The 129,222-nt window shown below is 38.0% G+C and overlaps 3 protein-coding genes across 6 annotated transcripts; 2 read left to right on the top strand and 1 right to left on the bottom strand.

Annotated features, from left to right (window-relative positions):
* Positions 1 to 51,648: 51,648 nt before the first annotated feature.
* On the bottom strand, positions 51,649 to 53,861 carry LOC149828946 (zinc finger A20 and AN1 domain-containing stress-associated protein 8-like). 2 transcript variants are annotated; one of them, XM_090017812.1, is made up of 2 exons: positions 53,555 to 53,861; positions 51,649 to 52,541 (listed from the first exon to the last, which is right to left on the bottom strand). In XM_090017812.1, exon 2 carries the CDS (start codon positions 52,527 to 52,529, stop codon positions 52,008 to 52,010), a length of 522 nt encoding a protein of 173 aa, XP_089873938.1. In that variant the 5' UTR covers positions 52,530 to 52,541; positions 53,555 to 53,861; the 3' UTR covers positions 51,649 to 52,007. The 2 variants fall into 2 exon arrangements, with proteins under 2 accessions (XP_089873938.1, XP_089873939.1); XM_090017813.1 differs by lacking the exon at positions 53,555 to 53,861 and adding an exon at positions 53,169 to 53,220.
* An 11,320-nt stretch (positions 53,862 to 65,181) lies between these two features.
* On the top strand, positions 65,182 to 100,424 carry LOC149828945 (uncharacterized). Of its 3 annotated transcripts, XM_090017810.1 has the most exons (10): positions 65,209 to 65,281; positions 65,373 to 65,531; positions 79,461 to 79,561; positions 79,696 to 80,134; positions 83,036 to 83,926; positions 84,416 to 84,476; positions 88,459 to 88,508; positions 88,592 to 88,698; positions 88,815 to 88,902; positions 99,745 to 100,424. In XM_090017810.1, the coding sequence occupies exons 2-10, from the start codon at positions 65,400 to 65,402 to the stop codon at positions 100,087 to 100,089; spliced, it is 2,214 nt and encodes a 737-aa protein (XP_089873936.1). In that variant the 5' UTR covers positions 65,209 to 65,281; positions 65,373 to 65,399; the 3' UTR covers positions 100,090 to 100,424. The 3 variants fall into 3 exon arrangements, with proteins under 3 accessions (XP_089873937.1, XP_089873935.1, XP_089873936.1); XM_090017811.1 differs by having other exon boundaries at positions 65,182 to 65,531; positions 84,419 to 84,476; XM_090017809.1 differs by having other exon boundaries at positions 65,182 to 65,531.
* Positions 100,425 to 121,574: 21,150 nt separating this feature from the next.
* LOC149828944 (uncharacterized) lies at positions 121,575 to 125,081 on the top strand. The gene is made up of 2 exons (XM_090017179.1): positions 121,575 to 123,885; positions 124,486 to 125,081. Exons 1-2 carry the CDS (start codon positions 121,575 to 121,577, stop codon positions 124,842 to 124,844), a joined length of 2,670 nt encoding a protein of 889 aa, XP_089873305.1. The 3' UTR covers positions 124,845 to 125,081.
* Positions 125,082 to 129,222: the final 4,141 nt, after the last annotated feature.

Here is a 129,222-nt window from a genome sequence, read left to right as displayed (position 1 = left end):
TAGAATAATGGTGCAATTAAGAGGCTAACAACTAAGGGTGGGCAATGGGCTGACCGATTCATTCGGACCACTAATTTACCCGGCCAACCAGACATTTGACCAAGCCAAACCAGTCAAAGCATAGCCGATAAATTGATGGGTTGGACCAACAGCCTTCTTCGGGCCAGCCCGTTGGGAAAAGCTCAGCCCACAGCTTGCCCGTTATGCCCGCAAGCCTAATGGGGTAGGGGCTGGTTTATTATATTATATATAATATATATTTTATGTTATATATAATATATATTATATTATATATATACACATAATATATATTTATTTATAAAGAGTAGGGTATATTTTGGACGAAATGCAGCCATTGATCGTATGCGCAATCAACAACAGTGTTTTATTTTTGCATTTTGACACTTTTAGCTATGGTCAAGACTATCGGCTGCTAAAAGTGTAATACACATAAAAAATATATGTGGGCATGTTGGGCGTGCCTGACCACATTCGACACCCAGCGCACCTAACGTTACACCAGATCCACACACACACACACACACACACACACACATCCATTTTGGGTTGACCGCGTCCGACACTCAACACGCCTGGCATTAGATTGGATCCTATATATACACATAAAAGTATGTTTCTAAGTTCGTCAACAGATGCCTCGTATGTCAACAAGTGAAATCAAACATCAGAGACCATGATAACTATTGCAACCACCACCCATTCCAATATGAAAATTGATGGATATCATGATGGATTTCATCATTGAATTTTCAAAGACCAAGGAGGGATTGAATGTGATTTGGGTGATTGTTGACAGATTAAAAAAATCTATAACATTTTCTCATGTGCAAGACAACTTATTCTTTTTAACAGTTAGCTCGTCTCTTTATTAGAGAGATAGTAAGATTGCACGGAGTGCCAAACTCTATTTCTTTCTGACAGAGATTCAAAATTTACTTTTGAATTCTGACAGGGTTTTAAAAAGGCGATGGGAATCCAGTTGAAGATGAATACAATATTTCAGCCTCCGACAGATAGTAAGTCATAGAGGATCATCCAAACGATGAAAGACATGTTGCAAGCTTGTGCATTAGAATATCATGACACAAGATTTTGTAACTAATGGAGTTCACATACAACAACAGTTTTCAAGCTAGTATTGATATGGCTCCCTATGAGGCTCTCTACGGGAGACGTTGAACGCCCCTACGATGGGGACCAGGTAGGCGAGAGAAAGTTGTTAAGGCCAAAATTAGTTCAGCAGATAGAAAAATAATTCAAATTCATTCATAATAAATTATTAAGGACTCAGAGTCGCAAGAAAAGTTATGCAGATCGGAGGCAACGAGAGTTGGAGTTTGGGTAGGGCGAATATATTTTCTTGAAAATATCACCCTTCAAAGGAGTAATGGGGTTTGAAAAGAAGAAGAAATTGAGTCTAAGGTACATTGAACCCTATGAGATTCTATAGAGGGAACCTACTACCTACAAATTTGCATTGCCTCCATCGTTATCTAGGATGCACAATGTGTTTCATGTATTTATGTTGCAAAAATATGTGTCAGATCCCTCATACGTATATGATATGGTGCAATATGTGTTGAACATTTAAGAAGACTTAAGTATTAGTGAGGAGTCAACCAAAATTTTAGAGTTTAAGGAATATAAACTAAGAAAGAAAGTCACCTCGGTGGTCCTGGTTAGATGAAAGCATCACAATAAAAATGAAGTTACCTGAGAGCATGAGACTGACATCCGTGTATAGTTCCCACACTTGTTTTCAAGTAAGATTTAGGATAAATCTTTTGTTAAGAGAGGTAGAATTATAATACCCCACCAAGTCAATCAAGTGAGCTTGCACTACAAGAAAAATGTGTATTAGCGACAATCGCTAACCATCGCTAAGCTGTCGCAAATTCTGTCGCTAACACCATCAAAATTCCTTGCAATTTATTTTGATGATATTTTAATTCATTGTGAGGGTATGTCCAATCATCTGTTTTAGTTGCAATTTGTTTTAAGAAATGCACAATTTGATGTTACTTCTATTTTAGCACTTGTTTGTTATGATTATGTGTGTCAATTATCATTCAAAGTTTTTAGAAAAACATTTCTTTTATTAGATATGATAGTTGATAATCTAGATTTGTCTAAGTTCTTGTTAGGGCAAGTTGTTAAAATTTCTCTTATCAATAAAATTTTGTCTAAGAAAAGTCTTCTATATATTCCAGATTATCTCTTGCATGTTAGGCTTATTGTAGATTAAACAGTCAAGGTCATTTTTCTTGAAACAAACTCTACTTTGATTATGTCTTGAAAATTCTCCAGTGAACAATGAGCAAGCTTCAAGGATGAAGCCTTTTGAGCCAAGGGGAATTATGCAGTGCATCTGGACCAATCTAGACATTTGCAAGGAGTGATAAGATGATCTGAACAATCTACAATAAGTGACCCACTTCAACAAAGCATACCCAAATCCAAAACTACCCATTTGGGCCAAAATGGTGTGTAAGAGTATTTTTGTTTTTTACCTTCTTGATTTTCTGAGTTTTTTTGTCATAAATATCTCAAAATTTTATTTAAATAATTTAGTTTCAAATGTGATTTTTTTTTGAAACAATAAAAATATTTTTAAATTTTTGTAATAAAAGTGAGTTCTACGAATCTGGATAGTTCTAGTACATGTTAGAATCTATTTTAGGTATTAGATGGTGCAGGAGTAACTTTGCTAGATTTTAAATTTTTTCAACAATAGATCTCGACTTTAATCTATTTTAATTTTAGTTTTAGAGGATCCAATCCACCCCCACAAGTGGATCCTCCTCATTGACCTCAAATGGAAGTGGTCTTTTGGAGTGTCCAATCCAAGAGAGACGACCATTTTAGAATGGTTAAAAAAGAAAGGTGGTCTCTAAAATGAGCCACTTTCTACCATTTTAGAAAGCTCCAATAGCCTAGAAAGGAGGAGAATAAAACAAAGGAGCTCTCCTTGCTTTCCATTGGATCTCATGGGAGGTTGCTTCCCATGAGCACCAATAGGAGTAAGTGCTAGTTTCCCACCCCTTTAAAAATACCTCAAAAAAAGCAAGTAGGATCTTTTTTGCTATCTTTTGAACTTAAAAAAATATCTTAAAAATTAACATACCATGAGAGCTGTAATGGGAGGTTAATAGAGGAGTAAGTAAGAGTGTGTGGTGAAAGTGAGGACGTGGAGAACGTCTCTTTCACCTTCAACGTTTATATAGGCTTGGCGACTTTGGATCTTTGGAGTTGTTCTGCGAACCTCCTATTGAATCATGTGACCTTTGAAGTTGTTGTGTGAACCCCCTGCTGAACTGTGTGACCTTTGGAGTTGTTGTTGTGCAAACCCCTCGCTGAATCATGTGATTTTTAGAGTTGTTGATTTGGTACCTATTGGCTGAATTTGTAGTTGTTGATGAGCCACTGTTGTACCTGACCTTTGGTGTTTTTGTGCATCAACTTGGTGGTTGAACCATCTTTGAGTTTGCAAAAAATTTTTTGCATCTAAATCATGATTGCTTGAATCTTTTAGACTGATTAAATCAAATGGATTTCTGCTGTCTTGAATCTGTTTGGAATCTACTGAGACATTTTTTTGGACTGAATATGTATATATATATTTTTATGTTGTTGAACTGCATCTTAGGAGCTGGGACTTGTATGTGTGTTTGCATCGTGCTTGAATCAGATTTATGTGTGAACCAGTTACATTCTATTTTTTGAGTTTGAATATTGATAAGTACATCCGTTCTAGGTAGTTGCAAACTTGAGCTTCAAAATCTGGTTGAATCTATAAATTTGAAATTCTGTTTTGAGTTTGAGGGTCAATCAGCTAGACGTCTCTTGGTTGAGCAGGAATAAATGTTTTAATATGATATTTTACGTCTTTGAGATTGAATATTGGCAATTCTCATGTTTTTATCATATTTAGTTTTTAGTTTATGTTTTGATTCTCTGTTAAGCGGTGACAAGTTTAAGTTTTCATGTGTATTAATTGTGCGCTCTGAATTGCAAAAAATCTGTTGGATATGATTTCTGTTAAACTTTTTTTTTATTTAAATTTATGTTGTGCTGAAATTTTGATTGTGCCAACTTGATGTTTTCTGGAATAAAATCGTGATAACCTCTGTATACCTAATGTCATTTGAACTTGTCTCGATGCTCTTACTATTTGAATTTGGTGAACCAAGGTACCTCTTGAATCCATTTAATAGCAATCAATTAGTTTTTTATCTGTAGTTTATGTGTAAGATTAAATCGAGTACCTGAGTAATAATTGGTTACAGTTCACTACTGATAATTTTTATTCATTGCTTATTTCTGCAGACCTGCTGAATTTGAAATAAGAATGAAAATACTTACGGTGATTGTTGGGAGTTGTCCCGCAATCTAACTTAAGCATAACTGAACGTTGAGACTGCTGGTAAAGCACAAGAAAACTCTTATTGTTAAGATCACACAAACTCATATTTTGCATGTTTGAGGAAATAGTAACTTAATGTAAGTTACCTCCTTGAAGTAGTTGAGATTCGAGACATCATAGCATTTCTCAATCTACTTCTATATGTTGCTAGAATGAATGAATGTACTTAACATGTAAACTTGATTTGTGTGAACTTGTAACATCTTTGAGAGATTGAATTGCATCTACACAATTCTTTTCTTGTGTCACTTTGTCAAACTGAATTTGTGTATTTGCTTCTGCGTCTGATTCCTTAGGTCATAGGTTCTATACCATTATTAGAACAAATAAATAAAAAATTTATAAAAATATCGATGCATATCAGTTATATATATATATATATATAAAGAGAGAGAGAAATTAAGATGCCTTAGATTCCCATTAAAACATCATGTTGATGTAGATGGCAACAAGATTAGTTGGGTCAGTCCCCATTTATTACAGCCACATAGAAGGAAAAGAACTCCCACAAGAAAGGGCACGCTGTTAGAGAATATCGCAGCTAGATCCAATTATGTTATATAAAATATATGAATCGAAAGAAACTGGATACATACATCCCTGTGCAACTAGAAAATAAGCAAAAAAGAAGATAATATATAGGATTAAGCTATGTCACACAGACACGTGGACAAGAGGACGTGTGATGTGATTTAGACTCGCAAGTTTGAAAAAAAATTGGAAATAAGGCAATTTTTTTAATTAATAAAAACATAATTTTTTTATATTTTAATGATAAAATTGTATTTTTTATTGAAATAAAACCTTAAAACATTAAAATAATAAAATAATGCTAAAAGATTGTCTGTACGTCAGTGTTTGTGTCCACTTGTCCAAGGTGTCTCATGTCATCAGGGACGTCACCAAAATGGCAAGGAGGATATGCAGGCGGGCTTAAGTGTGAGCTTCATATAGATAGATGAGGCACTTGTGGTGAGATTTCACAAATCTGAACATGTAGATATATTTGAAGGTCCATTTGTTAGGAATTGACATTTGGATTATGTCTTTTCAACCAAAAATTATGAAGATTATAAGCTATTGATTTTTTACATTGAATTGTTCAAGAGTCTATTCCTATAAAATCAAGCATATAGATCACCTACCATATTTCAAAACAACATAAAAATCTTCAACTCACAAGCATTTTACGCCTACACCCTACTCGTGTGCGATTTAAACCTTTTTTTTTTTTTTGAAAGGCAAGCTGGGGTTAGGCCAACCCCTACCAGAACAACAGCCACCCCATGTGGCAGTGGGATTCGATCTTGGACCTTCAGCGTGACAAAGCACCCGCTTACCACTGGGTTTTCCTGTATTTTTTTCGCAATTCTGACCCCATAAATGTGTTTGGCATGGCCTTAATCCTCCAGTTCGTGAATAAAAAAAAAGGTTCCTTTTCATCTGGACAGATTTTGGCCACAACCAAACCCATGAATTGGGTCAATCCAAAATCTGAATCTACTAAGAAAACTGGCTACTTATTGGGCGCACGATTTTAAGATCCAAAGCAGTTTGTATCCAACCTGATTGTACACGAGACAATTGATTCTTTACAAAGCTCACTCAAACCTACTAAATCTGAATCCCAGTTTATAGCCAAATACAGTTGTACCATAACTGCAACAACCTCAACTTATGCAGACTCTCACCAAGTTTAATGGGTGAAAAAATGACCATATTGTAGGGCTAACTTGACATGTTTTTCGAAATGCCCTACAAATTTTTTTCTATTCTCCACATGTTTAAAATCGTAAATATCCAGTTTTAAAAAGTCCTTTTTACCCTTCGCACATGTGGACTTCCTAAATATATACGAATTTTCTCTCAAATATGTGCTTATTTTCGGCAAAACAGTTTTTGTTATCAAATTTGTATCTCTCTAATTTAACGTCAAAAACTTGTGTTTTTAGAGTTCTTGAAAAGTTGAGACATAAGCTTGTAACTTTCCTATGTTGAGTTAAAACCAAAAACCCCTCCAGAATTATCGTTTCTAAGTTTCAAAACTAAAATAGAAACATGCTCTGCAGATTGGAATAGACGCGAGTACACCTTTTCTATCTGTTTTATGCTATTTTCTGGTCACATGTACTGAAAATCATGCAAAACACAAAAAAAAAAGAGACAGATCAAGATGTTAGCTTTCCAATGCCACCAAAATCACCTTGATCTAATGAGCGATTGAACATAAATGTTCTTTAAAAAATAAACTATTCAGTTGTTCCAATCTGCAGAGTATATTTTTATTTCGGTTTTGAAATTCAAAAATGGAAACCTTAGAGAGGTTTTCGACTCTAACTCAAAACAAAAAAATTATAGGCATGTGTCTCCACTTTCTAACGACTGTAAAATGCAGGTTTTCGATGTCAGATCGAAGAGATACAAATTTGAGAAAATAAATTGTTCAGCAAAAAATATATATGTGGTTTTTCTCTTAAATATATGTTATTTTTCTTATATATAGAGAGAGAGAGAGAATTTTTCTCCCATATATATGCACAGTTCCTCCTATATATGTAGAGTTTCTCCTAAACATGTGGTTTTCTCTTAAATATATGATTTACTCCTAAATATGTGGAGTTTCTTTTATACATGTGATTTTCTCCAAAATATAGGTAGAGTTCCTCCTATTTATATGATTTTCCTCCAAAACATGCAATTTCTTCTTAAATACATGTGTTTTTTAAAATTTAACAGGATGTTTCCACCTATTTTATGTGAACTTCTGAAGTATATGCGAACTTAGTCAGATATTTGCGAAGTTTCAATGTTTAAGTTTAATAGGATTTTTGCACTTATTTTTTATGTAGAATTCTTCATTTTATGCATATATTTTGTGTGGACTTCTTCATTTTATTCAAATTTCCTTATCCTCGCGTATATTTTATATGAACTTCATCATCCTTTCTTATATTTTATGCAGACTTCTTCGTCCTCACATATTTTTATGCAAATTTTTTTGTCCTTATTTATATTAGACAACAGATGATGTTTATCCCCAATCGTTCATCAAATTAAGGTGATTTTGGTGGCATTGAAAAGCTAATGTCCTAATCTATCTTTTTTTTTTCAAATTTTTGATGCAAGTGGTCAAAAATTATCATAAAACAGATAAAAAAGGCACAGACGTGCCTATTCATCTATAGTTCTAGGAACGGTGACGGAGTTGTATCTCAACGCCCATTCGTCGTTTTTCAATGAATCAGGTGTTGTTAAAAATATATTTTTGTCTAGTTTATTTATTTTTTTCTAAAATCTTTTATTTTATGGGTCGAAACATCCTCTGAAGATAGATTGTTCGGTTGTTCTAGCCTGTAGAGAATGTTTCTATTTCAGTTTTGAAACTTAGAAACAGGAACCCTAAAAGGGTTTTCAGTTCTAACTCAAAACATAAAAGTTATAATCTTATACTCAGCTTTCCAATTATTATAAAAGCACAAGTTTTCGACATCGGATCGAAGAGATACAAATCTGAGAAGAAAGACTATTTTGCAAAAACAATCATATGTTTGGAAGGAAGTTCGCATGTGCAAAAGGTAAAAAGGTTTTTTTATATAAAAAAAAAAATCAATTTTAGACATGGGAAGAATATTAAAAATTGTAGGGCATTTCGAAAAATGTGTCAAATCAGTTGTATAGTATGGTCATTTCTCGCAAACCAATAAGGGCTCTTCTTGTCTGGCAATAGCAGTTAGTGCATGTCACCCTATGTTAGGTCTAACCCCAAATGGTATAGTTGTATAACTGGTAGGGGTCTTCCTAACCCCAGCTTTCGGTGTCAAAAAATATATATTCCTTATTTAATAATTTTTTATTGTTTCATGCCTTATTGGTATACCTCTTCCAAACCAATGTTCTGCATGACTCAATTTTGACGGTTTTGTGGTTTCAGTCAACTTTAAAATTTAGACGAGCTTGAAAAATGGGTCACTTTTTTTTATGATGAAGGAAAACCCTCACTTAGAATGGGGTCACTTAATGGGCCCACCTCCCATTAAACAGAAAATGATCATAATGAATGACTCATTTAACACATTTTCTTAAATGCTTCAGAATTTTTGTTGATCTCCCTATATCCAAAATCAAAAATATTTAGTCTTAAAAAGTTCTTTTTACCCTTTGCATATGCCAACTTCCTAAATATATGTAAAATTTCTCTCAAATATGTGAGTATTTTCTGTAAAACAATCACTGTTTTAAGATTTGTATCTCTCTTATCCAACGTCGAAAACTTGCGCCTTTATTATCTTTGAAAAGTTGAGACAAAGTGTAACTTTCTTTATTTGAGTAAGAACTAAAAAAACCCTCTAGGATTCCCGTTTCAGCATTTCAAAACTAGAATTGAAGCATACTCTGCAGACTGGAACAAATGCGGCTACGCCTTTTCTATTTGTTCTATGCTATTTTTTTACCACTTGAGTTGAAAATCGAGAAAATTATAAAAACAAAGAAAAAAATAAATCGAGAGGTTAGCTTTCCAATCCCACCAAGTTCACCTTGATTTGATGAGCGGTTAGAGAGAAACGTTCTCTAAAAGATACATTGTTCGGCAATTCCAGTTTCCAGAACATGCTGCTATTTCGATTTTAGAACTAAAAAACGGAAACCTCAATTGTGACTCAAAATATCAAAATTAAAGGTTTGTGTCTCAGCTTTCCAATAATTGTAAAAACTCAGGTTTTCAACTTCGGATCGAAGAAATATATATCTGTGAACAAAGATTATGTCATAGAAAATATATATATGATTTTTTTTCTAAAATTGTGATTTTTCATATATATATATATATATATATATATATATATATATATAATGTGTGTGATTTTCCTTCTATATATGCAATTTTTCTCCTAAATATATATAATTTTTCTCTTACATATGCGATTTTTCTCCTAAACATATAATTTTCTACTAAATATGTGATTTTCTCATAAATATATGCAAAGTTTCTCCTATACATACTATATTCTCTTAATTATATATGAAGTTTCTCTAATATATGTGATTTTTCTCATAAACATGTTATTTTTCTCTTAAATACATCCAATTTTCCAAGTTTAACAGGATGTTTGCAATTATTTTTATGCAAACTGCTGAGGTATATACGAACTTAGATATTTATGAAGTTTTGAGGTTTGAGTTTAATAAGATGTTCGCACTTATTTTTATGTGAACTTTCTCATTTTTTATGTATATTTTGAGCGAACTTTTCATTTTATGTGAACTTTATTACCCTCACATATATTTTATGCAAACTTCATTATCCTCGCATATATTTTATGTAGACTTTCTTATCCTCACATATATTTTATGCAAATTTACCCTTCGTTATTTATCTGAAGATAACAATTCTCCTCAACCGCTCATTGACCTTGATGGCGTTGAAAAAAATATTATTGAACAAACAAAAAAGTACAGCCACAACTGTTCATCTTTTGTTTTAAGAACGTTGTCAAGGTTATATCTCACCTTCCGTTCATCATTTTCTAATGAATCATCATTTTCTAACGAATCGGGTGTCATTAAAATTGTATGTCTAAATTTTTTTTTCGAATCTTTCATTTTATTCATTAATACGTGAACTGAATATAGATAGTTCGATTGTTCTATTTTGTAAAATATGTTTGCATTTAAGTTTTGAAACTAAAAAAAGAGAACCCTCAAAAGGTTTTAGGTTTGAACTCAACGTGACTCAACTTTCCAATTATTATAAAACATAAGTTTTTGACTTAAGATCAAAGAAATACAGATATGAAAAGAAATATTGTTACGCAAAAAGTTACATAATTGGGAGTAAGTTAGCAACAACAAAAGGTAAAAAAGTCTTTTTAAATCCAAATATTTGTGATTTGACTTAAGAAAAATATCAAAAATTATAAAACATTCCAATAAATGTGTCAAATTAGCCTTACAACATGATAATTTTTGGTTAATTTTATAAGACAGTCCCAAACGAGAGTTTTCCTTGAAAATGGGCTTAAAAATGGGCACGAGACTTCCAGATCCAAATCCAATGCTCAATGTGATGAAGAGCAACATATTAGATCAAAATCCAATCCAAAACATTCTATTAGATGAACAAAGTTTTCTTGCATATATTTTTGGAAAGACATTCATTTGTTTTATGGGTCTTAAAAGTTATATTGAAAAGGGTGCATTTCAGATGGAATTTTTGCTATGATCAAAGAGTTAAAACCAACTTATACCCCAAAATATATACATAAAAGCCAATTCCATGACCAGACCCAATTTCTATTCAAGCCAGGGTCAGACGTACATCCAATCTGAACAATTAAAACGCATTTGGATCCATAGCAACTACATATATTACAGGGTGACGGCAACAATCCATTGCTTAATATTACAAGACATTGGCAGAGCCCGCCAGTAAACCCCGTGGATTTATCACATCATCCATGCATAATAATTCATAGTATGCTTTAGATCAGAGACTATTTTTGTCTAAAGACAAGGGAACATACCAGCAAACACTAGCACACCATACCATGTTTCTCACCATGTCAATGCATCTGAAATATGGAATAGAATCCACACAGGATATGTTCTCATTTTATTGATCAAGAGGGAAAACTAAGAAGGTAGCCACACTCATCTCATGGGGCGGCTCCAAAAATACCAATTGAATAACTAGATTCTCTTGCAACTTTCGTCTTATTAAATCTTCATACTACAACTGTTCCCTTGCGACTTACAGTGTACAGTTGCGCTAGAGTCTGTTTTGCTTTTGTTGAGTCTGATGTAAGCTGTCCGGTTCAGGTGAATTAATACCCCGAAGGGACAGCCCGTATACTTGAACTGTAATAGCCTGCGGGCAAAATTGTGAATGAATTAAATGCGTTGAGCTTTCTTTTGTTCACCCTCGTTGTGATTGCTTCTTGTGATTGCAACTTCTCTCCCTCTATTCTCTCTTGCTCTCTTGCACTCTGATCATAAGCTTCCGCGACCGGCAAGTGAGCTGACGAGTAGGCTTGCGGCGGTAAGGAAGGACCGTCGCGCCGCGCTGGCCCATTGAAGGAAATAGGCCCGTTGTCAAGGTTATATCTCACCTTCCGTTCATCATTTTCTAATGAATCATCATTTTCTAATGAATCATCATTTTCTAACGAATCGGGTGTCATTAAAATTGTATGTCTAAATTTTTTTTTCGAATCTTTCATTTTATTCATTAATACGTGAACTGAATATAGATAGTTCGATTGTTCTATTTTGTAAAATATGTTTGCATTTAAGTTTTGAAACTAAAAAAAGAGAACCCTCAAAAGGTTTTCGGTTTGAACTCAACGTGACTCAACTTTCCAATTATTATAAAACATAAGTTTTTGACTTAAGATCAAAGAAATACAGATATGAAAAGAAATATTGTTACGCAAAAAGTTACATAATTGGGAGTAAGTTAGCAACAACAAAAGGTAAAAAAGTCTTTTTAAATCCAAATATTTGTGATTTGACTTAAGAAAAATATCAAAAATTATAAAACATTCCAATAAATGTGTCAAATTAGCCTTACAACATGATAATTTTTGGTTAATTTTATAAGACAGTCCCAAACGAGAGTTTTCCTTGAAAATGGGCTTAAAAATGGGCACGAGACTTCCAGATCCAAATCCAATGCTCAATGTGATGAAGAGCAACATATTAGATCAAAATCCAATCCAAAACATTCTATTAGATGAACAAAGTTTTCTTGCATATATTTTTGGAAAGACATTCATTTGTTTTATGGGTCTTAAAAGTTATATTGAAAAGGGTGCATTTCAGATGGAATTTTTGCTATGATCAAAGAGTTAAAACCAACTTATACCCCAAAATATATACATAAAAGCCAATTCCATGACCAGACCCAATTTCTATTCAAGCCAGGGTCAGACGTACATCCAATCTGAACAATTAAAACGCATTTGGATCCATAGCAACTACATATATTACAGGGTGACGGCAACAATCCATTGCTTAATATTACAAGACATTGGCAGAGCCCGCCAGTAAACCCCGTGGATTTATCACATCATCCATGCATAATAATTCATAGTATGCTTTAGATCAGAGACTATTTTTGTCTAAAGACAAGGGAACATACCAGCAAACACTAGCACACCATACCATGTTTCTCACCATGTCAATGCATCTGAAATATGGAATAGAATCCACACAGGATATGTTCTCATTTTATTGATCAAGAGGGAAAACTAAGAAGGTAGCCACACTCATCTCATGGGGCGGCTCCAAAAATACCAATTGAATAACTAGATTCTCTTGCAACTTTCGTCTTATTAAATCTTCATACTACAACTGTTCCCTTGCGACTTACAGTGTACAGTTGCGCTAGAGTCTGTTTTGCTTTTGTTGAGTCTGATGTAAGCTGCCCGGTTCAGGTGAATTAATACCCCGAAGGGGCAGCCCGTATACTTGAACTATAATAGCCTGCGGGCAAAATTGTGAATGAATTAAATGCGTTGAGCTTTCTTTTGTTCACCCTCGTTGTGATTGCTTCTTGTGATTGCAACTTCTCTCCCTCTATTCTCTCTTGCTCTCTTGCACTCTGATCATAAGCTTCCGCGACCGGCAAGCGAGCTGACGAGTAGGCTTGCGGCGGTAAGGAAGGACCGTCGCGCCGCGCTGGCCCATTGAAGGAAATAGGCCCGTGACAAGTGGTACCAGAGCCCGTTCTCGTGCTGGGGAAGGGACTCCGGAGTCGGTGTCGACAGACACGCCGACAGGCTGCGATTTGTGAGCAAGACATCGTGGCGCCTTATCAACACTTGCGCAACACCAGAGGCAAGGCAGTTGCCGAAGCTGAGGAGATGGGTTCACCTCGGGGCCAAGAAGAGTTGGCTGCAACTGTTAACAAGTTGGTGGAAGATGTGACTTCGCATGATGAAGCGATTTCACGCGCATGTGAATCATTCAATGGATTGAATGATGTGGTGGCGAGCCTGCAAGAGCAGGTGAACTTACTAATGGGGCAGGTCACTTCGTTGACGACTACAGTGACCGATCTTGAGTTGAGGAACCGTACGTTGCAGCGGACGGTGACCCTGAATGGCGGAAATGGTGAGAGACCATCAAGGATTGATGTACCTAGACCCGCAAAATTCAATGGTTCTCGCGACAGCAAGGCCATTGAGAACTTCTTGTTCCAAGTAGAAGACTACTTGGATATCCAAAATGTGACCCATGAAGATCTGAGGATCAAGGCTGTAGCGGCCTTACTTGATGGTGATGCTATCGCTTGGTGGAGGCGGAAGCGCAATGACATGGAGAGGGGTCAATGTGTGATAGACACCTTCGACGACTTCAAAGTAGAGTTGCGCAACTACTTCATGCCAAGAAATGCGCAGAGACAGGCTTACCGAATGGTTCGTGAACTCAAACATACTGGTTCGTTGCAGGACTATGTCCGAACGTTCCAGAAGCTTATGCTGGAGATACCTAACATGCCAGAAGACGACATGCTCAATTGGTTCATTGTGGGACTTCAACCATGGGCACAGTCCGAAGTGGAAAGGAGCAACCCCCGTATTTTGGAAGATGCATACGTGGCGGCTGAGCGCTTAGTTGATACTCAGCGCAAACCTTTCACCCCATCAACCAAAGTTGGGAAGAAGCCTGACCACGGAGGCAAGAAGGATGAGCAGCGCAACGATAAAGGTGAGGCGTCGACACGCCATCAATCCGAAAAGAAACAGAACTACACAAAGCATAACAACAGCAACAAGGGTGCGGTTGTGACATGTTGGTTCTGTGGTGATAGACATATCGTCTGGCAATGCCCAAAGCGCCTTGTAAAGGACGACGGGCAAGCCAATGCTGCACAGGAAGAATGCAGCGATACTGAAGGCAGTGACACTGAGACCATGCAACCGAGGATGGGCGCCATGCGATCGATTAACGCAGGTAGAAGTTGCGCAGCTAAGAACATGCAGGTCAGTAAGGAACTTATGTACGTAGAAGTCATTATGAATGGAAAGTCTACTTCGGCAATGGTAGACTTCGGGGCCACACACAACTTTGTCTCGCGGGAAGAGGCAGAGCGGTTGGGCTTGAAAACAGGGTCAAAGCAGAGGACTATCAAAACAGTAAACTCTGAGGCCAAGCCCATTCTTGGTGAAGCAAGAGATGTGGCTACTCAAGTGGGGAGTTGGGTCGGCAAAGCCAACTTCTCTGTGGTGCCCCTGGACGATTTCAAGGTGATTCTGGGTATGGAGTTTCTGCGAAGCCAGAATGTGATGATGCTGCCAAAGTTTAACACGTTGACGATCATGGGATCGGACCTGTCCCACACAGTGCAGTGCCTTACGCAGAAAGACAAGTCTTCAGTGTTATCAGCAATGCAACTGAAGAAGGGTGTCAAGCATGGGGAGCAGACATTCTTAGTTGCAGTGCGTGCAGATGAAGGGAAGGTAGAAGCAGCAGTGCCGCCGACCCTAGCCCCTCTATTGGAGGAGTTTCGGGGGGTGATGCCTCCGGAATTGCCAAAGCGTCTTCCGCCAAGACGCGAGGTCGACCACAAGATTGAGTTGACCCCGGGAGCAGAGCCTCCCGCAATGGTTCCATATCGTATGGGGCCAGCAGAGTTGAAGGAGCTGCGCAGGCAGCTAGACGAGATGTTGGACGCAGGCATTGTTCGTCCATCAAAAGCCCCATTTGGTGCCCCGGTCCTTTTTCAAATGAAACATGATGGCTCTAAACGGTTATGTGTGGATTACCGGGCCTTGAACAAGGTCACGGTGAAGGACAAGTACCCATTGCCATTGATAGCAGACTTGTTCGATCAGCTAGGCAGTGCCCGTATTTTTTCCAAGCTAGATCTGCGATCGGGTTACTGGCAGGTGAGGATTGCCGAAGGTGATGAGCCGAAAACAACTTGTGTCACCCGCTATGGTGCTTACGAATTTCTAGTAATGCCATTCGGGTTGACAAATGCTCCAGCCACGTTCACGACTTTAATGAACCAGATTTTCTACCCTTACTTAGACAAGTTTGTGGTAGTCTATCTGGATGATATCGTGATCTACAGCAGTAACATGGAGGAACATGTCGGGCACTTGCGAACAGTGTTTCAGGTGCTGAAGGAGAATGACCTCTGTGTTAAACGAGAGAAGTGTCTCTTCGGGCAGGAGGAGATCAGCTTCCTTGGCCACGTTGTGGGGCGTGGTGTGCTGCGTATGGATGGGCAGAAGATAAGGGCCATCCAGGAATGGGTTCCGCCAAGCAAAGTGCCAGAATTGCGGTCATTCCTCGGCTTGGCAAATTATTATCGGCGTTTCATCGAAGGTTATTCCCTCATTGCTGCGCCCCTCACAGATTTGTTGAAGAAGAATCAGGTATGGCTCTGGACAGGAGCGTGCCAAGATGCCTTCGAGGGCTTGAAGAAAGCCTTAGTGAGAGAGCCAGTGTTGCGACTGCCTGATCATTCGAGACCCTTCGAAGTCCACACTGATGCCTCAGACTTTGCCATTGGCGGGGTTATTATGCAAGACGGGCATCCGATCGCATATGAGAGTCGTAAGCTGAAGGATGCAGAGAGGCGGTACACAGTGCACGAACGTGAGATGACCGCCATTGTGTATTGCCTCAGGACTTGGCGGCACTACCTTTTGGGTGCCGAGTTCGTCGTCAAGACGGACAATGTGGCCACGAGCTATTTTCAGACGCAAAAGAAGTTGACGCCCAAGCAAGCTCGATGGCAGATGTTTTTGGCTGAGTTCGATTTTGCCTTAGAGTACAAGGTTGGAAAAACCAATGTTGTGGCGGATGCTTTGAGCCGTAGGGCTGAATTAGCTGCTGCGCGCGCAGAGCCTTCTGAAGTGCATTTGGAAGGTGCATTGCTGATTTGCATCCGCGAGGGTACACAGCAGGATCCGACCGCACAACACCTTGTTTCTCTGGCGCAGGCAGGGAAGACTCGACGATTTTGGCTACAGGATGGCATCCTGGTAACAAAAGGGGGACGCATCTGTTATCGTCGCGAAATTTTTCCCCCGCCTTCCCTTCCTTGCGGAAGAGAAAAAGAGAGAAACGCTTTCGCGATTCAAACTTTGACCGGGTTTTGGAAAATGTTTTTGAAATACTCGCCTCCGTTTTGAAAATTGCGGGAAAATCCATGGGATGGGGCTCGACCTGTCGGTACGAGGTTCGACCGTTCCTGCCGCCTTTAACAGGGGTAATCGAACCAAGGACCAAAATTGTGCATGACTTAGTTAAATCATCAAAATCATGTTCTATCCTAAATGCACAAAGAAATCAAGCATGTGCTATGAGAATTTTGTAAAATACATCTTGGGAAAAACATGATGTATGCTTGGAAAATATTTGGAGTTGAAAAGAATCTCTCAGAAAAAAGATGAAAGTCAATTTCTCAGGAAACTCAGATGAAAAAGATTTGAAATCTCGGGAAAGTTCATAAAATTGTGGGAAAATCATGAATGGTTGAAAATCCTGGGAAAATGGAAGTGATTCTTGAGAAAAAGGTGAACATTTGAAAAGGAAAACACTTCTCAGGGAAACTTAGACTTTGAGAATTTTCTTAGGAAAATGATGGAAATCCTGAGAAAATGGCAAGAAATTCTTGAGAAAAGATGAATAGTTGAAGGAAAAATGCTTGTCATGAAAAGCTTCAAGTTTTGAAAGCTTTCTTTTGGAAAATGATTGAAATTCATTGGAAAATTCTTTGGAGAGGGAGAATTGAAACTTGGGAAACTGAAATCCTGGGAATTTTACCCTTGAAATACTTGGAAATCGATTCTGATCTTGGAAAAAGATTGGAAAACTCTTTTGAAGCTCTTAAGAAAATAACATTTTCCAGGGAAAACTATGGGGAAATTGACTTGGGAAAACCGATTTTGAAAGATTCTTAGAGTTTCTTGAGAAATCGATTTCTTGAGAATGAAATTTTCTTAAGAAAATCATAAGAAAACCAATGATTTCATGATGCAAATGATATGAATGAAAGAATGCACTTTGAAAGGTTTTCTAGGGAAATTTGTTGGAAAAATGTGTATTAAGTCAAAGTAAATCCTTCACATATTCTGACTGTGGCCATGAATATGTTCCGAGTTTAATTGATTTAATGCACAAGATTTTGAAAACATTGGAAATATGATGTGCATTTTAAGATAGCCTAAGAGTGTAGGCTCAATGTGACTAGTAGAAAGATGATGGATCTGGGTCTCGTCCATATTCCGACTAGGGCCGTAAATATGGATCCCACCGAGTCCATCAACTCCCTAAGAGTTGGTGCACGTGCCATTCGTGAACATCCATAGTGCTTTTGAAATAAAATGCATGAATCATATAATCAGGATATTGCATAAATTCAAACTATATGACATGCATCCTAGTCTAAGCAGGAAATTAAATCTCTTATTCCAAAATTTACATTATTACATCACTAAATAAAGGAAATAAAAGAAATTTGCAGACTTCAGCTCCTTCTTTGGAATGTCCCTGCCAAGCTTGAAATAAAGTTAGCTCAAATATGTGGGTTTTTCCAAGATTTTCCAATAATATTATGAAATTATTGGACTTAATTGGATATAAACCCTATTCTCATGCTTCCTTGATATTTGAAATGATGAAAATGCAAGAAATTCAGTGGAAAACAGTTTGAAATTCGGAATTGGGGTCAAAATGACCAAAATACCCCTAAAATTAAAGTTACACCTTTAAAATCAGGGCTTTTTGAAGGAAAACTTAGTAAAATTGGGATTTCGAAATTCAAATTGAATTCAATGATGATGAAATGCAATATGACATGCTTCTAAACACATTAGGACTGTAAAATCAGAATTTGGTATTTTGCAATTTATCAAAAATAACGAATTTCGCTTGTTTTTCGCTTGGATCGGGGTCCTACGGGACCCTGTTTTGGTATTATGGATGATCCGAACCTCAAATGGATTCCAAATTGCACCAAATTCGGTATGAAGCATCTAAAGACTCTGATAAACAACCTAGAATGCTAAAAATCACGAAATGATATGATTTAAATGCCAAAATTCAAAGAAAGTTCTAAAATGATGGATTTTGCCTATGGATCCGAACCAAATGCAATGCCTAATATGATAATGCAAGATTTACACCATGGAAACTTCTGATATTTTGCAGACTGCTAAAAGACCCGAAATGAAAAATTTTTGGTTTTTACAGCCTCGGGATTTGAGCCATGGTGAGTTCAATAACAGGGATTTAGTTCAGATAGAGGTAAAAATCAGACTAATCTGATGTAAAATGCTAAAAAAATAGAAAAAGGCCATGGAAATTTATGAAATTAATCAGAGCTATGCACGACACCTACATAAACAACTTTTATGTTTATGACTTCGGCATTTGATCAAAATAAACACCGATAAAAATATAACTATTCCTGCCTAAACTAACAGAACAGACAAATGTAGCAAAACAGGGGGCTGACAAGAAAAATCCGAAGCAGGGGTCAACACTGTTCTAAAAATTACAGGCTTTCAGATTCAAACCGAGGACACCACGGACATAACTTTCACTTTTTACAGTTTCGGATTTGGAGCAACACACAAAGAGAAACCATAGTCCTAAGTCGATCCAAGATCTCAGAGGCCCAAATTAGGCTCTGACACGTGTACCGACATCTCGGATTTTTGTCAGACATTAAAAAAAATCAGAAAAATCTAAAAAAATCATATTCAAAACTAGACATTTTTCCAAGTTCAGAACAGCTTTCGGATTGAAAATCGGATCTCTCATGAGGGATATCTTGATTTTACAAGTCGGCAAATGATTTTCAAAATGTATCCCGGGTAACAAAACCCGACTTGCCATTTTGAATGTTTACCGCAGTAAACAAATCTAAATGCCTCCGAATTTTTGGCAAAATTTCAGGGACACCTAAGGGCGCATTCCGTGATTTTTTTGGGATTTTTAATAAAAAACAAATGCATGAAATGACGTGTGGACTGACTGACAAAACAGAGACCTACTGAAAATAAGCAGAATTGAAATAAAGGCTAAATTAATCCTAATTAATTCATGAAATGTATTAAATGAATGAAATAAAATGCAAATTAAACCTAGCTAACTATATGAATGTTAAAAATCATCAAGGAAGCATAATGAAACATTTTTATGTATGTCGTTTTATGAGAATAACTCAATCCATCCCTCGGATGAGCTCTTTCTTCAAACGACCCCCGATTCAAATTATGGAATCCAATCAATGGGAAAAGAAGTGCACCTTGCTTCGTTACGCAGCGTAGGAGCTCTTGAAAGGGGCAGCTATCGCGAGCTTCCTTCGTTCTTTGCTCCGGGCTTCGGATGGTCCACCAAAATCGAGCTCTATTGGAATCAGATTGACCACAGTACGAGCTCTACTCCACCTTCTTCAATGCGCCAAAGGGGGCATGATTTCCACAGTTCAAAATCTGATTCTAGGAAGTCTAGGTCGGATTTTCCAAGTTCACCAGAGCTAAAAAAAATGATCTCCCTATGCTGGACATGGAGCCTTGTTTTTATAGATTTTCTGAAAAAAATTTGAATTTCAAACAGGCTGGATCTGAGCCCTCCATGTGGCGCCATCTCAAGGGGTGTCATCTGAGGGGTTTGAAATTTGAATTTGTCTTCTGCAGGGAGCCCTTAGGTGGCGCCACCTCAAAAGGCTATTTTGATTTTTTTGAGAAAAATAAAAAATGGAAATTTTGTGGGTGAGACACCTCAGCAGGGGGAATTTGGAATTTTTCAAAAGTTTGCTTGATTCTCTCTGCAGGGAGCTCCCAGAAGGCGCCACCTCAGAGGGTGCTCTCTTGGAATTTGAAATTCAAACTCACATTTTGTAGGGAGTCCTCAGGTGGCGCCACCTCATGGTGGGCTACCTTTATTAAAAATAAAATAAAAAATAAAAATGGAGCCAAGTGGAGTCCTGGAATGGTGTCACCTCAAAAGGTGTTTGACACATGTCAGAAGGACAGAGCAATGGGCTCAGAAGGCGCCACCTCAGAGGAATTTGAATTTTGCTTTTTCTGGAGAAAGGAGATCTGGACATGTGGCAGTCCAGGATGGTTCCAAGTGTCATCCTGCTGGAGGCGGTTCTTCAGATGGCGCCACCTCAGGGGGAAGTTTGAAATTCAAATGGAGGTTGGCCCTAGAGGAATGGAGGATGGACATGTGGCGTCACCTCAGGGTGGCTCCTACAATGCCATGTGGCAAGAGGGAGGAAAAAGAAGGCAGTGACATGTGTCTCCTACTTTTCTGAAAAAAGTAGGGAGAGGACATGTGTCTCCTACTTTTCTGAAAAAGGTAGGGAGAAGACATGTGTCAGGCTACTTTTCTAGAAGGAAGGAGGGATTGACACGTGTCCCTTGTAGGAGACACACTTCAAGTGGCGCCACCTCAGAGGAGACAAACTCCACTTTTTCTAGACAGGACAACCTATGACACTTGGCATCTTCTGGTAGTCTTTGAAATGACACATGGCGCAGGATGGATAGGGTGACACATGGCAGATAAATGGGATGACATGTGGCGGCTTTTGAAGGTAGCCCCACACTGACATGTGGCAGAAGAGGGAAGGTGACATGTGGCACCAACTCTAGGTGAACCCTATGCTGACACATGGCATGTAAATGGGAGGAGAGAGTGGCACCAATCCAGGGGACAAGGCTCCTATATTTTTGGGTTTTTCAAAATTCAAATTTTCAAAAGGAAAGCTTGTGTGACACCACCTCAGTGTGGGTCCCACATTGCTTCTTTATTGAAATAAGGATAAAACCACAACTTCTTTTTGGAATTTTCATAAAATCTGGACTAATGGGCAAAACAGGAATTTTGGAAAGAGTTGGCCCTTGTAGGGCGATTTTGTAAAAGAAAGATATTTAAAATTGTCAAAAAGGGCAAAATCTGAGGTGAAGTGACTGAAATCCATATTAAAAACTATCCAGATCGTTTTCCTGAGTAAATATTTTAACATTCAGAGTCCTGGGGGTAAAATGGGAAGAATTGATAATTTTGAAGACCCAGGGTTTTGAAATCAATTTTGAAAATAGTAAAAATTCGAATCTGGATTGAAAATTTTGAAATCAAGAGTTCTGGACCTCGAAATGACATGCTGTGCAGTTCAGTGATTTGAAATGCTTATGCAATGATATGCAATGTCATGTCTTATGAAATGCAATCTTGAATCAAGACTTGGAGATGTTTGTCTCCTGTCAGGAGTAAAATTTTGAACATCTGAGTTAAAATTAGAGAAATTTTGAGAGTTGCAGATGAAATTTGGACTTTTGCAAGGTCCGGCTCAGAAAATGACCATTTTGCCCTCCAGCGATTTCAGAGGCTGGATGTTGATGCTTGGTGGAAATGTTGGGGAGGTGAGTGAAAATTTGGGGTGTTTACAGATGCCCCTCTTTGCTACTAAGCCGGCTCATGGCCGAGCTTAGTGGCAAAGAAAACACACCAAATTTGGGCTATACGAAAAAAATGCCCTAGTTAGAAGGATCTGACTGGGTGTGAAGAAATTAGCCCGAGGAAGATGGTAGATATGAAGCGAAGAATGGAGAGAAAAGATTCACTCTATGAGAGTGAAGTTCAGGTTTATGCCCTTAACCTGGATGGGACAGAAATACCTCGCATGGAACGAAGCTCAGGTTTGACCCTTAACCTGATGGGACAGAAATACCTCGCATGGAACGAAGCTCAGGTTTTGACCCTTGACCTGATTGGGGAATGGAATATCTCATCGAAATGAGACTCAGGTTTGTACCCTTAACCTGATCGGGCGGAAGATGAAATACCTCTTTGATTGAGGCTCAGGTTTGTACCCTTATCCTGATCGGGCGGAAAATGAAATACCTCTTTGAGTGAGGCTCAGGTTTGTACCCTTATCCTGATCGGGCGGAAAATGGAATGGAATCCTCGAAGGAAGAGATCATGATGGAACCTTTGGATTTTGCACAATAAATCCAATAGGGTTTTTGCAAAAGGAAGGAAAATGGGGTCCCTAAAGCTTGAAAAGGGATTGGTTTTGGGCGTCTCATTGCTGAGACTAAAATCAGCTTTTGAAATTGCCTTTTGCGGGAAATGATTGGTGGTTCGACCTCGAACCGAAATGGGACTGTCTATGGTGGGACAGTGGGGACACAGGGAAGTGTGCAAATTTGAGAGTTCATGTTCTCAAAGAAGGGAAGGAATCAAGTCCTTAGGAGGGATTTAAAATTGGTGTCAGGATGCATCGAAGACGGATATCGAGCTCTCACTTCATGTCAGGATAGCTAGAAAATATTGTCAAAATGTTGGAAATTTTGTTGTTGATTCAAAATATTTGAAAATGTTGCACATTGTTGCAAAGATATTCCTTCTTTTCTACCTAAAGCATTACCTCCAAACAAGGTTCACTTTGTAGAATCGAGACTTGAAATCCAAATTGCTTGCAATTGACCTTCTTCAAGGAAGCTATCAATTTCCTTGATATGAACAAGAAAGAGAATTTGATATTATGAAAGTAATTGATGAAAGAATATTGATAATAGAATTTCACAAAGTTAAAGAGGATTCTTGATAAATTTGGCAGTTTGATATCCTGAGGGCCTCTCTCATGATAATCTTTCTGCACTCTTTTGGTTCTCTGGGTTTTTGCTACATTCTCCTTCATTTTGGAGATGTTCTGACTTTTTCTCTCTTTCTTTTTCCTCTCTTTCTCTCTTTTGGGAAGGATACGTCACAAGCTCCTTCAACTTGGAGATGTTTCGATCCTTCTTGGATGATGGGTTTGGAGATCTTTGGGCGATAGCTGAAATTAAATATCTTTTAGGGATTGTCGAGAGGTTCATCGCATCTGCCTTCATCTCGACAGTGCTTTGGACTTTCCCTGGAAGGATCCGTCACAAACTCCGTCATCTTGGAGATGTTTCGAATCTTCTTTGGCCCCGGGGGTCTACTCGCCTAATTCGCCTTCATCTTGACGACAGGTGAGGGATCCCTTTTGCGGATATTTAATTGCGGCTTAGGTGATTTTGAGGAAACGGGGCTTGGGTAAATGCTCTCTTTTCTAGCACTCAGGATATTTCCACTGCCTTGTCTTTACAAGAATAATCCTTAAAGTTGCATCATTGACTGCGATCAACATCGATCATCTACGGCTTTTCAATAACATTGAATCTTCTTTTCTGGCCATATCGAGGACTTATCCTTCCTCCTTTTGGTTGGCCAATAGAAAGAATTTGAAGTTTGAATCCCTTTTCGCAAAAGTTTCACTCTTTTGGAAGTGATGCTGAAGGTAAATTGAGATAGAGATTAGTGCAATAAAGATTCTGAAATCAACAATTGATTGACAAATTTGACAAAATTTTCTTGAAATCCTTGGTGAAAGTGAGTATTTGAAATCCGGCTCAATACATCCGTGACGAAAATTCTCTTCTCTTTTTCCCCAAAAAGAGAGACTCAGGCTTAGCCCTTACCTGAATGGGAAATGGGAAATACTCCTCTCTTCCCTAAAGAGGAGGTGTTTGCAAAACGAACTTTCGAAGAGAAATTAAGCTTTCGTCAAAGCTCCCTAATATTAGGCTTCTCTTATGGAAAGGGGGCCGATAATAGTGAGGTCTGAAAATTGGGTCATGAAAGGAACGAGTCCATCATACTCTCCCTGCAAAGAGGGTCTTTCATGACGAAAAATGGCCTAGTATGAAATTGGGGGGTCACAAGAAAAGCGAGTCTCCGTCGAGCCTCTCCCTTTGAAAGGGTTTCTTGTGTGAAATTGGAAATTGTTTTGCAAACGGTTCACAAAGACGCGAGTCCCTTCAAACTCTCCCTGAAAAGGGGCTAAGTGAACGAATTGGATAGCATGCGAAAAGAACGAGCTCCCTCGAACTCTCCCTAAAAAGGGTCTCTCGCAAGAGAAAATGATTGAAATTGGATATTGAGATTGATTGACCCGAAGGTCGAAATTGAAAATTGGAAAAATTGGTTGCTGAAAATTGAATGACCCAAAGGTCGAAATTGGATGACCTGATGGTCGGAATTGAGAATTGATTTGACCACAAAGGTCGAAATTGAGAATTGGTTGACCGAAAGGTCGAAATTGTGTGACCCGAAGGTCGAAATTTGGAAATTGATTTGACCAAAAAGGTCAAAATTGAGAATTGATTGACCAAAAGGTCGAAATTGGGTGACCCGAAGGTCGAAATTTGGAAATGAAGGTCAAAGATTGGAAATTGATTGACCCGAAGGTCGAAATTTGGAAATTGATTGACCCGAAGGTCGAAAATTGGAAATTGGAAATTGGAAATTGGAATTGAGAATTGGAAATTGATTGACCCGAAGGTCGAGAATTGAAAATTGATTGACCCGAAGGTCGAAAATTTGGCAATTGATCGAAAATTGAAATTGAGAATTGGAAAATGGGTGACCCGAAGGTCGAAATTGGAGAATTGCCTGATTTGAGGATTTAAATTGAAATTTGGAGGGCAAAATGTCAGACTTGAGCAATTGACAGACTTTGATGATTGAAATGACTTGGATTAATCAAAGGAGAATGATGAGTTCGAGTCAGAGCTCGAATAAAATAGAGATCACGAGTCGGAACCCGGATCAACAAGAGAAAATGAAGAGCTTGCATCTGAGCTCAAATGAATAGAGAGATCACGAGTCAGAATCCGAATCAACAAAAGAAAATGAAGAGCTCGCATCTGAGCTCAAATGAATAGAGAAATCTTGAGTCGGAACCCGGATCAACAAAAGAAAATGAAGAGCTCGAGTCAAGGCTCGAGTAACTAAAGAGATCTCGAGTCGGAACCCGGATCAACAAAAGAAAATGGAGAGCTCGCATCTGAGCTCAAAGTAAAGAGATCTCGATTCGGAACCCGGATCAACAAAAGACAATGGAGAGTTCGAGTCAAGGCTCGAATAAAGTAGAGAGATCACGAGTCGAAACCCGGATCAACAAAGGAAAATGAAGAGTTCGAGTCAAGGCTCGAATAAAGTAGAGAGATCACTAGTCGGAACCCGGATCAACAAAGGAAAATGAAGAGTTCGAGTCAAGGCTCGAATAAAGTAGAGAGATCACGAGTCGGAACCCGGATCAACAAAGGAAAATGAAAAATTCGAGTCAAGGCTCGAGTAAAGTAGAGAGATCACGAGTCGGAACCCGGATCAACAAAGGAAAATGAAGAAATCGAGTCAAGGCTCGAATAAAGTAGAGAGATCACGAGTTGGAACCCGGATCAACAAAGGAAGATGAAGAATTTGAGTCAAGGCTCGAATAAAGTAGAGAGATCACGAGTCGGAACCCGGATCAACAAAGGAAAATGAAGAAATCGAGTCAAGGCTCGAATAAAGTAGAGAGATCACGAGTCGGAACCCGGATAAAGGAAGATGAAGAATTCGAGTCAAGGCTCGAATAAGGTAGAGAGATCACGAGTCGGAACCCGGATCAACAAAGGAAAATGAAGAGTTTGAGTCAAGGCTCGAATAAAGTAGAGAGATCACGAGTCGGAACCCGGATCAACAAAGGAAAATGAAGAGTTCGAGTCGAGGCTCGAATAAAGTAGAGAGATCACGAGTCGGAACCCGGATCAACAAAGGAAAATGAAGAGTTCGAGTCAAGGCTCGAGTAAAGTAGAGAGATCACGAGTCGGAACCCGGATCAACAAAGGAAAATGATTTGAATAAAAACCCGAGTCGGAACTCGGTTTTCCAAAAAGTTGAAAATGTGCCAGCTTGAATACTGGATTTTGAAATAATACCAGTTCGAGTGCTGGGTTTTGGTTCAGTATTGACGATGATCTTTGGATCATTTAGGAATTGTGATGGGACTGTTTGTCGAAATCCCAATACCGACCGGATTGTTATTAATGCAATTGAATGCAAATGAATATGAGTTGATGCATATGAATGCACAAGTGCATGAAATGAGGAATTTGTTTATCCTGCCTGCATATAGAATGCTTGAAAACAAATTTTCAAAAGGATGTCTCAGTGTAATGGGGGAGAGATAATAACAAAAATAGAACAACCACAAGAAGAATGTCATAATTAAATGAGAAAAGTTGATGATTTTATTGATGCCTTAAAAAGGATGACGACTTGAAAAAGGAAAACCACTAGGACTATATCGTCCTGACAAAATGAGAAGGCATTGGCATTGGCATTGTCATTCTTCAGGGTGATCTGGGAGAGGCTTGGTCAGGACTGCAACTCGTCCCTCCCTTTCTTCCGGCACCAAAAGCTCTTTATCGATGTAGTCCTGTACAATATTTTTTAGAACGAAGCAACGTTCACTATCGTGCCCCATTGCCCGATGGAACTCGCAGAAACAATCTTTCCATTTCCCCATGGTGACGGGAGGATCCACAATCCTTGGAAGTTTGATCATATCCTTTGCGAGCAGATATCCAAGAATTTCTTCGATTGGCTCACCTAAAGGAGTAAACTCGCGATCATAACTCCAACCATCACGCTTTATCTTCTTCGGATTGTTGGATTTCTGTTGAATGCTGACTTCTTTCTTGGTTAGGGCTACTGGATGTCCTTCTTCTCTGCCTTCAACAAAGAGGTTCTTATCAATACAGTCTTGTACAATATTTTTGAGGACAAAACAATGATCAGTGTCATGCCCTACTGCCCGATGGAATTTGCAAAACTGATTCTTGAACCTTCCCATGATGGTGGGAGGACTTGTGGCCTTTGTGAGCTTCACTAATCCCTTAATCAACATGTATTCAAGGACTTCGTCGAGTGGCTTGTCTATAGGAGTGAAATCTCGATCGCCGCTCCAGTTTCCGTGCTTTGGTTTTCCTTGATTTTTTTCCTTTTGCTGAGGGCTGGATTGAAAAGGTCTATTCTGGATTCTAGAATACTTTCCTTTCAAATCTTTAGACTCTTCTAACTTGCTGCTTTGACTGCCTCTGTTTTTGTTGTTGCTGGGTTTAGAACTGGTTGCCCTGTTGTGGTCTCCAATGATGCTCATAGGGATGGTGATCGATGCCCCTTCTTTAACAGGAACTTTTCCGAAATTGGCTGCAGCTTGCTCGGATAATATCTCAATCATCATTCTTTTGAACAACCGATATATGGCGGGATCAATCTCCTCCTTGATGGTCTGAGCTCCCTCTTTGACAGACTTTATGGAATCAATTTCTCACTCACTGTCTGTAACTAATGTGCTGAAGTAGTGTGGTCTTTGATCTTGTCAGGATCATACAACTATGCCAATGCCCTCTGCAGAACCACATGGGATGTTTAGCATGATGGAAAAAAAGAATTTTGAAACCAACACTCTTGAGGGAAAAACAAATGATGGAATTGGAAGGACATGTCAACAACTTGGATAAAATTTGGAAGATATACTGGGAGATATGGAAAAGTTTTTGAAGCAAAATTTGAAATTTCAAAAATTTGCAGGCAGGATTGGAATAAGGCTGGAAATCCGAGATCCAGTAGAACGAGAGAATGGAAAATCACTTGGAGTTTTGAAAGAAATGGGATATTTGAGAAAATCATCCAGGGTTTGAGAAAAAGACCTTGTGGAAAATAAGGATATTTGGAAAAAGACCTAATGAGTTGAAAAACATTGGGAAACATAAAGAATTGAGAAAATCATACATACAATCACATCCTGCACAAACATTTATGCACATTCAGCACTCCCTAAAAGGCTGACTCTAGATGCATCAATTTGAAAACAGCTGTAGGACCTTAATCCTAACTCTAGGTTCAGATCATCTTTGTCCAATGCAGTTATGCCGATATACTTGAATTGAAATCCGAGGTACGTGGCATAGAGTTTCAACTCCGGTTCTAAGGTAAGGTTTTCCAACATCCTTGAGCGCCTACCGATATACTTCGGACTGTGGCCCGCGGTACGTGGTAGGGGGGTGTTAACCCAAATAGTTGGTCCAGTTGTGGGGCTCTGTCCCGAACTATGGTTCTGGAAGAGAGCCCAGCAACGTGAAGACCGGGTAATGATAGGTAATTGAGGTTTTGAAAAAATGATCACATGCAAGAAATAGAGGGCTCTAAGTCCTAGAGAGATAGATTTTGAAAACTTTGAAGAAGCACACATTGTTAGCATTCATATCCTAAATTGAGGAGAGTTGTATTTAGACCTAAGTCTATGTGAGCATGAAAATATCTCCTCAATATGGTCCTACCAAACCATGCCTAAGCTATATGCATTCAATGTCAGCTGGGTCAGAATCTAGGCTCCTAGGCTCACATGATATTGAAAGTAAAAGAGCTGACATTTTATGAACATAATTTTGATAATTGAACTAAGTCAAGCATAATTTAGGTCAGACAAGGACAGGTCCCATCACAGTCGCCAAACCTGTTATCGTCGCGAAATTTTTCCCCCGCCTTCCCTTCCTTGCGGAAGAGAAAAAGAGAGAAACGCTTTCGCGATTCAAACTTTGACCGGGTTTTGGAAAATGTTTTTGAAATACTCGCCTCCGTTTTGAAAATTGCGGGAAAATCCATGGGATGGGGCTCGACCTGTCGGTACGAGGTTCGACCGTTTCTGCCGCCTTTAACAGGGGTAATCGAACCAAGGACCAAAATTGTGCTTGACTTAGTTAAATCATCAAAATCATGTTCTATCCTAAATGCACAAAGAAATCAAGCATGTGCTATGAGAATTTTGTAAAATACATCTTGGGAAAAACATGATGTATGCTTGGAAAATATTTGGAGTTGAAAAGAATCTCTCAGGAAAAAGATGAAAGTCAATTTCTCAGGAAACTCAGATGAAAAAGATTTGAAATCTCGGGAAAGTTCATAAAATTGTGGGAAAATCATGAATGGTTGAAAATCCTGGGAAAATGGAAGTGATTCTTGAGAAAAAGGTGAACATTTGAAAAGGGAAACACTTCTCAGGGAAACTTAGACTTTGAGAATTTTCTTAGGAAAATGATGGAAATCCTGAGAAAATGGCAAGAAATTCTTGAGAAAAGATGAATAGTTGAAGGAAAAATGCTTGTCATGAAAAGCTTCAAGTTTTGAAAGCTTTCTTTGGAAAATGATTAAAATTCATTGGAAAATTCTTTGGAGAGGGAGAATTGAAACTTGGGAAACTGAAATCCTGGGAATTTTACCCTTAAAATACTTGGAAATCGATTCTGATCTTGGAAAAAGATTGGAAAACTCTTTTGAAGCTCTTAAGAAAATAACATTTTCCAGGGAAAACTATGGGGAAATTGACTTGGGAAAACCGATTTTGAAAGATTCTTAGAGTTTCTTGAGAAATCGATTTCTTGAGAATGAAATTTTCTTAAGAAAATCATAAGAAAACCAATGATTTCATGATGCAAATGATATGAATGAAAGAATGCACTTTGAAAGGTTTTCTAGGGAAATTTGTTGGAAAAATGTGTATTAAGTCAAAGTAAATCCTTCACATATTCTGACTGTGGCCATGAATATGTTCCGAGTTTAATTGATTTAATGCACAAGATTTTGAAAACATTGGAAATATGATGTGCATTTTAAGATAGCCTAAGAGTGTAGGCTCAATGTGACTAGTAGAAAGATGATGGATCTGGGTCTCGTCCATATTCCGACTAGGGCCGTAAATATGGATCCCACCGAGTCCATCAACTCCCTAAGAGTTGGTGCACGTGCCATTCGTGAACATCCATAGTGCTTTTGAAATAAAATGCATGAATCATATAATCAGGATATTGCATAAATTCAAACTATATGACATGCATCCTAGTCTAAGCAGGAAATTAAATCTCTTATTCCAAAATTTACATTATTACATCACTAAATAAAGGAAATAAAAGAAATTTGCAGACTTCAGCTCCTTCTTTGGAATGTCCCTGCCAAGCTTGAAATAAAGTTAGCTCAAATATGTGGGTTTTTCCAAGATTTTCCAATAATATTATGAAATTATTGGACTTAATTGGATATAAACCCTATTCTCATGCTTCCTTGATATTTGAAATGATGAAAATGCAAGAAATTCAGTGGAAAACAGTTTGAAATTCGGAATTGGGGTCAAAATGACCAAAATACCCCTAAAATTAAAGTTACACCTTTAAAATCAGGGCTTTTTGAAGGAAAACTTAGTAAAATTGGGATTTCGAAATTCAAATTGAATTCAATGATGATGAAATGCAATATGACATGCTTCTAAACACATTAAGACTGTAAAATCAGAATTTGGTATTTTGCAATTTATCAAAAATAACGAATTTCGCTTGTTTTTCGCTTGGATCGGGGTCCTACGGGACCCTGTTTTGGTATTATGGATGATCCGAACCTCAAATGGATTCCAAATTGCACCAAATTCGGTATGAAGCATCTAAAGACTCTGATAAACAACCTAGAATGCTAAAAATCACGAAATGATATGATTTAAATGCCAAAATTCAAAGAAAGTCCTAAAATGATGGATTTTGCCTATGGATCCGAACCAAATGCAATGCCTAATATGATAATGCAAGATTTACACCATGGAAACTTCTGATATTTTGCAGACTGCTAAAAGACCCGAAATGGAACATTTTTGGTTTTTACAGCCTCGGGATTTGAGCCATGGTGAGTTCAATAACAGGGATTTAGTTCAGACAGAGGTAAAAATCACACTAATCTGATGTAAAATGCTAAAAAAATACAAAAAGGCATGGAAATTTATGAAATTAATCAGAGCTATGCACGACACCTACATAAACAACTTTTATGTTTATGACTTTGGCATTTGATCAACATAAACACCGATAAAAATATAACTATTCCTGCCTAAACTAACAGAACAGACAAATGTAGCAAAACAAAGGGCTGACAAGAAAAATCCAAAGCAGGGGTCAACACTGTTCTAAAAATTACAGGCTTTCAGATTCAAACAGAGGACACCACGGACATAACTTTCACTTTTTACAGTTTCGGATTTGGAGCAACACACAAAGAGAAACCATAGTCCTAAGTCGATCCAAGATCTCAGAGGCCCAAATTAGGCTCTGACACGTGTACCGACATCTCGGATTTTTGTCAGACATTAAAAAAAATCAGAAAAATCTAAAAAAATCATATTCAAAACTAGACATTTTCCCGAGTTCAGAACAGCTTTTGGATTGAAAATCGGATCTTCCATGAGGGATATCTCGATTTTACAAGTCGGCAAATGATTTTCAAAATGTATCCCGGGTAACAAAACCCGACTTGCCATTTTGAATGTTTACCGCAGTAAACAAATCTAAATGCCTCCGAATTTTTGGCAAAATTTCAGGGACACCTAAGGGCGCATTCCGTGATTTTTTTGGGATTTTTAATAAAAAACAAATGCATGAAATGACGTGTGGACTGACTGACAAAACAGAGACCTACTGAAAATAAGCAGAATTGAAATAAAGGCTAAATTAATCCTAATTAATTCATGAAATGTACTAAATGAATGAAATAAAATGCAAATTAAACCTAGCTAACTATATGAATTTTAAAAATCATCAAGGAAGCATAATGAAACATTTTTATGTATGTCGTTTTATGAGAATAGCTCAATCCATCCCTCGGATGAGCTCTTTCTTCAAACGACCCCCGATTCGAATTATGGAATCCAATCAATGGGAAAAGAAGTGCACCTTGCTTCGTTACGCAGCGTAGGAGCTCTTGAAAGGGGCAGCTATCGCGAGCTTCCTTCGTTCTTTGCTCCGGGCTTCGGATGGTCCACCAAAATCGAGCTCTATTGGAATCGGATTGACCACAGTACGAGCTCTACTCCACCTTCTTCAATGCGCCAAAGGGGGCATGATTTCCACAGTTCAAGATCTGATTCTAGGAAGGCTAGGTCGGATTTTCCAAGTTCACCAGAGCTAAAAAAAATGATCTCCCTATGCTGGACATGGAGCCTTGTTTTTATAGATTTTCTGAAAAAAATTTGAATTTCAAACAGGCTGGATCTGAGCCCTCCATGTGGCGCCATCTCAAGGGGTGTCATCTGAGGGGTTTGAAATTCGAATTTGTCTTCTGCAGGGAGCCCTCAGGTGGCGCCACCTCAAAAGGCTATTTTGATTTTTTTGAGAAAAATAAAAAATGGAAATTTTGTGGGTGAGACACCTCAGCAGGGGGAATTTGGAATTTTTCAAAAGTTTGCTTGATTCTCTCTGCAGAGAGCTCCCAGAAGGCGCCACCTCAGAGGGTGCTCTCTTGGAATTTGAAATTCAAACTCACCTTTTGTAGGGAGTCCTCAGGTGGCGCCACCTCATGGTGGGCTACCTTTATTAAAAATAAAATAAAAAATAAAAATGGAGCCAAGTGGAGTCCTGGAATGGTGCCACCTCAAAAGGTGTTTGACACATGTCAGAAGGACAGAGCAGTGGGCTCAGAAGGCGCCACCTCAGAGGAATTTGAACTTTGCTTTTTCTGGAGAAAGGAGATCTGGACATGTGGCAGTCCAGGATGGTTCCAAGTGTCATCCTGCTGGAGGCGGTTCTTCAGATGGCGCCACCTCAGGGGGAAGTTTGAAATTCAAATGGAGGTTGGCCCTAGAGGAATGGAGGATGGACATGTGGCGCCACCTCAGGGTGGCTCCTACAATGCCATGTGGCAAGAGGGAGGAAAAAGAAGGCAGTGACATGTGTCTCCTACTTTTCTGAAAAAAGTAGGGAGAGGACATGTGTCTCCTACTTTTCTGAAAAAGGTAGGGAGAAGACATGTGTCAGGCTACTTTTCTAGAAGGAAGGAGGGATTGACACGTGTCCCTTGTAGGAGACACACTTCAAGTGGCGCCACCTTAGAGGAGACAAACTCCACTTTTTCTAGACAGGACAACCTATGACACTTGGCATCTTCTGGTAGTCTTTGAAATGACACATGGCGCAGGATGGATAGGGTGACACATGGCAGATAAATGGGATGACATGTGGCGGCTTTTGAAGGTAGCCCCACACTGACACGTGGCAGAAGAGGGAAGGTGACATGTGGCACCAACTCTAGGTGAACCCTATGCTGACACATGGCATGTAAATGGGAGGAGAGAGTGGCACCAATCCAGGGGACAAGGCTCCTATATTTTTGGGTTTTTCAAAATTCAAATTTTCAAAAGGAAAGCTTGTGTGACACCACCTCAGTGTGGGTCCCACATTGCTTCTTTATTGAAATAAGGATAAAACCACAACTTCTTTTTGGAATTTTCATAAAATCTGGACTAATGGGCAAAACAGGAATTTTGGAAAGAGTTGGCCCTTGTAGGGCGATTTTGTAAAAGAAAGATATTTAAAATTGTCAAAAAGGGCAAAATCTGAGGTGAAGTGACTGAAATCCATATTAAAAACTATCCAGATCGTTTTCCTGAGTAAATATTTTAACATTCAGAGTCCTGGGGGTAAAATGGGAAGAATTGATAATTTTGAAGACCCAGGGTTTTGAAATCAATTTTGAAAATAGTAAAAATTCGAATCTGGATTGAAAATTTTGAAATCAAGAGTTCTGGACCTCGAAATGACATGCTGTGCAGTTCAGTGATTTGAAATGCTTATGCAATGATATGCAATGTCATGTCTTATGAAATGCAATCTTGAATCAAGACTTGGAGATGTTTGTCTCCTGTCAGGAGTAAAATTTTGAACATCTGAGTTAAAATTAGAGAAATTTTGAGAGTTGCAGATGAAATTTGGACTTTTGCAAGGTCCGGCTCAGAAAATGACCATTTTGCCCTCCAGCGATTTCAGAGGCTGGATGTTGATGCTTGGTGGAAATGTTGGGGAGGTGAGTGAAAATTTGGGGTGTTTACAGATGCCCCTCTTTGCTACTAAGCCGGCTCATGGCCGAGCTTAGTGGCAAAGAAAACACACCAAATTTGGGCTATACGAAAAAAATGCCCTAGTTAGAAGGATCTGACTGGGTGTGAAGAAATTAGCCCGAGGAAGATGGTAGATATGAAGCGAAGAATGGAGAGAAAAGATTCACTCTATGAGAGTGAAGTTCAGGTTTATGCCCTTAACCTGGATGGGACAGAAATACCTCGCATGGAACGAAGCTCAGGTTTGACCCTTAACCTGATGGGACAGAAATACCTCGCATGGAACGAAGCTCAGGTTTTGACCCTTGACCTGATTGGGGAATGGAATATCTCATCGAAATGAGACTCAGGTTTGTACCCTTAACCTGATCGGGCGGAAGATGAAATACCTCTTTGATTGAGGCTCAGGTTTGTACCCTTATCCTGATCGGGCGGAAAATGAAATACCTCTTTGAGTGAGGCTCAGGTTTGTACCCTTATCCTGATCGGGCGGAAAATGGAATGGAATCCTCGAAGGAAGAGATCATGATGGAACCTTTGGATTTTGCACAATAAATCCAATAGGGTTTTTGCAAAAGGAAGGAAAATGGGGTCCCTAAAGCTTGAAAAGGGATTGGTTTTGGGCGTCTCATTGCTGAGACTAAAATCAGCTTTTGAAATTGCCTTTTCCGGGAAATGATTGGTGGTTCGACCTCGAACCGAAATGGGACTGTCTATGGTGGGACAGTGGGGACACAGGGAAGTGTGCAAATTTGAGAGTTCATGTTCTCAAAGAAGGGAAGGAATCAAGTCCTTAGGAGGGATTTAAAATTGGTGTCAGGATGCATCGAAGACGGATATCGAGCTCTCACTTCATGTCAGGATAGCTAGAAAATATTGTCAAAATGTTGGAAATTTTGTTGTTGATTCAAAATATTTGAAAATGTTGCACATTGTTGCAAAGATATTCCTTCTTTTCTACCTAAAGCATTACCTCCAAACAAGGTTCACTTTGTAGAATCGAGACTTGAAATCCAAATTGCTTGCAATTGACCTTCTTCAAGGAAGCTATCAATTTCCTTGATATGAACAAGAAAGAGAATTTGATATTATGAAAGTAATTGATGAAAGAATATTGATAATAGAATTTCACAAAGTTAAAGAGGATTCTTGATAAATTTGGCAGTTTGATATATTGAGGGCCTCTCTCATGATAATCTTTCTGCACTCTTTTGGTTCTCTGGGTTTTTGCTACATTCTCCTTCATTTTGGAGATGTTCTGACTTTTTCTCTCTTTCTTTTTCCTCTCTTTCTCTCTTTTGGGAAGGATACGTCACAAGCTCCTTCAACTTGGAGATGTTTCGATCCTTCTTGGATGATGGGTTTGGAGATCTTTGGGCGATAGCTGAAATTAAATATCTTTTAGGGATTGTCGAGAGGTTCATCGCATCTGCCTTCATCTCGACAGTGCTTTGGACTTTCCCTGGAAGGATCCGTCACAAACTCCGTCATCTTGGAGATGTTTCGAATCTTCTTTGGCCCCGGGGGTCTACTCGCCTAATTCGCCTTCATCTTGACGACAGATGAGGGATCCCTTTTGCGGATATTTAATTGCGGCTTAGGTGATTTTGAGGAAACGGGGCTTGGGTAAATGCTCTCTTTTCTAGCACTCAGGATATTTCCACTGCCTTGTCTTACAAGAATAATCCTTAAAGTTGCATCATTGACTGCGATCAACATCGATCATCTACGGCTTTTCAATAACATTGAATCTTCTTTTCTGGCCATATCGAGGACTTATCCTTCCTCCTTTTGGTTGGCCAATAGAAAGAATTTGAAGTTTGAATCCCTTTTCGCAAAAGTTTCACTCTTTTGGAAGTGATGCTGAAGGTAAATTGAGATAGAGATTAGTGCAATAAAGATTCTGAAATCAACAATTGATTGACAAATTTGACAAAATTTTCTTGAAATCCTTGGTGAAAGTGAGTATTTGAAATCCGGCTCAATACATCCGTGACGAAAATTCTCTTCTCTTTTTCCCCAAAAAGAGAGACTCAGGCTTAGCCCTTACCTGAATGGGAAATGGGAAATACTCCTCTCTTCCCTAAAGAGGAGGTGTTTGCAAAACGAACTTTCGAAGAGAAATTAAGCTTTCGTCAAAGCTCCCTAATATTAGGCTTCTCTTATGGAAAGGGGGCCGATAATAGTGAGGTCTGAAAATTGGGTCATGAAAGGAACGAGTCCATCATACTCTCCCTGCAAAGAGGGTCTTTCATGACGAAAAATGGCCTAGTATGAAATTGGGGGGTCACAAGAAAAGCGAGTCTCCGTCGAGCCTCTCCCTTTGAAAGGGTTTCTTGTGTGAAATTGGAAATTGTTTTGCAAACGGTTCACAAAGACGCGAGTCCCTTCAAACTCTCCCTGAAAAGGGGCTAAGTGAACGAATTGGATAGCATGCGAAAAGAACGAGCTCCCTCGAACTCTCCCTAAAAAGGGTCTCTCGCAAGAGAAAATGATTGAAATTGGATATTGAGATTGATTGACCCGAAGGTCGAAATTGAAAATTGGAAAAATTGGTTGCTGAAAATTGAATGACCCAAAGGTCGAAATTGGATGACCTGATGGTCGGAATTGAGAATTGATTTGACCACAAAGGTCGAAATTGAGAATTGGTTGACCGAAAGGTCGAAATTGTGTGACCCGAATGTCGAAATTTGGAAATTGATTTGACCAAAAAGGTCAAAATTGAGAATTGATTGACCAAAAGGTCGAAATTGGGTGACCCGAAGGTCGAAATTTGGAAATGAAGGTCAAAGATTGGAAATTGATTGACCCGAAGGTCAAAATTTGGAAATTGATTGACCCGAAGGTCGAAAATTGGAAATTGGAAATTGGAAATTGGAATTGAGAATTGGAAATTGATTGACCCGAAGGTCGAGAATTGAAAATTGATTGACCCGAAGGTCGAAAATTTGGCAATTGATCGAAAATTGAAATTGAGAATTGGAAAATGGGTGACCCGAAGGTCGAAATTGGAGAATTGCCTGATTTGAGGATTTAAATTGAAATTTGGAGGGCAAAATGTCAGACTTGAGCAATTGACAGACTTTGATGATTGAAATGACTTGGATTAATCAAAGGAGAATGATGAGTTCGAGTCAGAGCTCGAATAAAATAGAGATCACGAGTCGGAACCCGGATCAACAAGAGAAAATGAAGAGCTTGCATCTGAGCTCAAATGAATAGAGAGATCACGAGTCAGAATCCGAATCAACAAAAGAAAATGAAGAGCTCGCATCTGAGCTCAAATGAATAGAGAAATCTTGAGTCGGAACCCGGATCAACAAAAGAAAATGAAGAGCTCGAGTCAAGGCTCGAGTAACTAAAGAGATCTCGAGTCGGAACCCGGATCAACAAAAGAAAATGGAGAGCTCGCATCTGAGCTCAAAGTAAAGAGATCTCGATTCGGAACCCGGATCAACAAAAGACAATGGAGAGTTCGAGTCAAGGCTCGAATAAAGTAGAGAGATCACGAGTCGAAACCCGGATCAACAAAGGAAAATGAAGAGTTCGAGTCAAGGCTCGAATAAAGTAGAGAGATCACGAGTCGGAACCCGGATCAACAAAGGAAAATGAAGAGTTCGAGTCAAGGCTCGAATAAAGTAGAGAGATCACGAGTCGGAACCCGGATCAACAAAGGAAAATGAAGAATTCGAGTCAAGGCTCGAGTAAAGTAGAGAGATCACGAGTCGGAACCCGGATCAACAAAGGAAAATGAAGAAATCGAGTCAAGGCTCGAATAAAGTAGAGAGATCACGAGTTGGAACCCGGATCAACAAAGGAAGATGAAGAATTTGAGTCAAGGCTCGAATAAAGTAGAGAGATCACGAGTCGGAACCCGGATCAACAAAGGAAAATGAAGAAATCGAGTCAAGGCTCGAGTAAAGTAGAGAGATCACGAGTCGGAACCCGGATAAAGGAAGATGAAGAATTCGAGTCAAGGCTCGAATAAGGTAGAGAGATCACGAGTCGGAACCCGGATCAACAAAGGAAAATGAAGAGTTTGAGTCAAGGCTCGAATAAAGTAGAGAGATCACGAGTCGGAACCCGGATCAACAAAGGAAAATGAAGAGTTCGAGTCGAGGCTCGAATAAAGTAGAGAGATCACGAGTACGAGCTCTACTCCACCTTCTTCAATGCGCCAAAGGGGGCATGATTTCCACAGTTCAAGATCTGATTCTAGGAAGGCTAGGTCGGATTTTCCAAGTTCACCAGAGCTAAAAAAAATGATCTCCCTATGCTGGACATGGAGCCTTGTTTTTATAGATTTTCTGAAAAAAATTTGAATTTCAAACAGGCTGGATCTGAGCCCTCCATGTGGCGCCATCTCAAGGGGTGTCATCTGAGGGGTTTGAAATTCGAATTTGTCTTCTGCAGGGAGCTCTCAGGTGGCGCCACCTCAAAAGGCTATTTTGATTTTTTTGAGAAAAATAAAAAATGGAAATTTTGTGGGTGAGACACCTCAGCAGGGGGAATTTGGAATTTTTCAAAAGTTTGCTTGATTCTCTCTGCAGAGAGCTCCCAGAAGGCGCCACCTCAGAGGGTGCTCTCTTGGAATTTGAAATTCAAACTCACCTTTTGTAGGGAGTCCTCAGGTGGCGCCACCTCATGGTGGGCTACCTTTATTAAAAATAAAATAAAAAATAAAAATGGAGCCAAGTGGAGTCCTGGAATGGTGCCACCTCAAAAGGTGTTTGACACATGTCAGAAGGACAGAGCAGTGGGCTCAGAAGGCGCCACCTCAGAGGAATTTGAACTTTGCTTTTTCTGGAGAAAGGAGATCTGGACATGTGGCAGTCCAGGATGGTTCCAAGTGTCATCCTGCTGGAGGCGGTTCTTCAGATGGCGCCACCTCAGGGGGAAGTTTGAAATTCAAATGGAGGTTGGCCCTAGAGGAATGGAGGATGGACATGTGGCGCCACCTCAGGGTGGCTCCTACAATGCCATGTGGCAGGAGGGAGGAAAAAGAGGGCAGTGACATGTGTCTCCTACTTTTCTGAAAAAAGTAGGGAGAGGACATGTGTCTCCTACTTTTCTGAAAAAGGTAGGGAGAAGACATGTGTCAGGCTACTTTTCTAGAAGGAAGGAGGGATTGACATGTGTCCCTTGCAGGAGACACACTTCAAGTGGCGCCACCTCAGAGGAGACAAACTCCACTTTTTCTAGACAGGACAACCTATGACACTTGGCATCTTCTGGTAGTCTTTGAAATGACACATGGCGCAGGATGGATAGGGTGACACATGGCAGATAAATGGGATGACATGTGGCGGCTTTTGAAGGTAGCCCCACACTGACACGTGGCAGAAGAGGGAAGGTGACATGTGGCACCAACTCTAGGTGAACCCTATGCTGACACATGGCATGTAAATGGGAGGAGAGAGTGGCACCAATCCAGGGGACAAGGCTCCTATATTTTTGGGTTTTTCAAAATTCAAATTTTCAAAAGGAAAGCTTGTGTAACACCACCTCAGTGTGGGTCCCACATTACTTCTTTATTGAAATAAGGATAAAACCACAACTTCTTTTTGGAATTTTCATAAAATCTGGACTAATGGGCAAAACAGGAATTTTGGAAAGAGTTGGCCCTTGTAGGGCGATTTTGTAAAAGAAAGATATTTAAAATTGTCAAAAAGGGCAAAATCTGAGGTGAAGTGACTGAAATCCATATTAAAAACTATCCAGATCGTTTTCCTGAGTAAATATTTTAACATTCAGAGTCCTGGGGGTAAAATGGGAAGAATTGATAATTTTGAAGACCCAGGGTTTTGAAATCAATTTTGAAAATAGTAAAAATTCGAATCTGGATTGAAAATTTTGAAATCAAGAGTTCTGGACCTCGAAATGACATGTTGTGCAGTGCAGTGATTTGAAATGCTTATGCAATGATATGCAATGTCATGTCTTATGAAATGCAATCTTGAATCAAGACTTGGAGATGTTTGTCTCCTGTCAGGAGTAAAATTTTGAACATCTGAGTTAAAATTAGAGAAATTTTGAGAGTTGCAGATGAAATTTGGACTTTTGCAAGGTCCGGCTCAGAAAATGACCATTTTGCCCTCCAGCGATTTCAGAGGCTGGATGTTGATGCTTGGTGGAAATGTTGGGGAGGTGAGTGAAAATTTGGGGTGTTTACAGCATCTTTGTACCACGGTGGGGAAGCCTTCGCCGAGAGCTACTCAAGGAGTGCCATGATACACTATGGGCCGGCCATCCTGGTCAGGAGCGGACCTTAGCACTCCTTGAGCGCGGCTACTATTGGCCGCAGATGAGAGACGATGTTGAGGGGTATGTGCGGACATGCCTCATCTGCCAGCAAGATAAGGGGACAAACCAGAAGGCTGCCGGTCTCCTTGAGCCTCTACCAATTCCAGAACGTCCTTGGGAAAGCATCTCTATGGACTTCATCGTTAGTCTACCAAAGGTAGAGGGCCTCAGTTCTATTTTAGTCGTGGTGGATCGTTTCTCAAAGTATGCCACCTTCATCTCAGCTTCCAAGGAGTGCCCTGCAGAGAAGACTGCAGAGTTGTTCGTAAAGCATGTGGTGAAGCACTGGGGCATACCAAAGAGCATTGTGAGCGATCGCGATGCTCGCTTCACGGGCAAGTTCTGGCGTGAAGTATTTCGGTTACTTGGCTCTGATTTGCTGTTTTCAACAAGCTTCCATCCGCAGACAGATGGGCAGACAGAGCGCATCAACGGGATACTGGAGCAGTACCTTAGGCACTTTGTTAGTGCCAATCTGAAAAATTGGGTGAAGCTCCTTGATGTGGCACAGTTTTGTTATAATCTGCAGAAGAGCGAATCTTCAGGCCACAGCCCGTTTGAGATAGCCACGGGGCAGCAGCCACTGACCCCCCACACTCTTGCCGCACAAGAAAAAGGAAGGCCATCATTCGCCTATCAGTTTGTTCGCGACTGGCACGAGCAGAATGAGTTGGCGAAGGCATTCTTACACAAAGCGGCGAAGAGAATGAAGAAGTGGGCGGACAAACACCGTCGGCCCGCAGGGTTCCAAGTTGGGGACCAAGTGTTGGTGAAGTTATATCCTGGTCGCACAGGCATCTTCCGCGGGCGGCACCGCGGACTACTCAGAAAGTATGAGGGACCCTTCACCATCACAAAGAAGGTGGGCAAGCTGGCATATAAGCTGGAGTTGCCCCCAGACTTCAAGGTGCACCCGGTGTTCCACGTGTGCAACCTCAAGCAGTTCCATCCAGATGATGGAGACCCGGAACGCAATGTGCCGCAACGCGCTCCCATCATGCAGAGGGCCCCGGCAGCACAACGGGCCGAGAAGCACCTCAGTCAGATCCTTCGCCACAAGGTCAACTACTTGGGACAAGCGAAGAAATACTTGGTGCAGTGGGAGGAAACAGCGGAACCAACGTGGGAGCCTGCATTTCGAATGAACAGCCGCTACCCGGCTGAAGTCAGGGCTTACCACGAAACAGATGGCGCCGAGGACGGCGCATGATTTGAAGGGGGGAGCATGTTCCCTTGCGGCTTACAGTGTACAGTTGCGCTAGAGTCTGTTTTGCTTTTGTTGAGTCTGATGTAAGCTGTCCGGTTCAGGTGAATTAATACCCCGAAGGGACAGCCCGTATACTTGAACTGTAATAGCCTGCGGGCAAAATTGTGAATGAATTAAATGCGTTGAGCTTTCTTTTGTTCACCCTCGTTGTGATTGCTTCTTGTGATTGCAACTTCTCTCCCTCTATTCTCTCTTGCTCTCTTGCACTCTGATCATAAGCTTCCGCGACCGGCAAGTGAGCTGACGAGTAGGCTTGCGGCGGTAAGGAAGGACCGTCGCGCCGCGCTGGCCCATTGAAGGAAATAGGCCCGTTGTCAAGGTTATATCTCACCTTCCGTTCATCATTTTCTAATGAATCATCATTTTCTAATGAATCATCATTTTCTAACGAATCGGGTGTCATTAAAATTGTATGTCTAAATTTTTTTTTCGAATCTTTCATTTTATTCATTAATACGTGAACTGAATATAGATAGTTCGATTGTTCTATTTTGTAAAATATGTTTGCATTTAAGTTTTGAAACTAAAAAAAGAGAACCCTCAAAAGGTTTTCGGTTTGAACTCAACGTGACTCAACTTTCCAATTATTATAAAACATAAGTTTTTGACTTAAGATCAAAGAAATACAGATATGAAAAGAAATATTGTTACGCAAAAAGTTACATAATTGGGAGTAAGTTAGCAACAACAAAAGGTAAAAAAGTCTTTTTAAATCCAAATATTTGTGATTTGACTTAAGAAAAATATCAAAAATTATAAAACATTCCAATAAATGTGTCAAATTAGCCTTACAACATGATAATTTTTGGTTAATTTTATAAGACAGTCCCAAACGAGAGTTTTCCTTGAAAATGGGCTTAAAAATGGGCACGAGACTTCCAGATCCAAATCCAATGCTCAATGTGATGAAGAGCAACATATTAGATCAAAATCCAATCCAAAACATTCTATTAGATGAACAAAGTTTTCTTGCATATATTTTTGGAAAGACATTCATTTGTTTTATGGGTCTTAAAAGTTATATTGAAAAGGGTGCATTTCAGATGGAATTTTTGCTATGATCAAAGAGTTAAAACCAACTTATACCCCAAAATATATACATAAAAGCCAATTCCATGACCAGACCCAATTTCTATTCAAGCCAGGGTCAGACGTACATCCAATCTGAACAATTAAAACGCATTTGGATCCATAGCAACTACATATATTACAGGGTGACGGCAACAATCCATTGCTTAATATTACAAGACATTGGCAGAGCCCGCCAGTAAACCCCGTGGATTTATCACATCATCCATGCATAATAATTCATAGTATGCTTTAGATCAGAGACTATTTTTGTCTAAAGACAAGGGAACATACCAGCAAACACTAGCACACCATACCATGTTTCTCACCATGTCAATGCATCTGAAATATGGAATAGAATCCACACAGGATATGTTCTCATTTTATTGATCAAGAGGGAAAACTAAGAAGGTAGCCACACTCATCTCATGGGGCGGCTCCAAAAATACCAATTGAATAACTAGATTCTCTTGCAACTTTCATCTTATTAAATCTTCATACTACAACCACCAAACAAGAAATTCACTAAACTTAATGCACGGAGATCAAACATAATAGAAAGCCATCGCATTGCAGCAATCACAGCAAATCATGATACATAAGGGGACAGGTTTGGGGAACCTGATAACTCAAACCAGGCTGACCAGTTTCAGATCAAAATCCAAAACAAAAAAGAAATGGCAGGTGTAATTTGGTGTACAAAGATTCTAATCAAGTTACAACAAAATAAGTTGATAGCAAAAGACATAATGAGGAAGCATTAGAGCAATCTGGCATGGAAATATAACCAACATAACCAAGCATGGTGATGATAACTGGAACAAGCTAAACATTTTCCTACCACCAAACACTACGAGCCTTGTTATCAAACTTGTGCTGATGATTATATAGTTATAAATATCAATAAACTGCGGTATAATACCATTTAACAGAGAGAGGAGTGCAAGAAGTCATTCCAGTCATCTTATCAACAGCATTATCCTCTTACGGATGCTTCATTTATGCAAATACACCACCTAAGCTGCATCGGTGCAACAAAAAGTTCTAATGGTGATTAACAAACCCCAAGCTAGGCTTCACTTGCTCAAAATAAAAGAACATAAGCCTCTCACTCTCTCAAATAAGAGAGAAAAAAGAAAACCTTCTATGGCACATTCCATATTAACTCCTCACCATTGTTGCTCTAGTTCTTCATATTATATGCTCATACAGCCTGCCATAATATTCACTTATTTCTTCTTTATTAGTACCATGCCTATAATACTCCCACATATTCCTTTTTGTATACACCAAAAATTCTTTCTCAAATGCGTGGAAGGATGAAATACAGAAGGGTTTGCAGGAAGCACAAAAGTTGCAAAATCTAACTGAAAAAAAAATGACAGAAAATCATTAAAAGATCGTGGATCACATTAGGCACATTTACTAGCCTAGATTCCATAGGGTCAAGCATGATTGTGAACAATAGGAAGGCATCATCATCATTAAGCCTTAAACAACTATGTAGGGTCAGCTTTACAAAGTCTTGTTTCTTAACTGCTACCTATCTAAAGCTATGAACCTGGACACGCCATTTTACCCTCCGTACACAAGATTGTATTTAATTTATAATTATATTTTCAGTTTATAACTTTATATTTTCAGTATGTAATATATATTTTAGATATAGCATACATATTTAGATTATATTCAGTTTATTTTGTATTTATGTGATATTTAATATATATATATATATACATAATTGTGTCCCCGTACCATTTTTTTCGAATTTTCGTGTTGTACCTTCTGCACCCGCACCTGCACCTGCACCCGCACCCGTACCCGTACCCGTACCCGTACCCGTACCAAGGTGACAGATCTAAAGCTACAACCTCAGTTGCTTTATAATCTTTCATATCCCCTTTTATGGCCAAGCATTCAACTACCATGTTAACATATGCATCTCTAAGACGTGTACTTATTGTTTTTTAATTGCCACCACTAAGCATAATACAAGAGCATCAATCCTGCAGCAGTCTTGTGAAAACCAAGGTTGTTCTTATCATACCATATTGTACGATGTGGTACGATATGTATTGTTAATATGAAGGAAATTGACATGATGCGCACTCGTATCGATACGAGTATGTGTGTATTTGTATCGTAGAATGTAGTCATTTATCATACCAGAATCGTACAATACGAGATCGACACACTTAAAAAAGGACTGAATTGTAATTTTTGAGTTTTGGGTTTTAAAAACCTCTTGAAGGCCAACTCCATCATTTGTGTAGAAGTCATTAGAGATGTATTCACGCACCCTAAGACTCGTGAGAGCGATTTGGAGGCTGATCCATGCACAAGGGAGAGGGATTTTGCGGTTTGTTTAAGTAAGAGTGCATTTCCACCATTTTTCACTCAAGAAAGTAGGTTAAGGTAAAAAATCTATTTTTTGCTTCTTATTGAACTTTTTTAGGAGATGGCATCAGATGATCAAGCATGGCAATAGGGCACTTGAATAATGAATGAAAACCGATTGAAAATCGAGTGCAACTATTGTCATATTGTTATTTTGGGTGGTATCTCTCGATTGAAACATCATTTAACCGGGACACATCTAAATGTTGTGGCATGCACTTCAAGGACTTTGTTGAATGCCGTGAAATGGCAAAATTAACAATTATTTACTGGTTTGAGCAAAAAAATACAAGAAAAAAAGATAAGTGAGGCAAACATAGGGTATGACAGCTCTGAGAGGACGAAGATGAGCTTCCTATTTATGATCTTGTAGTCCCTAGCATAGCATTGGAAGTAGGAAGTTCTGCAGCAAAGGAAAAAGGTGTGGCTGGTGATAGTAGTAGTAGTTTCGCGGGCACAAAATGAAGAAGATGATGGGGGTTTTCGATATGAGGTAGATCTAGAGGCTCTATTAGGAGCTTTTTCCTTTCAATGACTTCTCCTTGAGAGAAGCCCGACATTCGTACTGCTATAATTCCCCAGCATTTAGTTGAGCAGGTGTATGTCGCAGTTGGGAGATGGTTTTATGATGCCTGCATTTCTTTCAATGCATCAAATTCATTTCATTTACAGGTCATGGCAGATGCCATAACCAGTATTGGACATGGATACAGTTCCCTTCATATCATACTTTGAGAGCGAAGATTTTAGATGCTAATGTAAATGAATTAAAAGGCTTATTGTGATGAGATGAGAAAAATCATGGGTGACCAGACAGAAAGTCGAGGACTTTGATAAAAAAAAATTGTCTATCGTCTCAAAGGAACAATGTTTTTAAAATTAATTGATTTGTCTGCTATGCCCACGACACCAGATGTATTGTTGAGGATATTAAACTAGGTTGTGGAAGAGGTGCACCCTCAAAACATTGTAGAGTTCATTACTAATAATACAGTGAATTATAGTACAGCAGGTAAAGAACAAGCAAAAAATTATGGGTCGTTCTTTTAGACCCCATGTGTTGCCCATTGCATATACCTCATGCTTGAGAACATTAGCAACATGGATAAGATACTGCATACAATTGAATGCTGCTAAGAAATTACAAAATTTATTTATAATCATGCATGGGTTTTGAGCTTAATGAGGAAGTATACTAATGGTGTTGGAGGTCATGGATAATGGAAAGAAAAAGTTTTTATTTGCCCATATGGAACATCATTGACCATAGGTAAATTGGGCAACTTCATCAACCTCTTCATGTTGCATCGTATTATTTAAATCATGTATTCAGATATTCCCCTACATTTAAGTTGGACAGGAAAGTCAACAAGGGCATCTTGGATTGCATTAAAAGGTTGAGCCCAGATTATGACATTCAATATCAGATTCATATAAAAATGAAAATTTACGACAATGCATTGTATGATATTGGGAGACCTGCAGCAGTGTGAAACCTTAATACGATGCGCACAGGTAAATTATTTTTTTATTTCAATTTTAATTTCATGTTATTTAGTTATGATGTTTTGTATGATTGTGTGATTTGTATCAATTATTGTCTTATTAATTTCTCATTTTCTTGTTTTTTCCATACATGTGGTGGGCTAGGTTAGGAAATGATGTTTCAAACCTAAGAGATTTTGTTATTCGCATCCTAAGTCAAACATGCAATGCAAGTGGAAGCGAAAGAAATTGAAGTGTCTTTGAATAAATTCATACAAAGAAACAGCTTAGAGCACAAAAGGCTCAATGACCTTGTATATGTTCGCTACAACCTACGACTGAGGCAAAGGTACTTTTAAATTTATAAAGTTCATTTGTCATATTCATGTGTTTTTTAATGTTTTTTTACGCATACAAAACTCAACTAATTTTAAATTTTATGTTATCTTTTTAAGCAAATACAAAAGTTGTCATCAACGATGCACAAAGAACAATTTGATCTCATCTGTTTAAAGAACTTTGATGTATTGGATTAATAGGTTAAAGAAGAAGTAGGCCTCGTAAATGAAGAGGACATTCAATGGATAAACATGGAAGGAGATCCAGGCATAGATGATGAAGACCCCACATATATTGGAGATGATTTGAATGTCGGAGGAGAAGAAAAAGAAGATGAAGAACAAGAAAAAGATGATGATGATGATTGATAGTATACTCTTAAAAACTTGGTTATGTATTGTAATTTGTAGCTGTTAAGTATTAATAAACTTGATTTTTTTGTTTTTTAATGAATCTTGTGGCATGTTCTTAATTGAAGATATTATTATTTTGCATTGTTCTTGTGAGATTTGATGATTGATGATGTTATGTAGCTCATAGAGACAAAAATACTTCACATGTGGTTTTATGGTTGCATTTTGTGCACTTTATCATTGTTTTGTATGTTATGATTTTTTAGAATTTTTGTTATTTTTGTTATTTTTTTATTTTTTTAGAAATTTTATTTTTTTTTTTCAAATTTTACAATTTTTACGATATGATGTGTATCTTATTTTGGGCCCGACCAATACAAGTTACGATACATACAAACCTTGGTGAAAATATTATTTGAATTGCAGAAGCATTCATCTATCATATAGCACTCAACGAACTTCGTGTCACTTCATGCAGTCAGCACAAATTCTCCGAGTAATATTTTCCTAAGAATACCCCCTCCCCCACTCACTGCATAAATTCCAAATATGGAATCATTCGACATGTTGTACTGCAAAGTCTTGTATATTGATTATGACCTTTTACTCACTGGTTTTCTAGATAAACTTGAACTCCATATAGGAAAATAGGATAAATTTGTTAGCAAAATTATCTAAAAATAGTTTGTTTACAAGAAAAATGCCTAACGAGTGGAGAAAAAGCACTTTGATTCTTATATATATGAAGAAAAGTGACATTTAAAAGTACACAAGGAGTATTAACCTTATAAATTGTACTATGAATCTAATACAAGAGACTAAAACTATGCTGTAATATGAAGTTTTGGGAAACCATTTTGGTTTTATGATGGGAAGATTAAAAGCTAAAGGCTTTATTGTTAAGGAAGTTCATGAAAAGTCTAGAGACATGAGATGTTCATATACCTTTTATTGTCAAAGGCAATAGGCTTTGTTGAGCCTTCACCTCTAAAAATGTGAGGCACTCTTGCTTTGTTTTTTTAAAGGTTATACAACACGATTGCACATCCAACCAAGTAGCATGTGCATAGACAGGTCTTTTTTCTTTGGGGGTGTCATATAGAAGTGCACTATGTAAAACATAAATACAAAAATGACAATAAATAAGAAAAATATCCATTGAAGAAATTAAACAAGCAAAATAAAGCTAATATAAAGAACTCTCTGAAATTGTATTGAACCCCTACCCACATCCTCTACAAGCAAAATTATGTTTAGTTATTTAAATTTGCTACAAGACTGACTCTTATGGAGACAGTGTCTTTCATGATTCCATATACTAATTAACTAGTTTCCTAATAAAATAGAAGGCAAATCGAAATTCAAATAAATTACCAACTGGGAACAAGGCCTCCTATCCTTGCAAAAAGAGCTGCACACAGCTGCCAACCCAGACAACAACAATGCAACACATCATGAGCAAGACCTAGCAAACCTCGTTGCAGAATTGAGGGTAAATAAGATTTGAAATGGAAGTAATCTCGCATTCATTTACTAAATCAAGGGAACTCTTAACACCAATCCATCAGATGACATCAGAGAGAAGAAGGATAAACCTCATATAAAATTCATCAAGATAAAAGATAATGTAGAACAAGAAGACCTACTAAGGGAGGTTTCCAAAGGGGCAATTTTTGTCTTTCTAGTCAGATAAGAGAGCAACTACTGTGAGCCATTAGCCAATAACAAGCCCAGGCACTTGAAGGAGAGTTTAAGGACAAAAGCAAGAAAAGCAATTTGGGACCTTAGTAAAGGGGATGCCCTAGGTCCAGACACTCCCTCCAGACTTACACACAAGTTTGGCCGAACTGCATAGAGAATATAATGAAGTTCATGGTTGAATTCCATTCCAAAAGATGACCATTTGAAGTACTAAAATGCTCTTCCTTTAACTTATAACATATATATGTATATTTATATTTGTATTTGTAATGCCACCTCATTCCAAACTTCCCCTTGACATTTACTTGCTTCAACTTATGGACATGGCCTGGAATCAGCATTACATGTTGACACAATGATAGGCAAAAGGCTTATTGTGAACACGGATTATATTACAAGGTATTATAAATGATGTTGTCAATGGCAAGACTTCTCTAACAGGTGAAGACACAAAGTTCCTACCTCGAAAAAGAAAGGTTATGAGTCTTAATATTCAAATCAAGTTGTCCATGTAGCCAACTTATGCAGATGGGGGAAATGCAAACCCTTCATCAAGCATTAAGAGGTGCAAATGGAAACTGGAAAGTGTAACACATTACCATAGTAACAGAAAAAATATTATATGAGGTGCAGATTATTATATTGAGCAATGAGCAGGCAAGTCCTACTGCAAAGCAAGAAACTTGGACACTAAATAGTTTTTAGCAACAACTGACCAACAACAGGGCTGCACAGTAGACATGGCATCAAAGAATCCAAAAAATAATCCTAGACTTTGGTCCTCCACAATATCCACCAAGTGATGAGTTGAAATTTTTTGAAAATATCATTCAATCTCAAGATGCTCAGCAAACCTAAGGACATATGTCAAAGGTGATCAAATATAGTTCTGCCTCCAGGCGTCCAATTGTTATAGCAAGCAAAAATCAGTTTTTAAAAAAAAAGTACTCCACGCCCCCCAACCCGAAAAAAAACTACCTTTACAATCAAAGGAATCATGTAGAAAGTTTTGTAAATTACTCCCAAGAAGACCATCTCCCACCACAATTGTGCCGAGAACTCCTCAATAACCTTTTTGTGTATATGATACCCACAATCAGCTAAACAGAGGAAGAAAGTAAAAGGCATGCACGGTGCTTGATAATTTCACTTTTACATGATACACTATATTTACACTTATAACAATTCCTATGAACATCCTTATTCTTAGAAATGCATTTCTTAACCTATCACACTTGCAGGGACAGGTTCTACAATTGATGGTCCCTTCAAGCAGAGTAAGATCCTTACACATATTTGGCTAGTCCAATATCCATTTCATATAATATTTCTTATTCTTAAAAAACTGGCAATTGCAACTCTATAGCCAATTAGCAATAACACGACATATGGCTCAACTCTCAACATGATGCCCATGTGCAATAGATAGCATACAGACAACTCATTAGGAGGTGAACTGCTTGCAGAATCTTCCAATCAACAGAACAAAAATGCACCTTGAGACACACAAACTGCTAGAGTGACAAACTAACCTATCTGCTTAGACTAAAAATGAAACCCTGCCACTGGTTCAGGCCAGAAAACTCAATTTTCTCCCCCACCCCAAATACATTACATCTGGTCCAGGCCAGAAAACTCAATTTTCTCCGCCACCCCAGATCCATTGCATTTCAACAGAAGTAATTCAATGTACAAGTTTGGATCCACTAGAGAAAACATCATGTTGTAATATTTTTCCATGAAGAATATATGTAGTAATCACTTATCCTTTCATATAGCAGGAGTGTAAGCATGTATTAAAAACCCTACCAAATTCCAAATTCCAAATTCCAAATTCCAAACCTTCTGTCACACAACATGAAAACACAAAAGCCCCTACATAAACTCTCTTACTCTTTCTTCCCTTAGGATGAATAGAAACAGCACTTTCCACAAGTAATCCTATTCATACCAGATTACCAACACCCCAGTTAACAATATTTTCCAAGAGTTAGTATGATTACTAATCTTATTTCTGAGTTGACCACACACATGTATTTTTGAAAATACACTTGACACTTTCCATATTATAACAATGATGTTTCATATATGCTGCAAAATTTTTACTCTCAGGTTGTAGGTTGTGTAGAAGATCTACATGACAATAAACGACAATCTCCTCCAACCTGGCAGCTACTATCATCTTAGAATCAACTGATCAAGGCACTGAAAATTTCATCCATTTTTTTTCATCACTCAGTAATTCATCACAAGGTGCAATTCTGATTCAATTGTATAATTACCTACACATAATAGTGCGGTGAAGAAAGGCATGATCACAGATCGGAATCTTGATAACTATGGGAAGATTATGTCAAATAATTTATATGAATGAAATGCATACCTTTTTATCATTCAAGTTTGCAAATGAAACCATAACTGACAAATCACAATGACAAAAAGTAATAGATAACATCCACCTACCATGACGTGATTGTGGAAATGGTACTATTTCATCCATAAGAGCAAGTAATTGGTTCCTTGTAATGGAGTGGTGTGCATTGGGAACACATCAGGCAAATTAACATATGAAGGACAAAGAAAAACTATACACTAACCACAAGGATACCCAGCACAGTCTGCCTTCGACCTGATATAAGGAAGATAAAAAGATAACAAAGCTTACACAGCACCTATGAAAGTCCTGCATTCGAATAGGTGCATAGAGTTCAAGAATGCAAACACACCTTAAGTTTTGCAACTCTTAACCGTTTATATCAATAAAGCACAATCAAGCACAAAACGAAAAAGAGATAGCAGACCCAACTTTGAGAAAAGATGCAAATGAACTAGACGAGAAGCATCATCTTCGAGTTCTTTAACCTTCTCTTCAGGAAGCCTTGCAAGCAGATGGCATCATATTTTATCAAGCTTTTCAGCCTTAACAACCGGATTGGCTTTAGTCAGAGCATCACGAGCATGAGCTTTGTAATCAAATTTGCAGTTGTGTTTGTCAAAGTGGCGGTGAACTGCACAAAACAGCTCCCCACACTTACATCTAAAACCAGTCAAACCAACCCTTTTATTGCAAGAGTTGCAGTGATTCGGACCCTCCTTCAGTTTGTTCTCCCCACCTTCAGACGAAGCACCAGCTTCCAGTGGCTGAACATTGATAACCTTTTGATCCACAGAAGCAGTCGTTACATCCAAAGCCTCAGCAAATACAGGATCCTTTCCATTTCCACTGTTGCTGCCATTGCCGTTCACAATACCGCCAATAGAAGATGCAACCAACTTGGCCTGCTCCTGCTTCAATATAAAATCTTTGTGGCATTTCGAGCACATGTTCATTGTAGCTGCACTTCCAAAGAAGCCGCAGTTGTTGACACAGAGGATAGGGCCTTCAGGAGCTTGGCAGCCAGTCTGATTGTGCTCCATATTCGAGTTGTCCTGTGTAACAAAACCACATCGAAAGAAAACCTCACTATCTTTCCCATAATACCCATAAATATAACTTCCAACACATTGATCCAGTGCATCTGGTCAATGGAAAGCCTGACCATGAAACACCACGGTCTTTAACACAAGGAAAGAAGGTATTCATTTTCCAATACACATCCATATAACACAAAATTCTAATCCAGAAAATAAATACCAAAAATTGAAACGAGGAAACAGAAAAGGGGAATCCTTCTTCAGAGAAGGCACCATTCAAACAAATGAGAAATTTAGGAACCAACCCCAACCATTCCTACACAATTTCCAGACAAAGAAAATTATTTCTTGTAACCGAAGCACAAAGATGTGTACCTCTTGAACCGCTGCCCCCAATATGGAAAACTTACGCATAAAAAAATACAAACACCAAGCACAAAAGGCAGGAGGGAAGAGAAACGAAACCCGCGGGCCGATCAATACATCAATGTAGAAACCGTACAAAACAAAATTATACACAAAATCCATTCAAGAATCATAGCTTCATATCTTATCAACGCTCGCTACAACATTATAAAAAACTAAATCATTCATGGAATTATTCACATAAAACGTCGAATTGAGCGCAATACAAGGCCAAACCTTTAACAACCGACGGCAAAATTTTCCCTTTCATCACCACCAATTTTACCCTCTTAATGAAAACAAGGAATCAAAACCAATTATTAGAGAGAGAGCACAAAACGAAGTTAAAAAAATTGCACCATAAGAAATTGCCATAACAATAAAACCTCCAAAGCAACGCTAACGCCAACCCAGTTCCTCGAAGTAATCAAATCAGAGCAAGAGAAATCCCCAAAACCCTAACCCTGACACTGACCACAGAAAAATCCCAGCTTCCGCAACCCTGGGCACCCCGGTCCTCAGGATCACCGGAACCACAAATACCAAAACAAAATCGTCATCAAAACACATAAAGACAAACAAAAATCAGAAGAAAAACAAAAGAGAGACAGAGAGAGACGTACCTGATCGATCCAAACAAGACACTAGAAGGACGAAATTCCCTGGTCCGCAATAAACCGATACAAAATCAGAGGGAACTCGGAGAGAGAGAGAGAAAGAGAAATCGCCGATCGCCTCCCTCAATCGACCATCCCCATCAGCATGCCTCCGCTCGGATGACAGAAAACCCTAACCCTAGCCCCCCCGTGCGGCCGTGACCCTAGCCAAACGAGAGAGAGAGAGAGTAGCCAGGCCGGAGGAGACCTCGCTAGAGAGAGAGAGTGGCGAGGCCGGAGGAGACCTCGCTAGAGAGAGAAAGGTTCGGGGGAACGAGTAGGGAAACGATGAGGAGTATTTAAGCCTCACAGCTGCCGAGCAGCGCCAGCCAGAGGAGGTGTGGGGGCGCTGCCCGGGCTGCCCAACCTGCCCGACCGTGGCCCCTATTTTGGTCCAACTCCTTTTTATTCTTAACCCTAACTCCTCCTAATGCATAATTTGGAAGGTTGGCTTGTTTTATTTCTTCAAGAATTTTGGTTTTGGGTGTTTGTGCTGGAAAATTTGCTAAGATGGTGATGGTCTCAAGATCTTGGTGATAATTTGGTAGGTTCATATTATTGTTTCCTTTTTAAAGTTTTTTTTTTAATATTTCATCTCCTGTTTTTAGGGCTTTTTTTTATTGGGGGTGTTTATGTATGCTTGTTTGTATCTTGAAAATGATAAAAGTTCATGGAACCATACATTGGTGTCAGTGGTTGTCATATGAAAACGTGAGATTGTTCATGAATCATATGGATTCAAATAGTAGTAACATATGGGAGTTAATGGATCTTTAAACCAGTGTCAGTGGTTGTCATATGAAACGTGACCATGTTCATAAATTGTACTCACTGAACTAGTAGTAGAAGATGGAGCAGAAGTATTGTTTGGGGCTTTCTTTGGGAGCAGGAGTTAAGAGGGAGAGTTCACAATATCCTTGAAACTTTTTTTTTATATTTACGCGGAGAAACAGCCCACCGGATCATAGACCTAGCCGCGCTGGCTCTGCCTGCTGTACTTATGACCGCTGTCCCGACAGCGTACTAAAAACAATGATCGGAGCCGCCCAACTTCACTTTGATCTTCCTTCATAACTCCACTCGCCCCCCAAGTACACGGAGACGAGGAGGGGATATTTGGAACCCCATCTCCGCTTCGGACAATGGCTCCCAAACAGATCCTGAATTTTAGAAACTGGTAAAAGGTATCTTATGAAATGGTGCAAAATAGTTAGGCCCTGTTTGGAATCTTCCAGTTGGTGGTAGCTAAGGATGCAGGTAAGGAATCTTCAAAAATTGTGGTTTTAGCAAATCCACATGGTTGTTTGGGATAAGTAGAACGGTTCAGCTAAGGATTTACCACTTTCACTTGTGCAGGGCACATGTGTAAGAATTGGTGTAGCATTTGTCAACTACCACCTCTTGCATGTGCAACTGGAGGTGTCAAATACCGTCTCAATTTCTTACAAATGCATCCATCTCAAACGACTTTGGCAATGGGTATTCCACACTTCCCTCTCCGGCTACCTCCGGCGCCTAGATTTCAAACTCCATGGACCTGATCATCTTTAAAGTGATGTCTATATTAGAAAAACGTTCCAATCATATGCTTTATCATTTTCTAAATGTGCTAAGCATGCTCAAGGGACCCTTACATTTACATATAACATAATAAACAACTCATTATAGGCTTGGGGTCTCTACTACCCCGACCCCAATCGAGTTATTTAGTTAAAGTTAGATATCTTGAAAAAGTCACTCCATTTCGGATCAATTCCTAGTGCAAGGCAATTTGGATTGATTCAAAATCCTTGTTTTGTTAATGGAGCCTAGTGAGACCAAAGTGTCAGATTTCAGGACAATCAAAAGGGGGTTTGTTTTAGATTACCCTAAGATGATCATCTCATGGCTATTGACAACAAATCAAATCACATTGTTCTATTTCTCAATCTTTCTGGCTTGCTCTTACGAAACCAAGGTTGAAAAGATTGATACAGTGTTCTAAGTGCAAGGCATGATGACAATTGACAAGGTAAGATAGTGCATGGCATGGCTTATTTATAAAGCTTTTAAAAAAATAGCTAGTTTGGGTTTTTTTTTTAACAAGGAGTTAAATTGTGAATGCCAAGCATATATAAAAATATTGACAACATTAAAGAAAATTTAAATTTGTGAAAATATAAAGGAAGATTTTAAGAATAGATTAATTTTGTATATAAAAAAGAATGAATGTGAATTATTGTACCTTTGGTCAGTGTTCAAGAAATAGAGAAAATTAAAAAAAATACATATTAATGAAAAAAAAGCTCGATAGAATGATGATGATACTAACGGTATGCTTGCATTCGTAATGTTTTTTTATGCAATGTTAACTTATGAAAACTACTATAGAAAAGCAAAAGTTATATAAATAGGAAACAAACAAAATACACCTATACACCAAGGTTTAAAAGCATGACTTCGTTTTAGATAAAAAAAAATTGATAGGATACTATTGAAATATTTTGCCATGATGAAATCAAATACATCAATCGACTTATAAGGAGTTCAAACTCATGGTCTTTTCTCTTTTTTACTTTTTTAAAACCTTCACAACATTTAAATAACAAATAATTAACTCCAATCAGTAAATCTTTTTACTGTGTATATCGAAAAACTAATTCATTTAAAAGCAAATTCAACAATCAATGCTTGAAAAAATCCTCATATATTTCTATAATGTAATTATTGAATTTCAGCTTGTGCGTAATGCCAGTAATACAAACTGAATCCATCAAATGACATTTTATTAATAACATAAAAGCAAAGGAAGTTTATAGCATCATGAAAACAAATATGGTTTTTGCCCTTTGTATCATGCATTTGCATTATTTCTTAGCATTAGAAGCAACTTTAGTTGGTTGGTTATGTTGGAAAGTAGGTTTTAATTTATTACACAAAAAAGAATCTGTGTTTATATTTTTTTAAATCTTTATAACCTTATTTTTTATATTTTTTATTAGTTAAATATAAGAAATTGCTCATTGTTGAAATATAAAATTTGTGCATATTAATTACCATGTATTAGACAATAAGAACTGGTATTCTAAATAAATAATTAACCATAATTCAACTTTAATATATAATTTAGATTCATTTGATAGTATGTGATTTCACTACTTTCAAATTCATTATTAAAAAACTGATAAAATCTTAAAGGTAGCATGCATAGCTTTCTTTAGAATTAATTGAGTTTGGAATTTTCTTTGTTTAATAGATTATATATTTTTGTTCTCTGTTTTTTTCTCTTGATGACGAGGAAGATGCCTAGGAAAGGGGGGTCACTTAGTGAGACCCTCTCATAAATTATATAAATCATAATAGATTATATATTTTTGTTCTCTTTTTTCACGAAGGGGGCCATTAAGTTACCCCATTCTTAAGCAAGATTCTCTCTCTCATATATATATATATATATATATATATATATATATATATATAGGAAAAGTGGTAGTTGCCTAATGTTTTTGTGCCTAACACGAACGCACGGATGCTAAGGTTCCATTGTGTGCGCGTGATGCATGCTTAGCATTTGTCCATGTTAAAAAGAACTTAGTCCCTAGTCCCATGAAAATTTGACCTTTAGCGGTACTTTTAAAAGTGTCGCTAAACATCTATGCAAAAATTTGACCTTTAATGGTGCTTCAAAAATGTCACTAAAGGGTCTTTTTAACATGAACATGCAACACACATGCATTTGTGTTAGTCACCCATGGAGGCAATGCACAATAGCTAACATCTTTTACTTGTGCACAGTGTAGTGTCACTCAGCATCCTTCAACTTATGGCTTTCAAAGGCAATGGGATATCCCTCTTGTAGTAACACTCTTCCAATCACGAAGTCAAATGCGTCGGTCTGCACTTCGAACGACTTATAGCAGTCAGGCAATTTCAGTATAGGTGCCTCAGTCAATACGTGTTTCAGCTTCCCAAGAGTTGGCAAGAATTATACCATACCCATGGCCTATCATTCTTCACCCAATCAATGAGCAAGGTGGCGATCAAAAAATATCTTTGAATGAATTGTCAATAATAGCTGGCAAGACCAAATAAAGAACGCAACTTAGAAACTTTGGCAGATGGCTCCTACTCTTTAATTGCTCTGACCTTTTGATGATCCATCCTCAACATACCTCCTCCTATAATGTGACTAAGTAAATGCACTTTCTTCAAGCCGAATAGACATTTCTCTCGCTTCACACACAACTCATTATCCTTCAGAGTATGAAACACAATTTGAAGGTGTCAAACATGCTCATCCATAGAGTTGTTGTATACCACTATATCATTTAGATAAATTACGCTAAACTTGACAATGTGCGAGTAGAATATCTTATTTATCAGTGTAGAGAAGGTTGCAGGCAAGTTCGTCAAGCCAAATGGCATAACAAGAAACTCGAATGACCCATACAGTGTCACACATGTGGTCTTGAATTCGTCTCCTTTGATAATTCTAACTTGCCAATAGCCTGATCACAAATCCAACTTCAAGAAGGCACAAACTTTACCCAGTCTTCAATTAAAGAAAGCATATGTTTATTCTTCACAATCAATTTATTCAAAGCTCAGTAGTCTACACACAAGCGTTTCAACCCATCGTGCTTTACCTGAAATAGCACATGCACTTCAAAGGGTGCTTTAGACGGTTGAATGATCCTAACTTTCAACATGCCATCTTACTGCTTCTATAACTCTGCTAACTCAGCAGTCATCATATGGTATGGTGTCATTGTGGGTGGCTGTGCACCCAACACTAGCTCAATCTCATAATCTACCTCTCACTATGAAAGTAGCTTCCTTAGCGGCTAGGCGGGTATAACATCATTGAACTCCTTCAGCATTGGCACTAAGGCCATCGAAATGTTCGCAACGTTCTCCTCTTCATCGATCTCATGGATAACCACGAAAAAGGTTTAATCTCTTTTTTAGACCATTCTTCAAATATAGCGCATGCACTAAGCACTTATAAGGCTTCACCACAGGCAATGTGGCAATCGTGCATGGCTGTTTTTTGTCCTCAAAACTGGTAACATTTAGATAAAGCATCGACAATCTTGTTGCTTCTAAGAAACTTCATTATATCCATTGATACTATAGAAATGTGGCCCTTCAAGACTAGCTCAGAATTCTTAGTGGTGCATCGTGGAAAACCCTATAGATAGGATTAGCTTCAGCGTTGACCAGCTTCATCGGACTCTCTTCCTTTTTTCATTATAGCTCCAATTGCTCTGCCTCTTCACGAGAAACAAAGTTGTGCATGAGGCCCATGTCAACTAATGCCTTGGTGAGTCACCCATTTTGAAGGACTTATAAGTACATTAACTCTTTGCTCATGGGTGGTCCAGCAACAGGTGGCACCTTCATTGTATTCATTTGCATTGCTCTAAACAAACAACAGTTTTGCGATGACATACCTTGCTTAAGCTTGGATGGCGTTTGCAGCTCTAAGCTATCTCCAATCCCTTGACCACGATTTCTGTTGAGACAATAATTTGCTTAATAATCTCCATGATAGATATAGCAGTCACTACAATGATAATGTTGCCCTCGGTAGTTGTTCCACTGTAGGTTGTTATGTTGTTCATTCCGTTGGTTATGATTCTATCGGTTATCACTCTAATGGTTCTCATTACCAACATTATTTTCTCGATCATTCCTTCCATTATTCTTCCTATTGTTATTGCTAAGATCATTCCTGAACTGTCATTCCTAGAATGTCATATTCTTCCTATCAATCTCAGCAAGCCTCTCAACAATAACAAGTGCCACAATGAGAGGTGAAGGGTCCTGTTAATTGAGCTCCATAGTCGCCCACCCTTGTAATCCATGCATGAAGTGGAATAATCAATCTGCGTCACCCATGTCTTTGATGTCTAACATCACTAAAGTGAACGCCTTGACATAATTATGAATTGACCATGTCTTCTTCAATGCTAGCAGCTAGTTGCAGGCCATTCTATCCTCATTTTTGGGCAAAAAAGTAGCATATTTTCTCTTAAGGTCCTCTCACATGTCTATCGTAGCAAGCCCACATCCAATATTGCCTCAATGACATCTCTACCAAATCATAGCATCATCCATAAGGTACATCATTGCAGTGTATAAGGTATCCACATATTCCATAATACCTCAAGCCTCGAGGTACTTGTCCACCAAGTAAATAAAGTTCTCAAGATCTCTCAAGTATTGAGTGTCATTGTACTTTGCAGTTTCATACAATTTGATATGCGACCTATCCACATGTGCCGCTACTCCACCAGTTAGGGAATTCCTCAATTGTCGCTTAAACTAATCATTTCTTTGTCAAACAACATCCAATTTTGTAGCTATGATGTTGAACATTTCCAACAAATCATCAAACTTGGTGTTGAGACTCTATATAGTGTCTTCAAATCTGGTGGCAAGACCTCCCACATAGTCCTCTACTCCCTATATTGCAATTTTGATTTCGTGATTAAGCATCCCAAAAGTAGTAGTAGTAACATTAACCAACTTTTTATGCTGATCATGATCTCCGTCAGCTCAGCGATATTGCGCATGAGAGTTGTCATATAGTCATCTCGCATGAGAGCACATGACTACCCGAATAAATCTTCTTCTGTTTTTTCGAAGGCATACTCAACGAAGAATGTTAAATCTCTCGACATTGATTGTTGAATCCTTGCCCAAGCTTCAACATGGCTCTAGTACCAACTTGTCATCGGCTAAAAGTGATGGCCCCAATGACGTGCCCCAGTGCACCCCAACATTGAAATGGCCTTTCTAGCATAGCAAAATCAAGCTAATAGTCGCTTGTCAAACGCACAAACTCCATAGTACAAGCACAAGCACACACAATTACATAAAAATAGCGGGGAGGCAAGAGAGCATAGAAGAAGGCAAAAAAACATAGACTTCTATTAGTAAGTTAATAAGTACAAAGGTATCCCAATTTCACCTTGTATCCAGGGTTTCTTAGGCCAAAGGCCATTACATGCACTTAAAGAAAGCAAAAGTGGCAACTGCATCAAGCAACAAAAGTAGAAAGCTTGGTCATCCGGAACAAACCAAATATTTGTTCTTATTGATGTACCAGATTTTTAAGGCCAACCATTTTAAATAATTTTTCATTATGATAGAAAGTAACTCATTCATAGAATTCTTTTTTTAAAGAAATATTTAAGCATTGCTTTCATTTGTAAATTTAACAAATATATTTTCTTCTTAAATACATGAAAATTTACACACAGTTAGAACTCTTTAATATAAATTCTTAAAAAATTTACAACAAGCATCCTAAAATGTTAGAGAGCTAGCTAGAGGCACAACCCATTGCGAATTAAAGTAATAGAGAACTCTAAACATGTCTCTTCAACTGCACCATGAATACCCCAAGGGGGGTGGCCTAGTGGGGTGGGGTCTTGGCTGCTAAACGGGCAATCAAAGTTCGATTCTCGTGGGTGTCGCCCCTTTACGCAAGCTAACACATAGCATAGGCCCCGGGGGCAAGGGTTTGAGCCTCAAAGTTTTGTGTTGTTGGCATGACGATCGTAAGTATGGCAGGTTAAGCCTGCGGGACCAGGTCTTCATGCCGGGTGCGGTTTCTTTGGGTTATAAATTAAAAAAAAACTGCACCTTGAATAAAAAGAAGATATTAGGATTTAAGTATATTGAGGTTATTAACAATGAAGTTCTACTATGAATGTTGGATGACAGACCAAAATAATATGCCTATAGGATCCTAGATTAACGAAGTGTCAATTTTATTTTATTGATGATATTTTATGTGTGATGATGTTACTGACTATAAAAATGCAAATTTGTGGAAAGTTAACATTTATATAAGAATCACCTTCCACTTGGATTTTGAGCACTTAAATCATGTAGGATTTCTTGAGAGGGCAGTCTCCTTGGATTTTTAATGGACAATTTTATCTATTTCTTGACCCTTTGAAAATGGAGAAACCACCAAATACGAAAGACTGTAATAAAACAAAAATATTTTATTTCAACATGTAGATACATGGTCCAATAACAAAAATGTGATTAGAATGGCCTTTGCAAATTAGATGATATTTGAGCTAAAACATGCAATGAGCCAAAAGAAAAAAGGTGTTTTAGATTATATAAGTTGTGTCCACCGTGGGGTTGCCTTGCCCGTGCACCAGAAGGATGAGGGTCAATAGCAGTCAACTTTTTTTAGTGAGACAAAATCTTGTCACTTTTGATAACACAATAACAACAAGATTTTTGTTCTTGTTAATTGATAGGTAATAGCATGGACATAAATATCTCGCCGTTATTGCTCTACTATGACTATGAATCTCATTGCTATTAGCTTATCAATAATGATGAGATGTATATCTCTTGGAATGCCTTGCTCTTGCACACGTCTCGCCGTTAAAGACATGTATAACAATGATATTATCTGGCCGTTAGTATTGTTGGTAAAACACTTTACAACTATATTTAACGACCAATATATCTCATTTTTATAGATCAATAACACTTAGATATGAATTACGCTGTTATAAGGTTTTACTCTATAATGAAGACATTTATGTCACTGTTATAAAGTGATGTCTATAAAAAGGGCTTGACCCTGTTTATATTTCTCACTCCTTCTCTTTGCCATCTCTCTATAATCTCTTTCTAATCCTTTCACACGCTGGACCACCGCCGGTCACCTACTGCCAGCAGGGTGGTTGTGAAGGTGTTGAGTTGAAGACCCCAGATCAAACCTGTTGATACATGGGTGTGTTCATAGTTTTCAGAGGTGGGCAACATAAGGTCGGGTATCTGTGGGCCCCACCCGAGGTTTTCCCTTGAATCGGCAAGGGGTCCTCGCCATAAAAAAAAAAGATTATCTAAGGTGTGCTTGCCTAAAGAAAATTGTAGGAACTTCAAAAACTAGTTACAAAAGAAGGATAATGCTTAGGATGTTGCAAAAATTAAATGAAATCAAGTAAAACTTAATTGCTTGAAACAAAATATCTTTTGACAATATAGAGGAAAAAACTCAACAGATTAAGAAGTAGCTTCAAAGCATTCAGTTTATATCTCAACCGGAGAGAAGTAAACAAGGAGATAAATCTTTTGAATAGATCGAATTTTACCATTTTACGAGAAGAAATGTATTAAAATGGAAGTCACATAATTAGTTGCATAAAGACAATGCAAGAATGCCAAAAATTTCAGGGTCAACCTAGAGGTACATGACAAGCTAATATTCTTTACCAGTTTACCACCTCCTATAACTATGCTAATTAAACATAAATTGCTAACAGAGAGCAATTCTTAGAATGCAAGCACTTGTTAACCTTACTTAATTTTGGCTAGAATGGCAGCTTGACTAACCCTCACAGCCAGTTTACCACCTCCTATAACTAGATCTGGGCAATAGGCCAAGCCCCTCATGGCTTGGCTCACGTTTGACTTATAAAAAGCTTATTCAAACTTGTAAAATAGGCTCGGTAAGCTAAACACGAACAATATACACTCGACTCAGCTCAACTTGTCCGAGATTGATAGGTAATAAAAAAAATATATTAGATATATTTTACATGTAAAACATATGATTGAACTATTTGGCTTGAAAAAATAGGTTTAGTGGTAAAATCTTATCAATTCTCATTTTGAAACAATGCATTTTGTTGTAATCCTATTTCTTCTAGCTCTAAAACAATGTATTTTTGTTGTAAACAAGTTCGCTTGAACTCGACTCATTTAACACTGGCGCATTTTGAGCTTGAGCTCGGCTTGGCTCCCCACTAGAATGAGCCAAGTTTGAACACTTTAAGCTCTACTTGATTGGCACGTTTACTAGCTGATGCAGGAGCGAAACAGAAGAACGGGGTCTATAAAGATCCATTTGGGCCTATTGTCATTTTAGATTTTTATTTGCTATTTAAATCTTCTTGTATTTTGGGCCATTGTATTTGGTTCATAATTTTAGGATAGATATTATCTTTTTAGAGGGTTATATTAATAGCTTGTTTTGTTTTAGCATAATTAGAAAATCTTTCTCTTTAAAAGGAGTAAAGACCTAGGAGTTAGGCATACTTGGATATAAGATTAATTTAATTTCCTGATATTTTTAGTTTTTTTTTTATATTTTCTTTTAAACTTTATGCATTTTCCTTAGGGCTGGTAAACGAGCCGAAAACAGGGCATGTTTGGGCTCAACTCGTTTATTAGTGGATTGAGCTCATGGCTCGGCTCATGTTCATGTTTAGCTGAGCCGAGTTTGAGCTCAGCTTGTCCATGAATGAGATGAGCCGAACACAAGCGGACTCGTGTAACAACATTCCATGTTATTTATACATAATATATATTTTTATATATTATACTTGCAAATATATATAACTTTTTATAAATTACACATTGTAGTCCATATTTTATGTATATATCTTTCATTCATTCTTCTTTTTTATATATATTTTATGCAATTTTCCTTTTATATATTACACTAAATATAGATTATATATATATATTATCTACACGAGCACTATCGAACCGAGCCAAGCTGAACACCTTGTGTTTGTCTTGACTCGTTTAAGACAAACTAGCTGCTCGTGGCTTGGCTCGCCAACTATACTAACTGACCATGAACTGGTTCGTGATGAGCCGAACTAAGCCGAGTCACAAGCTGCTCTGTTCGTTTACCACCCCTACTGGATATTCTTAGATAATCTAGTGTAGCTTCAGCTATCAAACCTGCAGGTTTTAGGAACACTCTTTCTGAATGGCTATATCAGTTTGCTATCAACTACTTATCTCCACTCACATTCTTAAAACTACCTAGACCCAAGCAAATGAAACTCAATCATGACCCAAATTCAATTCAAGATGTTTTGAATCCAAAACCATTTCTTGAATCCAAATCTCTTATATTGGATCCTCCTAAACCTATTTCTGTCCTTCATAACCCTATACTCCAAAACCTTTAGTTGGACATAAACCCGAGCTCGCTGAATTCAACCCAAGAACTTTCCCATGTCCTATATCCGAACCAAATCCAAAATCCTTTCATACCTGTCTTGCGTAACCCAAGCATGTTCTAGACCTTCAACTTGCCTCTAAATCGTTTCATACCTGAACTCATGCCCGTACGTAACCATCCCATGATCCATTCTAAATCCTGTTTCGAATCTGTAAAAATTATAAGAAATGTTGGATCTAAAATTCGGATCTAATGAATCTGACCCGTTTAGTGAGTAAGATTACTTAAAATTGACGTTAGAATCCTTGTTATTAAAAAGTAGACATACATATCACCGCCACAAATACTGACGGAGATATTTCAAAGGACGATAACTACAATATTTTCAAAATATCGCATGTTTTGAAAGTATCCTATTTTTATCAGAAAATTTTTATGTCAAATTGTTAAGCATAAATTCGCCATTATTTTTATTTATTGTTTGTTATTTATATGTGTTGTAGACATTTTTCATATATTTATATACAGAATATTTCAGAGATTTCACCCATATTTCGCTTTTTTAAATATCTCGATATTTTCCCGAGAACGAGATTTTGTAACTACGAGTGTATGATGATGCCTATATAAATTTATCACGTACTTTCCTTTCTCTCTCTTTGTCTCGGTATCTTTACGGGAGGACGGTGAGCGCGGCTTCTCTTCCCTCTCGCCGGCCGGAAAACCATTTCCGGCGAAAGCTTCCAGAATCCGACGTCTGTCCTTGCAAGAGTCACTTTGTTCCTTCTCTCTCCGAGGGAACCGCTTCCTCTTGCGTGAACAATTTTGAGTTTTTTCTGTTTTTAGATTGCCGAGGCTTTTTGGTAGTCGGAGATGGACGGCTCCGATCGAGCGGGAGGGCGCACGTTTAGGTGCGATTTCAGCAGGGAAGGAGAGGGACGGATGAAGGAAGAGGTGGGGGCCAAGTTGTTGGAGTTCACCGGCTACACTGACGACGTTCTCGCGGTATGCTTCGCATTCGTCGTCGCTCGACGCGGATTTCGATTCTATTTTTGCTTTTTTTTTTTGACTTTTTTTGAAGGCGTTTTTGTAGTTGTTGAATTTGTTGTTGATCGGGAAGTGAGATCTCGGAAAGGTTGCTCTTTGAGGTTTAGAAGGACGAAAACCCTAGGATGGATTTAGGTTTTCTTCATGTGATTTTTGTTCAACGTCTGCTGATTATTGACGTCGTTAATTGATTTGAAAACTCCGTTGGTGAATTATAGTTTTTTTTTAGGGTTTCGACGTGTAGGGGAAAAGAAACCGTCGAATGGAACCGATTATTGCGAACTTTTGGTGCCTGTATTGATGCGTTTCTGGTTGTTGAATTGGTGATAAGTAGGACAGCGCGATTTCGTAATTGTAAAATATTTGAAGTTGGGAAGCCATAGCGTAATAGTATTTTTTTTTCGTATTTATTGATGGTATTTTTTTAGCCGCCATTATTTTATATTCTTGGTGTTGTTTGTATCAAGGTTGTATGTATCTTATCGTAACCCTTATTGTTTGGGCCCAAAATAAGATAAGTATAGTATCCTAATAGTAAATATTAAAAAAAAAATTCTAAAAAAAAGTGTAAAAAATTAGCAAAAATTCTAAAAGATCATAACACACAAAACAATGATTAAATGCACAAAATGCAACCATAAAATAACATGTGAAACATTTATATCTTTACAAGCTACATAACACATCATCATTCATCAAATCTCACAAGAACAATATTAATATCTTCTATTAAAAACATGTCGCAAGATTCATCAAAAAGCAAAAAAACCAAGTTTATGAATACTTAACAGTTACAAATTAAAATATATAACCAAGTTTTTAAGAAGTATACCATCAATCATCATCATCATTATCTTCTTCTTGTTACTCATCTTCTTCTTATTCTTCTCCTCCTTCGACATTCAAATCATCTCCAATATACGTGGTTGGTGTCTCCTGAGCTCCCTCTACGATTAGGTTTGTTTTTTCTTGAACCTATTTATTCAATACATCAAAGTTTTATAAATTGATGGGATCAAACCGATGTTGTAAGTATTGTACCATATCGTACGATACAATATGATACATATTATTACTTTTGGGTTTTGCGATACAATATACACTCGTATCTCAATATGAGTGTGTATCGTGCCGTACGTCGACACACTTAAAAAAGGTTGAAAGTTACTTTTTTTTATTTTGGGTTTTAAATACCTGGGCGACTTTTCCATTTGTCTAGAGGCCATTAGAAGTGTTTTACCATTATTTTTTCACCCAAAGAAGTGGGTTAAGGTAAAAAAAGTGTATTTCCACAAATTTTTCACTCAAGAAAATGGGTTAAGGTCAGAGTTTCCAATGGAGGAAGCAGGAGTGGAAAGCGATTTGGGAAGTGAAAGCAGGAAGTGAGGCACTTCCAAAATTTTAGGAAGCGGGAAGCGCGGGATGACTTAGAAGCGCATCAGGAATTGTCTCAAAAGTGAGAAGAGAAGCGAACCGGTAGAGACTTAGGAAGCAAACAAAAATTCAAAGGGAAAGTGAGTAGGAATCATAATGGAAGCGAAAAATTACATAAATAAGACTAAAAGTCCCCCAAGAAATATAACTCAGAAACAGTTAACTAAAAATATAAGTTATATAACTCAAAAATATAACTCAGAAATAGTCAACCAGAAATATAACTCAGAAACAACAATCAGAAATATAAGTTATATAACTCAGAAATAGTTAAACAAAAATACAAATTATATAACTCAAAAACAGTCAACCAAAAATATAATTTAGAAACAGTCAAACAGATTATATTAATATATGAATTACACATACACAGAATATATATATATATATATATATATATATGTAAATAAAATACACGAAAACAAAATGTATATAATATACATATTATAATAATTGAAATAAAAAATATATAATATAACTGAAAAACATAAACTATAGCAAAAACAGGAAGACTGAGAGAGAGAAAAAGGAATAAGAAGAAAAAAACAGGAAGAAGGAAAAGCAGGAAGAAGAAGAAAAAAAGGAAAAAACAAAAGTGAACGAAAAAATAGGAAGAAGAAAAAAAAGGAAAAAAGGACAAAACAGAAAAAGGAAAAAAGAAGGGGAAGCGAGCTTCCCAGGGCGTTTTAGAAGCTCCACGTTTCGCTCTTCCGAAACATGCTTTGGGGAAGTGCTTTTCTCTTGGTCCTATAGCGCTTCCGACAACCCTGGTTAAGGTAAAAAGATCTTTATTATGAGTAAAATTACAAAGCTACTCTCGATTTTTTTTGCCAAACAAGGTAAAAAAATCTTTATATTGAAATAATTACCCCTAACAAAAAAAATTGAATAATGATAGTTGGGGTGATGGCTGTAATATTTTTTAAGCTATGGGACTTTTGTCATTATGTAAAAGCATGAGTAACTACCTAAGAAAATCTATGGATCCTGTGGCTACATATATTTCTCAATTCACGAAAGAAGGTTTTGTTAGTCTGTCATTTGACTTTGCTTGTCTCAGGCTGGGATCTAGGCCCCCATATTAGCTTATTACTTTTATTATTTTTTTTTTGGGGAGGGTAGCAGACATTGCTTGTCGCAGGCTGGGACCCAGGATCCCATATTAGCTTATTACTTTTTTTTTTAATTCTTGAAGGAGCCAAGGCCTCTGCCCGCCCTGCGTGGTTCCTTAATTAATCAGTTGGCCACGGTTTAGTTTAGTGTAATAAAGTGAGTAGAATGTCAACATTTATTTTTTTAGCAAAAGAACATAAGATGGATTGCTTTATCAGTGAAGGACGAAATGTAACTTTCTCTAGGCATCAATTTGAAATGTGTCAAGGAAAAGTCGGTAGCTTTCCTTCAAAGAAAAAGTAGGTAGTTGATAAGTCAAAAGAGTTGGGAGGTCTGCTGTAAAAGGGTGATAAGTTTGCTAGGTTCTTGCAAATTTTGAAGTGTTTTTTTAAAGAATTCGTTAGGAAGAAATGAATAAGGAAATAATAAAAAGCCTTTGCTTTAAATTTAAAAATAAAACAGCTTGAATTTTTGAATTGTTTTGATATTTTTATGATATTTTAAGATCATTTTTTTCCAAAGCAGGTTCTTGTAATGTCCCCAAACAGTCTTTTTTTTTCTAAGTACTGGATAAGAAAGTAATAAAAAGCCTTTGTTTAAATTAAAAAGTAAAAATAGAACAGCCTGAATTTTTCAATCTTTTTTTGATAGTTTTGTGGTATCTTTAAGATATTTCTTTTCCAAATTCTCAGAAAAATATTGGTAGAGGATCTTTTTCAGTTTTTCTCATTATCTTGCAAAAATATTGCAATATTCATGGATATAGAGGAGCACCTGAAAATACCAAGCACCTATGTAAACATGGGTATAGTGGGTCTATTCAGTTAGAAATGGTTGATTAAATTTTTTTTGGTTTGAAAGAGATTATGTACGACTCTCATCATGTTTCTAATATCTTCTGTTCTGTGGGTTATATGGGTTTGTCATATGGACATATTTTTTATGGATGTGGATATGACATATTTGTTTTTTATGAAATTTAAGATGCAGTAACATGCATATGTTAAATATTTAATTTATATAACTCTATTATTCAGTGTTTCTTATATATAAGAATATATGGTTAGGTTCGATTAAAATTTTTTTGGTTTGAAAGAGATTATGTACGACTCTCATCGTGTTTCTAATATCTTCTGTAGGTTATATGGGTTTGTCATATGGACATATTTTTTTATGGATGTGGATATGACATATTTGTTTTTTATGAAATTTAAGATGCAGTAACATGCATATATTAAATATTTAATTTATATAACTCTATTATTCAGTGTTTCTTATATATAAGAATATATGGTTAGGTTAGGCTCACTTTTCTTAAGCATAATCATACAAATTATGATCAACTCTCGATTTATTAGATAACAATCTACACAAAGAAAATCATGCAGAATAACAAATAAGGGTCTATTCAGTTAGAAGTGGTCGATTAACATTTTTTTGGATTGAAAGAGATTATGTACAACTCTTATCATGTTTCTACATATTTGTTTTTTATGAAATTTAAAATGCAGTAACATGCATATATTAAATATTTAATTTATATGACTCTATTATTCAGTGTTTCTTATATACAAGAATATATGGTTAGGTTAGGGTCACTTTTCTTAAGCATAATCATACAAAGTATGATCAACTCTCGATTTATTAGATATCAATCTACACAAAGAAAATAATGTAAATTAGCAAATAATGGAGAAAGGCCAACAAATACATTGACCATATCGACAATGTCATAGTGCAGTTTGTGTTGTGTCATCTAGGCTGGTGATTCAAAACCACGTTTGCTTCTGACATTATATGGTGCACATTCTATTGTTTCCATGTTACTTCACAGTGTCGTTGTATTAGCATCAAAAGATATGGATGCCTGCACATGAGGAGGAACTGTTTTTTCCTCTTCTTGTCTGAACCATGTTAGTGGTTTCAGATATTCTTCCGTCAGAGCTTAATTTTCTGACATTGCTTTGATATGAGATTCTAGCAACCACCACCATGTTACTATTGCATAATTTTCATTAATGTTTTCTTGAAGATCATTATTCTTCTGCGGATTTTTTTTATGCGTGAAGGCCACAAAATTAGAATTTCATGGAACAAACTGATGATAACCATGCTCCATAGACAATTTATCCAGAAACAATAGATAGACTCCGTGAGATATGACATTTTCTTTTGGAGAAACTTGTAGAGAAAGATGCCTTTCTCCGGGACATAGTCACAGATATCGGCGATATTTTGAAAATTTCACGATATTATCGCGATATAATGGAAAAATGATATTAAAGGTAAAATATCATGATATTTTCAAAATATCGGAAATTTATATATATCTCACGATATTATCAATTAGTTTTACTTTTTATTTATTTTTTACATTTTAAATATGTTTTTCTTCTTTCTTTTACATATTTTACCTATTTCTTTTATTATTTATGTACTTTTTTGTCTAACAATGAAATTTTCTTACTTATTTTTGTTATTTTTTATTTTTTAAGTCTCGAAATTTATTACCGAACCGATAATATCGCAAGAAATAGCCTTGCCGAGATATAGCCGATACCGATATTTGTGACTATGCTCCATGATAATTTTATCACACATTTGAGATGGCTTAGGGGAAAGTATGTGCCCCACTGTTTCTTAGACAAGTTTATCCATTATGACTACTTTTTCTGCACAATCAAAAGGGACCCCAATTCTATATGATTTCGTCCGAAAATCTGAGTTTGGTAGTGCCCTATATGGGGTACACTTAGAAATTTTTTAGGAGCCAACCATCTCTTAGTACTATTTTGTTTACTACTTGGCTAATTGCTTTTCTGTTAATATCTAGATCTGTGTGTATGTTGTTAATGTTTTCGGTAATTTTCCCTTTTTGTAAAATTGTAAACATCATTTAAAGCCATTGCTTAAAAGCAGGGTGTTTCAATTATACGACCCTAACTCATCCCCATTGAAAAGTGGATTTTTTGTTTTAAAATAATTGGGAAAATCAAAACCCTGGGATCCAAGGCCTCACATACTTAACAACTTCCAAACCACAATGGATCTCTACATTGAACCATCCAATAAAAAATAATTAACTTTATTTATCAAAAATCAAAGTCTGAGAATAGAAGTAAATTAAAGATTAAAACCATAGAGCCACACTGTCTAAAAATAACAGAAGTAAGTCACACAGTCTCGTAAGCTCTATGTGACAGTCGTTCTCATCACTGAGCTCTAGATCCTGTGAAAAACATAGGAAGTACTGGGTAAGAATAAAAGATTCTTTGTACGAATTTTTTAAAAAATCCAAATACGCAATAAAAAGCATAAATCAATCAAATTCATATAAGTTTTCAGAGGAACATGACTACAACAATCTTATAATTCAGTTACCATTCAAGCATTTAAAAGCAATTATTATGCCATATCAATATCTCATATGAAACAGAATAAGTAAGAATGCATGAAGTAATGCATAATAGTAAATATGCATTATTCAATGCACATACATGAAAAATTTATTAAGTTATTATCAGAGTTCCCTTTTGCATGCATGTTCCTATTAAATGCACACAAGTTTAGTTCTATTTTTCATTAAACCCGCAGATACTCAAAATGGGTACAACAATTCCCGAAGTTTAAGATAGGTTCCTAGTTATCGCTTAACACACAATTTGTATTTTATTACCGAGTTCCACATTTGTTCCTCGACCGATATCAGGAATCAACATTATCCATCGAAACATTAGAAATCAATATCTAATGTCGGGACACCAGGGAAATCAACATCCACTTATGCCACTTTCTTTGTATACCAATAACAACAATTGTATTTACAACAACACCCTCATGCAAAGTGGTTGAAAACTCTCTAAAATCGTAGTCGGGAGGTGAACCACTATATCGGGTTCAGGGGCACAATCGCATATGGAGTTTTAGTATCTTCATAGTTTTTTCAAAACCGCCATCCAGGATTCTCACACTGGGGAAAAGACATCCAGGAAGAAAAACATTAATTACACTGTTTATCTCTTTAATCTTTTTATCAAAAGATAAATTCTTTACAAAAGAATTCTTTTGCAAATCAGCATGCAAAACACTACACGGGACCTTGGCCCGTTACAATATTTAACAGTGCAATTAATTCAGAAAGCCAATAATTTAAAAATGGATTTTGCAATGTATACACAAAAATCTTAGAGCAACATATTCTCGTGACTCACATGGCCTATAGTGGTTCAAATATGACCACCGATAGATCTTATGCAAAAATCCTCACTGAACATGTAACCACACAATTATTCAAACATGTCCATGATGCACATTCATTCATACACAACAAGAATGTACATGTAAAACAATTGCATGTGCATATGAACACTTGCTTGCAAGATGCATTTTTCTTTCATGATTCATCTCATGCATAATATCCAAACATGCACGGATCATGTTAATGCAGCATTAATATAACTTCAGAAATTACATGTTCATGATATGCATATTTATGCCAACACAATATTCAATTTCATGAGTACATGTAAACAATAAACATTTTTGCCAATTTGGGCATGCTCGGGATACAAAACATAATTACCGAGCCAAAGCTATGCTGTCCCGTTCACGGGACAGCACTAGCAGGCTATTGGTCGCATGTTTTTCATGCATAAGCATGCAGCCAAAACCAGTGAACAACGATCAGTCTTACACATAAGTGTGCAGCACTATCCTGCCCTACAACACCCCACATGACTCATTCATATAATACATTTAACAACATGATAACATATCGCAACAATAAGAACAAATTAATATTCAGCCTAATCAGGACAACATACAATTTTTTTTTTGACATAATGCTAACGTAAATAAAAAATCAAAATTTCAAGGTTGTTTCGATGCTCACCCATAGGACACCCTCGAACAACCTAATGACATTCATCTCATTGCTGGAAAACAAACATGAATGGCCTGTTCTTGACCCACGCAGGGGTCGATTTATGTACCAGTCAAAAAGACATTGATCTTGATAAAATCGGCATTAGTGGCTTAATCCGATTTTGGGTTATTTCCATTCCCGGCATAACAGCCAACCGAACCAGTAATATGCCAACATTTGGACAGACCATTACACATATAAGTGTAATGGCTAAGTCAAGCTTCAATCTCAACAACTCATTTTTTTTTGAAAACTGATTCGCATGATCAATGGGCCCGCAATGGCCTAGATAGATCTGAGCTAGATCTGTCCATAACGTGCGACAGAGCAGATTAGTTCAGATCTGCATGTGCGTACGGCAGGTCTGAACCGATACTGTACATGTATGTAACGCTTGACAGATCTGAACATAAAAAAAAATTACATGATAAAATTTAAAAACTGCATATGTATTAACTCCAAACATGCTTCCTTAAACGGAAACTATGTATACCTTTAAATCTGAACATGTTTCCTTAATAGAAATGACACATGATAAACATCCAAAAACTGCATATTCATTTTAATAGAAAATCAGAACTCCAATCTGTCATCAGCCAACGTTTTTCAGCATGTAAAGAAAAAAAATATTTTGATGACAACTTTAAGCAGTCCGATACAACAACAACAAACAACAACAACAACAACGCCTTCATCCCAAAACAATTGGGGTCAGCGATATGAACCAAAAAAGAAATTCATTTTGGGTCTTCCACATGAATCCTTTTCCTCTAATCATTTCTATCCAATGCCATGTCCTCGGTGAGGTTCAAAGCATTCATATCCTTTCCTATCATCTCCATCCAAGTCTTCCTAGGCCTACCCCGACCTCTTTTAACTAATATATTTTCCCATTTCTCCAACCTTCTAACGGGAGCATCATTAGGCCTTCGCCGAATATGTCCAAACCACCGTAAACAATTCTCTCGCATCTTATTTTCAATGAGTGCAACACCTACCTTCTTACGTATCTCCTCGTTCCGAATCTTATCTTTTATAGTGTTTCCACACATCCATCTAAGCATCCGCATCTCAGCTACACTCATTTTTTGAATATGATGTCTCTTGGCAGCCCAACATTCCGTACCATATAGTAAAGCGGGTCTAATAGTCGTCCTATAAAACTTTCCCTTCAACCGCAATGGCATTCTACGATCGCATAGCACTCCAGTTGCACTTTTCCATTTCATCCACCCAACCTTTATCCTATGATTTACATCTCCATCAATTTCTCCATACTTTTGAATGATGGATCCCAAATATTTGAAATAATCATTCACCGGTATTTCTTGCTCACCAAGCTTCACTACACTCCCATCACTACTCCGTTGCTTACTAAACCGACATTCCATATATTCAGTCTTACTCTTACTCAAGTTAAAACCTCTAGCTTCCAATGTCTGTCTCCATAATTCTAACTTAGCGTTAACCCCAGCTCTAGACTCATCAATCAAAACAATATCATCAGCAAACAACATACACCACGGTACATTTTCTTGAATTGATCTCGTAAGCTCATCCATCACTATCACAAATAGGAAAGGGCTTAAAGCAGATCCTTGATGTAACCCAACCGTTATAGGAAAATTGGTTGTCACCCCTCCACAAGTGCGGACATTGGTTACTACTCCTTCATACATATCTTTAATTATACTAATGTACTTGAGAGAAACACCTTTCTGTATCATTGTCCACCAGAGAACGTCCCTAGGTACTCTATCGTATGCCTTCTCTAAATCAATAAAAACCATATGCAAATCTTTGTTCCTCTCTCTATATCTTTCAATAAGTTGTCTAAGAAGATGTATAGCTTTCATAGTTGATCTTCCAGGCATAAAACCAAATTGATTCTCCGATATCATGACAACCTTCCTCAACCTAGACTCAATCACCCTCTCTCAAAGTTTCATAGTATGACTCATGAGTTTTATACCACGATAGTTTGTGCAATCTTGTATATCACCCTTATTCTTATATAAAGGCACCAAAGTACTCTTCCTCCACTCATTAGGCATCTTATTTGTTCGCCAAATCAAGTTAAAAAGATTTGTCAACCATTCCAAACCTTTCTCTCCCAAGCATTTCCAAGCCTCGATAGGTATACCATCTGGGCCAACTGCCCTTCTTGATTTCATTTTCTTCAAAGCCTCTGCAATTTCTTTCTTTTGAATCTTGCGCATGAAGTCACGATTTATCTCATGAAAGGGAATGGACAAGTCTCCAAGATCTTGAGCATGACTATCATTAAATAGCTTATCAAAATAATCTTTCCATCTCTCCTTAATCGCCTCATCTTTGACTAAAACCCTTTGTGTTTCATCTTTGATACATCTAACCATACCCAAATCCCTCGATTTCCTATCTCTCATCTTTGCAAGCCTATAAATATCATTCTCGCCTTCTTTGGTATCCAGCTTGTCATAAACCTCCTTATATACCTTAGCCCTCGCGTTTCGAACTACTTTTTTAGCTTCCTTCTTTGCTATCATATACTTCTTCAAATTCTCATTATCACGACTCTTAGATTTCTATAACACTCTCTTTTAACCTTAATAGCTAATTTGACATCCTCGTTCCACCATGATGTATCCTTACCTAGTGGTGCACCGCCTTTAGACTCACCCAATACCTCCTTAGCCACTTTTCTCATGCCACCCGCTATCTTATTCCACATTGATTCTGAATCCTCCTCGAGACACCAATCAACTTCCTTAACTACCTGCTCTACAAACATTCCTTGTTTAGCTCCTTTCAGTGCCCACCACTTAATTCTAGGATCTATCCTATGTCTATCCCTTTTGCGGCATTGTCTAATTCTAAGATCTAAAATTAAGACTCTATGTTGTGTAGCTACACTTTCTCCCGGTATAACCTTACAATCGATGCAACAACCCCTATCTCTCTTTCTAAGTAGGAAAAAATCTATCTGACTCGTATTAACCCCACTTTTAAATGTTACTAGGTGAGACTCCCTCTTCCTAAACCAAGTGTTTGCTAAGATCATATCATAGGACAAACAAAAATCTAAAATCCTTTCTCCACTTTCATTTCTTTCTCCTATACCATAGCCTCCATGGATACTCTCAAATCCATCCCTACTAATGCCTACATGTCCATTAAGGTCACCGCCGATGAAAAGCTTTTCTCCATAAGATATCCCTTGTACTACTCCATCTAAATCTTCCCAAAATTGATGCTTAATGGACTCATCTAAACCTACTTGAGGTGCATAAACACTAATAATATTAATAATATCCGTACCTAATACTAATTTAATAAGTAAAATTCTATCACCCTTCCTACGGACCTCAACTACATTTTCTATAAACAGACGACTCATAACAATCCCTACTCCATTCCTACTCCTATTTATTCCTGTATACCAAATCTTATATCCCCAAGTATATCCCCAAGGTTCTATCACTTTTGCTTTCTCACCTACCCATTTGGTCTCTTGTAGACATAAAATATCAATCTTTCTCCTACACATAACATCTACTAACTCTACCAACTTACCAGTTAAAGACCCTATGTTCCAAGTGGCTAACCATAATTTTATGGTCTTGGACTAACTTCTTTACCGCCGCTCGTCCAACAAAGTGAGGGAACCCTTGCCTATTTGACACCACACCCGGGCGCCGGTGTGACGCGTCGCTTCTGGGCGACGACCTAGCAACCCTTGCCCATTTATCACTGCCTCCGGGCTTAGAGAGTACAGCGCGTCGCTCAGTAGGGAACACCCCAACGAAATTCTCATATTGGTTCATTTTCATAGGGTATGACTAAGTTTTTATGCTGACTGTCACAGGCCTACCGCAACCCTCCTCCTTTATCCGGGCTTGGGACCGACAGTGTATAACTAAACGATTTAAAAATCAGCTGATCTGGACCAGATCTGCACACATGTGAATATCGGCAGATCTGTCCAGATTTGTCCATAGGTATATTCGGACAAATCTGTCCACATGTACTGTCGGACATATCTGTCCAGATTTGTTCACATGTACATGTGGCAGATCCGAACTTAAAAACATGCACATCAAAAAAATTGATAGGTATACAAAGAAAAAAAATCAGATTTTGATACAAAGAAGAAATCTTCTTTCATAAAATAAATCTGGGCACATGTATATGTATTTACACCCAGTAATGATAGATCTCATACCCATCTATCTAACCGAGGCATTGAAAAGAAATCTATTTACATGTTTCTTTCATTATATACCTTATTTTCATAATAAAAAAATTAAAACAATGGGTATAGACAAATCTGAAAATATACTTACATATATTTTCAGATTTGCGCACGTAGGGAAATCGATCTACATATATATAAATTCCTAAATATGATAAAATCGACAATACTTATGCTTAAATCTATGTTGTTTTGCAACTAGATTTTTGTTCTTCCTCAAACCCTTACATAAATCAGATTTTTACCCATTCTTTCCCGTAAAGACTTAGAGAGAAATATGTACCTTGGTTGAGAAACGGAAAAGAACTAAAAGTATACATCGGACAATCTGAACGGAAGGAAATCCTCTCCTTCTTCTTCTTTTTTCCTTTCCTTTTCCTCTCTTCTCTTTTTTTTCTTTATTTCTTTTCCCTCCTTCCTTCTCTCTCTCTCTCTCCCTCCCTCTCTCTCGCTTGAAAAAACAAAATCTAAAGAGAAGGGCGAGTTAGACCCTTTTATAAATTTTTTTTTTGGTCTTCTAGAAAGAGGGTGCCGTCCTTTCTCGAGTTTCTTACCCATTTGGCTTGGAGATAGAGTTCTACTCTCTATCTCTAACCTCTTTTCTACTTTTTAACAAATTTATTAGTTTATTGTTTTTACTTTTTACTACATGTGGGCTCTTCTAGAATCCCTACATATTAGGTAGAGTTCCACAAATGTAGAACTCTGTCATACCAAAAATAAAAATTTTGAATTAATTAATTATTATTTATTAAATAATAAAATTTCAGAGGGTATCTCCACCCTCTGCGTGTCTTTTTAACTTGCAAATTCACTCAATTAAACTTTTATATTGAATTTAAAACTTTAAATTAGTTGGACTTGGATCTTGATCCAGATCTAAGATCCAAGATCAAAATCCATATCCAATATCTATATGAATCTCAAACTAGAACATATCCTAATTAATATGGGTCTTGGACTAGGTTCAGATCCATATTGACTTGGGTCAAACGGATCAAATCCAATCCAATCCAGAACCGATCACATCGAGGCGGGTCATTTTTTAAAAAAATGCGATTTTCGGCCCAACTATAGCCCGAATTCAGAAGAACAAAATATCAATGTTTTCAGAATTTTGAGACGCATCTAATGATATATTACCTGTATTTCGACTTCGAATTTCGCTCAAATTTTGCTCGATTTTAAAGGTCAAAAATAAAAAGTTTTACCAAATCTTAATTGACTCGTTTAGGTCTTGTCAATGGGTCCTGGGCCAAGCCCAGACTCAACTGACTCCACCTAAAATCGAGGATTTCTATTGACTTTACGAAACACTTAGCCAATTTTTTTGAAATCTCAGAATTTAACAGTAGAAAAACACACGATGTATACCATTGAATTTTAGAAAGAAAAAATTGGAAATGTTTTGCAACGACACATTTCAACATATTTCTTGTGCTCCATAGTAGTATTTTATTTGCTGTATCTGACCCACTAGCTATGAACATGAAAAAATAATATTAATTAGAGACAAATATAATAAAGTGCTCTCGAACATTGATATCAAAGTGTTTTAGTTGTTGGACCCAGCAACCATTTAAATTTTGATTTGAATAATTATATTTCATGCTTGGGTATAAATTGCATTTATGTGCAATTTTTTCTTTTGGGATCTGACCACATTGTAGGAGGAAATTCATTTAGATGGCGTGAGTGCTAATTTCACTTTTTTTTGGTTGGAAACAGGTTTTTTTTCTTGAGAGCATTTGCAAGTTCAAGTTCAGTTGTTTACTGTTATAGAGTTCTTTCTTTGGTGATTGTCATACTTTACCTTTGTTTGATGACTTGCCATTTTTCTCTTTGGATTCTTGGAATTTTTTTGATGTGATTTGTTTCTCTCCCTCTTTTGCATGATTTTTTAAAACTTGGATGAAATCATGAAAGTGTCACAAACTGTTTATCAGAACTTGACAAATGAAAGAATTGAATCATGCCTTTGCTATTCTTCATACAAAGTAAGCAACAGTATGTTCTTATTTTGAATCTACTTGTCTTTTGCCGAATCTGTTAAAGCTTCAATGTGAATCCTAAAGCTTGCTTTTTTGTCAACTAAAGAAATAGATATTTGATATTCTTAATACAAAACATTCTTTATTCGAAACAAGGAAAAATTTTCATGTTTATTATCTTCACTCTGCAGGACTATGTTATTGTGCTGGTCAAGAATGGCAAGCACAAAGAAGCAGCTGAACAAGACCTTCATGTCTTTCTTGGGGACAACTGTAGTTCATTTGTGTCCTGGTAATGTAACACATTAATGTTATCCTGCTTCTGTTCGATGCATAGAAGTTTTCAGAACCTGTGACATCTTGATTGAGATAATCAAGTAACTTCCAACTATCTTGATGTTTACTTTTATTACAACTTTGATGCAGGTTGTGGGACCATCTTTCTTCAAACCTTCATCTTTATGTGAAACCCCACGAATCATCTTTTCCAGATGCAGCAGGTCAAACCAAATCCTTGCTAGCTGAATGTACAAAACAAAAGGACTCAAAAACAGAGCATCAGAATGGCAGCTTACACATGAATTCTGAGCATGTGCGAGAAAGTACAGCGAGGGAAGCCAGTAGTCGTCGCAAAAGGGAATGGAAATGGGTAACAAGAGACACGGCAGAGCCTTCTCCTCTTCGGGCCTCTGAAATTGAAAATTATCATCCTGAGAATTATGGCAATGACACATCGGGTTTCCTGAGAAAGATCCGTTCTTCCAAGTCTCATGCTTCCAGGTCTCATGTGGAGAAAGAGCATAATCAGCCCAAAGAACGAATCCAGAAAGAGCTGAATGAGCACACAGAATGGAAACCAGCAAAGGTGAGGGACATTACTTTTCTTCTGAATACATCTTCCTGATATTTTGGAGGTGAAATATGTGGAATATTGTAAGTGTGTTTTCTGTTCATTCATGTATTAATGGGTAGATGGGATGTTAAATGGTCATGGAGTAGGTACAGGAAAAGAGACATTTCTAGGGTATGGTATCTTCTAGTCTTCTGCTTTTATGATAGCGATCAATTTGATCAGTGATTGGTGATTACTATGAGTCCTTGAGAATATGCTGCAGGTTAATCAGCTTGGGTTGTCTGTAGCCAGTTTTTATCAGCTCTGCTAAGCTAAGGTGGGTTAGATGTAGGGTACTAGGGTTTTATGCAAGCATTATTGCCATCGGTTCAGATGTGCATGCACAGACATGCGCCTACACACGTACACAGAGAGACAGGAAAACCAACAACAGTGGATACCAGTGAACTGTCATAGTACTTGCCCCACCCAAACATGAGAGATAAACTGTGCCTGTTCTAAAATGAGGGAGATATAATTTAGTTTTTTGGGTGTAATAGAGATTTTATTTTTTCAGATGATTTTATTCACTTATATATGAAATAAAGTTGGAAAGTATATAATATTATACTGTGGAAAGTATATAATATTATACTCCTTCTAACTTATCATTTTAAATACATCTTTCTTAAAGAGCATAATTTTTTTTAATGATCCCCAGCCTATGTCACATGGGTGCAGGTGCGGGTGTGGGGGTGCGGCACTTTCAAAAAACTTGGGTGCGGGGGTGCGGCAAAATAAATAAATAAATAAATAAATAAATAAATAAATAAATAAATATATATATATATAAAGTCCAAAAGTTGGACATAAATGACTTTGGGTGCGGTCAACGCACCTAGGGTCAGCTGTCTCATCTCTCCGAGGGCTTAAGCTGTCTCAACCCACGATTTAAAAAAAAAAAAAACGGACCCGTACCAGAATAGAGTCCAGGGAAAACCCTACGGGTTTTTCCCTTTAAAAAAACTTTTTAACGCTGCGTAGGCCTTCGTCCCCCCCCCCCCCCCCCCTCCTCCTCTGCTGATAAGGGAAACCCCCGGGTTTCACGATTTGTGTCCTCCCATGCTCTTTAAATCACGCAAGGGTGAGGGGGAAGCCCTCACCCCTGTGCTCCTCCTCTCCCTCTCGATTGTGCACTCTCTCTTGCTCCCGGTGTGCGACTGAACCCCAGTGTTGACGCCGCCGCCGACTCTCTCTCAGGTACGATCTCCTTCTTCTCCCCTTGTTCTGTTCTTCTTTTCTTCTTCGTCTCCTTTTGTTTGCCGAAGGGTTGGCAGGACGCCGACGGCTTCCTGCTGTGCCCTGCCCCTTTCTCTTTGCGTTCGCCGGAAGGCCGACGGCCCCCTGCCGCGTCCTTCCCCTCTCTCTCTTTGTGTTCGCCGGAAGAAAAGTCGGGACTCGGGAGCATTTTTTTTGTCCAAAAATTGGACACAAATGACCCTGGGTGCGTTGACCGCACCCAGGGTCCCGTTGACCGCACCGGGTGCCACACACGCACCCGCATCGCGTCAACGCGGGTGCGGCACCCAGTTTGCCGAGTCCCTGTGACATAGTCCCAAGCATATAGCATAGACATAAAAAGTACATGATTTTTAGATTTCAGGTCTCTCTCTCTCTCTCTGCATGCGGATGCACACACACTCACACACTCACACCCATGAGGAAAAACGGATGGTTGCTTGTTTTTTTTCTTCCATCATTGAGAGTTACTCCAATTTATTCTATTAGAAATTTCTTTTCTGTCTCACATATTCATTGAAAATTTCAGTTCATACACAAACACACTTGTGCATATTAATTTGGTCTGTCTAGAGTCAACTCATTATTATTTTTTTGGCTCTCTACCAATTATGATATAAATCACCAGCATTTTTTTTTTCAAAATCAATTCACTAAATTGATAGTCAAGGTCATAATAAAGTATGTCAGTACCGTCATAATTGTAGAAAATCAGTCCATACCATTTGAGGAGATGATGTAACACAGAGGATAACACACACACGTGCACATATACACATGCAAACACATGCACTATGCTGTGTTCCCCATCATAATGGAAAATCTTGGCTCCACCACTGCTTTGTGTGCTTTCATTTCTTTTGTTTTTTTGCTTGAGCTTTAGTGACAAGAAATCTAACAAAGCTGATACTTTGGTCATTATGCAAACTGCTGAAATTTTATTTGGCTTATGCAAAAGGATTTCTACTCGCTGTACCTTGTACCATTTCATGTATTTAAGGAAAATTTAAAAATGGCACCTAACTTTTTGGCATAATTAAAAAATGAACCTAATATTTGGAGATTTTCTGAAAGGCACCAAAGTTTTGTTTATGTAGTTCAAAAAACTTTTCTAAAATTAACTCAGTTACTACTAACCTTTGGTTGGTATGAAGATATTACCGTTTACCTTTCAACAATTAGAATATAATCTTGGTCTGATATGACAACCTGGGTTTGTAAGGCTTGTGAATTAGGTGGTTTTTGATCTGTTATCTTCTTCTCTCATTTTTTGGTTTTAGTGTTTTCATTTATCCTTAAAATGTATTTAGGTCATCAACCCTCCATGCCACAACAAATTCCTTCAATTTATAGAAGAGAGAGTTCAAACTTTGAAGAAGAGAAAAAAAGTGTTTAATAAATTTTTTAACATTATATTTGAGATTTTGCTCTAAATTTTGATGCCAAAACTGTCCTTTGTTTTCTTTGATTAACCATAACGAAGTTTAGGTGCATTTAAAAATTTTAAAAACATAAGTATAGTTATGAATATGCCGAAAATTTAGGTGCCAATTTTGAAATTATTCATTTTTTTTTATTTATGTTCATTTATGGAAACCTGCACTTACTGATGGAGTTTCCGTTTGTTGCTTGTAGAGAGATGTAACATCCCATATGAAGATTGATGCCCCTCGTCGGCTGCTTCAATCTGCTGTTCGTGAAGCTTTGGCCCCATTGAGGACATCTGATCCATCACGATCAGAGCCAGTATTAAAGCGCTTACGATCTGTGGTTTCATCTTCTGCGTGTGACTCGGACAAATTTTCACAGACTCAGGTGAATCGACCTGTTTCAAAAGTGGCATTTTCCATAACCACTGCATTGAAGGCTGCAGCAGAAGCTGCTCGTGACACATCGAAAGTTAGACCACTTCGAAGTGTTGTTAATAGGTTGGGGCATGACATACATGTGGAGAACACTGATCAGGTGATGGAGCTTGAAAATCATCACTCGAGGGAACCAGAGAGTGAATGTGATTGGGATTCTGAGATGGACTTTGATCCAACTCATGCAAGTATACAGCCTGATAAATTACAAATGGAAGAGTACAATAGGGACCTTGAAGGGGATTTAACAAATCTAGACAGAGATACAGAAGCTGTGTCTGGTTATGCATCTGGTAATGATGCATATGCGGATGTTGGTGATGAGCAACAAAGGTTTATGGATGTTACTCAGGCCTCGTACTCTGAAAATGAGGAGGATAATTCACTAATGGTACACTACGACATAGCTCCTAAATCAGATGAGGCTTTAAGGAAAACGAAGCTGAAAGATCAGTCTGCCACTGCGATGGCAAAATCAACTCACAAGATTGTAAATATTTCTGTGAATGTGAATACGTGGAAACCACCAAATTTCCAGTCAGAAAGTAATGTATCAAAAGTGGAGGAGCAGACTGGGCTGCAGAATAGAGGAGTTTTTGCTTGCAAGCCTGGTGTGCAGCTGGTTCTGGATAAGGAGAATGCTGTAGTAGGTGATGGAAATGTAAGAATGATGGAAGGGAAGAATTGCACCAATTTTTGGTTATGATTGTTTGTGTTATTGTTCTTAGATGCTGGAAATTTGAGGCTTTGTGATTTACAAATGCAAAATTGCAATGATTTACATGGTGCAAATTCTTATTTGCTTACTACTTCAATGACCTCTCTTAGAAAATGAAATCTTTGATGGATTACAGGGTCCCTTATAGGCGTGGGAATTTGTTTGGTATTTCTTGGGAAATGTCAGAATCTTCTTTCATCCTTCTTACTTATGATGTCCCTTCTTGGCCTTTACTTTCCCTTATTCTCTCTACACCATTTTTTTCAACCACTGGTTGATCCTTTTTCAGACAAAGAAAGGCCTGGTATCACTGTTTTAAGCATGATTGTTTATACACCTTTTGAGATTCATAAGAGCTTATCTTGCCTTGAAATCAGAGACTTGACCATCTTAATAATCTGCTTGATGAAATTTTCTAAATTGTGTTTTTAGCAGGAAAAATCTCATCAAGATGTTTGTAAGGAGGACCAAAAGGCCATGTCATGTATGCCTGGTGAGTTTGAAATCTTATTGTAAGGTACAAACTTCTTAAAGAAACCCCACTTCTGGTTTTAATCTGCAGCCTTGGTGTTCTTCTATTGATTTAATTCCTTGAACTATGATTTTTCTTTTGTTTCTTTCCTCTACTGGTTTTTTGTCTGCTCGTAGTTGATCCAGTTGTTTGTGGTTTCTTTTCCCAATGTTCTTTCTTGACATTTTCTTTTCAGTAGAGAGGGAAACTACCATCCAGTATGTATTGCTCACCTGACAAACATGCATGTGATAATGATACTCCAAGACCATGGCAATTTTCCTCTGCTTGAGGGAAGGATAAGTGTATGAGAAAATTAGTATCCTCCACTTCTTTCTTCTCTGCATCATTCTCTTAGTAAGTGAAAAGATGAAAACCACTGTGGTTGAGCATTATTTAGTGAAATTGCCTGGAATATGATGGTCAATTTAGATGAATGGCTGTTGTTGGCTGTTGCATCATTTCCCCTCTCCCCTCCCCCACCCCACACATACACATGCACGCGCGCGCGCACACACACACACACACACAACACATGCTTTTGTATTCTCCAGATCCTTCAAGCATCTCATGAACATCAATATTTCCCCAGTTGCAATGCAAGATTGAGTATATCTTGGTGGTTCTTACACAAAGGAAATGACACGTGGTGCTTAAATTCCAGAGTAGTGATAGTATCCTCGAATCATGTTGGAACTTTTAACTAGTCTAAGTTCAACATCAATGCTTTAGGGCTCTGATCAGGAGGTGAGCTTTTGAGGATTCTGGGCATTGGAGAAAACACAAAAGAGATTCTGCAAATCTCTCCTTAAGAGTTTCTCAAAACCTCCCCATCAATGGGTGAACAAAGGGAATTATCATTTCATGTTCCTCCTAGTTCTCCATATGTCTTTCCAATGACCTTGTCCCAAACTGTACCACCCAAAGGATGCTTCTTTTCCGAGTCATCAGAAACGAAGAAAAAGAACAGAGAGCACAATCACGGTAATGGGTCTCTTCTCTAGAAAAGTAACAAAGGGCCCATGTTCATTTCACTCTGTCCAGAATATTGATCTCTCCAATAGTCCTCTTGTGCAAAATATTTATATCCACAGGTTTCTCCCTCAAAGTTCGTAGCATTCTTTTCATGCTATGTAAACCACCATGCTGGGAATAGCCACTAGCTTCACACTGACCCTTGTTTCTCACCCTCATCTAGGGAGTAAGGAATAGAGGTCTAATACTGCAATTAGATGAATCCAGTCACGAATCTAGTTGTGGGGATTTTCTCAGCAAAGGAAAATTTTGCTACAAATAAAGAATTGTTTTTTGGGGGTAAATCTCAGGAAAATATTGGTATATATAAAATTTCAAAATATATATGAAAATATATAAAAGATAAAAAAAAATACATTGCGGTAATACCACAATAATATCAGGATAAAAATGTGATATTTTCGGAACAGCAATACTTTGAAAATACTGTGTATGTGTGTTTTTCCATCATTGTATCAGTTTTTGAAAATGTTGCGATAAAATTGCGAGATTTTAAAAAAAGTGGTGATATTTATGATTATAGATGAAATTGATTCCATCAGATATGACAATGCCCAGCCTAGTAGTGTTGGGAACGAATGTGCTCTCAAGAAAAGTTGTTTCATGGACTCGGTTGAGTAAACACAGAACATTTATCTGCCATGCTGAAACTTCTCTTCTTCAAATGTTTTGTGAGGCAATCTGCCACTGTCATCCACGTGAAAGCCTTAGCTCTAGGAGATGGTCCAAATGCCCAAGTGATATTCTTTGGGTGGAAGATTGTGCTAGGCTCAAAAGTGGCATAACATGATTTAATGGTAAAAGAGCCTGGTGAGGAACACAGTCACTCTAGGGAATTGCCTACACCAAGTATATGCACTTTCCGCACGAGCAGGTCCATTAGTTTACATCTTGAAATTCATTATCTAATGCAGGTCTCCTTAAGATTATATTCCATGATGCTGGCAGTTTTTGGATGTCCTATTCAAGAAAAGGGGAAGTACTTTGGTCCTTGCTTTCCAATGCTCAGACTCATTCTTCCATCTATGTTTCAGTTTCCAGTTCCAGGGCCATCTTTGTAATTTCTCCTTCAAAAATCTGGCCCATCAGTTATCTTCCTCAACCAAAAGCTACCATTCTGCCTGCCCAAAAAGCAAAAGGAGCAGAAAGCTTCCTTTAGAGAAGCATTCATCACGGCCAGCCTTCTGATACCCAGACTGCCCAGCTCAGCAGTTTTGAGACAACATTTAATGAAACAAGTGGCATACCAGCCAACCCTCAAACCCTTCCAGATCAAATTTTTTGAACAGCTTCACGAGTCTCTTCTCCATCCTTTTAGGCATGAGAAAAATAGACATCAAATAAGATGGAATACTAGCTAATACATGTATCATCGTCATAATTTATCCTGCCAAGGAAATATATTTGGATGTCCGAAACTGCAACCTTTTGATTCTTCAAGTCTCCCACAATGCACCTATCTCAAATGTTGAAAAGCGGCATCATTGACTGCCAGGCCTGTGACCCGCTCAGAAATCTTCAGCCACCGGAGGATAAAGTCTCCCTCTAAACATACCCTCTGAAACCCACCTCCTATTTAGGCTGGTGCAATAAAAATGCCAAAATAATTGCAAATGACACCATTTTATGTAGCTTTCTTATAAATGCCGCAATGAACTGGAGAGTGGTTATTTCGAATGGCATGTACAATTCCAGAATGTTCTGGTTTCACATTTCCATAATGCATGTTCTGTTCTCTGCATCTAGTAAAAACTTGGATGAGTCTAGGTATTACATTCTCCTTTATAATACTTTAAACCTATGTCACAGGGATTCGGCCAACCAGGTGCCGCACCCGCGTCGACGCGGTGCGACGCGGGTGCGGCACCCGGTGCAGGTGCGTCTTGGGATTTTTTATCAGAACAGGGAATCAGAAGAGGGATAGGCATCAAAGCCGCTATCAGCGTCATCTTTGCCGCCTCTGGTAGGTCGAAGGCGGTCAAACCCCTCAACCACAACTACCGAAAACCCAAGACAGCGCCCGACAAACCCCCGACACCGGACCACAGTAGGATCGATGGTAGATTTAAAAAAAAATAGAGGGGGTAAGGGTCAGAGGATAAAGGAAAAAATAGAGGGTTTTAGTCATCTTTTGCGCACCTCACACCGACAGGAATCCGATTGGTGGTGGTTGGGCTGGATCGAGAGGCGAGAGGACGTCATCGGCGGTGGGTGGCGCTGCTCGGTGGTGGCAGAGGACGTCATTGGCGGGAACTCTCGTCGAGCACCGTGTCTCGGTGGCGGAGACGAAGGAGGTCGCTGGCGGAAACCCTGAGGTCTAGGGTTTTAGTAAAGAGAAGGAAGAAGGGTCGAGACCCTTTCGTTTTCTTAAAACAAGTTTTTTTTAAATATTTTTTTAAGTTGTTTTTTTCTATTAGAGTCCATTTTATTATCGAATATTACTTTTAGGACCCTATGTTATTTATTGTTTTGAGGTTTGGTTTCTAAAATTTCATAAAAAACTATTGTACTTTTATAAAATTACATAAAGGTGGTTTATACTTTCTGTTTAACTAAAAAAATTGTAAAAACAGGTTTTTGTGTTTTTATTTCATTAGTGTTACTGTTGTTAACTGTTAAAACTTAAAAATTCTATATATATTATGTATATATATTTAATTTTTTATATTTTTGCCTTCCCGCACCCCGGCACCCAAGTTTTTTTAAAGTGCCGCATCCCCGCACCCGCACCCGCACCCGCACCCGCACCCATGTGACATAGCTTTAAACGTGAAATTTTGTCATACTGACATCATGCTCCCCTGTCATTTATCATTAATACAATGCTGTCCGCTAATGGTTATCTCATCATGCTCGTTAACTGTAAGGATCAATGTGTTTCCTTCTATTGAGGCGGTATCAATTAAATTTCTCCCTTTGGTATCTGCAGGGTCTCATCCTGCTGATGATGTTGTATCTCGGAGCATCTTTGTCAGCAATGTAAGAACCTCATTTTGTTTTCCTTTTCCCTTCTAGTGTTGCTTTTGGAAGCTCTACCAAAATTTTATTTCCTGCACTTGCAGGTTCACTTTGGAGCAACAAAAGATTTGCTTTCTACGCATTTCAACAAATGTGGTGAAGTGCAGAAGGTGGTAATTGTGACAGATGCTGCAACTGGTCAACCTAAAGGGTAATCTATTTCTGATTTGCCTTGATGAAGATATTTTTAAATTGGTTTATGATTTGCCTTGATGAAAAGCTCCATTGAAGATTAATTTGGTTTTTGTTTGCTTTCCTCTGAAATAGATCTGCCTACGTGGAATTTGTGCGCAAAGAGGCTGCTGAGCTTGCATTGTCCTTGAATGACACATCTTTCATGTCCCGCATTCTCAAAGTAAGTTGCACCATCTTGCTTTTGTTCAGTGATGACTTTTTGTCAAATTTTGTGCAGATTGGTAATTTTATATTCCACTGGGTGGTTGTTTTATTGTCTTAGACAGCAGTTAAGTGATGCCATTGATGGCATTCACGAATGGAATTTTTTGTAGCTTTGTAAGACATGATGCAAGATTCTTTGACAGTTGGAAATAGTGATGTCAACAGGGGAAAAGTTTATTTATAGTAATGCCTTTGGTGGTGAATCTACAAAAGAAGCATTGCTATAGAATTGTGAAAGTTGTTAGGGGTTAATCGAAGTTGGTCAATTTATTTATTAGAGAGGGAGTGAAAAATTTGTCGCCCAAACATATGGATAAATTAACCCAGAAAGAAAAGATGCTCTTTTATTACTAGAAGCAAATGGTAATTATGTCTCTCCAACTGACAGCCATCCCATGACATAAATAAGGACTTAACATCGACAAAAGGAATGACACCAGTTTTATACAACTAGATTCCAAAGTTCAAACAACAAGACCTAGACGATGGTGCTGTAGCCTCTTCTATAATTGATCACAGATAACATATGATTCTCTAATCCAGTATCCTCTAGGCTCTAACATATGTTGTCCCCAAAAATTTTCCTTCAAGAAAATAAATCGAGGTCTAAAAATACAACAAATGATATAATCATCTGTTAATTGTGGCACCAATGAGTTTTTCTTGAAAATTAGGAATAAAAGGACTATTTTTCAACTCAGTGGAACCATTTGGAAAATGAATGGTAACACATCCAACATGGGTAATGGGATGTGATGTTCTATCTCTTACAATTATGGAAGCGATTATATCTGCATTGCCAGTAACACAATTCATGGCTCCACTGTCCAAGTACCAAGTGTTGGCTTTTAAAGGAGATATGATGGATAGGCCATCCATGCTTGGAGTCAAACTATTGACACTATCTCTATTATCTGCTGCTCCTTGAACATTGGAGTCTGTTATTTGGTTTCTCATGATAATATCAGTAAGGAGATTGCAACATCGCAAACATTGCACATCATCAAATTAAGATTTCCATAGTTCGGGTTAGACCTGTTTCTATAATATCCAGTACCTACTGTAGGGTGAATCCCACAATCAATACTAACATTAAAGTTACCGCCTCTATCACCATTAGCAAATCCTCCATATGTACCAAAATCTTCTTTTGCCACATCCTTTGTTATTCATGTTGTTGAACCAACCACCATGGTTATGACTGTGCTTCATTATGTGGAAGATTGCTGCATGGAGAACCTTACGACTTGTACCTTCCTTTGATGAAGAAAATGAAGTGTGCTTGTTAGAAAATAGTGACTCATGGTGTAGTAACACTAATCCAAGCTAAGAAAAAGTTGGATATGAGGGCTTGGCATGCACAGACTGACAAATGACTCATTCATTTATGAGTTATTACAATGCATAAAACACCTTATCTACATGCTTAAGATGATGAAAGAGAAGAAGACACTAGATTTACGTGGTTTGGCCTTGGGCCTGACTCTACGAGCAAAAGAGGACTAGAAAATCCACTAACCATAGTGAGGAATACAATGACAAGACAAGAACTCTCAAAGTCCCAAAACACCCATTACTCTCAAGGCTCTTATCTTTCAAAGAGAGGCGATTCTTTATTAAAAAGGAAGAAGCCTTAGAATTGCATGTGGAAAAAGTACAGAAAGAGGCAAGGTCCATACCTGCACCTTGGAAGAGGTTTGTGGTGGGCTCCAACTTGGGCGCCAGCACTTAATTGATGGTGGAGTCTTGAAGTTAGTAAAGATACATTTATTGTGATGAAAAACATGAAATTTGGAAGTTTGTATTGCAGGTTTCCACTATGGTAAGCTATGTCACATGGGTGCGGGGTGTGGCAAAAAAAAATTCTCTCTCTCTCTCTCTCTCTCTCTCTCTCTCTCTCTCTCTATATATATATATATATATATATATATATATATATATATAGAGAGAGAGAGAGAGAGAGAGAGAGAGAGAGAGAAGGGGAGTCCAGGGGTTCCCCCCGGCGCGGGTCCTGCCCTTGGTGGGGGGGGGGGGTTATAGAGGGGCAGCGCCCCCCCCCCTCCCCAAGATTTTTTTTTTAAATTCCGCAGCCCATTTCATAGGGCAAAAATAAAAAAAAATTCAAAAATGGACCAAAATGACCCTGGGTGCGTTGACCGCACCCAATGACGGGTTGACCGCATCGGGTGCTGCACCCGCGTTGATTCGACGCGGGTGAGGCTCTAATGAAGTGCCAAATGAAAAGAGCAACGTCTCCAAGCGAAAGCACGCACATACACAAGATGCCACTAAAGGGCAAAATAAACCACAAAAGTGGTCAAGCACAAAAAGAAAATAAAAAATATATCTCACTTCATAGAATGCTTCAAAAGAAGCTTAAGAAATACATGGGGCTGTGCCCCTTATTTATACACAGCAAGGGACCCAAGGAGGGGCTCCCATAGAGTCGTTGGAGCCCCTCCAACGGTCATATTTATGACCGTTGGAGGGGTCCAACGACTCTATGTGGATCCCTCTCAAGTGAATAAAAACAAAAAAGCAAAAAAAAGGAAAATGAATAAAGGAAAAAGAAAAAGAGAAAAGCATATCAATGATATGCGAGTACAGGGTGAAATGACAGAAATACCCCTATCGGGTTTTACAAAATAAATATATATATATTTATATATATAGATAGACACATAGACATATATATATCATATATATGTGTATGTGTCGTAATCTATGTATATAGATATATATATATATATATATATATATATATATATATATATATATATATATAAATATACATCATATTTTAACACCCCCCCTCAAACACATGGTGAGATCACCGAGAGTTTGCTGAGGAGGAAGTAGAAGCGAGGCGAAGGCAAAGCTTTGGTGAAGAAATCCGCCAACTGATATTCGGTAGGAACATATGGAAGTTGAATGGTGCCTCGTAAAAATTCATCTCGAACATAATGACAGTCCATCTCAATATGCTTCGTTCGTTCGTGAAAAGTGTGATGGCTAGCGATATAAATGGAGCTCTTGTTGTCACAGCATAGCTTTGAGGGAGTTGAGAATGAGACACCCAAATCTTTAAGTAGGCTTCTTAACCACACAATCTCAGTTGTGGTAGTGGCCATCGCACGATATTCGGCTTCAGTAGATGAGAGAGAAACTTTACGCTGCTTTTTACACCTCCAGGAGATAAGTGACTCCCCAAGAAACACACAATAACCTGTGGTAGAAATACGATCATCGGGGTTACCCCCCCAATCAGAGTCAGTATACGCAAGTAAAGTAAGAGGTGAAGAAGAGGATAAGAATACTCCCTTAGTTATGGAATCTTTTAGATATTTGATAATCCTCATTACTGCTGCCATGTGAGTGGTGGTAGGAGCAGTCTGAAATTGGCTTGCACTATGAACTGCATGGGAAATGTCAGGCCTGGTAATAGATAAATATGTTAATGATCCAATCAATTGACGATAAGGCGTGGGATCTGCTAAAGGAGTGCCATCATTGGCTCTCATCTTGGCATTGATCACTTCTGGAGTCTCCACCATTTTGTCATCTGTTAGCCCAGACCTAGCAATAATATCAGAGGCAAGCTTCATCTGAGATAGGACATACCCCTTGGGGGAGTATGCAACTTCAATTCCTAAGAAATACCTCAAAAAACCCAGATCAGACATATCAAAATTTGTCTTAAGAATATTTTTAATAAGATCAATACCTTTCTTATCATTACCTGTGATAATCATATCATCAACATATAATAACAAAATGGTTATGTATTCATTAGAGGATTTAACAAACAAAGCAGTATCAGTGTAACATGAGGAGAAACCATTATCAAGAACTACTTTGCTAAAAAGATCATACCACGCTTTTGGCGCTTGTTTTAACCCATAAAGAGCTTTGTTTAATTTTAGAATATTGCCTTTCCCAATTTCAAGACCCGGCGGAGGATCCATAAGAACTTCTTCACATAAAGTTCCATTTAAAAAAGCATTTTTCACATCAAGTTGGTATATTGGCCATTGTTTGATGGATGCTAAAGCAATTAAGGTTCGTACACTAGTCATTCTGGCCACGGGAGCAAAAGTTTCTTCATAATCAATCCCATATTCTTGGGCATAGCCTTTTGCTACCAAACGAGCTTTGTATCTTTCAAGGGACCCATCACATCTAGTTTTGACTTTATATACCCATCTACACCCAATTGCCTTCTTCCCTAAAGGTTGAGGAATAATGCTCGATTTTCATGGCTTCAATCCAATGTGGGTGATCTTTAGCTTCCTTGAAAGAGGTAGGTTCGTGATACGAATGTATTAACATAAGACAGACCCTATAATTCGGAGAAAAAGATTCATAGGACGCAAACTTTTGTGGTGGCCTACTGGTACGAGAAGATCTCCTAGGTATATTGTTGTCAGTAGATTCTTCTAAAGAGAAGTCTTGAGAGTATCTGTCAATAGCAGGTTGATGTTCATTTCCTATCCGCCGGGTATAAACATTTATATCATTAAGGTTTTCATTTTGGGAGGTATTATCATGTTGTTGTATATCATTATAATGTGAAATTCCATCACAACTAGTATCACAAGAAATAGCCTCAGGAGACTCAATTCTAGGAGCTAAGTCAAATAAAGAAGAATAATCGATGTCTTCCTTAGATGTGTGGATATCGAAACCATTTTGTTCTTCAATAAAGTTTACATTTCTCGACACATATAATTTATTGTTTCGAATATCAAAACATCTATAGCCTTTTTGATTCTCACCATAGCCAATGAACACACATTCAATAGCTTTAGGTGACAACTTATCTTGTCCTAAACTAAGTACAAAACATTTGCATCCAAAGATTCTTAATCTATTAAAATCGGGAGTAATTTTAAATAATTTTTCAAAGGGCGAAACATTTTTCAAAGAGGAAGAGGGCATACGATTCACAAGATATGTTGCGGTAAGAAGAGCTTCGGCCCAAAAGTTTTTAGGAACACATTTAGACACAAGAAGAGTTCTTGTGGTTTCAATTAAATGCCTATGTTTCCTTTCCGCAAGACCATTTTGTTGCGGAGTTTTAGGACAAGATCGTTGGTGCAAAATTCCATTTGTTTTAAAATAATTTTGGAAGTCTTTAGACATGTATTCTCCTCCTGAGTCGGATCTAAAAATGGCTATATTGTGTTGGAATTGATTTTGAACAAGAGCGTGAAACTCTTTAAAATTAGTGAAGACATCATATTTATTCTTGATAATATAAACCCATGTGTATCTAGTAAAATCATCAATAAAAGAAACATAGTAAGAGAAGCCTCCTTTGGACATAACGGGTGTCGGTCCCCATACATCGGAATGCACAAGTTCAAAAGGCCTTTTTGACACAAAATTGCTATGAGAATATGGAAGAGAGTGAATTTTCCCAAGAATACAATCATTGCATGTAAATGTATTTGTATTACAAAATTTTTCCAAAAATGGAAAAAGGTACAATTTGGAAATACTAGGGTGCCCAAGTCTCTTATGCCAAGTCTCAATATCTTTGGATTGAACATGATTACAAAATGATTTGGATGGCAAAGACAAAAAATCCATATAGTAAAGGTCCCCTCTTCTATGGCCTTGCCCAATCCGCTTCCCGGACCGGAGATCCTGCACATAGCAATGGGTTGGTGAAAAAGAGACATTACACTCAAAATCGGTGATTTGAGAGACGGAGAAAAGATTTAGATTAAGTTTTGGGATGATTTGGATTTTGGGAACAAAAAATTCTTTGTTTTGGTCATAAATTTTCTCAAGGTTTCCAATACCCTCAACATTTAAAGAAGTTCCATCGGCGGTGGATACATATGATTTAAACTTATTGAGACTTGGTTTTGACAAAAGTGATGCATTTGGAGTCATATGGAAAGAGGCACCCGAATCAAGAATCCAAGAAGACATACCTGGGAATGAAGAAATGGCGGCACCGGAAGTGGAAGGTGAGGATGATGATGTAGAGGCGTTCATCTTCATAAATTGTTGGAGAGTTTCGGTTAGATGAGCGATGGAATCCTTTATGTCACCATCCTTCTTTGAATCTTCATTGATGATTGGAGGAGTTTCTCCCACGGAGGCTACCTTCTTCTTGAATTTAGGGCAATCGGGACGAATATGGCCCGGTTCATTACAATTATGACAAATGATTTTCCTTCCTCCACCATTATTCTTCAAAAAATGTGGTGGTTTATATGATCTTACATTGTTGTCGGGTCTAGACATGGCATGTACTTCATCAACATCCCTTTTCAAGGCCAAACGGGTTTCTTCTTGACATAAATCGGCCAAAATATCGCTTAGAGGAGTAGAGATCCTCTAAGTTGTTCAAATTCGGGACGAAGCCCATGAATAAATTGAAAGAACCTCTCTTTTTCCATTTGCTCTTGTCTCATAGCAATAGCACTTCCTTCCCATTGCGGTTCGAGAAGGACAAGTTCATCCCATAAAGAGGATAGGGCACTGTAGTAGTCCCTAATGCTCATATCACCTTGCTTGGTAGCTCTTACCTTTTCTTGAAGAAAAAAATGCCTAGCAAGGTCTCTTTGAGTGTACATACCTTTCATGAAAAACCATGCTTCATTAGCCTTCTTGAATTTAGCAAGATTTGCACAAATCTTCAATTCGACGTTATTCATGAACCATGCTAAGATTCACTTTCCCAATCTTCCATTTTAGAAGAGTAATCAAGAATAGCCTTTTCTTTTTCTTCTTCATTCAAGGCTTTTTCTTCACCTCCTTCAAATTTAGTTAGCTTTAGTTGTGGTTTCGGAATGGTTCCACATACATAACCCCAAAGCCTTTTACCTTTGAGATTATTCTCCATAGCGGCCGCCCACATGCGATAATTGGTCCCATCCAATTTGAATGAGAGATCGATTTTTGCATCTTTGTTGGCCATTAGAAGACAAATTTATAAGACAAGAGAGAGGAGAGGTATTACTTGTCAATGGAGGATCCAATGAAGCCTTCTTAGCCAAGGCTCTGATACGATGTAATGAAGTGCCAAATGAAAAGAGCAACGTCTCCAAGCGAAAGCACGGAAGCACGCACATACACAAGATGTCACTAAAGGGCAAAATAAACCACAAAAGTGGTCAAGCACAAAAAGAAGATAAAAAATATATCTCACTTCATAGAATGCTTCAAAAGAAGCTTAAGAAATACATGGGGCTGTGCCCCTTATTTATACACAGCAAGGGACCCAAGGGGGGCTCCCATAGAGTCGTTGGAGCCCCTCCAACGGTCATATTTATGACCGTTGGAGGGGTCCAACGACTCTATGTGGACCCCTCTCAAGTGAATAAAAACAAAAAAGAAAAAAAGCAAAAAAAAAGGAAAATGAATAAAGGAAAAAGAAAAAGAAAAAGAAAAAGAAAAAGAAAAAGAAAAAGAGAAAAGCATATCAATGATATGCGAGTACAGGGTGAAATGACAGAAATACCCCTATCGGGTTTTACAAAATAAATATATATATATTTATATATATAGATAGACACATAGACATATATATATCATATATATGTGTATGTGTCGTAATCTATGTATATAGATATATATATAAATATACATCATATTTTAACAGAGGCACCTGTCTGGCTGAATCCTTGTGACATAGATGGTAAGTTTGATGACATTCTCTTCATTAGTTGTGTTAGATTTTAATACTACCAAGTTATGACACATGAAACTGTTAAATATTGTAAATTTCTCATATTATATATATTATATATATTGTGTATGTATATACAGGAAAAGTGGTAGCTGCTCACTTGTTAAGTGGTAAAAAATAAATCGCTCACACCGAGCATCCATCGCACGGGGTGATGGATGTTCAACATCTTTTTGCGCAAAAAACTTTTGGTGGTGCTATTTTAGCGTCGCTAAAGGTCTTAGCGGCGCACTAAAAGCGCACTAAAGGTCCCAGAGTTTTAGTAGCGCTTTTAGTGCGCCACTAAAAGTTTTTTTTGCGCAAAAAGGACGCTGAGCATCCATCATGCCGCGATGGACTCTCAACGTGAGTGACCTTCTTTTGAGCACCTAACAAGTGATCAGCTGCACATCACTCTGTATATACATATTGTATGTATATACATATATAAGTATAGTAGAAGGTACTTAGTGCTTAAATGTAATTTTTTATTTTTTTGTTTTCTTTTTTTCTTTTGTTTATTGTAATTCAAATGGTAGGATTGACTAGCCGTTAGTCAACGGCTAGCTCTTTGGCCCTCTTGTATATATTAATGGGATCTCACCATTCTTTCTTTTGTGCATTCTTCTTGATGTATTTTAAGATCAATAAAATTATTAATTTTTACTTGTGGGTGTTCTGTCTTGTGTGTTTTTTATGAGTGCTTTGTTTCTCTTGAGGTCTTGTCCATTTGGAGATTTGGTTAAGGACCTTTCGACTTGGATGCGTTTCCCACACGTAGCGTTTGGATGCACAGGGGTGCGTGTGGGTTAGGGCTAATTCCCCCAAGGATCACCTTCGGTAGTTCCAACCAAGTATGGTGACTCAGGGTCAGGCGAGTGAATGCCTAAGGGCTGACGAATGAGTTTGGGTGGTGCTCTTCGCTATGACATATAATTATCAACTGGTCTTTAGACGGGGGGTCGCAAGGCCTTGTCCCTTCTATGACGAGATTATGCTTGAGCGTGCCTATGGAGTCGCGATAAGCTTCATGACATGCAAGACTAAGGCATCCGTGTGCTTGCTAGTCAGTATGGGACGGCTTTGCACATAAGTGGCATGGACCTGATAGAATACGCATTTGGAGATGCGTTTGATCAACTTCTGTTAGGCAGTTGTGTACGAGGTGGTGCGCAGTGCCAATGAAACGATTCAACACATGGAAAAGTGTTGGTGCGCGACCTTTGGCCCTTAGGTTGGTCAGACTGGGCAGTTTGGCGCGTCGTGGGTTTACGAAAAATTCTATGTCCATGACAAATTGGCATCAGAGCAGAAAGATTTACAAAGACCTTATTGTTCAGTGAGTGTGACACTGAAGAGGGCAGTGATGGTTTGTCCTGTTTACGCGAATTTGCTCACCTAAAGTTTGGTCGATCACAACAATAAGTTATTGGCAGGGTAGTATGGGTCATCTTGTCGATGGTAAGCAGAAGTGTAAGGTTGTTGGGGATGTGGATAAGCCAAAGATTCCTACTAGTCATGCGTTAGGCTCGCATGTGGAGTGTGGCTTTTGCGTTGTGCATGCAAAGAATACATGTTGGATTTAACTGGATGGATTTCCACCTGTGAGATGGGAGGCTCAATTGAACGTTTATGTTCTCTCCCGTGATTGTGGGTTAGCGGAGTGCCCATCTTGAGCAAAATGCTTGTTGTTTTGGTCTTTTGAGTTTGACAATTCTTCTGTGGATTGTGTGTACGGAAAAAGTCGCTCGTGGTTCGTTGGTTTGGTTCCTGCAAGAATGTGCTTGCTGACTTCGAATGAGAGTTGCAACGTGCTATCTCCGGATGTGAGTTGCAGCGTTGGGCCATGAGTTGCCCTTTGTGTGGACGAGTGACCAAGAAGACACTTTGAAGGACCGCTTTGGGGTGATACGAAAATAGGCGTTCCCTACTTGAGGACTAGGTTGGACCATTGAAAAACCACAAGTTGGTGCTTTAAGGGATTTGATATCCCTACGGCATGCGTTGGTGGTCGCTCTTCTCTGCGAGGACTACGAAGGGCTTGAAATTGCCCTTGTTGGGGTTGGAAGGCGCCCCAACCATGAGCATGATGATGGCAAGTTTGCCGTGCGGGCGAAGATGACCTGTTTGTGTATAAGACTACACTAGGTCCCACGAGTGAAACATAAAGAATCTGCACTGTTCACATTGTATGGGCGGTTAGGTGGAACCAATTTTCATATATATATATATATATATATATATATATATATATATAGGAATATATTTGCTACAATTGTTTATCTGTACAAACAACTTAGCAATTCACATTTTACAGGGCCTAGTTGGTCAAAAACTTTAGAAGTTTGGAGGTCAAAAACTTTAGAGAAGGATACTTTTTTATGTAACGAGGACACATTGTAAGAACGTGAGTGACACCATTTTTTGTATATTTTTCCATCAAGACTAGTATAGAAGGGGACTGTGAAATGGGAGTAGTTGGAGTATCCTGTACAATAAGTATATACTTTGTATATATATGTGCTTATATATACACATACTCTTAATTCAATTATGTAAGAGTATATATATAGTTAAGAATATACATATATAGGTGGCACTTTATGTTATTTATTTCCTTGTATTTTTTATTTTCTTCTTTTTGTATTTTTTATCTTTTCTTTCTTTTTCCTTTTTATTTTCTGCTTTTTCTTTTTGAATTGACTGTTGACCAGCCGTTGGGCTATCTCCCCACGGCTAGACCTCTCATATGTAAGTATAAATAAGGGGTGTTAGTCCCCGTTGTACAGTGTGTTTCAAGTGAGGTTTTCCTCATAATAGCGCTGCAATATTTCTTATGTGTCTTTAGTGTATTTCATTACAGTTATGTGCCTTAGTGCACTTTCTGTGAGTGAATACTATTATCAAGTCATTAGTAAACTTGATTAGCACCATTATTCGTGCTTCTTTTCATATCCTGGTTGAAACTTCCGTATTTTTATTTTGACCAATTGGATGCTGCTATAGGTTGAGGACTCTTGTATGTGTAGCCCCTGTATTCATTTTTGAGCACAATCACGTCTTGCTTGCATTTTGCTACTCAATTCTGATACTTGTGTTTATTTGCTGATGCAGGTCGTTCCAAGAAGTTCCATGTCCCAAGAGGCTGCTTCGATGGTTGCATGGTCTCGATTTCACCGCGCCTCTCCATATCCTTCTAGGATGCTTCATGCTGCCCCTTTTCCAAGAGGCATGTCAGGCATGTATAGAAGGCCATTTCCTCTGAAAGTTGGTCCCCGCAGTTTACAGTGGAAGCGTGATTCTCCTGGGACACCGACTACCAATGCTGTAACTGACTCTCATGGTGCATCTCCTGTCACGACACCTACTGGTACACCGCTGGGTGCTGCCCCTAGGAGACCGCTGACATATGTGCGGAGCAAGTCAAAACCAGCCGATGGGAATTCATGTCCAGCATAAGCTTACATGGCTTTAAAATCTCGTCTTGATTTTACTGGAATCTGGTGACTTAAGATCATGAATTGCCCTGATTTTTCAAATCGACATGCAAGCTGAAGATTGTCACAGGAAGCGATCAAACAACGAAGGAAAACTCCTGGCTTGTTTTGTTTTGCCAAAGGTTATTAGATGAAGCTTGACAATATTTCTTTTGTTCCACACAAGTCATTGCTAAAAAGGTGAAAAAGATGTATATATGGATTGCAATTCTATGTTGGGGTACTTGTTCTGAGCAAATTCGAGGATCCCCATGCTTTTTCATATCTCATAATAAAAAATGATTTTTTTATTCGTCTTTGATAGATTTTGCTGCCTTGTTTGTCAGGATAGATTCTGTTGGAAATTGAAAGGGATGCCTTAAAGGTTGGCATAATCAGGTTTTGTCACATAACTGATGGTTCCCATGTGGGCCTTTAATTTGATAAAATATAATCAGCATCCTGTTTATGATCATGAACAGTTTTCTATCTAAAACTGGCGAATTATGTTTATCTAGGTTTGTTCACCATACTTTATAAGTCCCTTCGAGCAGATGATTACTGAGGCTTGGCATGGGTTTTTTACGTCTAACTGATTACTATGAATCTTGCCCTCTGCATCACAGGCTGTCTTACCCAGCCAAGGTCAAAGTTAGCCCACGCTGTCATTTTAGTTGATCTGTCCCTAGAAAGAAGTGCTAGGTTCAAGCCTAGTTCTTTTTTTTTTCTCGGCTGGGGTTGGGCAGAGCACTACCGATGAATTCTTTGATTTGTCACCGACCGATCTCACTTCACGTAATTTTTGCATCATATCTGTTTACAAATCTTAAAACTACAGCCTCTCTTGCGAAGTAATTCCCAAGCCGTTTGCCTTGTGAATGTCACCAAGTTGATGGGATGTCACAAGTTCGAAACCCATGGTCAGCGTCTCTTGCTGCAAGGTCGAAGATGGGTTTTCTCTCTGGTGGGCAGGGGGGATCTGCTGCAAGGTCGAAGCTGGGTGTACTCTCCGGTGGGCAGGGGGGCTCTTAAGAGTTTTACCAACAGGAGGCCAGCCAATGTGTGGTTGGTGTAATAGGGGGTTTTTGTCCCTTGGATTATACAACAACAACAACAACTACGCATTCATCCCAAAACAATTGGGGTCGGCGATATGAACCAACAAAGAAAATCATTCTGGGTCTTCCACATGAATCCTTCTCCTCCATTCATTTCTATCCAATGCCATGTCCTCGGTGAGGTTCAAAGCATTCATATCCTTTCCTATCACCTCCATCCATGTCTTCCTAGGCCTACCCCGACCTCTTTTAACTAATATATTTTCCCATTTCTCCATCCTTCTAACTGGAGCATCATTAGGCCTTCGTCGAATATGTCCAAACCACCGTAAACAATTCTCTCTCATCTTATTGTCCCTTGGATTATAAAAAAAAAAATCCCAAGCTGTTCTCTCTGAAAAGGCAGGAGACAACATCCAAGATAAACGATCAGGGCGAATTGCTTTTCACACCTGGTTATGGACCAGAGTAGGAAGAAGAGCTTGAGGGGGGAACCTGAAACACATAAGTAACAAGACACTGCTATATGATAGAATAAATTGTACATGACACACTCGATCGGCTGAGGAATATACGAGAACAAAGGGCTATGATCAACCAAAGGATCAAACCAGAATTCAATGGATCCAGCACCTTAAAAGCCATTTTGCCCCTTGACACAGTTTGAACACTCTTCCAACCGTAAGTACCTAGACTACGGAGATACTGGAACCCACATTGATTCTTTGTGACAGTTTTAACAAACTTGGGTAAATGGTGAGGCCCATGACCGGGGCATTTGACGCCTACCAACACTAACCCAAATCACTCACTTGGAAGCCGTGTGTGTTTGGATTCATTGAATTAGGTGACATCCGATTATACTGAATTCCACTAAATCCTTCGGCCATTTTCCAGTGACAGGAATATTTAGTGGGATTTGATTTCAGTCACTGAATTCCCTGAATCCGAACATACTATTAGAGTTGCAACGATCATGATCTGTCATCCATCTTGTAGATAGAGCAACACTATTTATGGTTGCTTCTTATTTAGGCGTGACAAGTTTCTCCACAAGAAAAGAAAACATTTTTTAGTCTTATTTACTTGGGACATGTTTGCAATGCCTGGTTATTCTTGGCCTTTTGGTTGTAAATCACAATCACAACACTTTCTCAAAGTCAGTGAAACATGGGAAAAGTAACAGTTGCTATTGTGATTGCCAACTGTGACTGTTTTTACCTTAAATCTTGTAAAAGTTGGTCACATGATTGACCTTGTGACCAACAATCACAACTAATTTCTCGGTTGTGATTGTTCCAGGGGCTGAGTTACGTTGTGTCTAGGGTAGGCATGTGCCCACCCTAACCCGCCATGTGCATAAGAGGCCGGGTCAAGGAGGGCACAACCCGGGTCGACCTCACATCGCAAAAACAATGTGCCCCTGCCCAACCCCCACCCCGACTCTCTCTCTCTCTCTCTCTTGATGACGGCTAAGGGGTTAGGGCAGTAGGCATGCCACATGCATCCCCGGTTTTCTGTTGCCCGACGGCCTCTCCGACATATCATTCAGTTTTCTTTTTCTTCTTGTGCTTTTTGTTTTTCTAAGGTTTAGCATTTTTATGTGTTTTTATTTCAGGAAATGATCGTACTGTACAGTTAATTTGAACAAATTACCTAAAAACCCTATAATTCTTGATATTCTCTTGATGTTCAAAATCATAAATATCTGACATAGTTAGGACCTTTTTACCCTTTGCAACTGCGAATTTAAGCCTTTTTGCGATAAAATTGTATCGCCCGTTAGCTATGTCCAACACCCACTTAAATTTAGAGTTGCAGGTTTTTTTTATGCAAAAACTCACGAACTTGCATAAATTTATTTGCGAAATTTTGGTGAAACTAAAACTACCAAAATCCCAAATACCCTACTCTTTTGCATATAATAAAAATTTTGCATAAAAATATTTATGAAAATATCATACCATTTTGCATATATCTTGGAATCACATAAATTTATGTGTGAAACTCCATTTAAAGGAAACCAACAAAATCACAAATATGCTACTTAAATACTGGAGAGATTTTTATTATATGCGATTTTTCTTAAAAGTTGTGATTTTGTTGATTCATATATATACTATTTTTTATTCAAGGATTTCTTCTTCTTATTCGTGTCTACAAAGAATTTCTCTCTAAAACCCTTGCAGAATTTCAAGGAGGTTGCAGTACCATCCTTGTGATCGATTTCTCTGTTTAGAGGTTCAAAAGGTGAGTTCCATACAATATATACGTGGGTATCCCCATGCATATTTATGTTTAATATGGCAGCCTATAATAAAGGGTGTGAATGAATTTAGTTCGCGATCATTGAATATCTCCATGCATATTTGTATTTAGTTGTTGCTATTGATATTTTTTGTATGTTTTCTTGTGTTGTCATCGACATCTCCAGCCACTTGATTCAATGTTTAGAGTTTACTATATTTATGGTTTTTTGTATAGAAATTTATATATTATTGTAGATGATTTATGATTGTTTTGTTTTTCCTTTAGTTAATATTTGTTGTTCTTGTGTCAGTATAATGGGGCTAGGGTTTACTGTGCACAGGTATTGAAAGGGTTAAAGTACACTATCGTGGTTATTGTAGGCAGTCAATGATGACGTATGAAAGGGCTAAAGTACACTACCGAATGTCTGATTACATTAAGTGAAAATCTTGATTGGTTTATAAAAATATTACCTTTAAGAAATTTGCGGCTTTGATGTCTCATAAAACTGAATATGCAACAGACTTATTGAGCCTCCAGTATAGTTATTTTTTAAATAACCAAGAAATGTGGATAGATGTTGAGGATGATGATGATGTAAAGTCGATGTTAACCAGTAGTAATGTTTACTTGAAAGTTTTCAAAGTTAATGAAGAGCAATTAAACAAATAGTAGTTGATAAAAAAATGATGCCAATCTCGTGGAGAATGTGCATGTATCTCAGGCACCATATATTGACCTGACTCCTTTACTGATTATCCAACTATCCCAAACAATAGACGATATTGATGTTGAAAATGACTGGCGGATCACTCCAAAGGTTATGAAACCATGTGTCCCAAATAGTGAAAAAGAAGTGTCACTGATCTCCATCGCAATAATTTGAATGGGATGCGGCCTTCTCGAGCATGCGACAATGCTATGTGCAAGTTGTAATTTTGATGTAACTTATGGTTGAGATGTAGGTGTGATATGAATGTGATATTTTGATGATTAATTTTGAATGTTGAAAATGCAGAAATTACACATGCATGAAAGAAAATGAAGGATAGATACAATGAATTTTGATTTACATTATGACATCAAAGATTGTAAAATGACCGAAGTTTTAGTTTTAGATAGATAGGAATGGAGAAACAAGACTTGTAAAACTGACCCCATGTAGTTGGAATAAGACTTAATTATGATGATGATGACAGATCCCATACAAATGAGATAAACATTACCATGATCATGATAACCTTAGCAAAAAGGGTTGATGTATCCTTTAAGTATAATAGACTGACCAAAAAATTTTAGCCTAAATTCAAGTAGGGCTGGAAAGGGATAGGAAATTCAAATCAAAATTAAGTAATAGATCTGGACCTAGATCTTATTTTGAATATGATCAATAAAGTAGATCCTGATTTTATATAGTGATATTGAAATAGGAAGAAGGCCGAAAGTATGTTTTTTATGAGCACGAGGAGCGAATTGTATTTAATGTAGATCCAACACAAAATCACGATGCATGAGCAACAAAATTTGATCAGATGTATTTGAATCAGTCATGCTCACACTTTTGAATTGTATTTGAAGATCCAATTCCAAAAGGTAAAGTGTTGGATTTGGATCCCAGGTCCAACACAACGTAATCCATCTCCTGCCCTACTATTAGTCAAAGAAAATTTAAGGCTTTCAGTAGGAAAATTTTGTCTTGGACTTCTGTTTATCCTTGGCAATAAAAATCTCAAATGAATAAACAATCCTATTTTGTCGACTGTATCTTCCAACTAATCTATCAATCTTTGCATAATCCATTCGATCAGAGACATCACTCCAAGATATGGACCATGGATAAGATCTGACTTTACATTCACATTAGATTTGGACTTACATGATCTGACTATTCTTGGATTTGGGTTTGAATTTGGATAATTACATTCTGTCCCATCTACCATAATCCATCCTGCATCCAACCCATTTGCACCCCCTACATACAAGGTGGATCTGAATTTTCTTTTAGCAATGAAATCTCGAGAATGAGATTTATGCCTATGGGACAGTTGATGATATAGGAAAAGAGGGTCAGGATTGGTCCAAACAGGATCATATACGTGTGTCCAGTAGGGGCTAAAACAGGATGGATTAGGTTTGGGCCATTTCTTGTTCAGGTTCAGACCCACGAGTAAAACCTTAAGACGTGCGGTTGGATTTGGTCCACGTTCTTTAAAAAAATTGGTTGGCTGCATCCATCAGGGCTTCTCCATTTGAGTTCAAACCCAAGATCCCTTAGTTAAGACTGTTAAAATAATCAAGGTTGAGACCCGTTTAAAGAAAGGCCTTTCCATGGAGCTCTCTTCGGTGGAAGAGGAGTCCGACACCCACCCCCTCATGGGAACTTCTATACTATTGTACTTAAAAAATGATTAATTGCTTAAACATGATGTTGGATTTGGGCCAGTTTGAGCCCCAATACTCTTACCTGGCTTAGACCTCATTCATCCCTTTAGCGAGCTGGGTTTACTCGTCTACGGACCATCCAAAAACTGAATGGAATGAGCTAACCAAGCCAGGACAGCCAATTGCCACCTTAAGTAATTAAGTACTTAGGCAGCTATGGGTTCAGGGTGTTTCAACCCCTTTAGACCAGACCTATGTAGGGCGGGAAAATGAGTTGGGCGGCTCGTGGGTCGGCTCATGTTCAGCCAGTAAAGAGCTCATTTGAACTTGTGAAATAGGCTCGACAAACTTGAGCATGAACGACCAATGTTCGCTTGGCTTAACTCATACAGACTCATTAATTAATAATAAATATATTTTACATATATTTTATATCATAGATGAAAGATGGTTAAAGTGTTTACTTGCAAGCAATAAGGTTAGGGTTCAAATGCTCCTGTTTACAAGTTTGAAATAATTATTTATTTTGTAAATGAGCTAGTTTGAGATTGGTTTATTAGGTTCACGGTCCAAATTCTATTATTTTTAACTTGAATATATATATATATATATATATATATATATATATATATATATATATATATATATATATATATATATATATATATATATATATATATATATGTGTGTGTGTGTGTGTGTGTGTGTGTGTGTGTGTGTGTGAGCTAGCTTGTGCTTTTCACCAGTCGAACTTGGCTCGGCTTGACACAAGAAATGAGCTGAGCTTGAACACCCTCTATTCAGTGTGTTTGGCTTGTTTAACATCTAGCCTTATGCATATGCATGGGTTTAGACCCTTGACTAGGCCCAAACCATTCTCACGTATCTCATTTTTTGATTTTTTTTAAAGTATATATATATATATATATATATATATATATATATATATATATATATATATATATATGAGTTAGCTTGTGTTCAGCTGGGCTCAACACAAGAAATGAGTTGAATACCCTCTATTTGGTTCGTTCCACTCGTTTACCTAGGCCTAAGCATGGGTTTAGACTCTTGGCTAGGCCCAAACCATTGTCACATCTCATTATGAAATTTTCTTTGAAAGTGATCTTGTGATAAATTGAAAATATTTTTTGAATATTAAAAAAATAATGTCACATTCACATTTTTAGAGACAAGTATTGGCAAGTTATTATTTTAATAGGTTAATGACCCAAAGTTAACGTGCTGTGCTAACATGGACAAAGTTTAGTCCCATATCAACTGTGAAAAAAGCCAATGGCTCCTCATCATGGTTATAAAAAGTAATGTTGTCAGTATCGATGCAAATGGGTCTGAATAGGACAATACTTATTGAATCAGTCCAAATTCGAATTTATATGGGGCCGATTATAGAATCGGCCAATTCAAACTTGTTTCAGGGCATGGGTTGAATTTTCCCTTAGTTTACTAATTTAACATATTTTAAAATTAGAAAAAAAAAATTAAAAGTGACTCATTCAGCACTCTTGAGTGTTGATACGTTCCAGGCTTACGGGGTTCAGACCAGATCCAAAAACCAAATTTGAATGGATTAAAACAGAAAAAACAAAAGATAGGTTCAGTTTGAGTCTAACAGGTTTTACTAAAAATTAGGTTTTTTCTAAATGGTTAGGCAGAAAAATCTCAAATTTTCAGGGATTGATCTATACTTAATGAAGATATGTCAAATTTTGGAGTTCTCATTAACTAGATTTGGTTTGGGTCAAACAGGTGCAAAAGTGAGTTTAAGCCTAGGTGAAGGTGGTTTAGACTTACTGAAACTTAGGGGAGGTAGTTGGAGTGGTCTGCTACAACTTGGCATGGTTGGGCTGGGTCTGGTACAGGGAGGACGTTGCACCTTAAAAGGCTTTAGTTCTTTGCACTTAGTCTTTGAGCACCTCGATGAAGGTGGATCTGGGCTGCAGCCTAGAACCACTTATAAAGATCTATTAGGGATCAGTCGTTGCACTAAGTAAGGTCTGAACCTTGCTGAGTAAGAAAGATGAGTCAAGGAAAAGGACTCACAACAAGGTCAAAGATGAGACCCGTTTAGAGAAAGGCCTAGGAGCCAAGGGAAGAGAAGGGAAGAAGGGCCACACCCAAGAGAGAGAGATATACAAATTAAAAAAAAGCGCTTCAACTCTTGATTCACATAATTTTTATATATCAATAACAAAGGGCTGACCTTTATATAGGCCATGACTTACACATTTAACAAGATCAAATTAAATGATAAATACTAAAAATAAGAACTCATTAACTTAAAAGAGATAAAGCCTAACTAGCTAACACCTAACTTAGCAAAAAATCTAAATTTAGGTAATACATCCTCCCAACTTAGGTAACACCTAAGAGTCTTCTTAAACACCATCACATGTCAATCTAAGTCACATTCAAGTGGGTTGGGCGCCCTCCAAGGGAGAGCCACAAAATTTTATTAATACCAACAATGCCCCTACAAGGTGGATTGGGTCAGGGCAACTGGATCTTAGCTTAAAGGATCTGATCAACTAGGGATCACTTCATGAAATTGATTCTAACAGAACGGCTTTTGATCTTTGACCAGCTTGGTTGAGCTTGGACGACCTTGGTTTTGGATATGAGTATGAATAGGAGGGAGTTTGGATGCGGTTTCAAAATGGGAACGTATTGTAACGCCCCAAAATTTAATCCAATTTTTCAAGCATTTTTTTAAAAATCAATACGCAATGAAAATAAATAGAGTAGAGTTGAAAAATCTTGGGTAATTATAAATTACTACATCTTTGATAAAGTTACTAAAAAATAAGTCATTTCATCGAGTTTTTTAACAATTATTACATCAAATAGCTCCAAATTTGAATAAACTAGTAAATCAAATAAAAATGGTTCCCAGATCGGCAAGGAAGAGGTGAACACCATGACTCCACTACTAGCATGTCGCAATAACTCGCGTTCATTCATGTTGACATGAAAAATGGTAAATATTGGGGGCCAAACTCCATAAGCCTCAGTAGAAAATCTCTTCCCAAGACATATAAGTAAAGTGTTAGCACATAAGAGCATAATTGAGTTCATTTTCATTCATGTAAATATTGTTATGTGCAAAAAGTAAAACTGTGCAATGATGATTATGTTTCATTTTATTAACTCTATATGGGTACTCGCAGTTTGAATACGTTGAGATAGATGAGATCAACTGGGAGTCTATTATTCTTTGAGTGGTTTAATACCCTAGTTAACTATCTAAATCAAACTCCAAAAGGAGAGGTATAATGACCAAGAGATAACTCTTAAAGGCCGAGATAACATGATGCATCCGACTTCTGCAGAAGGTTTAAGACCTACCAGCCTAGGATTTAGTTTTGGTAGTCCAGGTCCCCTAACTCTATGGGCGGATGACCATCGAGCTATTGTCACTTGTAGCATAATAAAAAAATGTTGTATGTTTCAACAACAACAAACCACAAAGTGTGTACCATCTACCCTCTCCAAGGTAGCCCAACACTAGATGTGTATCCTAGTTTTTTTAATTTGATTAGTTAAAGTCCACTATACCTATCTTTCTTCGGCAACCCAGAGTTTTGAAAACCCAAGTACCACATCAGGGTATATAGAAAACATGTTTGTAAGGCAATAGTGTAGACTACATGAAAGAGGTAGTCAAACAATCATATATTATTTGGTATAGGTTGTATACATGCAACTTATCAAATTTTTATGTCTTGGGTGTACGCATGGTACCCCATAGGTCAGTGTCGACCACAAGCCCAGATTGGGGCCAATCACACAGGTGTGCTCAATACATTACAAATCAATAGAACATAGTTCACATGTTACATATAAAATGTCACAAGTGCTCGTGTGGCATCATGAAGGTTCTGCGAAACCTTAAGCTTATTTTTGAGTCTTAGCATGATCCTACAAACATTGATTGTAGTGCAACATATATAATCATACATTTGATAGAACAAAGTTCGTGAATGAGACCCGATCATGCCAATCAATTTGTGAAACATTTGCAGACCAATTAAACATCATAGTTCTCAAAATATGTGTTTTACAAAAACCTTTCAAAAAAATAAATCATTCATTTGTTCATAAAGTAGTAATTGAGCAAACTTTGTGAAAATATACCCGCATATATTATTTTGCATGAAATGACTATAAAAACTAACTGGTTTCCATGTTTTTTTTGAATTACCATCAAGAGAAACTAAACATAATGTATATTTAATCTAACCAATGCATCTTCAAGCATTAGTCATTTGCATACGATCGAGAAAACATTCGTTTCATAGATTTCACTTTGTGTTCAACACATGTGTAATAATAATCTAATATATATATATATATATGTATTGACATGATCTACGAACGAGCCGTTTGTTCTACTTAATTGCGTAGGAAGAATATATATATACCTCCTCTATGATCGGGCTACGATGAACCAATGCTGGTCTGATCGCACGCCCTTCACGGGTGAACAAGATATGCTATTTTTGAACCATTTTTTATTTTGCAGAGACTGCAGCAGGGTGAGTTGCTATCGCTGGCATGTTGCTGTTGAAGCTTACCAAAGGCATGTCGGCAGAGTAATGCACCCGGTCGGTCTTCGACTGCAGGCGGAGAAGGGGGAATGGGATCATTCGATCCCAGCCTGCTGCTGCACCAGAAGAAACAGCAGTAGCTGCCACCTTGCGCAACACAACAAACTAGTTGGGTACGACAAACCCCCATTTACATGAAAATGGGCGGTTGGGCACAAGTGGTCCCATCTCGTCTGCCATCAAATTATATTTATATTTTTTTTCAATGGCAGACAACAATGGTGTTGGGCAGAGGTGCAGCACCATGCTGCTTCACTGTGCTTTATTCGACCCTGGCCCAACCGGTCAGACCGACCACTAGGTTGGTCTGACCCACAGGCCGTGCGACATAGAGAGATGAACTAGGGTCATGTAGGCCCTAGTTCAGTCTCGAGTATCATTACACAATAGTAAAACGAAATTTTTACTCCATACATTTTTTTTGGAAGGAAATAACATACACGTGCATATGTGTGAGTGACACAACAAAATAACACTCTCTATGAACAAAAAACTTATAAATGTAAATTTCAAAATCAATGATTATTAAGGCCAATAATTGTAGATGATCTTCTCACCTTCATTATAGTAGACCTCTATACATATACATATATTTTCCTCGACTAATGAATAGCTAGATCACATCGAATAAGATGTATATATACGAGTAGTGTCTAATCTTTCACATAATGCCATTTACTCTAAGCACGAGAGTGAAGAAATAACATGCACAAAAGTTATGACACCCAAACATAGGTTTTTCTTTATTCATAACCACTCGAATCACACATTCGTGATTTGAGTTTGCCACTAATTTGCTATCAACCATCGAGAGATGAGAGTTGAATAACATATTGGCTCCCAATATAATCTTGCACACTGGCTCCTCACTCATGCCCCTTGGTCCAAGAATCCTACCTCAAAGTATGGAATGAAATTGAATACAAGTTCTAGTCATGTGCACGGTTCCGAACAACACCACCAAGCTCCAACAATGGAGTTCTTTCTTTCGGTCGTCTGGTGTAAGAGAGAGACAGAGAGACCTCTAAAAATCGTTGGATAGGAGAGGGTTTGAGAGAAGGAAGAGTTAGGAAGAAATTGGAAGGAGGGAGGGGTGCCACCCTCTTTCCCTTCTGTTTTTTTCCCTTGTACAAGGTAAGTAACTCTTGAAATTTCTTTCCTAATTTTTTTTCTAACTTTCTTTTTTCTTAATTTATTTTATGGTATTTATTTTATCATTATCTTGTTTTTTGAAATCTTAACATAGGGGGAGAAGTGTGTGTGTGTGTGGGGGGGGGGGGGGGGGGTCGATCCACCCTTCCAAGGCAAGTGGGTCCCACTGGGGGCGACCTATACTTGCTTCAATAATCACACTTTATTCCCTTTTCATATTTGAGAATGAATTAGATGAGTGATTATCCTAATCTAGTTTTTTTAGGAAATTATAATTCCACCTTATTTTTTAAAGATTAAATTATTTAACAAGGTAGGTGGGTCCCACAGGGGGAACGAGCCACCCTACCTTTCAATTTTCTACATTTTTTCTTATTGTTATCATTCTCAGGATTTTAAATTCCTATCTTTCTTATTTGGATCAGGATCCAAATTGGATCCATTTCGTTGGAATTAAGACCACTCCATATCCAATCTTGGGTTGAATTTCGGATTCTCTTGAGACCATGACCCATACACTGAACCTAATTACTATTGATAGTGGATCTCGGATCTACCAAAGATTCATATCTAATTATCAACCCAAACACCATTTTAAGTATAGGGTTTGAATTTCAAAATTTTAAATTTCTTAAAACTCTTAATTTCACTTGGCTTAATGATTTAATAATAATAATATTCTAAAATTTTGCATAACTTCACAATTAAAAATTTACAAAATTCACAGGTCTTACACGTATCATCCCCTCCTCCTCGAGATTTTCTTAGTCTCATAGGCAATGAAGCATTTCAAGGAGACCCCTTCCGGCATCAGCTGCGCTACTCTGATTTCACTGATTGTTATACTGCTCCCCTTTGTCATAAGTTATTGCAATTGAGTTTGTATTTTGTTCCACTGAAGAAGCCATTACAAATGCAATAATGGTCAGGTTGCCAAGTCATGGCAACAACGTTGGCAAATTACCAAGAGAACTCTCAAAATTTTGATTAAGATTCTGCCAGATGCAACTTGCACGATGATCTACCCACACTGTCACAACACTTCCTTGATGGTACCCAAGGATGGAGATAGAACCACAACAACTTCTTCCAAGCTGGGTAGATGCACCAAATTACTCATGAATCTTTGTCTATCCATTAATGTAGCACCTCCACCTTCAACTGACTGGACGCGAGTTGACTCAAGTAAGGGTCATAGGTTTAGGTTCAATGGACTTGGTTTAGGGAAGTCAAATAAGTGGGATAGGAGGCTTTGTCAAAAAATCTGGTTCTCCTGAATGGTACAACGTAAAATCATGCAATTTAGAGATATGGTCATAGACATCTTAGGAGAGGTTAAGTCTAAATTTCAAGGTCAAAGGCCATGGGTTTAGGGAGATATAAATTGGGTTGGGTAGAAAAATCATTCCTCTCAAATGGTGTATTAGAAAATTTTAAAATTTTAGAGAATGGTTCATGATACTTTATAGAAAGTATATACAAAATTTATTTTCTAGGGGACACCAGAACTGAGTGTTATGATTTTTAGAAGTCACTGAAATTTTCAGAACTTCTGCAGGACAGACTGAGTCATGCAGGGCCAAAGAGAAAAATTCATTTCTCCCAAACTGTGTGACAGAAAAATCTAAAATTCTAGGAACTGATATTAGGCATTATAAAAAAAAATTTTGTCAAAATTTTAGTGGCATAGGCCATGAGAATAGGGATTTATGAATTTTTGAAGTTTAGAAAAGTTTGAAACTATGAAGGAGCATGCTAGGTTTTGTTACCGACCAACTGAATTGAAAAATCAAGTTCTCATAAATGGGGACTCAATAAATCTTAGGATTTCGGGTGAAGGTTAGGGACACACTGAAGAATTCAGGATTCAAAATGTAGATATAGATTCATCACGGTTGAGGCTGGAGAATTTTTTGAAGTCAAACTAGGTTTTAGTTTTCTACATAATTTAGGTATGACTTGGGTTTATGAGGATTCAACTTGGCTTGGTAAAGGAAAATTTAGATTGGGCACACTTTGGGTTTAGTAATGCTGTCGAGGTGTTGTGAAATGTTGGGACATGCTTGGTTTCAATTGATGAGGCCTCTTATTTCCTTACACAAAAAAAGAGAAAAGAAGATATATATAACTTGTCCACAGTCCTTAGCTTGACATGCTTCCACCTTGGGAAGTGGGTCAGATCATTTGCCACTTGACCCGAGCTTACTGCAGCTACTGAGAGAGGACTTGCACGTCCACTTGCACTTAATGTGTAAGGTTTAATATGACTTGAATGAGTGTTATCGATCAAACACTTTTGTGATAAGTATTTTTTAACAATACCACACTTGGTGTTGGGTTCTCCCTTAGCGGATTGACTAGCGAAGGAGGGGTTCATTGTTTAAAATTATAGAGAAACGAGGATACCATGTTGATAATTTCCAAGCCCACACGGTTTAGACTATATCAAAAACCAAATCCGGATAGGTCCAAACAGAGAAAACAAAAGACATGTTTAGTTTGAGTCTGACAAGTTTTACTAAAAAAATCAGTTCTCCTAAATGGTTGGGCAAAAAATTCTTATTTTTTCAAGGATTGATCTAGACTTAGGGAAGATGAGTCAAATCCTGCTGTTCATAGCTTGCAGATCTGGGTTGGTTAATTAGATTAAGTTTAGTTGAAAAGGGTGCAAAAGTAGGTTTAAACCTAAGTAAAGGTGGTTTAGACTTCCTGGAACTTACAGGAGGTACTTGGAGATGTATGATACAACTTGGCACAGTTGGGCTAAGTTTGGTACAACAGGAAGGGCGTTGCATCTTGAAAGACTTTAGTTCTCCGCACTTAGTCTTTGAGTACCTTAGTGAAAATGGGTCTGGGGTGCAACCTAGGACTAGTTGTAATGATAAGATCCACTAGGGATCAACCACTACACTAAGGTATACACTAAGTAAGGCATGAACCTTACCGAGTAAAAGAGACAAGTCAAAGGGAGGGACTCACAACAAAGTCAAAGAAGGGACCGGTTTAGAGGAAAGCCTAAGGTTCAAAGAAAGAAGGACCATGCCTAAGAGAGAGAAATAGACAAATTTGGATAGAGCTTTAAATTTTGATTCAAATAATTTTCATATATCAATAACAAATAGCTGGGCCTTTATATATACCAAGACCAAATTAAATAGAAAATATTAAAAAGAATAACTCATTAACTAAAAGAAATAAAGATTAACTAACCAATACCTAACTTAGCAAGAAATCTAAAGTTAGGTAAAACCTCCTCCCAAGATAGGTAACACACCTAAGGGCTTTTTTAAACACCATTACACGTCTATCTAAGCCACATTCAAGAGGCTTGGATGCTCTCTAAAGAAAGAGCCACAATTTTTTATTAATACCAAGAATTCCCCTACAAGGTGGATTGGGTCAAGGTGAGTGGATCTTGGCTTGGTGGATTCGATCCATTAGGGTTCATTTCATGAAATAGATTCTAGATCCTTGGGAATTTGGATACGGTTCCAAAATGAAAAATATCAAGTCTGAATCGGCTTATTCTTTGGATAGATTTGAAGGTCCGTTACCGATATTGACAACATTGGATCTGACCATTAAGACGTGTTTTTTTGATCAAACTCAGAAACCTGCTTTTGGTACGTGTCAAGCAGCGACTAAGCCAACTCATAGTGGACATCAGATCCGTACTCCTGACCCATCTAGATCCAATCCAGTGTGTTGACTGCAGCCAGGATGACTTGGCCTGTGGGAAACTTTGACCTCGAGCATTTCGTTAGTGAATCGAACCGTTGACTGATTCGAGGCATGAGGCCCAAGTCGATTGGTGAGGATAAAAAAGAAAGATGAGGTCAGTATAGGGAATGTTGGTATGGGGGCACAGCCCTCGAAGAATGAAAAGGAGGCACGTGAGGTCATAAAAAAACAGAAAAGGAGTCACGTGATCGTTGACTTGGGGGTGCAGGAAGTCCCCATAACCAACCTCTGCCTGTCTTTGTCGCTGCACCACTCTTTTAGCTTCACGAGAAGTTATGTTCTTTTTTGTTGGGGAAAAATTTCATTTAGGACCTAACCTTTTACCTTAATTTTGAAAATGAACCTCACTATTTTAAAATCTCAAATATAAGTCATTCTTTTCTTGAAAACAAGTCATATTGGAAATTGTGATTTTTTTTTTTGTTTTCTGTATTGTCCTTTGAAATTAAAACTATTCATTCAGAGACGGTCTGATGGTATTTCGTCAGAGCACCTTTGGATGCCATTGATCTAAAGATAAACGACATCAGAAACAGGTGCGCTTTGTTGTTGGTAGGAGCTGTCCGTGCACGTCTTCTTGTGATCGAATCGTTGCAGGTTCAAAACCCAGTGATACCTTGAATAATAACTGGTGGGGTCTGCCTAACCTTAGCTTGCCTTTCAAAAAAGAAAAATGTACCCTTATTTAGCAGTTTTAAAAAAAATAGTAACCAAATATTTAAAATTTTAAAAAACTTGGGGTTATTTTTGTAACTAAAAGTAAAAGATTGACACCCACATGAACTTTTTTTTTTGTTACAAAGTTGGATCTCTTGAAAGACACGTTGTGTTTGAAATTATGGTGTAAAAACTATGCCCGGACCTTATAATGGTTACATGAATCAGACCTAGTCTGATAAAACAATATGTTTTTATCTTTTTATATTGAAAAGCCATAGGTCTTAATCGAAAATTGGGTAGGACTCGAGTCTAGTATAAAATTTCACAAGCCATACATGGTTTCATGTACTAATCGGACCCTTTGGGTCTGACCAGGTTTCCATCGGACTTACTTTTTTTTATCACCAAAACCCTGACCCTGTAGGGTTTGGTATTGGTCGGGTCCAAGTCAAACCCAACCCATTGACACCGTCACTAGTAATGGCTCTCTCTCTCCATACGTGTGTGCTGGCACGATGAGAAAAGTTTAAAATGGAAATATAAAGGCAGACTTTTTCTCGTGAGAAATTGATTTTTTTTTTATTGTTTCATGTTTTTATTGAAAAATGTTAACAATTTAAAAATAAAGAGCCAAATATTTACAATAGAATGAAGATAAAAATAAAACAATTTAATTTCTGCCGACATGTAGAGCTTAAAGCAGCTAGCAAATATTATATTTTTTTAAAATATTGATATTTCTCACTATTCTTCTTGCCCTTATATATAAGGGGTTCCTTACCCACTCGGGTAGCATATATATATATATATATATATATATATATATATATATATATATATATATATATATATAGAGAGAGAGAGAGAGAGAGAGAGAGAGAGAGAGAGAGAGAGAGAGAGAGACTTGATCATATCACAATGATGATATACTCTAGCATTGTATCTAGGTCTTAAACAGCTTTATCTTCTAGACCATTCTTGAATGGAGAAAACATACTTAGACGTGTTTGCCTACTATAAACTTCATTCATATGTTGTATGTAATTTACCTATTATTGAGACGAGGTGCTCTTCATGTTTAGATGTATTTGAAGAGTGATAAAAAAGTAATAGTTTACATCGCACTAAAACTTGATTTAGAAAACAAAATTTCCAATTAAATTGATTGATTTAAAGAATGATCTTAAATTAAATTGATTGATGATATACTCTAGCATTTAATCAAGATCAAGCAATGCCAGAACAATTCAATTAAAATAAGCCAACAATGCTTGTATCTTCAGGGAGACATAGAGATAGACAGATGTTAAGAAAATTAACTCAATGGGTATGATCGTGCGTTCAGAGGCACACGTTGATTGTCTTTCAAGCAAAAGTTTTTTCACTGATGATCAAGTCTTTGGTGCAATGGGTATTATTGCAACTTCAATCTCATGAATCTCATGATACAATTGAGCATTCACATAATCGTGAAGGTCGGCTATTACCTTGTAATGAGTAAGATTGAGCAACTTGACACATATCACCTTTAATAACCTCTTGACTCTATTATGTAGCCTCTACAATCAACTTAGGCTAGACCCTAGGCTTAACTTAAGCAGAGTCTTGACTAAGTCAATGTATGAACTCACTAGAGAGAGATAACTCATATGAGTTAGAGAGTGCAAGAGAATAAGGAGCTAGTGGAAGAGAAGAGAGAGTAGGCATCTCATGGGAGAGAGAGGAGAAAGGAGAAAGGAGAAAAGAGAGAAGAGGAGAACATTTGAGAGCGATGAAGAGAATAGAAGAGAGGCCATGCAAGAACGTTGGGCCAAGTCAAAGGCAGTTCCAACATTTGGGTTTACTAGGTCTAGGTAAAAAACATATGATCAAAGCTCATTAAATAGGTCTGTCAAAGGCTAAAGATGGTTGGTCTTGGTCTTGGGGATAAAACCATCTCAAGTACCAAAAAGAATGGTTAAAGTCTAAGATGAAACAAAACTGGGCTAAGCCATAACCTAAACTCAAACCCAAATTTAAAGTTCAAAGTTCAATTGACATGTCCCTAAGTGCTTACACATCCTCTTGATTTGAATTGCATATTTTATTTCATGGGGAGTTTGAACTTCTCATGATAGTGGACTTCAAACCGCAAAGATCGAACTTGCTTCTGCTTTATCTTCTCGTGGAGAAGGATGATCAAAGCTTGAAACGAGCGTCCCACGTCTTTTAATTGATTTTAAAAAAGGATTTTGCGAAATCATGGTGAGTGTATTTCTTTTATCGCAAAATATTTGTTAACAACTTTCTACATGAAAGAAGAGTGGCCAAGATAAATATAGTTATCAAGGCTGCCCCTACAAGTAGGGGTAGCCATTAGGCCGACCTGACCATATTCAGGCCCAAGCCCGCCTGACCCAATTATATTTGGGCTCGGGTCAGGCAGAACCAATGAACAGGCCCGCCTTGTCTGGCCCTCCGCATTTTGCACATGGGCCCAGCCTGAATCGGTCCTGATTACGTAATCGAGCTGGGTCCGAGTTTAATCGGGTTCTAACTGCGAAATGTAGCCCAAGCCTGACCCGATATATCGGGGTACCTGATGGCCGGGGCTGATGGCCACCCCTAGCTACAAGTCCTTGGACCATTACAGTTGATTAATTACACACCAAGGCGCACTAGCAATCTTATTGAATATCATGCAGTTTGACACAATTCTCTATTTCTTTCTAGTGTTTTATTGCATATATTGGGATTTGATTTGTGATATGTAGATGAACTGATTAACTTTTGGCCTGATCACTGAACATTTTACTAGTCACACCCATCAAAGTATGAAAAGAAAAAGGACAGACTCATCGTCTGCATGCATGGAACAAGTAGATGAAAGCAATAGAGAATCTTGTATGTTCAAACTCCAAACCAGTGTTATTTTTGGAGAGATTTATCATTTAGGCTCTGTTTGGGAACTAGTAGTTGGAGGAAGTTTTTGCATTTGAACAAATACTAAGGGGAGAGGATTTCACTTCCTTTCTCAAATGCTCAAACTCTCATCTCAGCTGCCACTTTCCAAACAACCATCTCCAAGATAGTTTGATCAGTTTTTTACCAAATTCATAAACTCCCATCTAGGGGTGGCAATCGTGTCGGGTTGGCGGGTCGACCCGATGGGTTGGCGGGTCAGCATACCTCAACCCGAACCCGACCTGTTTATTAAACGGGTCGGCTGTGGCAAACACAAACCCGACCCGTTTAATAAACGGGTAACCCGACACGACCCACCAACCCATTTAATAAATAGGTTGGGTCGGGTAAACGGGTTCTCAGGTTTGCGGGTCAGGTTGGCGGGTCAACGGGTTGGGTTGGCGGGTTGACGGGTTGACCCACCCGCCTAACCCGTTTATTAAACGGGTCAGCCGGGTTGGCGAGTTGGCATACCCCCAACCCGAACCCGACCTGTTTAATAAACGGGTTACGCGGGTCGACCCGTTTATTAAACGGGTTGGCTTAAGCCCAACCCGAACCCGCCTAAGAGGCGGGTTGGCGGGTCGTGTCAGGTTTTGCCACCCCTACTCCCATCCCATCTATCAGTTGGCAAACAGAGAGCCTTATGTGGAGAACTATGTCACAGTGACACATTATTTAAGGGTGTGTCATGGGTGACATGAATCGGACACACTATGCCATGTTGACACGATTTTGTCTTGTGTGAGCATTATTTTAATGATTTTGATAATTTTAAAATGTTTTTTAATAATATTTGAATAAAATATATACATATATATATATATATATATTAATATATAAAAATAACTTGTATTGATTAAAAATTTAAAAGCATGCCCTCATGTTTTATTTAAAAAAATATTTAACTCGGCCTGTGTGTCAGATATCGTACCGTATCTTTGTATCATGAAGAGCCTTGGATGCCGCTCATCCATGTGATGAACGGCAACACAAACACCATGGTCTGATAGTTTACCTCCCAGATGAGTTCCACACAAATTTTCAGAGTCATTCATCTTGTAGATAAGATTAACGACATCTATAGCACAAAAAAATGAACGACTCTAAAACAAGGAAAAATGGAGGTGTTTAGATCGCCGTTCATCTCATGGATTGAACTGCATCTAAGGTGCCTCTGACCTGATACAGTCTCTTGATTGTTAATCTTCTGGTCCAAGGCCTTAGTGTCACATTGAGCAGAGTGCACACAGTGTGATGCTATTTGAATATTTTTTTATCAATAAGAGGAATAACTTAAACTCTGAAAAATGTCCTTCCACATTATTTCTTACAGAAGGTCATACCCTATGTGCTTCTAAATTGAACCACTTTTCTATGGATATTTAGTACCACAAAAAAAAAAAAAGCTATTGGTAACAACTGTGAAAAAGATTGGTGGGCCAACCAATTTAATCTCTTAACTGTCCTCTAAGCTTACTTATTGAAAACATGGATTAAGTATTTTTCATGATAGGATCTGTTTATTAAGTTATTAAAATTTTATAATTAAAAAAATCAGAGTAATTTTATAAAATTAATTCGATTTGATGCATTTTTTTCAATAAATAAGCAACACCTCCAGGAGCTCTACAAACCTGGCTAAGTGGGTAAGAAGTAGGGGTGTCAACGGGTCTGGTTTGGTTCAGACACAGGTGGAACCAGACTTGGACCAGATTTTTGGGTATGGTATCGGGTTCAGACTCGGGTCTAATCGAGTATACTATAAGAGAAACCAGACCTGCACCATACCCGGTAAAATAACATTTTTTTATCATTTTTACATTGAAAATTGCGGGTCTTAATTAGAACCCGGGTCGAGCCTGGGTCTGGTATAAAATTCCACAAACCATACCCAGATTCATGTATTAATTGGACCTTCGGGATTCGGATCAGGTCTTAATCGGGTCTTATTATTTATCACCATACCTGAACCCTATAAGGTTTGGTCCGGGTTGGGTCCGGATAAACACGACCCATTGACACCCCAGTAGGAGGAGTACTCGTGAACTGCAGACACCAACTCAGATCAATGGTCAACATACCTAAGTAAATCATAATGAGTTGCCCAAATCATAATGGTAGTTTTTCACATTAAATCCAAAAAGGAAAAAAATACAAGCAATGTTTGAAATGCTATTGCAAGTTCAAACTAAGCCAGAAACACAAGCAAATGCAATTCTTGAAATTATTAAGGTGGTTAAGAGGATAAATTGAAAATTAGATCCAACCTTTGCTTTTGGAGATCAGACCTATGTAAATCAAGAGCTATACCACAAGCTACGGTGGTTATACCACAATAAACACGGTTAGATTTAACCCCAATTTTGCTGATAAAAGGAAAAAAAAAGAAATGATGGAGTATGGCCTATAAATTAGTACCTAGTGACAAGTATAAGGACAAAAACTTCCATTAATTATAAGACATTGGTCAAAATACATTTATCTTAAATACAATATAAGCAGCTAAGCATTTATATTTTTTGGTTTTTGCAGTATTGCAGTCTGCAGTGCATTAAAAGTAGAAGAACAGTGGCACACTTCTGGAAACAACCCTTCTTCTTCGCCTTGACAACACTGCAATGCACCAACTTCAGAAACAAGAATCCCCCACAATGGATACCTCTCCGAAAAGGAAGCCCACCAGAGGACACCCATCTTCCACCCATATGGTCCTCTCTCTTCTTCTCCTTCTGCTCTTCCTTGCTCCTGCCTTTGCTTCTACATCAGCCACAGATGCTCTCCTTGCATTCAAGGCCTCAATCAGTGACCCCGTGAACTATCTCTCCACATGGAACAAGTCCTCACTGGACCACCCCTGTAACTGGACGGGCATTTCATGCACTCAAGGCTCATCATCAATAGTCTCAGTAGACCTCCAATCATTCAATCTCTCTGGTGAGTTCTCCCCTTTAATCTGTCAAGTTTCTACATTAACCCATCTCAACCTTGCTAATAATTTCTTCAACCAACCAATCCCTCTGATGATGTCCCAATGTGAGGGCCTAAAGACACTCAATCTGAGCAACAATCTCTTATGGGGTACTCTCCCAGACCAGCTCTCCCTGTTCACCAATTTGGATGAGTTGGATGTGAGCAAAAACCATCTTGAAGGGCAGATACCCTTAAACTTGGGGTCACTGGACAGCCTAAAGCTGCTAAATTTAGCGGGAAATTCATTCACAGGCAAGGTGCATTCCTCCATATTCAGTAATCTGACCAGCCTTGAGGTTCTTGATTTGTCTGAGAATCCTTTTCTTTCAAGTGAGATACCTCTAGGCCTCAATGTGCTCAAGAAACTGAAGCATCTTTTCTTGCAAAAATCAAATTTTTATGGTGATTTTCCTGGTTTCATTGGAGATTTGCCCGAACTAGAGGTGATAGATCTTTCTCAGAACAGTCTGACAGGGGTGCTGCCATCGGGTCTTGGAAATGGCAGTAAGCTGGTGTCTCTTGATATCTCAGTTAATAGGCTTTATGGGTCCATTCCTTCTGGACTCTGCCATGGGAACAGCCTCACAAACCTTGCCCTACACACTAATTTCTTTAATGGCTCCGTCCCCATTTCGCTTGAAGAGTGTTTTAGTCTTGAGAGGTTTCAAATTCAGAACAATGGATTTACTGGGGATTTTCCAAATGGGGTGTGGAGTTTGCCTAACCTGAAGTTGATTAGAGCAGAGAACAATAGGCTACTAGGAAGCCTTCTTGGTTCAGTTTCATTTGGTGCTGATCTAGAGCAAATCCAGATTGACAACAACAGCTTCACTGGTAGAATTCCAAAGAATCTTGGGATGATTACTAGTCTGTATAGAATCTCTGTTTCTCATAACAGGTTTTATGGGGAGTTGCCTGAAAACTTTTGTAGCTCACCTACTCTGAGTATAATCAATCTCAGTTATAATTCATTATCAGGAACAGTACCGGAGTTGGTTGATTGTAAGAAGCTAGTTTCACTCTCTTTAGCTGGTAACAGTTTCACAGGTGGAATCCCAACTTCTTTGGCTTTGTTGCCGGTTCTAACTTATATTGATCTGTCCTCAAACAATCTGAGTGGTGAGATCCCTCCCCAACTTCAGAATTTGAAGCTTGCCCTGTTCAATGTGTCCTTCAACAGATTGTCTGGTGAGGTTCCACTTTCACTCATCTCTGGCCTCCCTGCTTCATTTCTGCAAGGCAATCCTGATCTCTGTGGACCTGGATTGCCCAGATCATGCACATCTGAGAATGCAAATCCATCATCATGGCCGACTCGATTAATCCTTGTATTCGCTTTTGTTTCCTTTTTTGCTTTTCTAACAATTGTGGCTGCCATATCCATTATCATGTATCGTTATAGAAATAACTCCGAGACCCAGATGTGGAAGTCTTTGTTTCTTCACCATCTAGGTGTTGCCGAACATGATCTGCTGCTTGGAATTGAGGAGAAGAACATGGTGGGAAATGGGTGTTTTGGCAAGGTTTATGAAGTTAGGTTACCAAGTGGGGAGTTTGTTGCAGTGAAGAAGCTGTGGAACAACAGTGGTTTATCTGCAAAGAATCTGAAGATTGGGGTTGAAACATTGTATAAGGTCAGGCATAAGAGCATTGCAAAACTATTGGGTTGTTGCCATGCCAAGGAATCAATTCTTCTGGTTTATGAGTATCTGCAGAATGGGAGTTTGGTTGATGCAATATACCGATCAGACTCAGTGATGGACTGGAGCTTTAGACTTCAGATTGCAGTTGGAGCAGCTGAGGGATTGGTTTATCTTCACAATGATTGTGTTCCTCATCTTCTTCACAGAAATATAAAATCCAGCAATATTCTTCTGGATATGGACTTCAAACCAAAGCTCGTTGATTTTGGACTCGACCTAATTGTTGGAGAATCTGCATATAATTCATCAATGGAGTCTGCATTGGGTTCCCAGTGTTACAGGGCACCAGGTATGGACAGTTTGTATAAGACATTTTTATGATTTAATTCAAACAGATCAATGCAATTAATGTTCTATCAACACCATAATTGGCCTTTGCTTATTGTCGTTTTGCACCAATTTTGACTAAATGCATTTCTTTCAAATTTCTATTATATACAGTTTTTCTTGTCACTCGGTATGAAATTTGTCGTTTAAGCATTTGTATCATAATGGTTTGATTTTGATTAAAATGTGATAATTAAAATTTTATTATCAATAAGAAGCTCTGACAATTTAATATTTTAGCATGAGAAATTATAAGATCCTGCTATGACTGCTAAGTACTGGCAAACGTTAGGAGTCTTAAAATGATACCAATCCTGCTATGTTAAACCACTTTTGTCTCATTACTGGACTGCAGACTCATTTGGATATGTAACTTTTGGAAATGATTGAGCGCAACTTGAGAGTTGATTAATATCCAATGGACATGAACCAAGCATATGCTGTTATAAAACCTCTTTTTGACATAAAAATGGTGTGCACACACACCCATACACACACACACAGAATCATGCATGCACAAATTCAGGAAAGCATAATCTAAATCTTTCTTATTGGACAACAGAATGTGGATGTAGCAAGAAGGCAACTGAACAAATGGACGTATATAGTTTCGGTGTTGTGCTGTTGGAGCTAATAACTGGCAGACAAGCTGAGCAGGTCGAGTCTAGTGAAACAATTGATGTTGTAAAATGGGTTCGTCGGAAAATCAACACAACCAATGGCAATTTCCAAATCTTGGATCCAAGAATCAGAAATTTCTCAAAGCAGCAGATGTTGGGTGCTCTGGAAATAGCCCTCCTGTGCACCGCTGTCATGCCTGAGAAACGACCTACAATGCTGGATGTTCTCAAAGAGCTTCAACTCCTAAACTGTGATTATAAAGCTACTGATGTTCTCTGCCTGCAAAGCACAGGTCCTTGAAGATGCTTCCTGCATGAGGATCTCTTAGTAATAGACTCTATGGTAGTATGATAGATTAGATTATTGTAAAGTAACTATGGAGAGGTCCATTTATTGTTGTAATTACCTAGAAGAGGAGATGTGAGTGTTGAAATTAACTTATTGTTAGTGTATTGAAACCATTTTCTTGAGTTATTTTGTGAATGCATTATGTGGGTGTTGGGGAAACTATTGTTCATTTGAAAAAAGAAGAAAAAAAGAAAATAGTATTGTTGAGATTTGGATCTCATGAAAGGATAAGGACTGACCGTTGAGTGATAGGATAAGGACGGAGAGTTAGATGTGCGTACATTTGGATTTTTTTAGGGATGTAATTTTCTTTGTATATCTCATGTATTTTCTTTCATGTAAATCTGCAATCCACGTTATCAGGGTCTGCATTGTATTCCTTTCTAAGAGAGAAATATATGATTTTCCCTCATCGCCATGCCTTATCAAGTTCTCATGGTATTAGGCTTCCAGGATTTCTGCAAGTTTAGGTGACCTGCAATGATCTGGATCGATACTGTGCACCATCTCTGGTGTTTTACAGATCCCTGCTACAAGTAGTAGAGCACTGTCTCTGGGTTTCACAGATCTCTGCGCTTGGGTTTCACAGATTTGATTCCTTCACAGTACCCGCTGCTCAGTGCCATCTTCCTAGTGCTGTGGACATCTGATCTTCACATTATCTTGTGTGCTTCCGGTCTGGTCATCCCCTCCTCTGTGTTTCATCGTCTGAGCATTCCCTCTGCCACTTCTCTGGCGTGTTAGGCTCCACTGGTGTGCAACAGTGGCCTACTCAGCATCTGCCTGTCTACCTGTTTCAGCACTCGCAGTCGGCCTGTTTCAAAACTTGCAGACTTCCTGCAGTTTTTTTTTTCCGTGTTTGGTTGTCGTGAAGCCCTGAAGCTAAGTATTTTTTTTTCTGGAATTTAGACTTTTGTTTTTCTTGGACTGTCATGGCTGAAACACAATCCTCTTCTACAAATTCTCCTGATGAGTTTACAAGCCCATTTTGACAACCCTGGGACTATTCTCATATCCTATGTCACAGGGATTCGGCTAGCAGGGTGCTGCACCCGCGTCGATGCGATGCGGGTGCCGCACCCACGTCGATGCGACGCTGGTGTGGGTGCAGTCAACCCGACCCTGGGTGCGGTCAATGCACTCAGGGTCATTTTGGTTCAATTTTTGGACTTAAAAAAAATTTGCCAAGAAATTTTTTTTGCCCTATATGTCATAGGGATTCTCCAACTAGGTGCCGCACCCGCACCCGCACCCGATGCGGTCAACCTGACCCTGGATGCAGTCAATGCACCCAGTGTCATTTATGTCCAACTTTTGGATTATATATATATATATATAATTTTTTATATTTTTGCCGCACCCCCGCACCCGCGTTTTTTGAAAGTGCCACACACCCGCACCCATGTGACATAGCTCGTATCTCAACTTTGACAGGGAATATTATGCTACCTGGAGTCCAGCCATGATAATGGCCAAAAACAAAATCGGATTTATAGATTGTTTCGTTTTAAAACCTGAAAGTAGATAAACAGATTATCCTAAATAGGTGAGGTGCAATATGATATTATCATGGTTGCTAAATTCGATTTCTCAAGACTTTTTCATTAGTGTTATTTATTCTAATACAGTTCATGAAGTGTAGTCAGTCCTTCATGAATAGTTTTCTCAAAGCATTGCTCCTCGAATTTATCAAATTCAACGTGCTATTGTTCATCTTCATCAAGATTTGACTGCATACTTTTTTAAACTTAAAAGGATTCTGGGATGAACTATCATCCTACAATCCTCTACCCATCTGCATGTGGTATGGTTAAGCAACTGACGGAGCAACAAGAGCGTGAAAGAGTGTTTCAATTTCTTATGGGCTTAAATGATTGGTATGACACTGTCATAGGATAAATTCTCCTCATGAACCCATTGTCCTCTGTTGCTAAAAGTTATGCCCTTGTGATTCAAGATGAACGTAGCAGGGCGTGTGATACCTACAACAACCAATAAATCGACACTCTATTCTATTATCTCAGACACCAATGTAAATGCAATTCAGTTGAACCCAAGTGACAAGAATAGAGGTGATCGGCATAGTCGACCCATGTCTTCACACCGTGGGATGGTTGATCATGTGAAAGAAAGATGCTTCAAACTTCATGGTTACCCGCCAGGATCGCCTACACAAATCAGGAGCAACTGGTTCCACTCCATCCATTAGTGTTGCATCATCTCATGGAAAAGAAGTAATGGGTAGTACGGATGAGACTATTGCGCTCACTCAGAGTGAGTACAACCAACTCATGACATTCATTAAAAGCAAACCCTCAACAATAAATTTTGTAGGTCTGGCCTTTCATTCTTCTCATACTTCTTGAATCATTTATTCAGGAGCTAGTGATCATATTATTTCATCTTCAAGTTTTTTTGATAAATTTGATAATTCCAATGTTCATGTTAAACTTCTCAACGATTCATCTATTGGAGCATTTCATCAGGGCTTGATAAAAATTACGAACACCAACTCTCTTCAAAATGCCCTATGTATACCTTCATTTAAATTCAATCTCATTTTGGTTAGTCAGTTAACCAAGTTCTTAAATCGTTTCATTACTTTCTTTCTTAACTCGTGTTATTCAAGACCTTGCATCAAAGATGAAGATGAGAGCGGGTGAGGAGCGAGATGGGCTATACATGCTATACATCTCTTAACCTATTGCAGCCACCTTGACCTCTCCCATGGATCGTTCTAGCATTTGGCACCAACGTCTTGATCATCCTATGTCTATCCATATGAAACTTTTTTTACAATATGACTAACATTTTTGCTGAAAATTTATGTCATTGTGCATACTAAACAAACTAGATTGTCTTTTAGTTCTAGTAAAATCTCTACCAATAATATTTTTAAATTAGTTTATATGGATATTTGAGGACCCTACTCTCAAAGTTCCTCGAGTGGGGCCTATTATTTGCTTACTGTGGTAGATGATTTTTCTCGATGTGTTTGGGTGTATTTGATGTGTCACAAGAGCGAGGCCAAACATCTTATTCAATTTTTTTTTCATATGGTTCAAAATCAGTTTCAACATCGGGTTAAGTCCATTAGAACTGATAATGGATCTGAATTATTTTCTCATGAAATTCAAAGTTTCTTTGAAAATAATGGAGTGCATCATCAACACAGTTTTGTGTACACACCTTAGCAAAACAGTGTGGTTGAACGTAAACATAGACATCTGCTCGAAGTAGCACGATCTCTAATGTTTCAAGCCAACCTACCATTCAAATTCTAAGGGATTGTGTTTTGTCTGTTGCGTACTTGATAAATCGGACTCCCACTCTTCAACTTGGAGAAAAAACACCATATGAGATTTTGTTCAATAGAAAACCGACATATAAGCATCTCAAAGTTTTTGGATGTCTATGTTATGCCATTAACACATATCAAAATGAATCTAAATTTGATTCAAGAGCTAAGATGTGTATATTTATTGGTTATCCATTTGAATAAAAAACATATAAAGTATATGATTTTGAATCTCATGAGTGTTTTATGAGTCATGATGTCATTTTTTATAAATTTATTTTTCCTTTTCATACGGTAAATGAGGATAACAATGATGTGGTATTGCCAATCCCTTCGTCTATGGATGAATCTCTTATTGAGACAGAGCCTATCAATTATTCCAACCCATCACCCACTCATGTAAATGATTAGCTTAAAAATACAATTAAGCCCATTATGTCTGAATCTCTAGCCGTTGAAAATAGTCTCAGAAGATCCATTTGTGAAAAAAAACCCTCTGTTATGTTGAGAGATTTCTATTATACAACTACTCCATTCAAACCAACCTCTCTCATCTCTTTAAGCAAAGCACCAAGAGGTACACAATTTTCGTTAGTGAACTATGTCTCTTTCAATAAATTCTCTCAATCTCATAAAAAATTCTTGTTAGCTATTTTCTCTATAGATGAACCCCAACCGTTCCAACAGGCTATTCAAGATGCTTGCTAGCGTGATGCCATGAGTGCGAAAATACAAGCTCTGAAAGAGAACAACACCTGGTCTGTTAATCCCCTTCATGACCGGGTAAAACCTGTGGGGTGTAAATGAATATATTAGGTTAAGTATAGATCTGATGGATCCATGGAACGATACAAGGTCAGATTGGTGGCAAAGAGTTACTTACAATAGGAGGGGTTAGACTATCATGAAACCTTCGCTCCTGCGGCCAAACTTGTCTCTGTCAGATGCCTTATTGCCATAGCTGCTGTGCAAAATTGGACCCTCCATCAAATGGATGTTTACAATATTTTTTTTCACGGAGATTTGGATGAA

This window comes from Nuphar pumila, chromosome 9, assembly GCF_984573655.1.
Source record: "Nuphar pumila chromosome 9, dmNupPumi1.hap1.1, whole genome shotgun sequence".
NCBI lineage: Eukaryota > Viridiplantae > Streptophyta > Magnoliopsida > Nymphaeales > Nymphaeaceae > Nuphar > Nuphar pumila.
This window is presented reverse-complemented; position numbering and strand designations above follow the sequence as displayed.

Coding starts and splice junctions, on each gene's coding strand:
- LOC149828946 (XM_090017812.1), bottom strand. CDS start 52,529: ATGGAGCACAATCAGACTGGCTGCCAAGCTCCTGAAGGCCCTATCCTC.
- LOC149828945 (XM_090017809.1), top strand. CDS start 65,400: ATGGACGGCTCCGATCGAGCGGGAGGGCGCACGTTTAGGTGCGATTTC. Junction 65,532..79,460: donor ACACTGACGACGTTCTCGCG/GTATGCTTCGCA, acceptor TTCACTCTGCAG/GACTATGTTATTGTGCTGGT. Junction 84,477..88,458: donor GGCCATGTCATGTATGCCTG/GTGAGTTTGAAA, acceptor TGGTATCTGCAG/GGTCTCATCCTGCTGATGAT.
- LOC149828944 (XM_090017179.1), top strand. CDS start 121,575: ATGGATACCTCTCCGAAAAGGAAGCCCACCAGAGGACACCCATCTTCC. Junction 123,886..124,485: donor CCAGTGTTACAGGGCACCAG/GTATGGACAGTT, acceptor ATTGGACAACAG/AATGTGGATGTAGCAAGAAG.